At 49.1% G+C, this 141,112-nt stretch overlaps 5 protein-coding genes, 1 long non-coding RNA gene, 2 pseudogenes and 1 gene segment (V, D, J or C); 5 read left to right on the top strand and 4 right to left on the bottom strand.

Annotated features, from left to right (window-relative positions):
* The window catches only part of LOC129467510 (ral-GDS-related protein), a 12,361-nt gene extending 1,876 nt beyond the window's left edge, over nt 1–10,485 (top strand). Inside the window, 7 exon segments of the mRNA XM_055252024.1 lie at nt 942–1,114; nt 2,468–2,661; nt 2,802–3,017; nt 3,020–3,123; nt 3,894–4,109; nt 4,481–4,584; nt 10,410–10,485. Coding sequence (XP_055107999.1) covers nt 942–1,114; nt 2,468–2,661; nt 2,802–3,017; nt 3,020–3,123; nt 3,894–4,109; nt 4,481–4,584; nt 10,410–10,485 — 1,083 coding nt within the window.
* A 3,336-nt stretch (nt 10,486–13,821) lies between these two features.
* LOC129467330 (uncharacterized) lies at nt 13,822–16,037 on the bottom strand. The gene is made up of 3 exons (XR_008652365.1): nt 15,845–16,037; nt 14,545–14,734; nt 13,822–13,925 (listed from the first exon to the last, which is right to left on the bottom strand). It is a non-coding gene; the product is annotated as an uncharacterized lncRNA (long non-coding RNA).
* A 3,759-nt stretch (nt 16,038–19,796) lies between these two features.
* Nucleotides 19,797–37,267, bottom strand: LOC129467312 (melanoma antigen preferentially expressed in tumors-like). Its single transcript, XM_055251713.2, is given in 5 exon segments — nt 19,797–19,945; nt 19,948–20,453; nt 22,830–23,453; nt 23,813–24,112; nt 37,109–37,267. Coding segments are annotated over 5 exon segments (1,467 nt in total). The 5' UTR covers nt 37,111–37,267; the 3' UTR covers nt 19,797–19,910.
* An 8,379-nt stretch (nt 37,268–45,646) lies between these two features.
* On the top strand, nt 45,647–46,950 carry LOC129467325 (immunoglobulin iota chain-like). The gene is made up of 2 exons (XM_055251732.2): nt 45,647–46,301; nt 46,388–46,950. Exons 1-2 carry the CDS (start codon nt 46,157–46,159, stop codon nt 46,771–46,773), a joined length of 531 nt encoding a protein of 176 aa, XP_055107707.2. The 5' UTR covers nt 45,647–46,156; the 3' UTR covers nt 46,774–46,950.
* A 30,378-nt stretch (nt 46,951–77,328) lies between these two features.
* On the top strand, nt 77,329–78,196 carry LOC129467327 (immunoglobulin lambda variable 6-57-like). The segment is given in 2 exon segments: nt 77,329–77,400; nt 77,525–78,196. Coding segments are annotated over 2 exon segments (447 nt in total).
* Nucleotides 78,197–86,514: 8,318 nt separating this feature from the next.
* LOC129467509 (immunoglobulin lambda variable 6-57-like) lies at nt 86,515–88,201 on the top strand (annotated as a pseudogene).
* An 18,084-nt stretch (nt 88,202–106,285) lies between these two features.
* On the bottom strand, nt 106,286–115,498 carry LOC134733423 (calcineurin-binding protein cabin-1-like). The gene is made up of 7 exons (XM_063622363.1): nt 115,434–115,498; nt 114,557–114,567; nt 111,301–111,467; nt 109,972–110,080; nt 108,617–108,781; nt 107,087–107,400; nt 106,286–106,850 (listed from the first exon to the last, which is right to left on the bottom strand). Exons 1-7 carry the CDS (start codon nt 115,496–115,498, stop codon nt 106,707–106,709), a joined length of 975 nt encoding a protein of 324 aa, XP_063478433.1. The 3' UTR covers nt 106,286–106,706.
* LOC129467309 (serine/threonine-protein kinase PINK1, mitochondrial-like) lies at nt 115,437–119,273 on the top strand (annotated as a pseudogene).
* Nucleotides 119,274–129,824: 10,551 nt separating this feature from the next.
* LOC129467315 (breakpoint cluster region protein-like) lies at nt 129,825–140,799 on the bottom strand. 2 transcript variants are annotated; one of them, XM_055251722.2, is made up of 8 exons: nt 140,659–140,799; nt 138,332–138,391; nt 137,381–137,490; nt 135,986–136,128; nt 134,846–134,980; nt 133,800–133,905; nt 133,162–133,324; nt 132,067–132,442 (listed from the first exon to the last, which is right to left on the bottom strand). In XM_055251722.2, exons 1-8 carry the CDS (start codon nt 140,677–140,679, stop codon nt 132,353–132,355), a joined length of 828 nt encoding a protein of 275 aa, XP_055107697.2. In that variant the 5' UTR covers nt 140,680–140,799; the 3' UTR covers nt 132,067–132,352. The 2 variants fall into 2 exon arrangements, with proteins under 2 accessions (XP_063479528.1, XP_055107697.2); XM_063623458.1 differs by lacking the exons at nt 132,067–132,442; nt 135,986–136,128; nt 137,381–137,490; nt 138,332–138,391; nt 140,659–140,799 and adding an exon at nt 129,825–131,313 and having other exon boundaries at nt 133,800–134,067.
* Between the last annotated feature and the right edge of the window lie 313 nt (nt 140,800–141,112).

Genomic DNA, 141,112 nt, shown 5'->3' with positions numbered 1-141,112 from the left:
ATCTGGGTGAAAGGATACGCAGATATCAAGTTTCAACAGCTCTAGCCAGTTGACTTTCCAAAAGGGCTCCAGCTGGTCACACGGTCACCAGCAGCCTCTGAAGGTAGCTGCTTCTCTGAACGCAGCCTCCCCTGAATACTAACATGCTTTTAACTTTTTGCCAATCTGCTGTCTGTGTGGCAGAGAAAATCACCTTGTTTCATTTCCACTTTCAAACATACATTTGCATAACTTTTCACAGGTTCAGTACCTGCCTGCGTTTTCTCTTCCCCGAGTCGCCTCACAGATCCTGGGCCTTGGGATGCGCTTCCTCCCACCCTGGAGTCTTCCAGCATTTTCCCCTTGGCCGGAGCTGGGATGGCCGTAGCTGTTTCTCCAGACTCATGTTCATGTTAAAGGAACAAAAACAATCATATCCCTTTAAGTCAAAGGGATCTTCTAGAGCATCTTGTCCTGTGTGCTGTCGCTAAAATGAGAAGGGGACAGGGCTTCCCCAGGCCCTTCCTCTCCATATCTGAGGGTGGCCTAGAGGGAATTTCATCCAGTCCTCCTGTGGAAGGTGCTCACTTCTGACCCGGGTGCTGCTGAGCAGCCATTTGACATCCAAAAGCCCGCGTCTCCTCTTCTCCACCATGAGGATGATTTCTGAGGACTTGCAGGGATGATGCTCTTCATGCAGGTTGTTGACATAGACGGTGTCATTGCCCCACAGCTGACAAACACCGTGACGATGCCTTGAAGGCAGGAATCGTTTTATCATTCTCCATCCTCACATGCAATTTTACTTGAAAGCCTAGAACGCTTTTCACCATGGGCACCCAGGTTCTCCACATGCACAAGTCCCTGAAGGGTTGGTGCTTCTTGGTTTGAGTTCCAGATCCCGATCCTCTGGTGGTTCATGATGTTACCACTGACCCCCATGTCCCTCCTTGTCCCCTTAGTATGAAAACGAGATCTGCAGGATGCCAACTTTCCAGCCCGGCACAGGGGAGAAGCTGTTGGAGTCCCTGGTTCCAGCCTTTCTAACTAAACCCATCTCCTCCTATGCCACCTGCCTGGGTCCCTCCTGCGACTTCATCCCCATGCCACACTTTTTGGAACTACTGGTTAGAAGGTGAGTGTCCATCCCCTCCAAGGCATGGAGGTGCCTCTGTCCCCTACTGGCTGTCTTGAAGATGCAGCTCTCCGAGCCTTGGTTGGCTCCTCTGGAACAGGGAGTAGTGAGAAGATGAACCGTACAGGGTCCTTGTAGGGACTGAATGATCCAAGACACGGCAAACAAAGGAGTTCCAAGAGCCTAAAACTCTGGAAAATCTGCTGGGGGTGCTGTGATTCATGTTTATTGCTTTCCCCCCTCACTGAAGCAGCTCTCAGCATTCTGCCTCAATGGCCCATATCCCTCACTGTTTGGAAAAACACATAGAAAGCAAGTCTACAATGGCATTGGTAAAGGATGTCTGAGATTCCTTCTGGCTGGTCTTTCTCCTTGACACAGACAGAAGAGGGGTCCCTTGGTGCTGAAAAAGGAGTCACAGGCCCACATCTGGAGGGGCTCACTGGGGTTCTCCAACGGTTGGGGTTCACTCATTCAACACATACACACAAAACACCTCATTTGCGCATCGCTCTTTTTGTGGCTTTGCATAATTTCATAAACAAAGCAGACGACAATCTCTGGGCCTCGATTCTACTCAGAGTCAGGCGCTCACAGTAGACAGAATAAACAAGTCGTATCTACAGAATGTTATAGGTGAAACCCTCATGGCCTCCTCTACGTATGGTGGCATCCTCCCAGATTCTGACTAGAGTGACGGAGCCCAGCAACAAGTATAAACTGGGTGGATTTAGGGTTCTGAAGGGCCTTTTCACCCACAAAACATGTGGGAAAATATGTGGACTCTGGCTGGGGATAGACTAAAGGAGGCCTGAGGCTCATACTTCTTATAATTTCCATGACAAGGCTGACATCTGGGGACTTCCCCCGCAACAGGCAAATAGTGAGTTCTGTAAATAGGTCCCCTGCAAAGGAGAGGGGAGGCTGGGGTCACAGCTGGCCACTGAGAGTCCCATCCCCAGCACTGTGGCTTCCTAGCTGTCCCTGTCCTTCTCCACCACCCTCCGCTCCTAACCCCAGAACCAGGGGACTCAGAGCAGGAACTCTGATGAGCAACCTGCTCACAAATCTGCCTGCAGCTGCAGTCTTGAGTGCCCAGGTGGCACAGTGCTGTGCTCCAGAGCCTTTGGGAAGAGAATATCAGTGGGAAGCCAGGGCACACAAGGGTCTGTACAGCCCTGCTGCATGACCAGGTCTGCCCCTTCCACGACAGCACTGATGGCTTGGGGTAGGTTGGGGCTGTCCCCTACACAGGCAGCAACAGGCCAGGGACCCAGAACCACTCAAGAGTGCCCTGGAGGGTTGTGGGGGAGAAGGCCAGGCTTCTGACTCAGCTGTCCACTCCATCACCAGCACCATCAGCTCCATTTTGTTCAACTGGTCCCCTGAAAACACTTCAGTTTGCTATCAGTCCCCGCAATGATCATCTTTCTGGATAAAGCTGGCCTTCAGGAACTTCGCCTGGCCTGGACTGGGATTGGAGGACCATCAGGAAATTGTCCTAGGCCAGTTGGTGCTTCCGGAGCCCAACGAGGCCAAGCCAGATGGTGAGGGGGCTTGCAGTCTGGAAGACTTTCCAGGGGTGGTGTTTTGGGGCTACAATTCCCTTAAATTCCATCCGGCCATTTCTGTGCTTGCAAAGCCCAGTGAAAAATGACTGGTGTGGTGACCTTTTCTCCTTTTCCAGATCCTGCTCCACCTCCTGGGCAACACGCACTAACAATGCCAGCCCTGGAGCCAGCACCACCACTGCTGGCGGACCTGGGGCCTGCTCTGGAGCCAGAGTCACGTGCAGCCCTGGGTGCACCAGGATATTTACATTCAGCACCAGGGCCAGCACCAGCACCAGGGGAAGGGCCCCCTCCAGGGACAGTGCTGGAGCCACAGTCAGCCCCAGAGTCCCCCGTCCCTGTCCCAGGACTGTAAAGAACCAACCCAGTGAGGAGCTGCCTAACATCACGACCTTCCCTCCCAGGCTGCTGGCAGAGCAGCTGACCCTCATGGATGCGGTGAGCAGCTAGGCTTTGCAGGCTGTGTCTCTGGCACCAGCTGTCTCAGACCAGCCTCTCCCTGAGGAGCAGACAATGCCCTGGGTCCAATTTCAGCTCCACTTCTTACCAACCATGGGATCTGGATGAGTTTCCTTACACACAAGCCTTCCCTGTCTGCATGTGGACAGCACAGATGGGACATCGCCCACACCAGCTGCACAGAGTGACTGTGCAGATTGAACGACAGGGGAAGGACAGAAAGCAGGGCAGGGCAGGTGCTCACTGTGGGGCAGGCAGGGCCATGGGTCACTCACCCAGCTGCTCAGCAGCCTCACTACCCTCAGCGCTTATTAGGTACCTGATGCATGCTGGATTCTATGGCAGACACCCAAACAGAGCCCATAGTTGCAGCTGCCACAGGGAAAGTGCACCGGTATGGAGAGAAGGAGTAGAGGGCTGATTGGGATGGGAGGAAGACAAGGCCCCAGGATGGGCAGGCCTGAGCCACCTTCTAGTTCTTGGAGTCAGGATGGCCTGAGAGAAAATGTCACTCTCTCTTCCCACCCTTGCCGGGTTCTGGGCCATGATGCATTCAGGGCCCTTGGTGTTTGGCAGAAAACCAAACCCAGGGACTCCCACAAGTCTGGAGTCCATTTTAAAGCTTTCTGAGCTCCAGCTTGGTTCCTGCCAGAGACCATGGATGACTGTGAACTCAGTCCCTGCCTGGGAATGTGGGTGACTCTGAGCTGGGGTGTGCTGTGGCCGTGACACTCTCCTCTTCCCCCAAGGAGCTGTTCAAGAAGGTGGTGCTCTACGAATGCTTGGGCTCCATCTGGGGCCAACGACATAAGAAGGGGAATGAGCACGTGACACCCATAGTTCGTGCCACCATCGCACACATCAACAGGCTCACCAACTGTGGCACCACCTCCTGCCTCGGGGACCACAGCATGAGGGCCCTGGACAGGGCCAGGGTAGTGGAGCACTGGATCAAGGTGGCCAGGGTAAGCCATGGTTGGGCCTGAGGATTCCCTCTTTAAAAATGGGGAACTTCCTCTTTTCCCCCATCGGCTTTCAGGATTGACATCTGTATCTCTGGCCTGAGCCCTGCACATCCCCTGGCCCTTCTTGTCAGAGCTTCACTGACCTTGACTCCCATGGCCCAGTGGTGGCTGCTCACTTCCGACCTGGGCTCTTCGTTGGGTTGAACTAAAATCCTCCTAGATGAGTGACATTCACTCGGCACCAGGTGCGCCCTCCTGAGGCTCCCCAGGCCTCTGCTTCAGCCAGGAGGGGAGATCTCAGCAGAGAGGGCTGAGGCTGAAGTGGGCCAGACTCCACCTCTGGACCTCACAGCTCACTCTTCCCTCTCCAGGAGTGCCTAAGCCTCAACAACTTCTCCTCGGTGCACGCCATCGTCTCTGCTCTGCGCAGCAACCCAATACATTGGCTACACAAGATGTGGGCAGGAGTGTCCAGGTGAGGAGGGCTCTCTCCGCGGGAGCATCAGGGTTGACCTAGGGACCTATAGGTCTCACCATGTTCCCTCAACGACTCTGAAAGATTCTTGGAGACCAGGGACACTGGAGGCAGGGATGGGCCGGTGGGTGTGGTCACTAAGCTGCCCTGGACTCCTAGGCAAGGATTTCTTTTATGTTGAGGGAGTTTTCGGGTATTCCTTGTTTTTTATCAAAAATGAGGCCGGGTGCAGTGGCTCACACCTGTAATCCCAGCACTTTGGGAGGCTGAGGCGGGCAGATCACGAGGTCAGGAGATCGAGACCATCCTGGCTAACACAGTGAAAGCCCGTCTCTACTAAAAATACAAAACAAAAAAATAGCCGGGTGTGGTGTTAGGCACCTGTAGTCTCAGCTACTCGGGAGGCTGAGGCAGGAGAATGGCGTGAACCCAGGAGGTGGAGCTTGCAGTGAGCCGAGATCGCGCCACTGCACTCCAGCCTGAGCGACAGAGCAAGACTCCGTCTCAAAAAAAAAAAAAAAAAAAAAAAAACACAAAGAGTTTTGTCAAAGCTTTTTCTCTACCATGTGCTTTTTTCTCCTTCATTCTATTAACGTGATGTATTACTTTGACTGATTTTCCTATATTGAACAATCCTTCCATTCTGAGAAAAAAATCGATGTGCTCCTGGTATATAATCCATTCAATATGGTATAAGGTTTGCTAGTATTTCATTGATTTTTGCATTAATATTGATAAAGGATACTGTAGTTTTCTGTTCTTGTAGCGTCTTTGTCTCTTTTTGACATCAGGGTAATGAGGGCCTCATATAATGAGTTAGGAAGTGTTTTCTCCTCTTTGATTTTTTTTTCCTTTTTTAAAAAATTCGAGATGGGTTTTGCCGTGTTGCCCAGGCTGGTCTCCAACTCCTGAGCTCAAATGATCTGCCTGCCTCAGCCTCCCAAAGTGCTGGGATTACAGGCACCCGCCACCATGCCTGGCTTAATATTTGTATTTTTAGTAGAGTCGGGGTTTCACCATGTTGGCCAGGTTTATCTTGAACTTTTGACCTCAGGTAATCCACCTGCCTCGGCCTCCCAAAATGCTGGGATTACAGGCGTGCGCCACTGCAACTGGCTGGGATTTCTTTACATATTCTGGATATTAACCCCTTATCAGATATATGGTTTACAAATGTTTTCTCCCATTCCATAGGTTGCCTTCTTACTCTGTTAATAATGTCCTTTGATTCACAAATGTTTTAAATTTTTGTTATCCATCTATTTTTATCGCTTTTCGATTCTGTTTATCTCTGCTTTAAGCTTTATCATTGCTTTCATTCTGCTAGCTTCAGTTTAGTTTGCTCTTCTTTTTCTAGTTATATAAGGTATAAAGTTAAGTCGTTGATTTGAAATGTTTCTTCATTTTTAATGTCAGCAGTTACTACTATGCATCTACCTCTTAGTACTGCTTTGGCTGCCTGCTGGAAGTTTGGGTATGTTGTGTTTCCATTTTCATTTTTCTCAGGACATTTTCTAATTTCCCTTGGGCTTTCATCTTTGACTCATTGAACTTTTAACAGCGTGTTGTTTAATTTCCACATATCCATGAATTTTCTGGTCCTTCCATGATTGACTTTTAAAACATTTTGTTAAGTTTTTAAAGTTATACTGTTTGATTCCCTTCTCATTTCATCTATATTCTTTATATATTTTCTTTGTGATTATCATGGAGATTATATATAACATCCTGAAGTTATCACAATCTAATTTGAATTAATATAAACTTAACTTCAATCATATACAAAAATTTCACTCTTATGCAGCTTTCTGCCTGTCCATTTTATGTTACTCAGATCACAAATTACATCTTTACATGTTGTGTATCCACTAAAATAGATTTATAATTATTTTTAATGAATTTAGTCTAGTCCTGCAGAAAAGGAAAAGTGCAGTCACAAATAAACATTGCAAGAATTCTGATTTTTTTTTTTTTTTGAGACGGAGTCTCGCTCTGTTGTCAGGCTGTAGTGTAGTGGTGCAACCTCGGCTCACTACAACCTCCACCTTTGAGGTTCAAGCAGTTCTCCTGCCTCAGCCTCCTGAGTGGCTGAGACTACAGGCATGCACAACCATGCCCAGCTAATTTTTGTATTTTTAGTAGAGACAGAGTTTCACCATGTTGGCCAGGATGGTCTCGATCTCTTGACCTCATGATCCACCTGCCTTGGCCTCCCAAAGTGTTGGGATTACAGGCCTGAGCCACTGTGCCTGGCCCAATTTTTTTTTTTAATTTCTATTCCATTTTAATTGTAGCATCTCTGTCCATTTACCCAGGTTTTAATGTACTATTTGATCCTCATCTTTGTTCAGGCAAAAATAGGAAATGAGTAATTTTGAGTTTGAAATCTCTCCCAGAAGACAAACTACTTCAGAGGGTAAAAGCTTTGACATTTTATGTTTTATTCGTTAAGGGGGTTATTTGCTACAGAGAAGCATGGTCTATTTTCATCTTTGATTTGAAAATATCTGTAACTTCTATAGACCCTATAGGCAGAGAGCATTCCTTTCTAACTTTTTCCTTTTGCTTTTGTGTGACCATATGTTTTCCATACCAGTCACTGGGCAATGAAGTGATTTGAGATGGAGTCTGGCTATTGTCACCCAGGCTGGAGTGCAGTAGTGAGATCTCAGCTCACCACAACTTCTACCTCCCAGCTTCAAGCTTCAAGCGATTCTCCTGCCTCAGCCTCCCAAGTAGCTAGGATTACAGGTGCCTGCCATCCCTCCCAGCTAATTTTTGTATTTTTAGGAGAGACGGGGTTTCACCATGTTGGCCAGGCTGGTCTCGAACTGCTGACCTCAGGTGATTTGCCCTCCTCAACCTCCCAAAGTGCTGGGATTACAGGCATAAGCCACTGCACCTGTGATTACAGGCATAAGCCACTGCACCTGTGCCTGTACCTGGCCCTTATCTCTTGTTTTAAAAGTTTTTTGTTTGTTTGTTGGTTTCTTTTTTTGTTTTTTTTTTTTTGTTGTTGTTGTTGTTGTTGTTTGAGATGGAGTCTCGTTCTGTCGCCCAGGCTGGAGTCCAGTGGCGCAATCTCAGCTCACTGCAAGCTCTGCCTCCCAGGTTCACACCATTCTCCTGCCTCAGCCTCCCGAGTAGCTGGGAATACAGGCACCCAACACCGCGCCTAGCTTTTTTTGCATTTTTAGTAGAGACGGGGTTTCACTGTGTTAGCCAGGATGGTCTCGATCTCCTGACCTCGTGATCCACCCGCCTCGGCCTCCCAAAGTGCTGGGATTACAGGCATGAGCCACCGCGCCCAGCCGTTTTAAAAGTTTTGCTTGTCTATTTACCATTCCTTTTTGGGTCTCAAGATTTATGAAACAATAAATGTCATTTAATGCTGTGTGCTTATTTTGAATTTCTCATCAGGTTTTAGAAGCAGGGTAAAAATACTTAGATGCTTATCAAACTTGAAATTATACTGAGTGGCAATGAAATGTACACATTTCAGTATAATAAATGCTTTCTGATTTTTTTGCAAAAAACAAACAAGTGTTGGCAATAATGTGGGGAAATTAAGACCTTCCTACGTTGCTTGTACAAATATAAAAGATTTGGCAGTTCCTCAAACAGTTCTGCACAGGTTTACAATATGGCCTAGCAATTCCACACTCAGGAGAAATAAAAGATATATTCACACAAAAACTTGAACATGAATATTTCAAGTGGCACTATTCACAGTAGCCAAGAAATGGAAATAACCCGTCTGTCCATCAACTGATAAAACAAAATGGGAGTTATATTCACACAATGGATGTTACTCAGCCATAAACAGGTGAGGTACAGATACACGCCACAACACAAATGCACAAGAATACATTCTGCTTACTGCAAGAAGACACAAAAGGAGAAGCAAGAAGAACCTATCGTATGGTTCTATGTGTATGAATGTGTATGAAATGTCTATGTGTATGAAATGTCCAGGATAAAACAATCCATAGAAAACAGATTAGGGGTTCCCAGGGCAGGGTGGGTAGGGAGAATGGGGTTGGCTGGTATGACCAGGGGGTTTCTTTTTGGGGTGATGAAAATGAACTGAAATTAGGTAGTGGGGATGATGGCAAGACCAAAATATACTAAAAACCATGGAATTGCATTTTTCAAAAAGGTAATTTATGGAATGTGAATTATATTTCAATACAACAGAATACGACCTTAAACTTATCTATTGTCTCTAAATATGGTGCACTGAATAACCTGCAATCATTACTGATGAATCAACTCCATGATCAATTCCCACAGTGATTTTAATGGAGTGGGTGTATGCGATGCTATTTGAGGCTTAACCTTGTTCTTTGCCCAGAGCCTATTTTGAGGCATTGAACAGCTGTGGACCAGGGGCTACATTTTCTTCCCCAAGGATCCATCCCCATGTACATCCTTTATTTGAATCTATTATATTTTTCTCTTTGTCCAAATGCATGTATAAGAGAGAAAGAGGTATTGCCAGGTCAAATTTTGCATCTCCTTCTCATTAGCTGTGTAGTGAAGCCACCTGAATGAAAGTGGGGCATAGGAAGTGGGATCCTGCGGTTTGGGGTGCATAAAATACCCTACAGATGGATTGTGTGGGAACAGTCGCTTTCTTTAGATGATACAATGTGGAAAGTAAGCACAACACAGTGACTGGAGCGTGGGTGCTGGTGTCTGATGGCCTGAAATCAAAGCCATGTGTGCCTGGGAATGTCACTCAGCCCCTCTGTCCTCAGCTCCCTGTTCTGGGATGTGAACACGTTACTAGGGCCTGCTTATTACTGTCATGCTATGAGGCTAAAGATCAATACACAGCCTGAAGAAAAATGACGGGCACTTCCTAAGTGCTGACCACATAAGTTCAATGACTACACATCTGGAAGAATAAAGACGCGCAGCATCAGGACAGGTCCATGAGAGGGGACATGGAAGGCCGGGGAGGATAGGGCCCCCACTTTTCCACATGGCATGGGCATAATGCTTTACAGCTCATGGAAAAAAATCTGTTATAAGTAAGTTCTGTGGGCTGGGCAGAGTAGGAGTTGAGACTTTTATGATTCAGGGCACTGAAATTTAGAGAGATTCAGAGTAACAACACTGAGGAGTAATGAAGCTAAGGCAGGGAATTTAGTTGGTTCCCTGGAGATGGAGATCCCTGAGCGCCTGAGACCAGGAGTCCATGCCCTGGACTCCAAAGCAAGGACCCTCCTCACTCCTTTCCCAAATCCTCCCACCCCCGCGGCTGCTGCAGGGAGACATTGATGCCCGGAGAAGGTGCTTGGCCCAAGATAAGGGCCCAAATCTTGATTCACCTCCCGGGTTTACATTTCAACCCCTGACCCAAAATGCAATGACTTTCCCCAGAAGAAGCCCTGCTGAAGGCCAGGGGTCCAAATTTATGTCTATCTGCCCTAGCACTTGACTCTGCAGCTGCCTTGTGGGGAGGCTTCCCTGTGGTCAGGTGACCGCCCTGAATGACCAGTAGCCTTCTTGACTTTCAACTGACTCAGAACCCAGGACATTCCAAACCAAGTGCCCATGTGACAGTTGCCCTTAGAATTAGATTCACCTCCCAACTGACCAAACCGGGCTGCTGGGCAGTTAATAGGATTCATTAACTGAAAAAGTGACCTGCGGGGCTGGTGCTCGGATGGCTCAAGGAGTGAAGTCTGCAAGCTCCCAGGGTCTCACTGCCTATTGATCAGAGCAGCCTGGCCTCACACCTGGCTGAGAAGGGACAGTGGCTGCACCAGCTCTGAGCGGGTGCCTCACTGCTCCTACCCTTCCTCACCAAAACTCAGGCCCTGCTGTACAAACTACAGCAACTACTCCAATCTCTTTAACGGCTTCAGGTCTGCAGTGCCTTCAGTGCAGTAACTGGCAGGGGGTGATGTCGGGGCTAAACCTGCTGTCTGTCCAGGTGCCGACTGGGATGCCTCTGGGAATGGGCGGGAGATTTCCTTGACCCTAGATCACTTTTCTGGTGTATCTTGTATTTAAACCTTCATGATCTTGTTGTATCTTTGGGCCATAATCTTAAGAAAATATATTCAAGGACGGGCATGGTGGCTCATGCCTGTAATCTCAGCACTTTAGGAGGCTCAGGCAGGTGGATCACCTGAGGTGAGGAGTTCAAGACTAGCCTGGCAAATACGGTGAAACCTCATCTCTACTAAAAATACAAAAATTAGCCAGGTGTGGTGGTGGGCAGCTGTAATCCCAGCTACTCGGGAGGCTGAGGCAGGAGAATTGCTGGAACCCAGGAGGTAGAGGTTGCAGTGAGCTGAAATCATGCCATTGCATTCCAGCCTGGGTAAAAAAAAGTGAAACTCAAAAAAAAAAAAAAAAAAGAAAGAAAGAAAAAGAAAAGAAGAAAAAAGAAAGAGACAGGAAAGACAGAGAAAAAGATTGAGAGAGAGAGAAAGGTGGGAAAGAGGGAGGGAGGGGAAAGAGGGAGGGAGGGAAGGAGGGAGGGAGGCAGGGAAGGAGGGAGAGAGGGAAGGAAGGAGGGAGGCAGGGAAGGAGGGAGAGAGGGAAGGAAAGGAAAGGAAAAATGAACGGAAAAAGGAAAGGGGAAAGGAAAAAGGAAAGGAAAGATCAAAATAGAGACCACTCTTGAAATGATGATGGCAGGAGACCATGAACAAGTGTTGACAATCTTCCCAGGCCACACTTCGATTCACCAGCTGCCTGGGGGAGCAACTGAGTCAAAGTTGGGCTTAGGAGGGAGGGGGTCTGCAGTGTGGTGGGCACTTAAAATACACAACGGGCTGATTGTGTCAGGACGTTACTCCAATGAGAGGAGACAGACAATTCAGGAGGACAGCTGAACTCAGTGACTGAGAGAAGGGACAGGTGCTTGATGGCCTGGGCTCAGATACTACCTAGAAGCTGTGTGACCCTGGGAAAGTGACAAAGGGACTAACCCCTCTGTGCTCAGTTCCCTGCTGTGTGATATGGAGATGCCAGTGGGCCCTGCCTATTAGCATTATGTTCTGAAGCTTACTCTAAGCAGATCCATATTAAGCCTGAAGAAAAATGACTGGCACTTCGTAAGTGCTATAAGAGTGTTCAAATGTGAAGCGTCTGCAAGAATAAGGCAGACACATAGCAGTGGTTGCCTCCAGAGAGGAAACTTGGTTGGCTACAAGATGTGGAAGGTGGAAGGTCTCTTTGCAGCCTTTATATGGGCAGGATGCCTTATAGCTTCTCAGGGGGATCTGCTGTCATCTCCTGTGACCTTCACATGAGCCCTGTGGGGTGGGCGGAGCAGGGCTGTGACCCACATTTTATAGTTGAAAACTGAAATTTAGAGGGGCTGAGTGACTTTCCCAAAGCCACAACACTGAGGAGGGATGGGCTGGAGCTAGGAATGTAGTTGGTTCCCTGGAGCTGGAGATCCTGAAGCGGAGGCCCTCTAGGTCTCGCCCCGGGCCCCTGAACCAGGGCTTCCCTCACACCATTTCCCAAATCCTCTTGTTCCAGGATTGCTTTGGGAAGAGCTGATGTCCCGTGGGAGGTGCCTGACCCAGCCCTCCGCCACTGCCTTTTAATCCCGGACCCAAAATATGATGTAGCTGATCCCAAACAAAGGCCCCTTGAAGGATCAGGGTGTCCAGTCTGTGTCACTCCTCCCCCAGCACCGTCACACAGTGAGCTGCCTCAAGGTGAGGTGTCCAGTGCTCCCGCGACCACCCTGAATAACTAGTGGCTGCTTGACCCCCAACTGCCTCAGAGCTCACGACAAGTAGAGGAACTGGTTTCTTTCTTAAAGACAGATGTGGCTGCAAGCCAGCCACAACCTTAAGACAGCATCACAAAACATTAGTTTCACCAAAACTCACAAACTCTTATGAGCAGGGCAGGAGAATTAGCTGGTGAGGAGGCCTGCTGGGCTGGCGCTTGGGGGCTTTGGTGAGTGAAGCCCACAAGCTCCCAGGGTCTCATGGACTGAAGAGCTGAGCAGCTGCCGAGCAGCCTGGGCTCACGCCTGGCTGAGAAGGGGCAGTGGCTGTTCCAGCACAGAGCGTGCACCTTCCTGCTCACATCCTTCCTCACCAAGAATCAGTCTCTACAAACTCCTCCTTCCTCCCCTAGACTTCTGAAAAGACAGAGGCAGAGTCCATCTCCTCTTAGAGGGTCTGTCCGTAGCCACAGCCTGGAGACCTCCAGCCCGGGATCCTTCCTGAGGACCACCCAGAGCCTCCTTCCCTGTGTCACCAAATGTGCATTCCACTAACCCGATGGCACTGTTCTTTCTCACCGCTCTCCCCAGCTGCACCAAACAGCCAGTGGTCCTATCCTCATCAACCCCATGCAAATCCCACCATGAAATTTCAGTTGCTTTTTTCCCGAGCATCTCTGAATCGAGGCTGCTGAAGATTGGTGTCAGATTTTGACAGGAGCCTTTGGTCTGAGATTCCCCTCCCTGCCGTATCCGCTGCTGGGGTGGTGTCGAGATTCTCCTAATCTGACAAAGGCAGCATGGATGCGTCCCCACATCCAGTCTCTGGAAGAGTGTGTAGGAGATTGGCATTCTTCTCCCTTAAACATTTGTTAGTAATCAGAGGAATCAAACTGTGCTGGCCTCTGAAATTGGCTTTGTGGCAATTTTTTTTCTGTTGATATATTTGATTTTAACCATGGTTCAGTGCTCAGATATTAAGTGTACAGTCTTACAGTTTCTTATAAACATGTTTAAACACACAGAATGTCACCAGGACCCTGGTGGCCTGCTGTGGCTGCAGATGGGAATCACACCTAAACTAAACCAGTTACTCCATGTATGTTCTGAGCACAAGACTACATGTAATTAGCACAGAATGAGTGGGGCAGCACCCTCAGAAGGCTGCTGGCAGAGCAGGAGAGCTGGAAGAAGCCAACAGAGGTGCTGGGGGATTCTGCTGGGGAGTCTGAGGGCAGGCCCGGAAGCTGAGAGAAAGTTCCTCCGGTCCACAGAGAGAAACAGGCGCACTGCACAAAGCATAGTGCCCAGAACAGCTCACCAAGGCCTGCCTTTGTTTAGCCAGCTTTTTATATTTATATATTTATATTTTATTTTATAGAAGCGATTGAAAACTAGCAATCGATTTTGTTTAATGTAAAAATGTTCAACATTAAATATAGAATATAATTCTAAACCGAATCCCAAATCGATAATATTCAAACACTAACTATGTTAGACTTTCAGAAGTCTAAGTGAGGTGAAGCAGCCTCCGGTCTGACTCCATCTCCCCAGAACGTGTCGCACTCCAGATCCTCTCTGGGCCTAGGTGAGATCTGCACGTCACGGCCTTCCTGGGTGTTGGGACAGGGATCTGCAACACAGACACAAGTCACTGGGGAGGCCAGAGAGGGAGGGAGGAGGGCTTTGCTGGGCTGGGTGTGCAGGACCCAGAAGGCTCCTCAGCGCCTTAAAGTGACCTGGTGCTGATGTCCCTGGGTCAGATCCACAGGGCATTGAGGCCTGGTTCCTGCTCCCAGGACCTCTGCTGAGGGTGTTGTGTGTCCACAGAGGGTGCCTATAAACATCCTGCAAGGAGCAAAATAAACTAGAACTACACATGGGCAGCCCTCCAGAGATACTGAACAGCCCTGGATACTGAAACAGAGAAATGGGGGATCTCCAGGTCTCCAGGATGAACAGGCAGAGTCCCCTGCACCTGGGCCCTGAGAGGGCAGGAGGTCTGATGACACAGGGGTCAGGGAGGTGACCCTGCCCCTCACCAGGACCCTCAACAGGATGATGGGGTCAGGAACCAGCACATCCCATGGAAAGCTTCCTGGAGCTCTTTGTTGTTTTCCCTAATGATCATTTTTTCTTTCTAATCACCCAGCCAAATTGCTTGTACTTTTTAACTTAAAAGGAAAATCACTGGGCTGTGGGAGGAGAGTCCCAGGGCACCCTTCACTGGCTTGCATGGCTGCTCAAGGCACCTGTGTGATCACCCCACGAGCAGCCGCTCCGTGTTCTCCCGGGATGTGTTGGTTTTTCTGATGGGTCCGTAAGAAAGTGAGGGAAGGAACAGGACCACACGCACTTCCTTGCTTCCCTTCTTCGTGCTGCCTGCTCCACACTCCATTGCATACCCCTCTTCTCCATCTTTTATGCCCTCCATGTCTTGACCTGGATGGAGAATAAGAGAATTTCTTGACTTCTGAAAGAACGAGAAGAATTGTGCATGTCCAGAGCCCCCCAGTGCAGGAAAAGCCCTGTGATGGGGGTTCACAGCACAGACCCAGATTTCACCGGGGTCCCTCCACCATAATGAGCCCAGCTCTTGCTACCTCCAGCCCAGCTCCCTGCCTGGAACACTCAGGGCTGCTCAGCAGGATCCAATGCTGCAGCTTGGGGTCAGAAACCAGGGCAGGGCCAAGACAGTGGGAGGAGGGCTGGGAGACATTTTACAGACAGACAGTGAAAACCCAAGGAAGTCAGCTGCCTGGGTGGGACCAGGCCCTTCACGATGATGATACTAAAAGAGGAAAGAGGGAATGGGGCACAGCTACCAAGAGGAATGTATGCAGAGGAAAGAGAATATAAAAGAGACACCAGTAGGAAAAAATAACATGCAGATTGCTGTTGTCTGTATCTGTATCTTCATCTTCTATATCACATGCCTTGGCATGTATAAGAGCTGTGATAATAATGGGGTGGCCTTGGGGAAAGAAAGGGTAGGGTTAGAGTTGAGATGGCAGCTTGGGCCCTGATGGTCCTGGCAGTTTAAAGCCCAGCTTCAGAACTCAATTCTCCCTCACCTCTGCCGTGCTATCTATCTCAGGACCTCATCACTTCACCTCTGCAATTCAGGACAAGGATCCCAAGAGAGGGAAAGATGGAATGGGACAGAGCTGCAAAGAGACCATGAGTAAGAAAGAGAGAAGTTGGAAAATGAGGAAGAAAGAGGAGGAAAAAGACATGAAAAAGAAATGACAAGCAGATTGTTGGTTTCACGGTCAGAGACTTCAGTCTGCAGAGTAATTTTCTGAGCATCCAGTTGCAGAAATGGGGTGGCGCTGGGAAAGGAAAGGGCAGTGTGAGCGTGGAGGTGCGACCTGGAGAACCCAGTGCTCTTTGCAGGAAACAGCCTGACCTTAGATTCTCTTCTGTCCTCATCTCACCGCTCCTCCCCCAGGGCCTCCACGGCTTCACTTCTGTGATGAGGGACGAGGTCTAGGATCTCTGGGGCTTTTCCAGCCCTCAAAGGCAGTAACTGTAATGAGGCAGGAATCATACCTTGGATCCTGAATGAAGAACTCTATTTGGGGTGCTGTGATTCATGTTAATGACTTTTCTCTTCCCCCTCACTGAAGCAGCTCACAGCATTCTGCCTCAATGGCCCATATCCTTCAGTGTTTGGAAAAGCACATAGAAAGCAAATCTATGGCCACATTTTTAAAGGAGGTCTGAGATTCCTTCTGGCTTGTCTTTCTCCTTGACACAGACAGAAGAAGGGTCCCTTGGCGCTGAAATATAAGCCACAGGCACACTCAAGACATCTGGAGAGGCTCTGGTTGGTGTTCATTCATTCAACACACACATACAAAACGCCTCATTTGTGCATCGCTTTTCTTGTGGCTTGGCATAATTTATTAAACAAAGCAGATGACAGTCCCTGGGCCTGAATTCTACTCAGAATCAGGAGCTCACAGTAGACAAAATAAACAGGCCATATCTACAGAATGTTAGAGGTGAAACCCTCATGGCCTTCTCTAGGTATGGTGGCATCCTCCCAGATTCTGACTTGAATGACGGAGCCCAGCAACAAGTGCAAACCAGATGGATTTAGGGCTCTGAAAGGCCTTTTCACCCAAAAAACATGGGGGGAAATATGTGGACTCTGGCTGGGGAGAGACTCAAGGAGGTGTGGGGCTCATAATTCTTATATTCCCACGAGAAGGCTGACATCCAGGGACTTCCCCTGCAAGAGGCAAAGAGTCAATGAGTTCCGTAAATGGAGAGTTAGGTCCCTTGCAAAGGGGACAGTTTATTTCAAGAGAGGAGAGATGGGGTGAATGCTGGTGTGTTTTAACTCTGCAGTACAAACAGTTGCAACAAGTGTGGTGAACTAATCACCCAATGGCCCTCTGCTGCCTTGTCATTGTGCCTTAAGTGTAAGTGAATATATTGAATGCCACTGCCTGCACACTTTGGTTAAAAGGTTCAAATGAGAAATATTGTGTTATGTATATTTTCCCACAATAGAAAACACGCACAGCCAAGCCCAGATGCCAGTCTTGCTAGCAGCCTTCCTTTAGCTTCAAGAGTAGGCCGAGGCTCATCTGATCGCTCAAGGTATCTTGGAAGCTTATGATCGAAGTTGTCTGATTTGGAAGAGAAATTAATGGAGAGAGGAGAAAACTTAAGAATCCACACTACTTGCTCCGCAGGGCCAAGAACTCTCCCTCCCGTGCGTTGCTGATCCATCTCAGTATTTCCTGTGACCACCTCCTTTTTCAGCTGAAGGCTTTGCACCTGAAGGGGTTCCCGGGTTTTTCACCTCGGCCCGTGGCAGGACTGATCCTCTCAGCTACTGTCCATTTCACCTCCATTCATGTCCATGCCACGTCAGGCTGTGTTGTCCAGATGGAATGAATCCACCCCAGATGTCCCTTTCTGGAGGAAGCCACCATTATGCTTTACCTCCAACACGTCCACACACACACCAAGGCACCTCGCTCACGCAAGGTGTGTGTCGTCCAACAAAGTTTCACGCTCTAAACCCAGATAACTTTTGAAACCCAAGTTCTGTTGATTCCCCTACTTCAGGTGCTCCACAGATGCTCATTTGTCTACTAAACCCTGCCCCAGGCAATTAAATAGTCCAACGTGACCAGCAGAATTTTTACATTAATTCTGACATTGTGTTGTAAGTACAAGTGTTTTTCCCCCTTAAAATTTATGTCTTTGTTACTGATAAAAGTATTTAACTGATAATGCTTTTTTTCAGCTATGTTGCCAAGCACATTTATATAAAATATATTCTTAGATTGTTTTGAGAATTTGACAAAGATGATAGCAATAATGATAATCTTTTTTTTTTTTTTGAGACAGAGTCTTGCTCTGTCGCCCAGGCTGGAGTGCAGTGGTGCAATCTCGGCTCACTGCAAGCTCCGCCTCCCGGGCTCATGCCATTCTCCTGCCTCAGCCTCCCGAGTAGCTGGGACTACAGGCACCTGCCACCACGCCTGGCTATAAGTGTGTGCAGCAGGAGGAAGGTCTTATGATCTTGGGGAAATTTGGTACAGATACTTCCAGGAGCAAGCATCCTCCCATATCTGACTAAAGAGCAATACTGACTCAGGCAAGGAGAAAGTGAGTGGGCAGGGTAAGGAGGAAGCGATTCTGAGGTCATGGCAGCACCTGTGCCCTGACACTGCTGGAAAGACGTGTCACCAGAAGGTACCTACAGGAAGTGATGGGATTTTATTCATGCAATCTGATCTTACGCTCTGATAGTGACATGTGGAACAGCCACAGTTACATGCCTGCATGGCTGCATCGGAGAGAGGCATGTTGTGTGGATCAGAGGCTATTAGTCAGGGTTTGGGGAGGCATCTGATTTTTTCAGCACAGCAAGGAATGGCACAGTGCATCGAGCCCCCAGTGCATTTCTCTGTATCTCGATCTTCCTCTACTTGTGCTTTTCTGTTCCTCTGCCTGGAGATTTTGCCTCCATTCTAGTCTCTGCTCTAATACAGACCTTGTGTGTACTTTATAGCAAAGTTCCCTTTCCACCCCTCAGCAGTGGGCCCCACTCCCTTTGTCTCGCCCGTTCCCAACCTGAAAATGTGTCATTTACCTGCCAGCTTGCTTATCTGCATGGAGCCCATGCTCCACTAGGGCAGGGACTTGGAGTTATTTCTGCTGCATCCTCTGCCCTTGCAAAAGTACCTGTCACCTGGGAGGCACTTAGCAAGTACTTGTTACCTAAATGGACAATGTGAAAAATCACCATGCTCCACTCACAGGCCAGGCTGCTGGAGATGACTGTATGGCCTCTGGGCTGGCCCTCTGAGCGTGACCGATACACAGAGGAAGGTGGGTGCACAAGGACTGTGCTATTCTGTAGGAATCCTATGAGGCATCTGCTGGGCACTATCACAACCTGGAGTCAGGGTAGTTCGGGAGGCACTGAGGCTGCTGCGAGATGGCTCATGAGAGCAGGCAAGCTCCCTTGCCTGGATGGAAGAAGCACTCAGCAAGCGAGGCACTGAGGACCCTTCCGCTAAGTGAGCCTTTCTTACCCATCTCTGGTTCCAGGGGTTACATGGGTGGAACCAGGATGCCTACAACAGAGCTTCAGCAAGGACAGGCAAACAAACAGAAACTGACAAGTGGGCTAGCAGAATGGACTGAAGGCTGCTCTGTAAACCTCTCCCACCCAGCAGTAATACTCTGGCTTTCTCTGGCCCTGTGTGTCAGTTTGGTCCAGGCCTTTCTATGCAGCCCCTGTACATATCTTGGTCACTCCTAAGTTCCCCTGTGTCTGCCTTCTGTCTCCATCTACATCAGCCTTGACTGTATTCCACCCACATGGTGCTGGGGGCCTGGGCCTGTGAACCTCTGACCTGTCCTCTCCTGCCAGATTCAGGCCCAGCTCTCAGCCGCTGTTGTTGCCGGGCCCCTCCCAGGGTGCCTGACTCCAGATCTCTGCCACAGATTCAGGACTGGACTCAAAGGTCTCCTCTCTGAGGTGCCTTCCCTGACCTGCTTTGGCAGCCACCCGATTCTTCTGACTTTGCCCTGTTGTAGGGACTTCCTAAACGGTTTTGACCCATGCTCTCCAAGTAGGCCCGGTCTGAGGACAGCAGTGTCTGGCCCAAGCACACGCTCGATGGTGATCAGCTGACTGATGGCCGCGTGCTCTGGGTTTGGTGCCAGGCATGTGCCTCCTTCCAGTCTCCCAACAGCTCCCAGAGCTGTTCAGACCTCCAGTGCACAGCTCATGTGCAGAGGTGGGGAAGTCAGCTAAGGACCCACTTCATTCTATCCAGAAGCATAAGACAAAGAGAAACTGAATGAGTGGCCAGAAGAGGGAGTGTTCACCGGGGAGGGCTGGACCTCTGGGGTTTCTGGTGACCTGGTGGTAGAGCCACCTGGATAACGTGTGCTGATCAAGTGAACAGGTGAAACAGGCCAGGCTTTGGACTGTGGAAGGGGAGCAAGGGGAATGAAGAAAGCACCAGACAGTTCCCATGGAAGTTTATTTTATGTTCCTTGCAAACAATATGTGGCCCCAGCTGTGATTCCAGCTGCCCTCTCTGACTTCTGTTCCCTGAGCCTGGCTCCTGCTCTTCATTCAAACTGCACCAGCTGCATAAGCAAGGGCAGCGGGGGGCTCCATTGCATGTCAGCCCGCTGCATGGCTTGCAGCTGCTTCTGTATCTCAGCCTGCAACTGGCACAGCTTGTCCTTGTTCATGGGACCCCAGGAGAGGCCATGCAGGTACATGCAGCAGTCAACTGGGATGGGATAGACTACCTGCTTCAGCTCCATCAGCCCTGTCATGTGCTCCAGCAGGCTCAGGATGCAGGCACTGGAGACGGGGTTGTCGGAGAGGCTCAGGGAACTGAGGTGGGAGCAGCGACACAGGGTGGGCAGGAGGGCACTGAGGTGGGCATCCTTCAGCCAGCAGTGGTTCAGGTCTAGGTGTCGCAGTGTCCCTGAGACCTCCCTCAGCAGGGTCCCCAAGGGCCTAGGGACCAAGCAGGACAGGTTGTTGCCACTCAGATCCAGCTTCTTCAGGCAGGTGGTATGAGGGCTCTGGGACAAGTGGGCGATGTCAGTGTCCAGAAGCCTGCAGTAGCAGATCTCCAGGGAATGCAGTGGGACGCACAGACAGCTGAGGAGAGAAGGGTGGCTCTGTGAAGGGAGGGCCCAGGCCCCCTGCCCGGAACACCTACTTGTCCATGGAGGAGGCTAGTCCTATGGCCACCCCCTCATCAGGGAAGCCATTTACCAGCAGGGTCAGGAGCATGTCCTTTGGTGTCCCAAGGCCTGGCTCTCTCTCAACAGACCTACCAGGTCCTCCACGAACCCCTCCAACTCTAAGTTTCTCTTTGGTGAAAGGGAGACGCGCATTATCCATACCCAATATGACTGCTGAGAGGAGCCACTTGAAAGAGCTTATCTGAAGAGAAGTAACCATAGGCTGAGCCCATTATTCCTCAGGTTTGGGTTTGGGGAAGCTGCTGCTCAGGCTTCCATTTAAGCCAGGGCTGGGGGTCCTGAATGCCCTATCTTGAAATTTCTAGGAGACGTGCACAGAGTGGATACTGATTGTCCTTCGGGGCTCTGTACCCACCTGTCTGGGGCAGTATGAGCTCAGAAGAAGAGGCCTAACCTGTGCTGTCTCAGGATCTTTTCTTGGGGACCAGCATAACATTCAGCAGTGCCTGAAAATGTTTGTTGAGTAAATAAACTTATTATTAGGACAGGCGCAATGGCTCACACCTGTAACCCCAGGAATTTGGGGAGCCGCAGTGGGTGGATCACCTGAGGTCTGGAGTTCAAGACCAGTCTGGCCAACATGGTGAAACCCTGTCTCTACTAAAAATGCAAAAATTAGCCAGGAGTGGTGGCCCATGCCTGTAATCCTAGCTACTTGGGAGGCTGAGGCAGGAGAATCACTTGAACCTGGGAGGCAGAGATTGCAGTGAGCCGAGATCATGCCACTGCACTCCAGCCTGGGTGACAGAGACTCTGTCTCAAAAAAAAAAAAATTAAAAAATTAAATGAAATTCATGGAAGGCCACTGTTTTGGACTAAGCTCCTGCACTAGACCTCAAAAGACCAAAGCAAACTAGAATGCAGTCACTTGTGCTAAGTGCCAGGTAATCAAACTGAACTTTGAAACTGGTCAGTTTTCCAAAAAACAGGAGATTCACACCAACCAATTAGAAGGGGCCCAGGATGATAAGTGCCCTCTGTTTTAACCCCATAAGGAAAGTAACTGTCAACTGACCAATCTGCTTTTTGTTTTGGCTTTTTTCATCACTTTTATGCTTACAAAGCCAGTCTCTTCTGCTCAGCTCATCAGAGCTCTTATTCTATTTTATAGAATGGGAGGCTGCCCCAATTTGTGAATCACAAACCTAAGCCAATTAGAAGGCCAGGCATGGTGGCTCATGCCTGTAATCTTAGTGCTTAGGGAGGCTGAGGTGGGAGGATGGCTTGAGGCCAGGAGCTCAAGACCAGCCTGGGCAGCAAAGCAAGACCTTGTCTCTACAAAAAAGTTTTAAAAAAATTCACAAGGTGTAGTGGTGCGCATCTGCAGTCTTAGCCACTTAGGAGGCTGAGGCGGGAGGGTAGCTTGAGCACAGGAGTTTGAGACTGCAGTGAGACATAATCGTGCCACTGCACTCTAGCCTGGGTGACAAAATGACGCCCTGTCTCTAAAGAGAAAAAAAAGCCAATTAGATCTTTAAACTAAATTTGTTGTAATTTTTTTTTGAGACAGGGTCTCTCTATTGCCCATGCTGGAGTGCAGTGGTGCAATCATGGCTCACTACAGCCTCACACTCCTGGGATCAAGCAATCCTCCTGCCTCGGCCTCCTGAGTAGCTGAGATTAAAGATGCACTATGCCCAGCTAATTTTTGTTTTTGTTTTGTTTTTGAGATGGAGTCTTGCTCTCCTGCCCAAGCTGCAGTGCAGTGGTGCAATCTTGGCTCACTATAACCTCCACTTTCTGGGTTCAAGAGATTCTCCTGCCTCAGCCTCCCGAGCAGCTAGGATTACAGGCACATGTCACCATGTCCGGCTAATTTTGGTATTTTTAGTAGAGATGGGGTTTCGCCATGTTGGCCAGGCTGGTCTCAAACTCTTAACCTCAAGTGATCCGCGTGCCTCTGCCTCCCAAAGTGCTGGGATTACAGGCATGAGCCACCATGATTGGCCTTAATTTTTGTATATTTATTTGTAGAAATGGGGTCTCACTTTGTTGCCCAGGCTGGTTTCCAACTTGGCCTCAAGCAAGCTTCCCACTTAAGCCTCCCAAAGTGGATTTTATTTTTTATAGCAACATGCATTTTCTCCATCAAATATGTTTCCAAAGTAGATCCCAGCCATCAGCTGCATCTGAACCCTGGGTTCCCAGGCTGTGCCCACAATTCCATGAGCATCTAAGAATGGGCCCCATTTCCTGTCTTGTTCCCCTGTCCTGACCTCACTTGGGAGTATTCAGGGGACTCTTCGGACGCCCCTGCCTACCCATTCACCTGAGCATGTAATGTAGGTTGCCTGAGAGGTAGGAGTAAGACAGGTGCAGCTTCTGGAGGTGGCCCAGCCTGGTAAGGTGGGAGAGGAAGTAGCTGGAGGGCCGCTTGCCCCGCGAAGAGAAGGCCCAGTTGTAGTAGACGAGCTTGAGGCTGCGCAGGTTCAAGATCCTTCCCAGCTGTGTGGCAGATAGGTTTGGATCTGACAATGCCCAGAACGAGTCAAACCAGTCAAACACCTCCAGCTCCTGGATGAAATCCAGCTTGAGCGTCTTCAGGATCCCCAGAAGACTGTGGAGGGGCATCTCCTCAAAGTGCAACTTCCTACAGCAGAGATGCAGGGCCCTGTGGCTCTGTTCCACTTTCGTCAGGAGGCTGGAGAGGAACTTATCTAACTTGAAGGGGCCTCGCAGGAAAAGATCAATGTGTATTTCCACTGCTTCCCATGGCTGCTTTGGTCCTTTTTTCGTGTTCTCTGCTGGCTTGGGCCTGGCCGTGGCCTGGGGCATCTCTGACTTGACTGCTGATGGTAACCAAAATGGGAACTTGGCCAAGGCTTCAGAAGCCCCTTTACTGTGGACTTGCTCAGAGTCCAGGGTGAAATCCAATATCCTCAGTTTTGACTTCCTGCGGGGAGACGGGTGTGATGAGATGCTGGGGAGCCCAGGTAAGATGAGTGGCAGCAGCCCTGGGCTGCTCTCCAGGCCCCAGCAGCAGCCCGCCTCGCCTCTCCTCTCCAATAGGCTTTTCCTCCCTCACTCAGGCTCCTTGCCAGCCCCTATTCCTCATACAGCTTGTACCACCACCCCTAGAAGGTAAAAAGCCCTCTCCTTAAAGCCTTGTAGCTGTACCATCAACCACTTAACTCAGAAACATATAGTTTCCCCACTTGTCCCTCTAGCCAATTTAACGCTCCCCTCCCCTGGATCTCAGCTCACCCTCCCTCTGGCTCTGAACTGAGGTCTTGCTCCCAGCATCCCCCTTACCTGGGACAAGCCCTGTGGGCAGAAAAGGCCTCCAGCCCATCCACCACAGCTAGCAGGCTGTCTTGGTTGGGCCACTGCACTATCAGAGAGCCCAGACAGAGAAAGGGGAAGGGCCAGGCCTGCACCAAGGCCTTCAGAGCCTTTCTGCACCCCTTGGCAAATGCAGCAGTGAGTAGTGGCGGGAAAAGGTTCACTGTGAGCTGTTCCAACACCAGTAGAACTGAAGCCTCATTGCTCAGCAGGCTGTGGGCTGCAAGTTCCAAGAGGCTGAGGGGTGCTGGGTGGTTCACCTCCATGGACCTGGAGCAGAAGAAGGCAGAAATCCTCAGAAGACTAATGGCTCAGCATCGCTCCCAGGCCAGTGTGGGAGATGCAAGCCTTTTGCATCTGTGACAGAACCAAATGCTGGCCCCTCCCTCCATTCAAGACCAAAACCCCACAATTCAGATCTTGTAAGCCTGAGACCCTGGAGCCCTAAGGCCCTGGGGACATGGGATCCAGAACCTCAGGGGTTTAGATCTATTCCTTGCTAGGCTGTAGAGGCTTGGACTTGACCCACACTTTCCTCTTCTGCCTTCACCATTAAGATCATGAACACCTAACTAAGGACACTGTCCCAAAACTCCACATCAATTCTCCCAAAGCGTATGTAGATTCTGAGCAGTTCTCATCACTTCCAGTTTTACCAAGCCATTATCTCTTGCCCTCATTACTGCAGTGGCCTTCTAACTTGTCTCTCTGCTTCTGTCCTTGTGTGCCCTGTGGTCAAAGTCAGATCATGACATTCCTTTGCTCAAAACTCTAGTGGCTTCATTTTCACTGTGAATGCAATCCACCCTGCAGCTGCCCTCAGAGTCTAGCATCCGAGCGTCTCAGGGCCCACCTCCTGTCACTCCCCTCACTATTCACTCTGCACCAGCAACCTACACTGGACTCCATTTCTCTCCTCAAACACCAGCAACACCCCGCTTCAGGGCCTTTGCACTTCCTGTTCCCTCTGCCTAGAAGTGTCTTCTCCCAAATATCCTCATGGCTGGCCCCCTTACTTCATTCAGGTTTCTGTTAAAATTTCACCATGACAGGCCTTCCGTGACCACCCAAGTAGAATTGCACTCCCATCCCTTAATTACAGCTTTATCTTTCCTAACCTGATTTACAGCACTTCTTATATCACCACTTTTCTGTTTCTGTCTCTCTTACACACATACACAGACACACACATGCACACGCGCACATAAATGCACGCAGTCGTGTATTATCTGTCTCCCCTCTGCTAAATTATAAGCTCCATGAAAAATGGGGCTGTGTCTGCTTTCATTACTGCTGTAGTCTGAGTGATAAACATAGTTTCTGACATACACCAGACAAGCAGGATATATTTTAAATGCATTTCAAGAGCAAGTTTGCACAATAGACACCACAATCCCACTGATGGAGTTGAGGGTAATGTGGAATGGAGGGTTTTTTTTTATGCTCTCACAGAGCATCAGGTTCAGGTTAGTTATGGATTCTTTCAACTGCCCAAATTCCTCCTTTTTTCTGCCCAGTGAAATGCGGGAGTGTAGCCCCATCCCATCACTTTCCACAGTCCACCAAGAGCAGGGCTTTGTGCAAGGAGGGGGATGTTCTAGACCTGCACTGTCTGATGCAGGAGCCCCAAGCCACATGTGGCTACGGAGTACTTGAAATGTGGTTAGCGTGACTAAAGAACTGAATTTTAAATTAAATTAAATTCTAATTAATTACAATCTAAATAGCTTCATGTAGCTAGATGCTACACTTCTGGACGGCAGAGTTCTAGAATCTATGCTAGTCAGAGACAAGAAACATTCATTCACAGTCTCACAAGCTATGAAATCTATTTGTATGAGGCCACTACGGCCTTGGCAACAAACTGGGCAAGGACAAAGGACAGTATAAGAAAGGACAATTGCCGGGCGCGGTGGCTCACGCCTGTAATCCCAGCACTTTGGGAGGCTGAGGCGGGTGGATCACGAGGTCAGGAGATCGAGACTATCCTGGTTAACACGGTGAAACCCCGTCTCTACTAAAAATAGAAAAAATTAGCCGGGCGCAGTGGCGGGCGCCTGTAGTCCCAGCTACTAGGGAGGCTGAGGCAGGAGAATGGCGTGAACCCGGGAGGCAGAGCTTGCAGTGAGCCGAGATCGTGCCACTGCACTCTAGCCTGGGCGAAAGAGCAAGACTCCGTCTCAGAAAAAAAAAAAAAAAAAAAAAGAAAGGACAATTATTGGCCAATCATACATTGGAAGCTATCTAGCAAAGGCTTAAATACTAGCAAATCAAATCAAAGGCCTGGCACACTAAATCTATAAATATCTCTTACAAATAGTGATCAAGTACGATTGAGCAAGAATGGTTAATGTTAGGTTTATTAATTATTAATGTCAATGCATTTGAGAAAATCAAAGAAGAAATAGAAGGGAAGGTTCTGAACCTGATATTTAGTAGTGGTGTTTTATAAACATTGTTTTTTTGTTTGAGACGGAGTCTTGCCTGTCGCCTAGGCTGGAGTGCAGTGGCACAATCTTGGCTCATTGCAAGCTCCACCTCCTGGGTTCATGCCATTCTCCTGCCTCAGTCTCCCGAGTAGCTGGGACTACAGGCACCCGCCACCACACCCGGCTAATTTTTTGTATTTTTAGTAGAGACGGGGTTTCACCGTGTTAGCCAGGATGATCTTGATCTCCTGACCTCGTGATCCGCACGCCTCGGCCTTCCGAAGTGTTGGGATTACAGGCGTGAGCCACCGCGCCCGGCCAACATTGCTTTTAAAGTTAGAAACAAGATGAAGATGGTGTGGCCACCATGAGAGTGTGCCCTGCACCTCCAACTCAGGAAATGCACCTGACCAAGGGCCCCACCCGCTGCCCTTAGGAATCCCTGGCAGCCTTAAGGCCCAAGTCACACCACCACATACTGCTCACCAACAATGACTGGGGACAGATCAGTTCCTGGGAGACAATGTGACAGACTAGTTCCTGGGAGACACCACTCCTCTGACAACCACCTTTGGCTTGAGGACTCCCTGATGGCTTTGCTAAATCTTCCTGAGTGCACGTTTCCACCCAACCTTCCCTCCAGTTCTGCTTCACCAAACACAGCGATGTAGGTTTGTGGGGTCTCCATGCCTTCCCACTCACCCCTCAATGCCCCTCATGGGGGCTCCCCTAGTAAAAATCCTTGCATGTTTTTCCATCTTGGTATCTGCTTCTAGCAGGACTTTGATGCAGTTCAGGATGTGCCTTCCCAAAATACAGCAACTTGGCATACTGAATATTTTAAGCTGAAGGAATTTGAGAAATGGCATGGGCAGGCAGGATTTTCTGAGCTTCCCCTGTAGTAGGTATAAGACCCTCTTGTGAGAAGTGCTCCCCCTATACCGGGAGGAAAGGCATATCCTTATTTCCAAAGACGAAGGCTTGCCAAGAGGGATCTGGACACACAGGCCCGCTGTTCCGCCACTTTATTACACTTGGCTCATACTCTCATACTTCTTTTGTCTTATCATTATTTCTCCATGACTAATCAAAATTTTTTTCTATATATATAAACATACATATATATATAATATGTGTGTGTGTGTGTGTGTGTGAGAGAGACAGAGAAAGAAAGAGAGAGAGAGAGAGAGAGGAGCTGTATCATGGGTATTTTTGTTGATGTCTGAATTAGAAACAAGCATGCACACTATCAACATTGTTTGGGAAAGTTGTAGCCGGTGCAGTAAGACACATAACAATAGGGTTGTCTAGGGCAATAAAAAGAGGCAAACGATTACGTACATAGTGTAGAAAAAAAATGGTGTTGCGGCTCAGAATGCCACCCCAAAATATAGAACTTTGAAGGTGTCTCTCTGACTTTTCCCTGCCTTTCTGTGTGAGAGCTAGTCATAAAGGAATTCTCTGACCTTCCTTTCCTGAAAGTAGGTAGTGAGACCTCTACCCCATGCAACAGGTGTCCTGTCCTATACCAGGAGGAAACAAATGCTACAAAGAGGGGCCAAGAAGAATCTGAACGAACAGGCCTTGCTAAGTTCTCCCCAGCTTATTACCATTAGACCACAGGCTTTTTGTCCAATCATACTTGTACATGACTGTCCATCCTTCATCAAACCTAAGCATAGATATATACAGATAGTCAGGTGCAGTGGCATGCACCTGTAATCCCAGGTACTTGGGAGGCTGAGGCAGGAGGACTGCTTGAGCCGAGGAATTCAAGGCCAGTCAGGGCAATATAGTAAGACCCCAGTCTCTAAAAAAATTTTTAAATTAAGAACTACAGTTCTCCCTGGGTCTTTAAGTCTTCATTCCCGAAGGTTCCTGTGTCATGCAAAACTTTGATAAATTTGTTATGGTGTCCTCTTGTTAATCTGCCTTTTTAAAATAGGGGTATCAGCAAAGACCCTTGAGATGGGTGAGGAAAAGCTATGATTTTTTCTCCTCTACAATGGAAAGCAATGGATCCTCTGTAATGTACTCTTCTGGGCTATCACATTTGAGTCCTGTTCATTATCTTTGAGCTATTTTTTAACTTTATAAGTTGTAGGTAACTGATAGACATATAAATTCTGTCTGGTCTGGTAATGATTTTCTCCTAACTTCTACCTGTGGAAAATTTTGTCTCCATCTGAAATTCATCTCAACATCCCTTCATGTCATATAAATATGTGCTGTCTTAACTCTTCTTTAACATCTGCCTGGTACTTCATATTATATGAGTAAAATAAATTCTTTAATACATGTTAATTTTTATATCTATATAAAGTCACAATTCTACTTTTCTGAAAATTATCTTTTAACAATTGAAAGCTAAAAATGATCTGGCTACAGGCAGAGCCTTCTAAGAATGAAGTTGTCATAAATCCTCTCTTTAGGAGAGCTTCACTCCCAGACAGGGCCACTTGCAATGGGATGAGAAACTGTATAAGCAAACATTATCACCAAGTGTCATACCTTCCATTTATTCTCCTAAAAGGCCATTTATCTTTCCCATGGAAACCCTTTCTCCCTTCACCCTTTCCCCTATAAAGTTGGTATATAAATCCCTATCTCGGCCGGGCACGGTGGCTCACGCTTGTAATCCCAGCACTTAGGGAGGCTGAGGCGGGCGGATCACGAGGTCAGGAGATCGAGACCATGGTGAAACCCCATCTCTACTAAAAAAGTACAAAAAAATTAGCCAGGCGTGGTGGCGGGCACCTGTAGTCCCAGCTACTCAGAGAGGCTGAGGCAGGAGAATGGCGGGAACCCGGGAGGCAGAGCTTGCAGTGAGCCAAGATTGCGCCACTGCACTCCAGCCTGGGTGACAGAGCGAGACTCCGTCTCAAAAAAAAAAAAAAAAAAAAAAAAAATTCCTATCTCTAGCTCTTCAGGGAGCTTCTCATTTCATTGCTGCCCCACACACATGTAAATAAATCTTGTCTTTTCTCCTGTTAATCTGTCTTTTGTTTGGTTACTTTTTCCCCCTGTTAATCTGTTAATTTGCTCATTTGCAGCTCCCACACACTACTGAACCTGAGCCGGCAGAGGAAAAGCTTTCCCTCCCAGCACAGTTACATAAGATATCTACAATAGTCAAATTCATAAAGACAGTAAGAATGGAGGTTTCCAGGAGCTTGGGTGGGGGAGAAATGACACAAGACAGGGACCCCCTCTTAGGGGCCTTGAAGCTCCCAAACATAAAAAAATTTAAAACTCTTGAGATCCTCCAAGGGAAATTCTAGATATCTAGCTAGTCCTAAAAAATAAATAAGTAACTCGGGGCTGGGTGTGGTGGCTCATGCCTGTAATCCTAGCACTTTGGGAGGCTGAGGCAGGCAGATCACTTGAGGCCAGGAGTTCAAGACCAGCCTGGCCAACATGGTGAAATCCCATCTCTACTAAGTGGTGCACGCCTGTAGTCCCAGCTACTCAGGAGGCTGAGGCGTGACAATCGCTGGAACCCAGGAGGTGGAGGTTGCAGTGAGCCAAGATTGCGCCACTGCTCTCCCACCTGGGTGACAGAGCAAAACTCCCTTTCAAAAAACAAATACGTAAAAATAAATAAATAAGTAACTTGATAAACAAAAAGTTATCATGTTTTGTAGGGTCTTATTTTAAAAAAAGATAGGGGCCAGGTGCGGTGGCTCACGCCTGTAATCCCAGCACTTTGGGAGGCCGAGGCGGGTGGATCACAAGGTCAGGAGATCGAGACCATCCTGGCTAACACAGTGAAACCCCGTCTCTACTAAAAATACAAAAAAAATTAGCCGGGTGTGGTGGTGGGCGCCTGTAGTCCCAGCTACTCGGGAGGCTGAAGCAGGAGAATGGCGTGAACCCAGGAGGCGGAGCTTGCAGTGAGCCGAGATTGCGCCACTGCACTCCAGCCTGGGCGACAGAGCGAGACTCCGTCTCAAAAAAAAAAAAAAAAAAAGATAATAGTACCCTAAAATAATTGCCAAGGAAATTAGATCCAAAGATGTTCAATTTTCCTATAAAAACTAAAAATAACATCTTAACATATATCTCTGAGTTGTCTTCCAGAAGCCTGGACCCTCATCAAATGCAACCGTTGGCTCATGGACCTTTGATAAGAGAGTTGAGGACTGAATTTTGACCACCATTCTTTGTTCTAAATTTCTTCCTGAGGGGGCCGGGTGTAGTGGCTCACAGCTGTAATCCCAGCACTTTGGGAAGCCGAGGTGGGTGGATCATCTGAGGTCAGGAGTTTGAGACCAGCCTGGGAAACATGGCAAAACCCCGTCTCTATAAAAAATACAAAAATTAGCCGGGCCTGGCAGCACGTGTCTGTAGCTCCAGCTACTTGGGAGGCTGAGGTGTGAGGAACGCTTGAGCCTGGGAGGTGAAGGTTGCAGTGGGCCAAGATTGTACCACTCCACTCCAGCCTGGGCAACAGAGTGAGCCAAGATTGTACCACTCCACTCCAGAGTGCACCATTCCACTCCAGAGCCTGGGCAAAATCAATAAATAAACACGTTAAAGATGTTATTTAACTGGTTACTGACGAAACTGAGAAGGTGTTAAAATCAGTTCTAGGGAGAATCCAAAATAAGATCCAGAATATCGAAATGAATACGCAAATGGAGGTAAAATTGGCTTCCAGTAGGCAGAGAAGCCAACTGAATAGGACAAAATGTACAGAGACAAGAATTATGTTGCAGTGCTATCACCAGTCTTCTAAAGTAGCTCAAAACAATGAAAGACGAGAGACAATCTGGAAGGGTTGTGATCCACTTCAGTGGAAAACTATCCTATCCACCTAGGATAGGATAGAATCCATCACTCAGCCAGCTTATTCATCCCAAGCCATACTAGATTCAAGTTTGAGTTCTATGAGACAGACTAAAATTTACAGGGCTATTTCATTACCAAATTCTAAAACATAAATTGAAAATGATGTCTCTAAAAATTAAACTACTGACCAATCTCACTTACGAATATCAATGCAATGGTACTGTTAAGACAGTTAATTGGGAAGTCATGAGGCTAAGATGTCTCCAGCACTTTGAGTTCCTACCTAAGCCAACCAAAACCCAATTCAATGTAAAAAGTAAAATGAAATTTAAGCTTAACCAATCAGAAACTGCCAACTAACCTCTAACTGGGGACTTCCCACTTTAACCAATCAAATATGTTTTCTTTGTCTTGTTTCTGTGAATACTTTATCAAATTTCCTCTGTTGCCCCCTTTCCTACCCACCCACAGTGGAGCACTGAACTACTTGTGGTCTGGTGCTGCCTGATTCATGAATCAATGAATGCTCAAATAAAGTCATTCAAATTTTATTGTGCCTAAATTTATCTTTTAACAGCATCCAGCAGCACATGAAAATAATAATGGAGTATGAGTAAATGAGAAATATTAGTAATGCAAAGAGAGTCCAATATGAGCAAATCAAGTCACCATATATAATAAAATTTACCAAGTTAATAGGACAAAAGATGGAAAAAAGAAACACCTCACAAAATAATTTCCCAAAAGAAAAAAATATGGCCGGGTGCGGTGGCTCATGCCTGTAATCCCAGAACTTTGGGAGGCCGAGGCGGGCGGATCACGAGGTCAGGAGATCGAGACCATCCTGGCTAACACGGTGAAACCCCATCTCTATTAAATATACAAAGAATTAGCAGGGCGGGGTGGCACGTGCCTGGAGTCCCAGCTACTCGGGAGGCTGAGGCAGGAGAATTGCTTCAACTGGGGAGGCGGAGGTTGCAGTGAGCCAAGATTGCGCCACTGCACTCCAGCCTGGGTGGCAGAGCCAGACTCCGTCTCAAAAAAAAAAAAAAAATTGTAAGGATTATTACATATTTTATTTAAAAAGTAAAGATCATTAATTATACTACTATCCTCGATAATCTGAAATTTAGAAAAGGATGTCTTAACAAAACAGTTCATTTCTAGTTTATTTATAGTTTAGTGAAATTGAAAATAACTGCAAGGGGATTATTAAATGAACCATAATACATACAATATGAGGGAATACCAGTAATTATGTTAAATGGTAATAAATGTATTTCAAGTAGAATGAGATCATTTGGACAGGCTATTAATTTTTTTTTGTTTTTTGAGATGGAGCCTCACTCTGTCTCCAGGCTGGAGTGCAGTGGCGTGACCTCGGCTCACTGCAACCTCCCCTCCCGGGTTCAAGCAATTCTTCTGCCTCAGCCTCCTGACTAGCTGGAACTACAGGCGTGCGCCACCACACCCAGCTAATTTTTGTATTTTTTTTTTTAGTAGAGACGGGGTTTCACCATGTTGGCCAGGATGGTCTCAATCTCTTGACCTCGTGATCTGCCCGCCTTGGCCTCCCAAAGTGCTGGGATTACAGACGTGAGCTGCCGCGCCTGGACTTAATTTTTTTTAAAGCATAAACAGGTTTACTGTGTAGTGTGCTTGATTATATTAAGATATACAGCTGGGTGCAGTGGCTCATGCCTGTAATCCCAGCACTTTGGGAGGCCGAGGCAGGTGTATTGCCTGAGCCCAGGAGTTTGAGACCAGCCTGGGCAATGTGGCGAAACTCCATCTCTACTGAAAATACAAAAAAGTAGCCGGGCATAGTGGCATGCACCTGTAGTCCCAGCTACTTGGGAGGCTGAGGTGGGAGAATCACCTGAGCCTGAGAGGTAAAGGCTGCAGTGAGCCGAGATTGCACCACTGCACTCCAGCCTGGGTAACTGGAGTGAGACCCTGTAACAACAACAACAACAACAACAAAACAACACATTTACATGCTACAAGTAAGTCTTAAAGTGAAAACAGCAAGATGTTATTGGGGCTGTTTTTCACTCTCCTCTTCAAAAAGTGCTATAAACATTCTTATCAGTGCTCAGGTATTCCTTTTAACTGGCTTGTTTATATTTCTCTAGGGGCTGGGGGAGGGAGACTATGGGAAGTGTACTTGAGACTCCTTTTGTGGTAAAGTCTAAGTAGGCCTACTTCAAGTCTAAACCTTCCAGCCAGATTAAATGATACAAACATGGGAAAATAAAAAGAAAATGGAATTAAATGACCATTGAATCACTACCCAGGACTGTACATTTTAAAATTACAATAGTAACTCTTAACAGTTAACATTAGAGAAGTGTTTAATATCAGTTTACAACCACTACTTTATTTAATCATCACACAATACAAAATTTAAAACGTCTGTAGTACCTTAATTCCATTTTACCACTGAGGAACACTTTGCTTGAGTAACGCAGGAAAGAACTGGAGCTAAGTTGTTTTTTTTTTTTTTTTTTTTCTGAGATGGAGTCTTTCTCTGTCGCCCAGGCTGGAGTGCAGTGGCCCGATCTCGGCTCACTGCAACCTCCGCCTCCTGGGTTCAAGCAGTTCTCCTGTCTCAGCCTCCCAAGTAGCTGGGATTACAGGCGTATGCCACCACGCCTAGATAATTGTTTTGTATTTTTAGTAGAGATGGGGTTACACCATGTTGGCCAGGCTGGTTTCGAACTCCTGATCTCAAGTGATCCGCCTGCCTTGGCCTCCCAAAAGGAGCTAATTTCTTAACACCACACACTGGTCTCTCCCCTGTGCAAAGTGCTCAACTCAAAGGGCAGTTCTGAAGACTAAATGTGAGGCTCTGCACAGGGGCTGATGCCTATACTCTCAGTGCCCTGGGAAGCCAAGGTGGGGAGATAGATGGCTTGGGGCCAGGGGTTTGACACCAGCCTGCACAACATATCAAAACCCTGTCTCCACAAAAAAAATAAAAATAAAGATTAAATGTGCATCCAGTACCTGCCATATAGTTAGTAGTCATTAAATGATAGCATTATTCTTAAATTATTAATATTTACTTGTGCATAGCCTGGGGTCCCACGTAGAGGTTTCCCAACCATTTTGTTCAATCCGTGTATTTCAATATTGTATGGTGCACAGGTGAAAGTGGGAATGCCTTCAAATCTGTGGTTCCATAAGTCAATAAAGGATTAAGGCAAGAAAACAGAAACACTCACGGTTGAAAATTTGTAACTCACCAGTTGGTGAAATTGTAAGTCAGGTTGATGTGGTAAGACAGTAACTGAGGAAATGGGACCGTCCTAGTTGCTGAACAATGTTCTAGTTGTGAGTCCACGAGTGGCAATACTTCGGAATGGCTACCACGTTCTGAAGAATGGCTCTTAGCATTTGCAGTCCAAAAATTAAATTTAGTCAGTATACAAATAATTATTTGGGCTCTTAGAGATTATCAAAATGAATCAAAGTAACCAAAAGACTAATCTTTAAACCATATTGTCAATTATGTATGTATACATAGAGATAAGCCTTTCCTTAGGGTGGGATATTACATCCCCTTATTGCCCTGGCATTGAGAACTCATTATTGCTCCCACATTGCTCACTGGAAATCATTTCCCTAACCAGAGCACTTCTTCCCTGAATCTGCTTTATTTTCTGTAGCATTCATCACTATCTGAACTTAGCTTATTTTCTTCTTGATTGCCTGTTTCCTTCCACTAGAGTGTCAGGCTCTTGAATGTTTGTTCACTGCCATATCCCCAGCTTCTAGCACAGAGCCTGAAATATACTGAATTTTTACTGAATAAGTGAATGTAATCTGGAGGTTGTAAATCTAAGTTATATGGAAGTCAGTGCAAACTCGTTTTCCTCAACAGGTAACAGTTCTTTTATGATTGGATTTTCTTTACCTGTTTCTGAGAGTCAGTTTGTGCTCTCAGGAATCCCCTCTTAAATACAATTTGTTAGGCTTAAGCTGAGTTATAGAGTAACTTGATTTGACTTTTGGTTCCACATTAATCATTCATTAAAAGAAAGCATGAGCTATAGGAGGGTCAGCTGTGGAGTAGGATGTGCAACTCATTCATTTCCTTATCATTTTATCACATATTAGCATCTTGTTAGGTGTAGGATAGAGAGCTCTCTGCTGCCTCATCAGTAATTACTCAGTAATTAAAAAATGGAATAGCAAAATTTTAATAGTTTTTCCAGCCAAAGGAAAATGCCCTTGAATGAAAATAGCTCCATACAGTGTCAAAAGAAAAAAAATCTCTATGCTGTAATAAATTTACCTTAATGACAAAGCAGTTTAGAACATATGGAGTGGAAGGAGCATCTAATTCAGACTTGGGAAGTCCAGGAATGCTTTGCAGAGGAAGCAGTACAAAAGCTGAGCCCTAAAGGATGTGTGGGAATAAGCCCGAAGGGGAGGGGGAACAAATGTTTGAAGCAGACAAAAGAGCAGGCATAGATACCCCGGAGCAAGACAGAGTTGGGTCTTACTGAAGAACTAAAAGAAGTGGCTCACGCCTGTAATCCCAGAACTTTGGGAGGCCAAGGCGGGCGGATCACGAGGTCAGGAGTTTGAGACCAGCCTGACCAACATGGTGAAACCCCCTCTCTACTAAAAATACAAAAATTAGCCGGACGTGGTGATGCACACCTGTAATCCCAGCTACTCAGGAGGCTGAGGTAGGAGAACTTCTTGAACCCGGGAGGTGGAGGTTGCAGTGAGCTGAGATCACGCCACTGCACCCCAGACTGGGCGACAAGAGTGAAACTCCGTCTCAAAAAAAAGTTCCATCTAGTGAGAACCTTTTTTTTTTTTTTTTTGAGACAGGGTCTCACTCTGTCACCCAGTCTGGAGTGCAGAGGCGTGATCCTGGCTCACTGCAGCCTGGACCTCCCGGGCTCAGGTGATCCTCCTATCTCAGCCTTCCAAGTAGCTGTGACTACAGGCCACGCCTAATTTTTTATTTACTTTTTTGGTAGAGATGGGGTTGCCCAGGCTGGTCTCGAACTCCTGGGCTCAAGTGATCCACCTGCTTCAGCCCCTCGAAGTGCTGGGATTATGGGGGTGAGCCACTGCACCAGGCCAATATTCCCTATTTTAAATTAACAAGCCAATAAAGTATATTATAGTCATATCTTTAAAATGTAAAACATAACTCCTTACGAAGGGAAGCAGATCAGCCCTGGATGTTTTTGTTTATTATTTGTTTATTTTTTTGGATGGAGTCTTGCTCTTGTTGCCCAGGCTGGAGTGCAGTGGTGTGATCTCAGCTCACTGCAACCTCTACCTCCTGGGTTCAAGCGATTCTCCTGCCTCAGCCTCCCCAGTAGCTGGGATTACAAGCGCCTGCTACCACGCCTGGCTAATTTTTTTTTTTTTTTTTTTGTATTTTTAGTAGAGACAGGGTTTCACCATCTTGGCCAGGCTGGTCTTGAACTCCTGACCTCGGGTGATCCACCTGCCTCGGCCTCCCAAAGTGCTGGGATTACAGGTGTGAGCCACTGCGCCCAGCCTGGATGTTTTATATTCTGCAGTTTGGTTCTGGTTAAATAGATGAGGCTTTAGCGATGTACAGTTTGGTACTGAAGTTTTGGCTCTACACTTACTGGTTGCATGACAGTGGACATTTTACTTAAGCTAAGCTTCAGCTTCCTCATCCATAAACTGAGGGCAGTAACAGAATCTACCTTCAGGGGGCGTTCAGGAGAGAGTCTTCCCTCCTGTTACTAAACCCTCAGGATGCCTACTCCTATTCTCTAACTCGGCAATGTTCCTGCAACCCTCTAGCCTCAGTGATTCTCTTTCTGTTACAAATCAATAAAGTAACCCTATCTCGTGATGTTAACCCCAAAGATATTTTAAGGAGGCAACAGGTTACCGCTAAGAATAATAAAGAACCCTTCGAATAGAGAAACCATGTTCTAACACAACGGTAAGGGAGCGCCCCCGTTGGGGTGATCGTTTGAACTGACCTAGGATTCCAGGGAAGGATAGAAGGGCCCTAAAACAATTAAATGAACATTACATCAGCAAGGGAGTTCTCGGAGCCTCTGTGGACAGCCTCACTTCAGAGCCGGTGGGATCTGCTTCCAGTCACAGCTGGGAACCCAGGGTCACAGAGGTGCCCTCCGGGAGCTGGCTTGGATGAGCTCAAAATGGCTGGCGGCTGTTGCGTGCCGTGGCGCAGCGTATCCGGCTGAACCGGAAGTCCGTTCCTGGCCGAGCTTTGCGGGCTGCCAGCTTAGTTTCTAGAGATTGGATGTGGCGGCAGGGCGCAGTGGCTCACGCCTGTAATCCCAGCACTTTGGGAGGTGGAGGCGGGCAGATCACGAGGCCAGGAGATCGAGACCATCCTGGCTAAAACGGTGAAACCCCGTCTCTACTAAAAATAGTAAAAAATTAGCCGGGCGTGGTGACGGGCACCTGTAGTCCCAGCTACTCGGGAGGCTGAGGCAGGAGAATGGCGTGAACCCGGGAGGCGGAGCTTGCAGTGAGCCGAGATCGCACCACTGCACTCCAGCCTGGGCGACGGAGTGAGACTCCGTCTGAAAAAGAAAAAAAAAAAAAAAAAGAGATTGGATGTGGCGAGGCCCTTCAGGGCCCAGGCATGGAGCCCTGTACTGGGTATTCATAAACCATTTCTGCAGGCTAGGCTAGGTTGGCCCTGAAAGCCCCAGGAAGCTGGGAGAGCCAGGGAGAGACATGATGGAGTTGTGGCAGGGTGAGATATGCCCCTTCCTCCTCCTAGGACTGGACGCAGAGAATTTGTATAAAGCTCTTTACTAACCGGAGTCTTAATTAAAGGAAAGAATTAAGGAAAGCCCTAAAGGATCTATGGGAGTGGGTATCTCCACCGTGGCCTTGGTCTCAGCCATTCCTCTTTTTTATTTTTTTGGGACAGGGTCTTACTCTGTTGCTCAGGCTGGAGTACAGTGGCACAATCTTGGCTCACTGCAAGCTCTGCCTCCTGGGTTCAAGCAGTTCTCCCACCTCAGCCTGGCAAGTAGCTGGGATTACAGGTGTGAGACACCATGCCTGGCTAATTTTTGTATTTCTTGTAAAGATGGGGTTTCACCATGTTGCCCAGGTTGGCCTCGAACTCCTGAGCTCAAGCCATCCACCTGCCTCGGCCTCCCAGAGTGCTAGGATTACAGGCGTGAATCACCGTGCCTAGCCGCAGCCATTCCTCTAGGGGTTTTCTTACAGTTTAGGAGTTATATAGCAACACAAGCTGCGATCTAAAGTCACAGGCTCGGTGGCTCATGCCTGTAATCCCAGCACTTTGGGAGGCTGAGGCTGGTGGATCACCTGAGGTCAGGAGTTAGAGACTAGCCTGGCCAGCAAGGTGAAATCCCGTCTCTACAAAAAATACAAAAATTAGTCTGGTGTGGTGGCATGCACCTGTAATCTCAGCTACTCGAGGGGCTGAGGCAGGAGAATCTCTTGAACCTGGGAAGCAGAGGTTGCAGTGAGCCAAGATCGCACTACTGCACTCCAGCCTGAGCAACAGAGCAAGACTCCCTCTCTAAAAATAAAGTCACACAGATCTGTGCTTAAATCCTGGCTATGTGTGATTTTGGTAAGTTACTCAAGTTCTGTAAACCTCCTATTTTTACATCTAAAATGCAGAAAGAAATTGTATTTGTTTTAGAGTTATTGTTACAAAATATATACACCACAGAGCACAGAGCCTTGTGCCCAGTAAGTGCTCAGTTGACACATGTGCTTTTAACATTATGTGCATTGATGCAAACTCTTTTCTACTTTGCTTTGTCTTTGTCCTAGTGGCATACGGCACCCTCTTGGCAAACCAGCTAGGCCAAAACAGAAAGATTCATCACAGATTGAAAACTCTTTTATTTTAGGAGAGGATAAATAAGTTGGTTCACATTGTGTTACAAAGGGCAAAATAACATTGTAAGGTAGATTGTCACCATAGTTTAGGGCTTTTAGGTTCACGAAAGGATTTCCAGGGGAAGAGGCACCAAAATGAAACAATGGAGCTAAGGAGGAATGAGCCCCAAGAAGAGAGGATAAACATTCCAGGCAAGTGGAATGTGTGAGAAGGCCCTGAGATGAGCTGGAGCATGGCAGGCTTGGAGAACTGAAGTCAGCCCTGTTTGAACTGACTTATTAATGAAGGAATGGAGAGAAGTCTGGATAAAGAGGAAAGCAGGCCAGATCTTCTATGGCCTTGTAAGTCATGTTAAGGAGCTGTCATTCAAATTATCCTTCCTGATCATGTAGTTGTAATGTATGCATTAGATTAATAAATATATCTTAAAATATAGACAACATGGAATTAGCAAATTACAGCTACTGCATATGGTAATGACATCAGCTTTCCATAGAATACCAAGTAAAGTGACATCTCAGTTTTATACATGATGTGGCATGAAGAAATGCCCCACTTTAAGTGGTTGGTTGTGGCTCTTTCGGGAGTCCCCTTAGAGAGGATCTTGGAGGTATCTGGATACAAATCTGGCTTGTAGCTGTTATTGCTAATTTAGCCTCATTCAGCAATGGTTTTGAGGATGTATATTCCACATGCTGCACTAGAGTAAAGGAGAGACAATGGGAGATACAATTTTGCTTCCTGAGAGAACCTTTCCATCATATTACTTCAGGTATTGGCAGCAACATCTAAACCACTGTGATTTCACATGGACAAGACAGAAACACAGTGGTTATGAGTGGGGTTTTTTCATGGGGTCAAGCTGCTTGGGCTTGAAACTTTACTCCCAACGAAGTTATTTGAGAAAGTTACCTAATTTATTTGACCCTTTTTTTTTTCTGAGGTGGAGTTTCGCTCTTATTGCCCAGGCTGGAGTGCAATGGCACGATCTCAGCTCACCACAACCTCCGCCTCCCGGGTTCAAGCAATGCTCCCGCCTCAGCCTCCCAAGTAGCTGAGATTACAGGTGCACACCACCACGCCCGGCTAATTTTTGTATTTTTAGTAGAGACGGGGTTTCACCATGTTGGTCAGGCTGGTCTCGAACTCCTGATCTGGTGATCCGCCTGCCTTGGCCTCCCAAAGTGCTGGGATTACAGGCATGAGCCACCATGCCCGGCCTATTTGACCCTTAATTTCCTCATTTATAAAATGGGAACAGGAGTCTCTTGATCATGAAGTCGTTAAGAGGAGTTAGTAAGATATTTCACAGCTAGCCCTACCCTAATGCCTGGCACATAGTAAGATCTCAATATATCCTGTTCATTATGATTATTAGTATTTTGCATCTTTTAATCTTTCACTTTTTTTTTTTTTTGAGACAGAGTCTTTCTTTGTTGCCCAGGTTGGAGTGCAGTGGTACAATCTTGGCTCACTGCAACATTCACCTCCCAGGTTCAAGCGATTCTCCTGCCTCAGTCTCCTGAGTAGCTGGGATTACAGGCGTGCGCTACCACACCCGGCTAATTTTTATATTTTTAGTAGAGTTGGGGGTTTCACCAGGTTGGCCAGGCTGGTCTGGAACTCCTAACCTCAGGTGATCTGCCCGCCTTGGCCTCCCAAAGTGCTGGGATTACAGGCGTGAGCCACCACGCCCAGCCAATCTTTCACATTTTTAAAAGCGTATGATCACTAGAATTTTACAGCTTTGCTAAAGTGAATATTATAGAATCAGAAAGCTGTACTTGGTAAACTTTCCTGGCATTAATTTAAATTCTCTAATTTATTTCTTTAAGGCATTCTTTTTTAAAGCTTCTTTTAATGGAGACACAAAAGTAGGAAAAAAAGATTACAACAGATCCCACGTAATCATAATTCAGCTTGAATAATTATTCTTTGCTGATTCCTTTGTATCCACACCCACACCCTCCTTCCTCCATATAGCTCCATTTGCAAATATTTCAGCAGATGGAGTATAAAATATATCATCTTATCACATGTAAAATATTTTAATACTTCTGGCCGGGCACGGTGGCTCACGCCTGTAATCCCAGCACTTTGGGAGGCTGAGGCTGGTGGATTACCTGAGGTCAGGAGTTCAAGACCAGCCCGGCCAACATGGCGAAACCCCGTCTCTACTAAAAATACAAAAATTAGCCGGGCATGGTGGCATACCCCTGTAATCCTAGCTACTCGGGAGACTGAGGCAGGAGAATTGCTTGAGCCCAGGAGGCAGAGGTTGCAGTGAGCCGAGATCATGCCACTGCACTCCAGCCTGGCAGACAGAGCAAGACTCTGTCTCAAAAAAAAAAAAAAATTAATACTTCTGTAGTATCATTAAATATCTATGCTCAAACTTTGAATCATCTCATAAATTGTCTATTTAGATCAGGATCAAAACAAGGAACACATTGTGGTTGGATGTATCTTTACAATTTTTGAATTGATTTTGTCATTTTAATATGTATAGATTCAGTCTTTTTTTTTTTTTTTTTTTGAGACGGAGTCTCGCTCTGTCACCCAGGCTGGAGTGCAGTGGCACAAACTCGGCTCACTGCAACTCCGCCTCCTGGGTTCAAGTTATTCTCCTGCTTCAGCCTCCTGAGTAGCTAGGATTACAGGCGCGTGCCACCACACCTGGCTAATTTTTGTATTTTTAGTAGAGATGGGGTTTCACCATGTTGGTCAGTCTGGTCTCGAACTTCTGACTTTGTGATCTTTCTGCCTCGGTCTCCCAAAGTGCTGGGGTTACAGGCGTGAGCCACCGCGCCTGGCTAGATTCAGTCCTAACCTGGCTGCAGATACCATCTCTTCCCCTTCTTCATTTTCCTTTACACGACTTGTTAATACCTGTCATATTTGTGTGCCTGGTGTATTGTCTCTCTACCTGCCCATCATAACAAAAGCTTCATAACAGCTTTATAAGAAAACTGTGGAGGGGGCAAAAATCAGAATGTGCTTAATCAATGTTCTCTTCTAACATAAGTGATTTTTCTCTTGGAACTTTTTCTTCTTGAGATAGTGTGGGAGAGAGGTGTTACATTTATTTTTAATGATGATTGTTCTTTCCTAAGCTGAAGGGATTCATTCAAAGTGATAGGCATAGCAAGTCTTATGATGAGATTTTTTTTCAGTGATACCAATCAAAATTCTAGCCTCCAAAATCAACTCTGACAGGATTAGAAAAGGAAAACAGAGAAAAACATGTCTGTGGGGTGAGGAGGGTTGTTTGGAACTAGGATGTGTGGGATGGAGGTTTTGGCCTGGAGCAGGAAGTAGACTAGTGTCAAAGACACAATGCATTAGACAATGAAGGAGAAGATATTATTCAGGTTATTGCAGTAGAGAGAGCACCCCAGATCCAATGGCTAAAGTGTCTCAGCACAGTGGTTCTACCTTAGACTTTTAGAGCGAGGGGTAAACAAGTTGCAGATGGTGCTGTTTTGCAAGTAGGAGACGTCTTGGTTATCTGAACGTCAAACATTTTCTCTGCGGTTAGTTTCAGTGGGATAGACTCCTCTAAGCTGCTAATCAATCAAAGAATAGGAGGTTGGAGCATCTGGGTTTAACCTCGTGAGCAGGCTCAGGCAAAAGGGACTGTTTGGCTTTGCCAAAGGAGTCATCTTTGACTCATGGAAGTTGTGAGAAAGTAGATAATGAGTCTTATGTAAGTCATATGGGGAAGAGTAGTTCTTTGAGGTAAACTCTTTCCAGAAACACAAAAGGATTTTTTTGAAGGGGGCAGGGAGTAGTCTGGAAAACAAAACGATGGGGGTACTTCCTAGCCATCACTGTGTCCTGAGAGCACAGGGCTCAGGTAAAGTTCAATCTTGTCATGAGGTTGCCTATTGGAGGACAGAATAGGTGCGGGGGACTGCTAGAGTTTCACTGCCTTGGGACAAAAAGTGCCCCCAGAACTCAGCGTTCTGAATCAGGTGTATTCAGGTATAAAACCAGGGATGCAGTTTAAGGCCTGGTTTGTGCTGAGCTGAGAAAAAGTGGAGAATGCTCTCAAGGGAGTTGCTTTCTCATCCTTTTACCTCCAAAGCACAGAACTGAGCAGTTACAGTCTGATAGTCTCCCCCAAGACTGCTTCTCCTAAGAGGCAGAAGTTGAAGACTGGTCCTGAGTGTTTAGTAAGGTGGGCAATGACTGTTTTTTCTGGTGCCCTCCACCCAAGGGCTTATCCACTCTATATCCCCTCAGCCAGTTGGAGATGACAGGGTTTGGTGTCTGGTCTTTATCCATTTCTTTGCCCTATATAAGAGCCTGCTGTAGGGGGAAATAAGCTCAGCCATTTCAAATGCAAAAGAGCATACAGGATTAAAGATGCCACCAGAAGCAAATACACTAGAAAAGAGGAACACAGATCTTAAAATTAGCCTAAATAAGCATATTAACAGGGGTAAAGGGTGCTTTAAAATAAAATGAGAAAATAAGAGAATTAAGCAGAAATATGCATACAGAATAGCTGAATCAATAAAAAAACACTGCTATGGGGAAAATGGAGAGAGCAAGGAACAAATGAGTGCATTTGAAGAAGATGTTGAATAAACAAGTTGGAGACCAGGGTGACAAACTGTCCCAGTCTGCCTGAGACTGCGGGATTTTGAAGACATGGGACTGTCAGTGCTAAAACCAGGAGAGACCTGGGCAAACCAGGACAGCTGGTCACTTTTGAATAGATATAAAAAATATAAAAGCAAAACTAAGAGCAATGGAGGAAAAGAAATGCAAACCTCCAGATAATTGTGATCCCAGAAGGACAGGGAAATGAAACACAAGAAGAAATACTTGAAGAAATCATGGAGATACCTTTTGTAGATTAAAAAGAAAAAGCGAGGCCTGGGCAACAGAGTGAAACCTTGTCTCTAAAAAAAAAAAAATCTACAAACCAGGCAGGAGCACTGAATGGCTCCTGTCTCCCCTGAGACCCTTGTGGACCTTAAGGTCTGTCACAGAGCTCACCAACCTTCTCTTGGTCTAGAATTATCTAAAAAGAGTTGAGTGCAGCCAGAAAGGACTGAATACATGGTGTTCTTCAACCCCATCAAACTGCTGTGCCCTGCAGATGATCCTTGAGTCCAGGTGTCGGTGGGTTGAGGACAAGGCTGAGGGGACAGAGGTGGGAACAGCGGCCCAGGGCCAGGAGAACGCAGAGTTCAGAGTACGTGACCTGCATCTAACTCTAGATGCTCCAGGGGTCTGAGACCATCTCCAGCAGGGTCTGGAAGGCCCAATCATTCCCCAGCACGCATAGTCACCACTGGATACAATCTTGCTCTGTGAGTGGCGCAAAGGTCCTGGGGCAGTGAAGCCTGTGAAACAAAGTTGGGACCAGAGTGTCTGTACGGTTGAGGGCTGGGCTTATTTGCTCTCTAAGCATAACTGTAAGAGCAAGTAGAAACACCTATCCTCTCTGAGCTTAAAAGGATCAAAAAGCTCTGACAGTGTCAGTGGTAGGGCTGGTTCAGGGGCTGCAGTAGTGCTGGTGCCCACAGGTGGGACCTTCTCCTGCCCTGATTCCCAAGGACTGGTGCTCTGGGAGGGATCTGGGAGGTATATTTCTCTTTCACAAATATATGCACAACACATGAATGAGCTACTGGATGAGGGAAGAAATGAATGAATGAGTGAACAAAGCTTCCTTTCTCCTCTCCAGGAATTAGCATTCACTGGTTAGTTCCCCAATGCCCACCAGCCTGTGCAGAGGAGGGAGGAGCAACAAGTCATAGATGTGGTTGCAGCCATTACTGGACAGAGTGGTCAAGACATCCTGTGTCTGCAGAGGCCCTCCCCAGCCCTCACCTGGGCAGTGGAGCTGTTGGCCAGAGAGGCAGTGGGAAGAAGGGTGGGCCTCCCAGAGTCGGCCCAGCTGGCTGAAACTGGTGCAGTCTGCACTTCACCAGGCAGAGAATGGATGTGGTGCAGCTTGACACCGAGCAGGGGCTCATCTGAGCCTCAGGGGTGGTTGCTCTATCAAAGTGTTTGCGAGTAAACAGCCCCAGTGCACATCCAGCTGCTCAGTGCCACCTTGAGCACCCAGGGCCACTTCAGCCTTGATCACAGGCCTGCACAGGTTCCAGGGGAGGAGACACTCCAGCTTTTTGAGGGAGGGTAAGCATGTGGGGTCCAAATTTCCCCTTAATTTTTTTTTTTAAATCTTGCAGATAGTATGCAAACATACATTTAATTTACTATTTTTATTCTCATTTATTTTTTCGAGGCAGGGTCTCCCTCTGTTGGCCAGGCTGGAGGGCAGTGGTGAGATCTTGGCTTGCTGCAGCCTCAACCTCCCAGGCTCAAGTGATTTTCCCACCTCAGCCTCCCAAGTAGTTGGGACTGCAGGTGCCTGGCCACCATGACCAGCTAATTTTTAAATTTTTTTTGGTAGAGATGGGGTTTTGCCATGTTGCTCAGGCTAGACTCGAACTCCTGAGCTCAAGTGATCCTCCCACCTTGGCCTCCCAAAGTGCTGGGATTATAGGTATGAGACATCGCATCCGGCCTCCAAATTTCCCCTTTTTATAAGGACACAAGTTGTACTGACCAGGGCCCCACCTCTATGACCTCATCTAACCTTCATTAACTCCTTAAAGGCCCGATCTCCAAATACAGGCACACTGGGGGTTAGGGCTTCAACCTACGGATCTGGGGGATGCAATTCAGTCTATCAGCGCCAAACTGCTCCTGCTCGGTGAGCCACAACAGGGGTAGGGAAGGCGCCAGGCCCTGGTGCTTCTTTCCCAAGCCTAAGTCACTCTGCTTGGTTCTAGGAGGGAGAGGAGCATGGGCTGAAGGCAGTGCTGGAGCATGGAAGGGGCAGAACATCCCAACCCGCTCTGGGCCCCCAATGTCTTCTGCTGTACAAAGCACGTGTATTCGCCCCCCGAGGATGTGTCCTCCCTTCCTGGCTCACCAAGCATTTAAATGTGGACGGAAAATTTATTTATCTGGGGTGCGGCTTCCTCAGGGAGAAGTTGAGGTCACGACTCCTGAGGGACCCCAACCCAAGGGCCTCCAGGGCACTGGCCCCAGAGTCTGCAGCAGGTGCTTCCTCCCTGAATGCTTCCACACGGCAAGATCAGAGCCACAAATGCTGCCCCCACGCTGTTCCGGTAACTGACGCTGCAAACCCAAGAAAGTCTGGGATGGTAGTGGCCAGCAGTGGGGTGTGCCATGGCTCCACCTCTCAGAGCAGGGAGGAGGATGCTGGGCCAGCCCTTGGGGACCTCAGGCACCGTGGCCACAGGAGTCAGAGCTCTGCGCGTCTGCACCATGTCCTGGGCTCCTGTCCTGCTCATGCTGCTTGTCTACTGCACAGGTGAGGGAACCGCCAGAGCCCAAAGACCCCTGCCCCTTCCTTCATCCTGCCCTGTCCCCACGGCCCACATGCTTCTGTGTCGCCAGGTTGTGGTCCTCAGCCAGTGCTGCATCAGCTGCCGGCCATGTCCTCGGCCCTTGGAACCACAATCCGCCTCACCTGCACCCTGAGGAACGACCATGACATCGGTGTGTACAGCGTCTACTGGTACCAGCAGAAGCCGGGCCACCCTCCGAGGTTCCTGCTGAGATACATCTCACAGTCAGACAAGAGCCAGGGCCCCCAGGTCCCTCCTCGCTTCTCTGGATCCAAAGATGTGGCCAGGAACAGGTGGTATTTGAGCATCTCTGAGCTGCAGCCTGAGGACGAGGCTCTGTATTACTGTGCTATGGGGGCCCGCAGCTTGGAGGAGAAGGAGAGGGAGTGGGAGGAAGAAATGGAACCCACTGCAGCCGGGACACGTGTCCCTTGAACTGAAGACAGCAGGGGCATTATCCCCTTGGAGAGGCTGTCGTGGAAGAGGGTGGAGCCACGGCCCGAAGCGCCGAGGAGGCTGAGCCACTCAGCATCTCCTGGTCCTGCAGTGTTGCTGTAAATCCCCATTGGAGACTGCATTAGAGAATTAAAGCTGCTTGTCACTTTTTGCTGAGTTGGGTCTGACTGTTGTGCGATCTCATAGTACTAGCCTTGGGCAAAGACCCAGGGCCCCGGGAGACCGGCAGATCACTGTGGTGAGCACTCACCTGAGTCCCTACTTTTGTGGGCCATGGGAGGCAAGAGGTTGACTAAAGCACCCTGGAGGGGCATCCCTGCCCAGGACGGGACCCTCTGGTGTCATCTGATTCTGCCCAGCGGTTACAGGGCAAACAAGCTTAGAGAGCACCTGGTCTGGGCCTCCAGGGAGAACAGGAGCCAGGTGATAGGCCTAGAGCGGGTTCTCCACCTCGGTCCTATCGACATTTTGGGCTGGACAGTTCTTGGTTGTGGGGCTGTCCTGTGGATTGTCAAATGGTGAGTGGTATCTGTGGCCTCTACCCACCAGATGCCCCTTCCCAGTTGTGACAAACAAAAATGTCTCCAGACATTGCCAAATGTCCCCAGGTGGTAAACTCACACTGATTGTGAACCACCGGTCTAGATGAGCAAGTAAATGCATTTACTTATTTGTACAAGAGAGTGGCAGGTGTCGGCAAACAAGTCCTTTTTTTCCTTTTTTTAGAGACAAAGTCTTGCTCTGTGGTCCAGGCTGGAGTGCAGTGGTGCAATCATAGCTCACAGCAGCTTCAAACTCCCAGGCTCAAGTGATTCTCCTGTCTCAGCCTCCTGAGAACTGAGACTACAGGTGTGCATCACCATGCTTAGCTATTTATTTAGTTTTATTTTTGGAGAGACGAATGTCTCACTATGTTGCTCAAGCTGATCTCAAACTCCTGAGCTCAAGTGATCCCCCTGCTTGGGCCTCCCAAAGTGCTGGGATTAGAGGCATGAGCCACTGCACCCAGCCCATTTTCTATAAAGAGCCAGATGGTAAATATTTTTGGCTTTGTGGGCTATGCGATCTCTGTCACAACTGTTCAATTCTGTCCGTGTGTCAAGAAAGCAGCCACAGACAACATGTCAACAAAGAGGCATGGCTGTGTTCTTATAAAGCCGTATTTACATAAACAGATGGGGCTACGCTGGGCTGGGTATGGCGCTCAGGCTGTAGTTTGCTGAGCCCTGCTTGGGAGCACTCCAGCTCCTGCCTCCAGGTTCTAAGCAAGCCATGCTTGGTGGGATAATCAGAGTCCCCCCTCAACTTATCCTGCCTGTGACCCCACGCAGGAGCCTCTGGGCCCATGGAGATACCTAGAGGCATGAAGGACGTGGTCTCACTGAGACTATGTTGGACTGTCTGGGTGAAGTAGCAATGGGGAGCTCCCCGCAGCCCTGGCCCACAGCAGGGCCCCCTGAGCCCGTGGGTGGTGGGTCTGAGTGTGCCTTGCAGAGAGCGACTCTCTATATTGGGTGTCCATACAACCTGTAGACATGCCTCACACTCAGAGAGGTACTGGGCAAACCATCTCCCTTGTAACCCCAACTTGCCTGGGAATGTGCATTCACCCCAGCTAAAAAGATCCTGAGGCATCTTCCCAGAGAGGTGGACACATGTCAATATCAGCCTTCCATGTGTGGTCTTGAGTCCCTCTCTTGTTAAACAGTGGTCTCCAGCACTTTGGGAGGCTGAGGCAGGTGGATCACCTGAGGTCAGGAGTTCGAGACCAGCCTGCCCAACATGGTGAAATCTCATCTCTACTAAAAATACAAAAATTAGCTGGGTGTGATGGCACATGCCTGTAATCCCAGCTACTTGGGAGGCTGAGGCAGGAGAATCGCTTGAACCTGGGAGGCAGAGGTTGCAGTGAGCTGAGATCGTGCCACTGCACTCCAGCCTGGGTGACAGAGCAAGACTCCATCTCAAAAAAAAAAAAAAAAGAAACAAAAAAGAAATAGTGATCTTAGCTCATGCCGTGCTCTATGCACTGGGTTCTTCCTGCATCAGGCTTTTACCCCGGGCCAGGCCCACATTTTAAAACATTATTACTTATTTGTTTATTATTTTATTTTAGAGATAAGATCTTGCTATGCTGCCCAGGCTGGACGGCTGTGGCTATTCACAGGTTCAATCATGATGCTCTACAGCCTTGAACTCCTGGGCTCCGGCGATCCTCCCTTCTCAGCCTGCTGAGTGGCTGAACTACACGTGTGAGTCACTGCACCTGGCCATGGCCCACAGTTTTAAAGGCCAGCTAGATGGTTCCAGAGGAATTCAGTCTTCTGCTTGTAACCCGTCCCTCTCTTGCTTTCATCCTTCATGATTCTGGGATTCCATGCTATGACAAGAAATCTAGAAAGCCAGGAGCTGAGTGAGACACCTGTATCATCTTCATGCCCCCGCCCCACCAGCTCAATAGAAAATGAGACCTGGAACTCAGGCTTGAGGCCAGACTGAGCGTGAGTCTTAGCTCTGGAGTAGTCACTTAAAATCTAAGCCAACATTTCCAATGTTGTATGCAAAGGGGATAATCATATAACTGATTAACTTATATAAAAAGTTTTCATCTGGCCCGGCGTGGTGGCTCACGCCTGTAATCCCAGCACTTTGGGAGGCCGAGACAGGCAGATCACCTAAGGTCAGGAGTTTGAGACCATCCTGGGCAACATGGTGAAACCCCATCTCTACTAAAAATACAAAAATTAGCTAGGCGTGGTGGTGGGTGCCTCTGATCCCAGCTACTTGGGAGGCTAAGGCAGAAGAATTGCTTGAACCTGGGGGGCGGAGGTTGTAGTGAATCGAAATCACACCACAGCACTCCAGCCTGGGTGACAGAGCGAGACTCTTTCTCAAAAACAAACAAGCAAACAAAAAGGTTTTATCCATCATGAGTGCTCAACAAAATAATAGTATCATGATTTCCCCATCAGTCACCTGCCTGGCCTTCCCTCTTGTCAAGTCCTTTCCTTTAGTCTGAGTCATTTCTCACCTTGACCATTATCTGGTCTCCTTTCCATCCATCCTCTTGCTGCATGCAGTCTATACCCACCACTCCTCATCTTTGTTGCTCCTAGATCCAGCCTTGACTGCATTCCTCCTCTCTAACGCTTTATTGTCTCCCACACTCCAAGGAACATGCAAGCCACATCTGTAATTTCCAATTTTCTAGTGGCTACATGATTTTTAAACAGTAAAAACAAATAGGTGAAATGATTTTTAATGATATATTCTATTTAACACAATAAATCCCCAATATTACCAATTCAACCTATAATCAATATAAAAATTAGTTACTAGATAGTTTAAACTTGTTTTTCTTTTGTATTCACTCTTCAAAATCTGGTATGTATTTTATACTCATGTCTTGGATAATTTGGTCAAGTGGATAATTTGGTCAGCCAAGTGGTCAAGAGCTACATATGGCTCGTGAAGAGACCACTTGGGTTGAGGGGATGCAATTCAGCCTCCTTCCCATGACACAGCCTTTGAAGGCTGGCTCAGGCTTGGTCCCAAGTCCCATTTCTTGTGCACCCTCTCTCCCTGTTTCTGCCATGTTAAGCCAGCTGCAACTGACCAAACACCCAAGTCTCTTGGTTGCTTCTAAACCTTTGCCCAAGCTGTTTACTGCCATGACTTCCTGTCCCTTTGTGGTGGCCTCCACCTGGCTGCACTGACTCGGGGCTCCACAACTGTCTCAAATCTCATTCCTTGGGCAAGACTTCCCTGAGCTCTTCATGCGGTTATTAACTTCCTCCACTGTGTGAACAGCGTGTTTTCCTAACTATATTTAGCATCTACTGCACAGTTCTAAATGTATTTAGCAAAGCTCCCTCCCCTACTAATCTGCAGATTCTCAGTGGGCAGGATCTACTCAACCCATTGATGTGCCTGATAAACACTTGGCAATTTGACAGTTGAATGAACAAATGAATGAATGTGTAACTGAACGAATTTTCGGGTTCCAAGGACCCTGCCATTCTGGGATCCCGTTAGGTGGCTGGGGTCACCACCTTAGAGAATTGTGATTCCCTAAGAAGGGAGAACCAGCCCAGACCTTCTCTATCATATTAGTGACTGGCCACATTTCCTCTCCTTTCCCTTTCTCTCTCTCCCCCACACCCTTACTGCATGACAGTGATGAGAAAATCCACTTGATCAACCGAACTACAACTTTTGGCCTCATCCCTATCGCTCCCTTGCCTTCTGACCAGGGCCACAGTCACCCTGTGGGTTCTTCCTCTTGAGCGTCTCTCACTCTCTTCCTCCTCCATATCTCTGAGACCAGCCCCCAGACTCCCTGGCCTGCTCTGCTGCCTTCTGGCTCTTTGTTGAACCCAAGACCAGGGATGTCCTTCTAAAGAGTCAGTTCCTTTCATTCAGCCTCCTTTTCATAATCTCTATCAACCCCAGATAAGGAACCAACCCAATTCCTCACCCTGACACATAAGGACATCTGCAGTCAGGATACAAATGATCTTACCCAACTTTCCACTACCACTTCATGTGCTCAAGTCCACTCTTAGTGGTGTACTCTGCCATCCCTCACTAAGCCATTTAAAGTGCCTGATTATCACCCCAAATTCCCTGTCTCTCTCCTTGGACTATGATATGCTTTCTTTGTCTCCCAGCAGGACCCCACTCTCCACTCACACACCCAGGTTACAGTTGCCTCCTTCCCTGACCCCTGTGGAAGGAGCTGCCCAGGCCTTTGCTCCCAGAGCCCTCTGCATTCCCCTCTCCCTACAGCCTCCTTACATTGGATGGTCATCATATTTCCCATGTGTCAAATGCAGAAGTCCTCCGTGGAAAGGCTGTTTATTAATATAAGTTACTTTGGGGCTGGGCGCAGTGGCTCATGCCTGTCATCCCAGCACTTTGAGAGGCTGAGGCAGGTGGATCACTTGAGGCCAGAAGTTCGAGACCAGCCTGGCCAACATGGTGAAACCTCGTTTCTACTAAAAATACAAAAACTAGCTGGGCGAGGTGACGTACACCTGTAATCCCAGCTACTTGGGAAGCTGAAGCACAAGAATCACTTGAACCTGGGAGGTGGAGGTTGTAGTGAGCTGAGATCATACCACCGCACTCCAGCTGGGGTGACAGAGACTCTGTCTAAAAAAAAAAAAAATCAGTTACCCTGGGACAGAGCAGGGGTGTGGCCATGGATGCTGTGGACCAACAGCGACCAGCCTCTCAGGTGACTCCACTCACATGATTCCCACTGAGAGACTGCAGGGTGGCCAGTGAGCAGACAGACCCACTGTGGATCTGTCTCAGGGTTTGCGCAGGGGGCACCCACAGCTGTGCCGCCCCCCAAAACTCCCCAGGGCTGGGGCAGTAGAGCCTGTATTTGCTGCTGGGGACTCATTGTCAGATCTACTTTTCTGGGGAATAACAGGTGCTTATAATACAAGTTCCCCAGGGCTAGACTTGTCAGAACTTCTAGCAAGGGTGACTACAAAAGTCCAGAGAGAAGAGGGGAGGCTTCTGTCTCACTTCCCCTTGGGTCTGGGGCACCGTGTAAGCATCCCCAGGTTAGTGGAGGCATCTTTAGATCCAGAGAAGCAGCTGGGGATCCAGGAGCCCTGGTTGCTTCTTTGACTTAAAGCTCATGAGGTATCTCCTAACTTGTGCTGGTATCAATGTTATCACATAGTCACCAACACTGAGGCCATTGCTCAGGGTGTGGGAGAGTCTGGCAGATGCTCCCAGGGATGCAAACGAGGGCAGCTGAGTCAGCACAGGCTGGGAGAGGGAACCTGCAGACACACTCGTGGGTGCTGGGGCAGAGACCGAGATTATGTGTCTTGATGGTCAGAACCACAGGAGCTAACACAAACTAAGGAGGTAACCCTGGACACCTGAGGCCTGTACTCATCTGCGCAGTGAGAGTGGAGCACGACGGGGAGAGGGGTACAGGCCATGGTAAACACTGCCTCCTGAGGCCGCAGAGGGCTAGTTGGTCCTGGTGTCTTTTATCTTCTCCATTGTCCTGTAAAGGGAGGGGCTGTTCACACAAATTTGTTTTGCCTACTAGTGATCTCTGCCCCGCTCTGAGAATCGGTTGAGATCTGACCTTGGTCTGAGGTGTGAGACCCAGAGTTGGCCCCATGGGAGAGACCAGGTAAGAATCAGCTGCTGGTACCTTCCACAGACTGGTGAGCAGGAGCCTTTGCTTAGCCTGGGAGGACACAGCTGCAGCCGGAAGACGAGGCTATTATTGTAAGATATGGCATGATGTCACTATGCTCACGCAGTGCTCTAGACCCAGGGGGAAGTGAGACAGAAGCCTCCCCTCTTCTCTCTGGATCTTTTGTAGTCACCCCTGCTAGAAGCTCTGACAAGCCTAGCCCGGGGATGACTTCTATTGTGAGCACCTGATATTCCCCAAAAGAGTAGATCTGACAATGTCATGTTCTCTTCTTCAGTTCAACTTGTAGGATGATCCACGGCTTTTTCTTTCTCACCTTATTCATGTTTTTGCAGGCAGGAATCCCTTGCTCAGAGATGAAAACTTCTCAGTAGAGATGTTGGAGCAATCAAAAGAGGTTGATCCCAGCCATGCCTCACTCAAAGTCTAGGAGTGACTCACAATGCCACTGGGAACTTCAATTTGATGTTTTTTTTTGAGATGGAGTCTCGCTCTTGCCACCCAGGCTGGATCGCAGTGGCGCGATCTCGGCTCACTGAAACCTCCACCTCCTGGGTTCAAGCTATTCTCCTGCCTCAGCCTCTTGAGTAGCTGGGATTACAGGCACCTGCCAGCACGCCCAGATAATTTTTGTAGATAATTTTAGTAGAGACAGGGTTCTGCCATGTTGGCCAGGCTGGTCTCGAGCTCCTGAGCTCAGGCAATCCGCCTGCCTTGGCCTCCCAAAGTGCTGAGATTACAGGCATCAACCACTGCGCCCAGCCCAATTTATGACATAATATCAATCTGTAGAAATGAATTGTGTTATACATACTAGCAATGAACCGTCAAATATTACAAAATAAAAGCCACACCATTTATAATAGCACCAATAGGAAATGCTTAAGGACAAATTGAGAAAAACAGGAAGTCTAGTAACCTGAAAACTACAACAAAAGATAAGATAAAAAAGTGTTAAATAAATAAACAGTTACTATATTCCCAGTTTCTGTTTCCAAACACTCAATGTGGTGAAGATGATAAATCTTCCCAATTTGTTTGATAGATACACTGCAAGGTTTTCCTGTAAAGTAAGTTTGCAGTGAATAGGTAGAAATTTTAGCAGAGAAATAAAAGATATAAGAAAAGACATCATGGAAACATAGCTCCAGTATGTTAGCCCCAAACTTTGAGCTCTGACTCAAGGGAGGTAGGCTGTGGTCAAAGTGAGCAGGGACCCAACCCTCACCTCTGACTTCAATGTCTTTTAGGTTCTTATTTCCAGGCTGGGCTGAGTCATTCATCCATGATGTTGGGCTCAGAGCTCAGGAACTCATCTGCATCAGGAAGAGCAGCAGCATTGAGACAGTGTGGTCTGGCAGCAAAAGTCTCCAGGCAGAAGCCCTGGAGATGTGGGCTCTGCGAGTTTAACTCTCACTATCTTAATTACTGTAATTATCATGATGAGTTCTAATATCTGGTAGGGAAGAATGTCTTAGGAGAGTGTTGGCTAACCTTGGCTTTTTGAATTTCCACGTAAATTTTAATTATTAATTTATAATTAATTATATAATTTTTAAAAGTCAGTATCTTCCAATTAGTTTGGAGACCTGAGTGACATTATAAAAAATTAAAAGTTGCAGGACAAATTTTAACACAAAGTTTTACTTAATTGGCATATGGGATTTAAAAGTCAGTACCATAACATAGTAAACAGGAAAATGAATTCTTTCTGCATGTTACTGTGAGGTATTGTTTCCACCATTACAATCATTAAATAACAGTGAAATAAACTCATTTTAGAGACACACATTCAAAGTCTTAAAACAATAAAGTATTGAACCAAGTTTTCAAACTTAATAAACCATATTTATTCACATTTTTCACATGAAAAATAAATTATATACTTTACTGATTAATATATTAAAGGCAAATTCACTGACAACAAGACCTTTAAAAAGTAACAACATTCTGAGAGTGTTGACATAGTTCATGTTTTGGACATGAAGTGTAATTCAATAAATGCTGCCAACATTTTGCAAATAATCTCGTGTAAATTTTTAGAAATCTCAGTTCTAAAAGGAAATAACTTATGTGCATGTTTCTAAATGCAAAGTAAGTTACTGCCAAGGAAATAATGACCAGGAAATAATAAGAAAAGGGATTTATTTATTTTCCCTTTAGGATTATTTTAAGAATTTCTCCCTGGCTTAGCTAATTATCTTCAGATCCCAAATACTATACTCTCAAAGATCACACTATCACCTACTAAATCACACAACAAGTTATATGGTGTGAAAAGAAATAAATCTTGGGACTGCTAAATGGACAGAACACAATGTCATCTCTCTGCTCACCTGAGACAAATGCACATCTCATTGCTGCTTCTGTTCTATCACTTCACTAAGCCAGACTAAGGCATAAGTGAAGATTCCTCTCCCCTCCTCTCACATATAAATTGTGTATTCAGAAAAAGGCTAATCAGAGACTCAAAAGAATGCAACCACTTGTCTTATCTACTTAGGACCTGGAAGCCCCCTCCCATGCTTCGAGTTATCCCTCCTTTCTGGACAAGATCAATGGACAGCTTACACATATTGATTGATGGCTCACATCTCCCTAAAATGTATAAAAGCAAGCTGTACCCAACCACCTTAGGCACATGTCCTCAAAACTTCCTGAGGGTGTGTCACATCCATAACCTTGGCAAAGTAAACTTTCCAAATTTATTGAGGCCTGTCTCAGAGACTTTGGGTTCACAATGGAAAGTTGAGAGAGAGGCCCTCAACCTCCTGCTGGACAGAGCTGACTCCAGTGTTCTTCGGTGATCCCAGGGAGTTCTTATCAGACTCCCCTCTGGTGGAAGAGCACGTAGGCATTCAGTATCTTTGGCATACACAAGTGCGTGTTTGCCTTACGGCACAGCATTAAGAAGTCTAAATAAAAAAGGTTTTTTTTTTCTTGACAATCTAAAACAAAGGGCCCATGAATCCCACAAGTAACTACTCACTAAATGTGTTGAATGCAAAGTGTAGGTAAAATGAGGGTCTTTTTAGGGTATTGCTTAGAGTGGAAGTCAGGGGACCTCAGTTCTGGCACTAAAATCGATCCCTCATTTGGAGGGTGATATTGGGGAGGAAGGGCAGGAAACAAGAGAGCTGTTCGGTAATAGAGAAAGGGAAAGAGGGTAAATATCCTATGGAGGCAAATTTAAGCAAATGACAAGTAACATTTAAAAGTATGTTCTGAGGCACAGAGTGGGATCACCCCTGGCTTTGTTTGGCCATTTCTGCAGACTGGCCAAATCTCGGTAAATTCTGGCAATGATACTTCATTTAGCTCTTAAAATTTACCACCATCGAATGCGTGACTACAGTGGCATGACCTAGAACTTGAATAGAGTGAATCTAGTACAGGCAAAAATTTGGAAATGCCCCTACAATATTTCAAATTTAGGTTTCAGAAATGCTAAGATCTCTGCCAAATGGTTTTCAAATAGCTAATTGTGATCGGGTTTTTTGATGTACTTTCCCTCATACATTTTTTGTCCTGGGAGTAGGGGGTTTGGAGGTAGAGACTGCTTTGCCACGCTGACTAATGAATATGGTAAAAGCATAGGGCTAAAAATATGTTCTCTAATTAATTATGCTCCTATGTAAATGAAAAGGAAATCTGAAAATTTTAGTGGACAACTACTTCTTCTGGAACTTTTAAGGTTAGATTTCTTTATTAGTTTCTCTTTGATATTCATTTCATCCCGACAGCATGCCTCCCCTCCCCCACCTCCTCATGGTTCTATAGCTAGAGCAGCAGTACTAGAAAAAAAGTCTATTCTATTTTTAATGTAAAGAATCCTACTTCCAATTTTATAGAAAACTAAATTTAAAATGTGCTTCACCAAAGCATTCGCACTCCAGGGCTCATCATTTAGGTCTAATTCTTCTGTAACTCTGTCATTAAATTTATACCACTTTTCTTTTCCACGCCCCCTAGAACCCAGAGATCAGATGAACATGATGAGGTTAAAAACAAACATCTTATCCCCAGCATTTATCTCTATGCATTGTCTACAAATAAAGCAGCTGCCATTTTAAACATCTAAGAAAAATGTGGCAACAATTATTTCAATTTATAAAATAAACTTTTCAAATTGAAGGGGTAAAACCAGTTACATCAAGCTTTAAAAATTCAGAATGAAATGAGGTCAAAGAACAAAGCCAGCTTGTCCGGCACCACAAAGGTGAGTGTGGATGATAAGGAAGCAGAGAGGGCAGGGGAGAGGCTGCTGGCCGGTGGATGAGCGATCACCGCCTCCAGAGATCCTCCCCACCTGTCCTTCATGAAGGAAAAGCAGGGGCCTGTGTGTGCTGCTCATTGTATATGATGACACTAAGTGCATAGGTTTCCGTGAGGGCACTTTTTTTTTTTTCCCGGGACTCTCCACCTTCCTGGATCTACACTTTGCCGATCTTCACCAATTTCCAAAGAAGAATTCTGCCAAGCCATTCCCAAAACTGTAAGGCTCCACGTTCAGCATCCAGGGAAACTATGCTTTAGCCAAAAGACCATATTAATGTGGATTAATACCAGCAGGACCCAATGAAGTCAGATACAGATAAGAGGATGCGATTTTCTAGTTTAATCCCAGAATAACTACCTCTTCAATTTAATTACAAAATCTCAGAAAGGCCAAGTCTGGGAAAGCCTCAGCAGCCCCTGGTTTGAGCATTAAACATTTTTCTTCACAGCAATGACAAGGCTGCCCTCTAGAAACGAGGGCTCCTGTAAAGAGATCCGCCTGCGCGGGAGCAGCAGCTGCTTCAGGCAAGGGCTCCTCAGAACACTGGGGCCACAGCCCTTCACATGGTGAATGAAACGGGAGAACAGAAGAAGAAAGAATTGAGTGAGGAAATAGTTTTTAAAAATTTCGGGAAGAGAAAAAGTTACCCTTTTTGTTCATCATATTTACTGGAGGATCTAATCTCCCAGTCAAATCCAAATCTCATTAGGTCAATTACCAAGACACCAGGTCAAAGCTTAATGTAGGTCCTTTCCACTAAACGGAATTCACAGACACAAGCAAATACATAGAAAGGTAAATCTAACAACCAGTAACATCCAGCTTGCTACAAAGTAGTTATCTAATTTTCTTTTCTGTTTTTTCCCTGTAATTTAAAACTGACTCATCTGATAGAAACTTGGTGTTGGTGACTGGAGTCTAGTGAATCAGCTGGGTTGAGCCACAGGGTGTGGGAGAGGAGTCGGGAAATCTGATTTCTAGACTTGGCTTGCTACTCATCACAGTGATTCCCAGGAAAGTTACTATACCTCAGGCTTCTTGTCTGTAAAATTAGAGAATATTGCCTGGATACCTCACAAGCTGATCGTTTCAAGGGAAGGTTAAAAAATAAGGCAACAGCCGGGCGCGGTGGCTCACGCCTATAATCCCAGCACTTTGGGAGGCCGAGGCGGGCGGATCACGAGGTCAGGAGATCGAGACCATCCTGGCTAACAGGTGAAACCCCGTCTCTAGTAAAAATACAGAAAAATTAGCCGGGCGTAGTGGCGGGCGCCTGTAGTCCCAGCTACTTGGGAGGCTGAGGCAGGAGAATGGCGTGAACCTGGGAGGCGGAGCTTGCCGTGAGCCGAGATTGCGCCACTGCACTCCAGCCTGGGCGACAGAGCGAGACTCCGTCTCAAAAAAAAAAAAAAAAAAAAAAAAAATAAGGCAACATACAAACCTAAGGAATATGTTTTTTGAGGACAGATACTTTATAATGGGTTGGTAAACTACACCAGTGGGCCCAGTCCAGACTGCAATCAGCTCTTATAAAGTCTTAAAGCACAGCCATGCCCATTTGTTTACTATTGTCCATGGGTGCTTTTGCACAACAGCAGCAAAACTGAGTAATCAGAGACTATACGGCACTGAAAGCCTAAAATATTTACTCTCTAGCTCTTTACTAAAAAAAACAAAAAAACAACTCGCCCAGCCCAATCTAAAACATAACTTTGAACTTGATAAATGAATATGTACAGGCAATTTTAATGAATTATTTTATACTATTTCTACTGCATGTATCTTCATCTTGTTTTTTTTTCTTTTTGAGATGGAGTCTCGCTCTGTTGCCCAGAATGGAGTGCAGTGGCGCAATCTCGGCTCACAGCAAGCTCTGCTTCCCGGGTTCATGCCGTTCTCCTGCCTCAGCCTCCTAAGTAGCTGGGACTACAGGCGCCCGCCACCACGCCCGGCTAATTTTTTGTATTTTTTAGTAGAGACGGGGATTCACCATGTTAGCCAGGATGGTCTCAATCTCCTGACCTCGTGATCCGCCCTCCTTGGCCTCCCAAAGTGCTGGGATTACAGGCATGAGCCACCACACCTGGCTTTTTTTTTTTTTTTTTTTTTTTGAGACGGAGTTTCTCTCTGTCACCCAGGCTGGCAGCCACCCCCTCCTCAAGAGATCCTCTGGCCTCGCCTCCCGTGTAGCTGGGAGCCACCACACTCGGCCGTATCTTCATCTTCCTTCTAAATGGTCATGACCCCAAATCTCCCTCCTAGTTGTAAAGTGACATGGTAGAAAGATTCCTTTTGGTTTTGTGGCTTTTTAAATTTGACTACAGTTCCCTGAAGAGACAATACAATGCTCATTTCATTTTAGGGGTCTCCTCCCCAGAACTGATCTGTGAAGTGCATTTATTGGAATGGCAAAGCTTCCTTTAATTACAGTGGATGTGAATACTGAAAACACCCACATACACAGACTCGAACGTGAAGAAGAAAAATTGTCCAGTGTGTATCAACATCTTTGAGGCTTCCAGGCCCCAAAGGAGCCACGCGAGTTCCCCTGCTCCCTGCCTGGCTTGTTCCCCTGTTGGCTGAACCAGTGTCCCCCATCAATCCTCAACCTCACGTGTCTCTATCCCCTGCCAGCCCATTAAACAAACAAGCCAACCACATCCTCCCACAGGCACCAGAGGCCACCACACCCCCTTGTTCCTACAAAGCCTGCCTCCACGCCCCTCTGCTTCACTCTGTTCCTGAGTGCACCCCTCGTGTGGCCCTGCCTGGTGTGTGGTGTCCTCTTCCCCAGGCCGTGAGTATATGTAACTCATAAACTGCTGTTGATCACATCTGTCCAGCACAAGGTGTCAAATGTTCAGCTACCTTGTGCTATTTAGGGTGGGGCATTCTTCCTTCACCAACATGGTGAACGATGATGATAGAATGGGGTGCAGCTGTCTCAGGGTCTGCACAGTGGCTGTTCATAGCTGTGCCAACCCCCAAACTCCCCAGGGCTGGGCAGTGGAGCCTGCACTCACTGAAGCAGACTCAGCTGCTGCATCTTCTCTGGGTGTGGTCCCAGCACCCACCTCCTCCCATGTCCTGCCAGACTCTCCCATCCACCAGTCCCCAGGTCTCGAATAAATGCATAGAGTGGGGTGGGGGCAGGCAGTGGGTGGGACACATTTGCATCCGTAACCCTTCCTCTGTGAGGCCAGTGGAGGGGATAAGAGAGGCCTAGGGCAGCCACTCCAGCTCTGGACCTCGGGAGGGCTGTGTCCACCACGGCCGGGGCCCCTGCTCCTCCCTGCTGCTCCCCTCTCACTTATCAGGTAGAGACAGGCCTCAGATTCCCGGGAAAGCCTCCCAGTCTGAGTTCTTGCCCTGTGTTCCACTCTCACATTTTGTCCCTGCTTACTCACACATGAGCATTTGTGTTTGCAGGTTTTCCTCACCTCGGCCTATTCTGACTCAGCCACCCTCTCTCTCTGCATCTCTGGGAAATTCTGAGGCTCACATTTACCCTGAGCAGTGGCTTCACTGCTGGTGGCTAGCACATGTCCTGCTACCAGTAGCATCCAGGGAATGCTCTCTAGTATCTCCTGAGAGATGATATATCTCCAGGAGTCCAGATCAGTCTGCTGATCTGACTCAAATAAGCACCATGGCTCCAGGGTCCCCAGTCGCTTTTCTAAATCTAAAGATGCCTCAGCCAATGCAGTAATTCTGCACATCTCTGGGCTGCAGCTGGAGGATGAGGCTATTACATATCTCAGCAGCCATGGCACTTCCACAGTGCTCCAGACCCCCAGGGAAGTGAGACTAGGACCTCCCCTGTGTTCTGTCTGCCTGGTGCAATCACCACTGTCCTGCCTGGGACCAACTCTGGCTCAGGGGTTGACTCCTGTTGTTAATTTTTCAGCCAGTGCCTAATTTTCCTAGGATATATAGATGTAAAATGTGTTCTTTTTTTCTTAGTTAAAATGTTAATTTGATATATTTTTCATATCTTTTCCCCTTATGATGCCTACAGTGGAGTAAGTCAGTTCTTAGAGCTAAGTTTCCCTTGAGGGAGATTACAGAAGAGGAAGGAGATGAATAACCTACACAGGCTGTCCTAGTCCATTTTCTCCATTTTCTTCTGATATAATAGAATACCATATATTGGGTAACTTACTGAGACTAAACGTTTATCTGGTTGAGATTTCTGTGGCCTGAGAAGTCCACAAGCAGATGCTGAAATCTGGCAAGGGTCTTTCTGCTGCATTATCTCAGGGAAAAAGGGCAAAGAAGAGTGTGAAAATGAGTAAATATGGTTGAACTTTATCCTTTTATCAGGAGCCCACTCTTGAGATATCTATCCCACTGCCAGGATAAGGGCACTAATCCATTCATGATGGTGGAACCCTCATGACCTAATCACCTCTTAAAGGTCCTGCCTCGAACTACTTTCACTATGACAATTAAATTTCACCATGAGTTTTGGAGGGGATATTCAAACCATATCACATGTCCAAACTAGGGCCTAGATCTGACTTAGAGATGTGTGTGGTCTGAGAACTTCCGATCAGCTGGTTGGTCCGGCATGCCCCAACCCCAACTCCACTGACCAGCTCCAGGAGTGAGTGAGGTCATCTTTCTCACAACTGCTCATTCCAGTCTGTTTCTGAACTGTTCATTCCTCTTGAGGTTCAGAGGATGCAGGTCTTTGTGGTTCCAGGGATGTTGGGCAAACAGAGTCTTTTCCACAGTGGAATATGACTGTGCTTCTGACTTCACAGTGTGCAGAGGACACTCAGCACCTGCCTCTCTCCCCCACTTTGTCAGGCCCATGATTATCACCCTCTCCTTCATCCTAAGTTCGTCTGAAACTCATACCACGATTTAACAGTGAGCCTGGGGACACATAAGGATGATGATATTAAAATGAACAAGTTCCACTTCATATTAGCGGCAGAAGATCAGAGATCTGTAGGGGAGTTGTGTCCCCACTCTGAGTATTTAGGAAGCAACTCTAGGGACATCTTGCTCTGCTTCTCCCTTCTCTGGACAGGTGAGAGAAGGAGCCTGTGTAGACCATGGTTCATTAGAAGCTCCTGCCTTCTTCCTCTTTTCCACCCTCAAAGGACTGGATGAGGCCTTTGTAATGGCTTCAAATTGTAGTCCACCCTCAAAGGACTGGATGGGGCCTTTGTAATGGCTTCAAATTGTAGTGAGAGTCAAACAAGACAATTGGTCAATGACTCCAACATCCCTCTCAGGGCTGCCTGACATGAGATAGCATAGGTTGCATCTGATACACCCCCACCCTTCTTTCTTATCTGTATATTAGGTTTTTCTTATTGATGTGAACACACTCTATATTATACAAAATAAGTTATATTTATATTTCAAACCTGTGATGGTGATTTTTTAATTATAGTAAAAATACACATATAAAATTTACCATCTTAATCATTTTAGGTGTACAGATCATAAGTATTAACTATATTCACATTGCTGTGCAACAGATCTGCAGAAATTATCCATCTTGCAAAACTGTAGCTATTGAATAACAGCTCCCCATTTTCCTGCCTCTTGTGGTGGTTTTAAATACAATGCAATACATACTAGCTGAAAATGGGAAAAAGAAGTATATGAAAATATTAAATGCATAGCACAAAAAATGAATAATAGGGTAACTTTGGTTATGTATAACTTTAAATGAGAAAACTCAAAGTAAACAACAATCTATGACATATCATATAAAATGCACAATAATTTAAAATTTTTAAAATTTAATATTAACAAAAATAAATGAAATACACCACATAAGTAGGTATTCAATAAAACTAAATACAATTATGTTTAATTTTTTTAAACTGTGAAAAAGATCCTATTAACTTTTGAATATTTAGGCAAGGAAACCACGTACATCTCTTCTTGAAAAAGTTTGATTCCAATTTTTTTTTTTTGAGATGGAGTCTCGCTCTGTCACCCAGGCTGGAGTGCAGTGGCACAATATCAGCTCACTGCAAGCTCTGCCTCCCGAGTTCACGCCATTCTCCTGCCTCAGCCTCCCGAGTAGCTGGGACTATAGGCGCCTGCCACCCCGCCCAGCTAATTTTTTTTGTATTTTTAGTAGAAATGGGGTTTCACCGTGGTCTTGATCTCTTGACCTCGTGATCCGCCCACCTTGGCCTCCCAAAGTGCTGCGATTACAGGAGTGAGCCACCACGCCTGGCCAGTTTGATTCCAATTTTAACAGGTGTTTTTGACAACCAGTTTAATTTATTTTTTTACTGAAATTTTCAAGCCACAGAAAGAACAAAAGAAGTAATATCCATTATATTGTCCAAAACAACAGTACCTGGAAGATCTAGAGGCAAAAATGAAGCCTGAGAATAGCAGGACATAGACATATTTCATAACATAGACTCACAGCAGAATAATGGTCATGTTGGTTCATTAGGGAAGAAAACCTAAGCTCTTGCAAATACACTCAATATACAGTAAGATAGCTTGTGATTTTAACGAGTTAGCAATGCAGAACAATGAGGCAAAAGCAAACAAAAACACTAAAAGAAATCCATTCTCTAGAAACATTTTTAAAGACTTCGCTAGATTTACCAAAGAATTCAATATTGACTTATTCTGTCTCCATTTTATTTCATAATGGAACCTGTCTAATTTTATGCTAAATGTATGCTGTAAGGACACCTTGCTACTCTGAAAAAATAAGAGATCAGTGGATAAAAGACCATATTCTATTTAAAAAAGAGTGTGTTTTGATGCATGATTTTGTGACTCTACATTTTTAAGTAAGGATGAAGAACTTGGTGATTAATTAAATGATTCCTCAGTTGCTCATCAATGCCATCAGATGCCTTGAGTATACTGTGAGGACAGCATCTGGAAGAAATGGAGGAGATCTGAGTAATAATTCAGATGGAGCCAGTTTCCACAATCTTATTTTCCCATTATCTGCAGCTCTGAATTTAACTAAGTATCTGTGTTAACAACTTGTATTGTTTATCTGGGTGAATGACCTCGGAAGACACCAGGCAACTGGATGCCTGCACTTCTTTCATGCTAATGGTTCATATAGTCTCCCCACCCCTAACACTTTGATACTTCCTTGAAATTGGATTACATATGAGATAGAAACAAAGAATGCAGGTGCCGTAATGACTCTCAGGAGTCACTGAATGTGTGTTCATGATGCATTACTGTGTCAGCTGCCTCCCTCTTCTTGTGAAGGCTCTTCTTTGTTCTTTGAGATGTGCTCATCATGAAATAGCTACAAGCATATCATCTGCTTGCCTTGCCTGTTATAGCAACCATGAAAATAAATTTGCAGCATCATATATAGCCTGAATATTCTCAAAAGATGATCCTAATAGCTCTAACAACAAAATAAGTTTTCTACAGAGTAGCTATATGTACATGCTGTCAGCTAATGTTAACTTGTGTTTTTATTGGTCTTAAAGCAAAATTTTTCCTAAAATTGAGAAAAGAACTAAAGTCCTTTGTCATTATATGAAGAAAGACACAGCATCTGATATTGTGAACTTCTCTATTTTAAGATGTTTTCAGACATCCAGACCGGATAATAGGCCAGGCACAGTGGCTCACGCCTGTAATCCCAGCACTTTGGGAGGCTGAGGCAGGTGGATCACGATGTCAGGAGATCGAGACCATCCCGGTTAACACGGTGAAACCCCGTCTCTACTAAAAATACAAAAAAATTAGCCGGGTGTGGTGGCGGGTGCCTGTAGTCCCAGCTACTCGGGAGACTGAGGCAGGAGAATGGCATCAACTGGGGAGGCGGAGGTTGCAGTGAGCCGAGATCGTGCCACTGCACTCCAGCCTGGGCGAAAGAGCAAGACTCCGTCTCAAAAAAAAAAAAAAAAAAAAAAAAAAGACTGGATAATAAAATTATTTAACAATTGGGAACATAAATTTAGAATTGAAAAAAAGCTTTATACTATACTATACTACTAACACATTTTGTTTGAGCATGGTTGCCTTATAAGTTTTTGGTAGTTCAATGAAAATAATGGCTACTTGTGAGAAAACTGAAATAGACTAGGACATAGTAGATAGAGACAGAAAGAACAGGTAAATAACTGTCTATGCCACATGGCAAAGAAAGTTTACAGTATGTAGTCATTAAATGTACATGCTTATAATTATATAATATAACCAAAGATGAATAATTTTAAATGCAATTTAGTAGAATTCAGAACGTTTTATATTAAGTATATACTTCTGAATGAAATATAAAATCTGTTGAATGAGGGAGATACTTTTTATGTATAATTAATCTTATAAATAGAGAAGACTTTTACAATAGTTTGTACACTTTAGCTATAAACTATAATTCAAGAGATTCAGTAAGAGTAGCTTTTTGTAACTTAAATATTCTATATTTTCCTTGCATAAATTTTTGCCTTTGATCATGTATTTTATTTAACCTGCTAAGATGGTAGAGAATGTACATACAGTAAGCTTTTCAACCTGACACATAAATTCAGGTTATTTGAAAATGGAATGGTAAAGTGTTACTGAAGAAATTTTACTATGGTTCACATTTGGTAATATTTCCTAATTATTCTAAAAACAAAATCCAAAAAAAACCTTGATTTCATAACGTAAACGTCTGAGGTCTAAATTAATCAATAAAATAATTTTTGTTTTAATTAATTATATTTTATTTTGATGCTGTCTAATTTCATAATAGATTAAATAGTAGCTGAGGCTCATTAGAGGTAAACTAGAGAATTATCATCCCATTAAGATAAATTTTGATCCAGGGAAGTAACATCTTAAGTTTACTAAATTTAAATTTAGGAGGAGTTTACTGAATCAAGTACCAAGATTTTATTTCTGCTACTAAATGGAAGACATATGTAAAATGTAAATACATTCCATTACTCAATTTATTCTTTACTGTCATGAGAATTAGTATAGACAGCATATCTTACACAGAGCATACAAAGCCTTATCTTCATTGAATTACAAGTAAAATATATGTATGTATATATAATTATATATGTAATTTAGATATTAAATGACAGAATTTACTTATTTACCTGTGTGTGATGGAATTTGATTCTAGTAATTATTCCAGGTACAGTAACTGGTTGAAAATGGGACATGAAGTAAACTGATATGCTTAAAAGTAACTACAGCAAGCGAATTCATTGTAATGTCTCCAAGCAAATCAAGACTACCCACATGAGATAAGAAATGAGAGGCTACTTATTTTGACCAAGTTTGCTCAATGACTTGGGGACCAACGACTACATGCACATGGATGCTTCTTTTGTACCCCCACCCCTGCCAAAAAATATGTTTCCACGGCAATATTTGGGAACCCATTATTTCCCAATTGATGCTTTTATTTTCATATAAGACAACAGTTGATACTCCAAAATCAACTTACATTTTAATTAACCAAATACAATGTTCCTAAAGACAAAGAGAAACATTTCATAACAATAAGAGTTAAGCCAACAGAAAGATAGGGATTATGAAAGAACAGAGAAAATCAATAAACCAAAATTAAATGCTTGAAAAGACAACACAATTGGCAAATGTTTATTTAGGCTAAGCAAGAAAAAAACAGAAGAGATTCAAGTTGCTAAAATCAGCAATAAAAGAGAATCCATCACTGGTGGTAATACGAAATAAAAATAAAAGACAATGCAATGAAAATCTTATGCTGAAAAAATTAGGTAGCCTAGATAGAATGAAGTCCTAGAAAGACACAAACTAAAACAGACTGAAGGACTAAGGATAAATAGAAAATCTAAATAGACCTACAGAAGGTAAAAAGATTGGATTGTAATTTTAAGAACTTATAATAACATTCCCATTTCAGGTAGCTATCACTCTGAGAAATTAATATCAATTGTTCACCAACTCTTGCAGAAAATAAAAGGGGAGAGAACACTCCCCAATTCTTATAAAGCCAGGATTACTCTGACACCAAAGCTATATCACAAAACAATATAGACCAGTATCTTTCTTTATTTTTTTTTCAGATGGAGTCTCACTCTGTCACTGAGGCTGGAATGCAGTGGCCCAATCTCAGCTCACTGCAGCCTGTTTCCTGGGTTCAAGTGATTCTCCTGCCTCAGCCTCCCAAGTAGCTGGGATTACAGGTGTCTGCCACCACGTCCTGCTAATTTTTGTATTTTTAGTAGAGACAGGGTTTCATGTTGGCCAGACTGGTCTTGAACTCCTGACCTCAGGTGATCTGCCAACCTCTGCCTTCCAAAGTGCTGAGATTATAAGCATGAGCCACCGTGCCTGGCCCATTGTTTAAATAAAATTAAAAATCTTCAACAAAATACTGCCAAACTGAATCCAGCAACATATGAAATAGATTACACACTATATGCAGATGTGATTTGCCCCAGCAATGTAACATTGATTTAATATTTGAAAATCAATGCATGCAAAAATCGTATTAATAGAATAAAACACAAAAATACATGAGCATCTCAACAGAAAGTATTTGAGAAAATATTACACATTTTCATCATAAAACACTCCAGAGTTATGGACAAGAAGATATCTTCCTGAAACTAGTGGTATTCCTCAACTGGAAGTCTTTCTTCATGAAAATTCTGCAGTTCTCTCCGTGAAAGATCTTTCTTTCCTTCCTGTCTGCAAATGGCTTTCCTTCTTATTTTCCACCATTCTTACTAATTTTGTGATACAAAAACACATACGTGGATTTGTAGGGAAAGGGATCTTTAGAAGTGTAGAATCTCAGTCCTCATCCTAGACCCCTGAGTCCACATTTCCCAGGAGCCCAGATGACCTGCGTGCATATGTTTGAGCAGCTTTGGTCTGACCCATGCAGGAAGGCAGTGGAGAGTTTGGCGATGGGTTGTTTCTGATGCCTCAGTCTATTCTGCTTTCTGCCAACACGTCTCACTCCCTGTGTCCCATGTTGTGCCTGATGTGCCAGGCTGCTGTTCTTGAGGCTTCCCATGGACCACAGCAGCATCCCCCCTGAGCTTACTCATCCGCACACATGACCAGGAGTGCGTGATTAATAAAGTGATCTTCTCACTTCACATATTAATGTTAGTGAACAAGTGAAATGATATAATAGCTACAATTTTGCATTGCTACTTATAACTTTGATAATATTGACCATTGATGACATATTTATAAATCTTTAATATAGGTGCATATCTCATATTAACCTTAAATGACAATCAGTCATAAAGGTTAGAAAAATAAGCACAAATATAATGGAGATAGGTCCATAGGCTGTAGACCTAACAGAAATGAGAGGTATTCAGTGATAACTTCAACAAAGGCTCATGGAAGCGAAAATAAGTCAGATGTGTGGAATTAAACAGAGAAAAGTGCGCATGTGCTGTGCTGGTTCTGGGAATCATCTCCTTCTTGGGGAGGGTTTTCTTCTATATCTATGAAGACAGAACCTATGTAGTTCAAGGTTCCAGAGCTTAAGGAATGACAAGCAAACCTGGGCCAGGAGGAGGGGACATCTATGAGGCCAATCAGAGGGCACCTGGGTCTCTGGCCCACATAGCCTGGATTTTTTCTTTTTGTCATCTTTACTTTACACTCACCATGTGTGAGCAGCTTTTTCTATTTCTGGAAACAAATTGATTCTGTCTGAACTGGGAGACCAGTAAGAGAAGGAGTTATTTTCTTTAATAGCACAAGTGACAAAACAAAATTCAACCTGAGTTGGTGTTGGTCACCGGCAGGGGTAGGACAGGGATATGTAAGAAGAGAGGGATGGGGATAGATTTTCATTTCGCTTCCCCATGGGCAGGAGCTGTTGACAACGAGGAGGTTGTAGCCACCTGTGTGATGGGATCATCAGCCTCTATCTTGCACTGGAGTCCAAAGGTGGTTAATGAAGTGTAGTGGCCTCACCCCTTTCCCAATCCTCACCTACCCGCTATGCCTACTCTCCCCTCCCTGATTTCACAACTGAAGGTGCAGGTACCCACAAGTGAAGCAGGCCAGCTCTGTACCTGGGATTCCTCCCCGGATTGTGTCTTCTGTAGGGGATTGTCCACCTGCTGGGATGGTCTAGGAAATTTTGGCCAAGAAAAAAACTCCAAAAGACTGTCATCTTTTCTTTTAAAAGTCAGCTCCCCAGGTTTTATTACATGTGGTTCAGCAGGGAAAGAGTCAGTGTCATCATATGTTTTACTATTGTTTTGTTGTTAGTTTGCCTGAGGACTCAGAAACATTGAATGGGACATTGAGAGAACCATTGTGAATCAGTAGCTACTTCCAAAATACAGTTTGTGTATGTGAAAATTATTTGACAATTGGAAAAAGAGCCATAGTTCCATTCTTAGCAGGCTGAGTTTCGTCTCACTTTCTCATCTGCCTGTGTAACTGTGAAGTATCAATATCCCAGGTCTGACAGTAATCGATAGAATAGATAGTCTTGTCCTCTGGCTGGAGCCCAGAGATGAGCAAATTGCCTGCACTGGCCAAGGCATCTTTGGATTTAGAGAAGCAGCTGGAGACTCCAGAGCCCTAGTGTTACTTGACTTCGAGAGGTAGGTAGATCAGGAGATACTGGGAAGGGCTCACTGGCTTTTGCTGACAGCGGGATATGAGATAAATATCAACACTGCAGCCACTGCTCAGGGTGCAGGTGAGTCTGGAAGATGCTCCCAGAGATACAGGAAGTTGGTGGGGAGGGAGGGTGCAGCTGAGTCAGCACGAGCTGGGAGAGGGAACTTGTAAACACAGACACAAATAAGAGACAGGGTTAAGATGAAGGTGAAATTTATCATGGGTTCCTGAGCCTGAGGGACTGATGCAGCTGAAAACTGAGTCCTGATCCCTGAGGCCTGTACTTACCTGTGCAGTGAGAGAAGAGCATGAGGAGAAGAGAAGTTCAGGCCAGCAGTGAAAGAGGAGCATGAGGAGGAGAGAAGTTCTGGCCATGGTGGACACAGCCCCTGACCACCACAGTGAGGCTGAGCTGCCCCGGGCCTCCTTTTCTTCCCAACCCCCAGCAGAGGAGGGGCTGCTCATGCAAATGTGTTTCTGTTCAGGGACTGCCCACTCCCTTCCTGAGCCCTGGGGCTGGAGCTTAGCTCACACTGCAGGCTGAGGAAGAAGATTTGCTTTCCCTCCTTGGGAGGGTCCTAGGAGAAATCACCTGCTGAGACCATACGCAGATCCCTATTCAGCAGACTCTGCCAGACCAGAGAAGACAGCTGCTGAGTCCCCATCAGTGAGCACAAGGCCCAGCCCCAAGACCTAGGCTCCTTGGAATGAATGGTTCTTAAAGAGCAGCTGTGCAGACACCACAAGCAAGTCCCACAGTGCAGCCTGCTGATAGCAGGACACTCACCTCCCCATGGCTCAGAGACCAGGGAGCCCAGCTGATCTCTGCAGCTCACCAGGACACTATTCCTCTGTACACACACCTGTGTCCTGAATCCTACATCCTGTGATGATGACGTGGTCTACTAGATGCCTAGCCAGTATCTCACTCCCATAAGTAGTCTTGATCTATGAGAGGAGCAAATATGTTCGTTTATAACTGTTTAAAAATTTTATAACTTTTTAAGATGCCAGTGCCCCAAGAGTTCATTCTAGAAAAAGCTAAATGACCTGCATACAGCACTATGGCACCACCACAGATGCTGAAACAGTTGTGCTGACTTGAGTGACATGAAGAGGTTGTTCAAGGCAATGACATAGAAAGGGACTGTTTCAGGAATCACCTCAGTGATAGGTTTAACATCCAGCAATTCAGAAAACATTTCCTTTTTTTTTTTGAGATGGAGTCTCACTCAGTCGCCCAAGCTAGAGTGCAATGGTGTGATCTCGGCTCACTGCAAGCTCCACTTCCCAGGTTCACGCCATTCTCCTGCCTCAGCCTCCTGAGTAGCTGGGACTACAGGCGCCCGCCACCACGCCTGGCTATTTTTTTTTGTATTTTTAGTAGAGACGGGGTTTCACCACGTTAGCCAGGATGGTCTCGATCTCCTGACCTCGTAATCTTCCCATCTCGGCCTCCCAAAGTGCTGGGATTACAGGTATGAGCCACCACGCCTGGCCCAGAAAACATTTCCTAAGTCACATCATGATTTTAGCATGTTGATACTCACTAGATTTTATTTGTGAAAAAATAATAGTTGGGTAGGCATAACATTTACCAGTTCGTGGTGTAACATATTTCTTACTTTATGAAGTGAGTTTTGTCTTTCTATCTTTTTATTTTTCTGTTTATCTGTTTCATCTACTTCTTAATAGAATTTTGTTTTAGATAGAATACAATTTGTTTATATTCTAAACCTAATTTTCCCTACTTACATTTTTTTCATGGCTTACTAGGAAAGATAAGTGTGACCTTTTAAGGTTTCTGCAGAAATGTTGAATGACTGGACAGATTAATGCAGAAATTATCACTTCTTCACTGTATCCCAGATGCAAATCTGCTTTAACTGTGCAAATAGTCTTCAAACTTCTAGACTCACAGGTTCTTTTAGTGAATAATCTATGACCAGGATCCGCTGGTTCCCTCAGGCCTTTCTCCTCGAGGCAGCTGGAGACATCTTTCTCATTCAGCCTGTTCTTGTTACTCCTGGGCTTAAACTCCTTTCGTGGTTCTTCATTGCTGTTTATATAAACCCTGAACCATGCAGCCCCGCCAGCATGCCCTTCACATTGTGGCCCCTGCCTACCTCACAGCCCTTCCTCTTGCTCTGGGACCTCCGGTATCACTCACTTCTCTTTCCTGGGAAACCCTGAGTTCCTTTCCATTCTGTGGCCTTCTCACCAAGTCCTCCTCTGTGTGCAGGGAGGAGATGAGCTTCAGCTGGAGGTCAGGGTGGAGGCACATCATCTGGCAACTCTGAATGTCTGTTAAAAGCAAGACATACTATTAATGGACCAAATTTGAATCCACTGACCAGGTATGCAAATCTAAGCACTGACATCAGGATTGCAGCAAGAGAATGAGACATTTATCACAGGCGTCAAGCAAGGAGAATCGGGCAGCTCATGCTTAAGACCCAACTCCTTGATGGCTTGAAAACAAAGGTGTTTAAAAGCAGGGGAAATCTTCAGAAAACAGACGTCATAGTCAAAACTGTAAATCAATACGTAGAGGTTATACACTGATTTGGCCTAAAACGGTAGAATATTTTGAAGCAGGGGCTTTCAGGTCAAAGGTGGTGGATTTAGAAATTTCCTGATTTGCAACTGGTTAAGGTCGTAAAGCTTTGTCCAAAAATTGGGGTCAGCAGAAAGAAATGTTAGCTCTGGCTCATGGGCGTGATTTCCTCAGGGCCCCTCAGTAAGAGACTTAGAACAAAGAAGGGCAGTCAGACCTCAGTCCTCAGTTTCCCCTTATCTGAGGCCTACTGACAGCCTAGACTTTTGGAGGTGATCTGAGTATTTGAAGAACAACTCAGGGGCATATGTTAAGTGCTTCAGGGGGAGAAGTCAGGCCCTTAATAGGGGGTCCCTTATCACCACAATACACACACCACTACAGAAGAGTTCATAGAATTTTGTTTACACATTTGTCACTGTGGATGTTTTTGAAGTTGCAGACATCTATGGAGAAAAGCCCACTGCATGTCCTGCACCCAGCACCCCAACTAAATCATCATCAATGTAAAATTGTCTTATTCGTCTTACATCCCTCTTTACCCCTCACTCCACACACTCACCTAATTTTAAAACATATTCCAAACAACGTATCATTTCATTTACATATAATTTAGCATATGCACAAATTCCTGATGTTCCCAAACTCTTGTGCATTAAAGATAAAAATTTTAACTTATCTCATATAAAAGATCTGTGCTTTAATATCTCCAATGGTTAGGAAATGTTAACTGTTGTACTGAGTTTGAAAGTGAGGAGGGCATCAAAAAGCTTATCCACCATGATCAAGTGGGCTTCATCCCTGGGATGCAAGGCTGGTTCAACATATGCAAATCAATAAACGTAATCCAGCATATAAACAGAACCAAAGACAAAAACGACATGGTTATCTCAATAGACATAGAAAAGGCCTTTGACAAAATTCAACAGCCCTTCATGCTAAAAACTCTCAATAAATTAGGTATTGATGGGATGTATCTCAAAATAATAAGAGCTATTTATGATAAACCCACAGCCAAAGTATCATACTGAATGGGCAAAAACTGGAAGCATTCCCTTTGAAAACTGGCACAAGACAGGGATGCGCTCTCTCACCACTCCTGTTCAACATAGTGCTGGAAGTTCTGGCCAGGGCAATCAGGCAGGAGAAAGAAATAAAGGGTATTCAATTAGGAAAAGAAGAAGTCAAATTGTCCCTGTTTGCAGATGACATGACTGTATATTTAGAAAACCCCATCATCTCAGCCCAAAATCTCCTTAAGCTGATAAACAACTTCAGCAAAGTCTCAGGATACAAAATCAATGTGCAAAAATCACAAGCATTCTTATACATGAATAACAGACAAACAGAGAGCCAAATCATGAGTGAACTTCCATTCACAATTGCTTCAAAGAGAATAAAATACCTAGGAATCCAACTTACAAGGGATGTGAAGGACCTCCTTAAGGAGAACTACAAACTCAACAGAATAAAAGAGGACACAAACAAACGGAAGAACATTCCATGCTCATGGATAGGAAGAATCAATATCGTGAAAATGGCCATACTCCGCAAGGTAATTTATAGATTCAATGCCATCCCCATCAAGCTACCAATGACTTTCTTCACAGAATTGGAAAAAACTGCTTTAAAGTTCATATGGAACCAAAAAAGAGCCTGCATTGCCAAGTCAATCCTAAGCCAAAAGAACAAAGCTGGAGGCATCATGCTACCTGACTTCAAACTATACTACAAGGCTATAGTAATCAAAACAGCATGGTACTGGTACCAAAACAGAGATATAGACCAATGGAACAGAACAGAGCCCTCAGAAATAATACCACACATCTACAACTATCTGATCTTTGACAAACCTGACAAAAACAAGAAATGGGGAAAGGATTCCATATTTAACAAATGGTGCTGGGAAAACTGGCTAGCCATATGTAGAAAGCTGAAATGGGATCCCTTCCTTACACCTTATACAAAAATTAATTCAAGATGGATTAAAGACTTAAATGTTAGACCTAAAACCATAAAAACCCTAGAAGAAAACCTAGGCAATACCATTCAGGACATAGGCATGGGCAAGGACTTCACGTCCAAAGCACCAAAAGCAATGGCAACAAAAGCCAAAATTGACAAATGGGATCTAATTAACCTAAAGAGCTTCTGCACAGCAAAAGAAACTACCATCAGAGTGAACAGGCAACCTACAGAATGGGAGAAAATGTTTGCAATCTACTCATCTGACAAAGGGCTAATATCCAGAATTGACAAAGAACTCAAACAAATTTACAAGAAAAAAACAACCCCATCAACAAGTGGGCGAAGGATATGAACAGACACTTCTCAAAAGAAGACATTTATGCAGCCAACAGACACATGAAAAAATGCTTATCATCACTGGCCATCAGAGAAATGCAAATCAAAATGACAATGAGATACCATCTCACACCAGTTAGAATGGCGATCATTAAAAAGTCAGGAAACAACAGGTGCTGGAGAGGATGTGGAGAAACAGGAACACTTTTAAACTGTTGGTGGGACTGTAAACTAGTTCAACCATTGTGGAAGACAGTGTGGCAATTCATCGGGGATCTAGAACTAGAAATACCATTTGGCCCAACCATCCCATTACTGGGTATATATCCAAAGGATTATAAATCATGCTTCTATAAAGACACATGCACACCTATGTTTATTGTGGCACTATTCACAATAGCAAAGACTTGGAACCAACCCAAATGTCCACCGATGATAAACTGGATTAAGAAAATGTGGCACATATATACCATGAAATACTATGCAGACATAAAAAAGGATGAGTTCATGTCCTCTGCAGGGACATGGATGAAGCTGGAAACCATCATTCTGAGCAAACTATCGCAAGGACAGAAAACCAAACACCACACGTTATCACTCATAGGTGGGAATTGAACGATGAGAACACTTGGACACAGGGTGGGGAATATCACACACCAGGGCCTGTCGTGGGGTGGGGGTAGGGGGGAGGGATAACATTAGGAGATATATCTAATGTAAATGACGAGTTAATGGGTGCAGCACACCAACACGGCACATGCATACGTATGTAACAAACCTGCACATTGTGCACATGTACCCTAGAACTTAAAGTATAATAATAATAATAATAAAAAGAGTCAGCCCCCTAGCCTGGCAGTGCTGCTCTACAGGCACCCTCAGCCCAGATCCCTCCACTGCACCTAGTGGACACAGTTTACAGGATTGAATCAGTGGGACACCCTGTTCCTTTACACTCCCAGTCATGGGCTCAGATTCTGCAGTTGTCTCACTGCTGGAGGGAGAAGCCTGCATCAATCACCCTCAAAGAAGATATGAAGTTATTTCACCTGTAAAGGCAAGAAACTGTTCACAGCACTGGGGGAAGACCTGGGGAAGATGAGGTTTGTGAGGATGTTGAGAATTCATGCAGCTCATCCTTCAGCCCTGTAGCTTTCCAGAGAAGTGTATAATGGGGGTCACTAGGCATGTGAATAACTGATTTGGTGAAAGATGCCACTTCAGATCAAAAGTGCATTTCCCCTTCCCCAAGGTGTCAGCAACACTGAAACATATTTGACTAACTTTATAGAGAAAGATTAAGATAGAGTATGAGGGAGAAGTAAGGCCTCAGGAATATCTTAGCCGATAGAAAGCCTGCTGGAAGATGCATTTCCAATATGATTAGACTGATTGAAAACCTTGAAACTAAACACTTCCAAAGGAGACTGGGACCAATTTCTCCTGAGAATGACAATACAAAAAATAGTAGAGGAAGCCAACAAACCAAAAGCAGACACTGTTTCAGATCTATTGAAAATCCTCAAGATAGTCTCATAATATAATATTCAAAATATCTAAGATACAATTCAAAGAAACACTTGTTATGTCAAGAAGTAGAAAAAGTCACCATTTGAATGAGAAAAGGCAATCTAGACATCAACACTGAGATGATTTAGGGCTGAAATTACATGACAGATATATTGAAATCAGCCACCATAAAATCCTGTTGATGAGCAATTTCAGGCATTCTTGAAACAAATGAAAAAGGATAAATTCTCAGAAAAAATAGAAGTCATAAAATCAAACTAAATATAAATACAAATAAAATAAATGAAAAATTAAAAAAAAAACCTCTCCGGAGAGACTCAAGAACAAGTAACTATGAAACTAAAATCCACGCATTAGAGAAGACACTTAACACTGTTAACTAGAGAAGCACAAACCGTAGTTATCACAGCCCACCCAGCAGGGCGAGCAATGGATCTGCTCAGAAGTGAGAGGCCTGAAAGAAACTCCTGGTGTCCCTGATGGTGAAATTTGGCCCCTGATCCCAGAGTTCCTCCCTCTTCGTGCTCAGAAGGCTAGACCTAGCAGTGAAGGGTTCCCAACCTCACCCCATGTGGCCCCTCCAGAAGGCAGAGCCCATTCTCGCTGATATTCCCGATCTCCAATAACACAAAGTGAAAGAGAATGTCTTAACCAGAGTACTGCGCCTTGGCCTATCTGAACATATTTCAAAGTTTAAATGTACAGTGAGCATAGGATGCTGAGCAGAGTCCCCCTGGACAGTGGCTGGAATCGGGAGCAGTGCAGGATGCAAGGACAGGTCAGGGGCCCTGAGCACCTGCACCTGCACCTGCACCTGCCCAGGGTGGACATGACTCCCGCATCCACCAGAGGGCGCTGTGGTCTAAGCAACTAATCAGAGCTCCCCAGATCCTCTGCTGTTTTCCCTCCACCTGCTGGTGTTTCTGTGCCCTCCAGATGGTGTTGTTCCTCCCCCTTCTACGACCTTTCCACTTTTCAGCCATAACCTTGTCTGAGGTCAAAGGAGGGGGTTGTGCAACCTCCAGAAAGGGAGAAATTTGCATGGAGCCCTCCCACTCTGAGGATATGCGTGACAGATAAGAAGGGCTGGTGGGCTCAGTCCCGGTGGTCGCTCAGGAAGCAGAGCCTGGAGCATCTCCACTATGGCCTGGGCTCCACTACTTCTCACCCTCCTCGCTCACTGCACAGGTGGCTGCCTGCAAGGAATTCAGGGAGCGTTCCTGGATGTCACTTGGGCTGATGATCTGTTCCTCCTGCCTGGGAACCAGTCCTCATCTCTCCCCACTGATCTCTGTGTTGCTTTCTCTTGCAGGCTCTTGGGCCAATTTTATGCTGACTCAGCCCCACTCTGTGTCTGGGTCTGTGGGACAGAAAGTCGTCATCTCCTGCACCCGCAGCAGTGGCAGCATTGGAAGCTACTACGTGCAGTGGTACCAGCAGCGCTCAGGCAGTGCCCCCACCACAGTGATTTACAAAGATAACCAAAGACCCACGGGGGTCCCTGATCGGTTCTCTGGCTCCATCGACAGCTCCTCCAACTCTGCCTCCCTCACCATCTCTGGGCTGGAGACTGAGGACAAGGCTGACTACTACTGTCAGTCTTATGATAGCAGCAATCACACAGTGCTCCAGACCCATGGGGGAGTGAGAAAGAAACTCCCCAGAGCATCTCTACCTGGGCCAGTCTCAGCCTGTCTCCAGCGGGGAGGGTAGCTCTCCCATCCCTCCTGCCTAAGTGCTTGAGGTCAGCTTTGCTTATGACTACCTCTTTTCCTTTTCAAAATACCAATCTGTTCTTCCACACCTTGATGGCTGATTTTCTGATATGTGCACGATCAATTGTGGGATAAATGTAGTTTATAATAGGGTCTCTGAGCCACACCATTATTGATGTTCTGGTTGGGGCTGCCTTGCACAGTGTAAGATATTGACTTGCGTCTCTGGCCTCTACCCTTGGATACTATGAACACCCTCCCCTCATTTGTGACAACAAGACCGTCTTGAGACACTGCCACATGTCCCATGCTTGGGGACAAAACCAGCCCAGGCTGAGATACTCAGTTAAAGAGCATGTCTTCAGCTACTAAGAAGCTTGGCTTTGAAATGTGTTTATGCCATTCTGCTGAGCATGAGGCTGGTTTTCTAATTTTTATGTTTCTGGTTCCCATCTATGAGACAAAAGAATAACACCAAACTTCAATGTTTTGATGGTTGAATGGTTTTCCAAGCAACAAGAAGTCAGAGATTGTGGTACTTAGAGGTGTAGAAGCCCTAACGAGATCCTGTAACACAGAGTTTAGCTCTGACTAGGACAGCACACAATGCCTTCCGTCAATCTCCAACCCATAGCCTGCAGGCTGCATGCAGCCCAGAAAGATTTTGAATGTGGCCCAACACAAATTTGTAAACTTTTGTAAAACATTATGATTTTTCTGCGATTTTCTATAGCTCACCAGCTATTGATACTAACAGTTAGTATCAGTTTTATGTGTGATCCGAGACAATTCTTCTTCCATTGTGGCCCAGGGAAATTAAAAGATGTGACACCCCTGCTTTGCACTTTTGTACAATGCACATGGAAATATAATAGATCCTTCTTCCATTCGAGGTCATGTGACTCAGCCATTGAAAGGTGGAAGTGCTGAAATGAGCTCCATATGAACAGACCTTGAAAAATTATGCTCAGTGAAAGGAACAAATGCAAATGTCTAGAAATGAAATATCTAGAAATGACTGTATTTATAACAAATGTCCATGCAAACTACAGCGTGCACCTGGGTGACATGGTTCTGATTGTCCCCCACCCCCCGTGAAGGACCTTGAGACCTCTTACCTACTGCTCAAAATTCAGGACATAGAGGGCCTTTTCTAAGAAAGGGTGCAGGGTAATTTTAGGGTCACTAACTCCACTTCCAAAGGCTTAAAAGTGGAACTCACTTCCATGATTTCTTATGCAGTGAATATGATAACCTTTCTCACAATATTATAGATCACCTCCATTCTTTGCCTTGGCCTGTCCCATACAGACTGGGCATATGTTTCTGCACACATTAGGTGTGTTGGGCCGATCTTGTGAGGTTATGCAGAGTGAATAGTCTTGCATGTCGGGGAATCTCTTATTCCTTGACCTGTGCTTCCTGTCACTGACTCTCAGGGTCTTTGTGGGGACCTAGGGTCCACGATTCATGATCTGCCTATACTTATCACAGACAGTTTCATAGAACAGAATCCAGAAAAGAGCCAGAAAAATCAGATGGGAATGCAGGGTTGTATGAAGGATCCTGTCCTTTGCTCTGTGAGCAGAATTGTAAAAAGATTTGAGGTAGTTCTGCCTTCTCTTTGGGTCTTAAGAAGCAGGACTATGGGTGTCCCCATCTTGCCTTGGGTCCCCTCTTCCTCACTGTCCTGACACACGACCCAGGCACAGGCTCCTGAGGTCCCTGTGGGTCTCTCTCCCAGCTCTGCCCACCACACAGTGGACCCTGCTCTGTGCTTGTAGGTCTCTGTGTGTCTCCCGGCTGGTCTGGCCTCCTGCTGGGGCTCAGCCCTCAGAACTGAAGGCAATGTCTACTGCCCTGGAAGACACAGCACGGGATGGAATGGTGTGCCTTGGACTCCTCAGCATCCAGGATATCTCTGGACTCATTGAAACAACCAGAATTTTAGAATCTTGGTTCTCTTTTTGCCTTCATGTCAGTCTCCCTCAACAGCTCTCTGTTCCACCTTAAGGATGAAGATGAACTTCCTTGCTCAGGGCAAGGGATAGGCCCAGTCCTGCTCCAGCGCAGCAGACTGTTCAGGAGTGAGATTCTGCCTCCAGGAACATACAGCCAATGACACCCATCAGATAGTGCCAAATACGTGGAGGTCATAAAAATGACAGCGTGCATCCAAATAGCTTCATAAAACAAACTCTATTTTCCAAAACTCAGAGTTCCAAAATATGTGCCTCTATTAATCAATTATCAAACACTTATCAGGCCAGTCCCCTCTTTTCTCTGCCCTCCAGGAGCTGTGATGTAAGCATAAGGCCACTGAAAAGGTGACCTCACGTAGATATATAGTTCTAATAGTGTATCTTAATATCTTTTCCAGATAATTTTGAATATTTCTCTTAATACTGCACCAAACTTTTACAAATGGAAGGTTCCTAAATGTTGGTTGCAATGTGGTCAGAAGTAATATCGATAAACTTTTTGGATTCTATTAAATTATAATCAATTGATTTTTCCTGCAATTTGAATGCATCTTTTATTCATACATGATTTTATAATATTATGCATTGGTCTTTTGAAAAATACTGTTACATTGAGTTATGCCGTTCTTCCAAATAACGCCATCGTAACTTCTAAGACAGGGTTAAAAAGTCACATTCCTTAATATGAGCATTGCTTTTACCCAGGAAAACATTTAAATATCTGCAAGATGTCAACCTCATAGGTGAGGAAACACATTTTCTAAATTTTGCTTGTGAGCTGAAATTTTGACAATGCCTATAAACATTGTGGATTGTTTTCCATGAAGTGACAGGTTCACTTTGCTTTTAAGAAAATTGATTTCAAATGTAAATTTAAATAACAATGTTTTGTCTCTCAGGCATTTTCTACATTATCATTAAGATTTATTTCTTGTGGCATGAAATTCTCATATTGTATGTATAGTTCAATTTTCTTAGAATCTTCCCAGTGTTGGGCAATCATAGCCATGATCTAATTTTAGAATATTTGCATCACCCTAAAAGAAACCCAATACACATTAGCATCAGTCCCCGTTCCTTTCACCCGCAGATCTTGACAAACACTCATCTACTTTTTTTCTTAATGGATCTGTCTGTTATTGACATTTCACATAAATAAAGTCATCTCATATATATTATTTTGTGATTGGCTTTTTAAAGTTTGCATACTGTTCTCAAAATTTTTTCACATTGTATAAAATATCAGTACTAAATCCTTCTGAGATTTTCAAGCAATATTCCATTATATGGATATGCTACATTTTAATTATTCATTTATAAACCCAATTAAATATTTAAGATGTTTCCACTTTGTTGCTATTAGGCAGTCATGATATACATTTTGATACACACACACGCACGCGTGCACACACACACACACATATATTTCCCTGAGTTATGTACCTAGGAAACCTCAGTCATACTGTAACTCTATGTTTAACATGTTGAGTAAGTACTAACTTTTTTCTAAAGTGGCTGCCCTTTTTAAAATTCCCACCTGCACTGCTTCGAGTATATTTCTACATATCCTTATTAACAATTGATATGATCTGCCTTTTTAAATACATGTATCCCAGTGAACCTTTTTGGAATTTTGTTTTTGTTTGTTTGTTTGAAACAGGGTCTGGCTCTGTCACTCAGGCTGGAGTGCAGTGATGTGATCTCGGCTCACTGCCACATCCCCTTCCTGGGCTCAAGCCATCCTCCCACCTCAGCCTCCTAACTAGGACTACAGGTGTGTGCCACCAAGTCTGGATAATTTTTGTGTGTATTTTTTGTAGAGACAAATTTCACCACATTGCCCTGGCTCATCTCAGATTCCTGGGCTCAAGCAATTCTCCCACTTCAGGCTCCCAAAGTGCTGGGATTACAGGCATGAGCGACCACACCCAGCTTCCAGTGAACTTTTAAAGATTTAATGACTATTCATGTTTAAATGTGTGGTAGAATTAAACATAGACACTACCTGGGCCTCAGCTTTTCTTTGAGGTTACTAGTATTATTATTACTAATTCAGTCTTCTAACTTGTCAATTCTGATTCTCCATTTGTTCTCGAGTTAGTTTTGGTAGTTTGTGTCTTATTAGGCATTTGTCCCTTTCATCAAAGTTATCTAATTTTTAACATGAGTTTTCTTCTGCTATTCTTTCATTATTTTATTTCTTTATATAAGGTACTTAGTAATGTCTTCTCTTTTTACTGATTTTAGTATTGGAGTGATTTTTTTCTTCAACTCTCATTTTTTGTATTAGTCTAATTAAAGGTTTGTCAATTTTGTTAATCTTTAAAACACCTTTGGTTTTGATATTTTTCTTATTGTTTTTAGAGTTCTCTTTAATTAATGTCTACTCTAATCTTCATTTCCTTCCTCCTGCTTGCATTCATTATATTTCATTTGCCTTTCTGTTTTTCCAGATTTTTAAAGTAGAAATTGAGGTTACTTATTTGAGATCTGTCTTTTTATTAATATGGGCATTTATAACTATAAATGTATCTCTAAACAGTGCTTTTTGCTGGGCATGGTGGCTCATGTCTGTAATCTCAATCCTAATGCTTTGGGAGGCCCTGGTAGGAGGGTTGCTTGAGGCTAGGAGTTCAAGACCAGCCTAGGCAACACAAGGAGATCCCTATCTCTACAAAAACAAAAACAAAACCCCCACAATGCTTTAGTTGCAGCATATAAGTTCAGCATTTTAATATTTTTATATATCAAGGCACTCCTTTCACCTATGGTTACTTCTATGGCCTGTGTGGTATTTCAGAATATTCTGTTGTGTTAGTCCATTTTATGCTGGAAAAGACAAAAAAGTCTCACCTAGGAACTGCAGAGACAAACACACCCCTGCAGACACATTGGGTTTACTCCACTGAGTTCTCCACTGAGTTACTCCACTGAGTTCTGTATTAAACTTCCGACCTACAGATCTGTAAGAAAATATGTTTCTGCACCCTATAGTTACAGAAGCAATAGGAAATGAATACCACAATTTTTGTCAAACAGGACCTGTATCGTGGTGTGTTGGGTTTTGAAGACCATCCACAGGCTCCATGACAAACCTCAGGACTCACAGAACTCATAAAAGCTGTTCTCCCAGTTGTGGTTTGTTGCTTTATTATAATGTGATCATGCATGTTAAACATCAGCAAAAAGAAAGGCACATGATGAGGAGTCCAGGAGAAATCAGATGCATGCTTCCAAGCATCCTCTCCAGAGTCGTGTGGACAAACACAATTCCCAGCATCTGTGTGTGACACCACGAGTGTAGTGTTTCCACCAAGGAAGTTAAATGAGGCTTTGACGTGCAGGGTTGTCAATGGGGGTCAGACTTGTAGACATGCAGGGCGTGCAGTGTGAACACTTGGACCCAGCAGGCACCAAGCCAGCTGCTCCTCTGACCAGCTCTCAGGGATGGCTCTTTATCCACATCCATCCCACCGCCCCCAGCCCTGCTCACTTTGCTCCCTGTGAGGCGCATGAGAGGGTGGAAAAGCTGTGGCTTTTGCTGAGCCATTCTTGTAATTTTCCCTCAATAAAGGCCATTTCGTGTCAAGACCATGTGACTTTGTGGTGTTTGCATTTGTAGGTGATACCCAGTGAGGAAAATGGCTTCTCTTGAATGTGAGCTTTTGGTAGCATGGACCACCTGAGCCATTCTGGGGGCAGGAGGCACCCCTTTATGTTGGTGGAAGCTTTATTGGTTGAAATTGTCACTGCCAAACTGGTGAAGGGAATATGTTGAATATCTCAGAAGTCCAGACCCTTTGAAGTACTTGAAAACATGAATGAAACAACAGAGCTGATCTCTTAAATCTTCATCTCTATTATGAAAGTTCTTTTGAGCTCTAAATTCAAAAAGAAAGTGGAAAAATACACCCTTTTCAGTCTGCTGTTTTATGGATGGAGCATTCTGGCCCTTTAGGTCCAAAGCCAGTCCTCAGGCAACCCCTGCCAAGGACACATTTATGGAAATATTGAGCTCATTTGCCATCACAGAAGGGACTTTTCTGAGGACTAAATCCAAACTGGAGCATGAACCACCCCACAAAGACGGTCACCACTTTGCCACACTTGTCTGTGTGGCCTCTTGATGTTAGTGTCCTGACCGGGAGGGCAAAACTTCCCCGCACCTCGGTCATTTTTCATGGACTGAGGAAGGCAGGTGGATTTGACACAGGAGTGATTCCTAATAAAAGAATGTCCCAACTTTATTCCTCAGCCTGAGGATATCAATAGGAATAGGACAGACTTTGCAGCCTCTATAAATCTTGTTCCGGAGACAAGAGACCAGAAAACAGACCATATTTTTACCCATGGCTGAAACAGGTCTTCCAAAATGGCATCCCAGAAAATCTACTTCTGGATAGTACAATACGTTTTTTGCTTAGGATGATGATGTAGGTGACATCATTCAAACGGAAATTTGGAAATTATACTTAAAATTGCAAAATCATGTCTTTTGTGACATCAGACATCTCCTTGAATAGGAAAAAATGACTGGGACAAGGAAACTCATAGGGAAGAATTGTTGGGAATTGTGCTCACCTCTGCAGGTGCTTATTCCCTTTGGGGTCTCTATATCAAACTTAGTACCAGCACACCGACACTGTTTGGATCAGGTGGGTGGTGGATTACATTAATCAGGGCAATCAAGTAAGGAAGCGGATTTCACTGCAAGAGTTTTTTTTTTTTTCAAAAATGTGAAATTTGGGGCTTGGATAGACTTAGAAGATTTACAGCTTAAAGGGAAAGAAAGGACTCTGAAAAGCAGATCGTGACTGTAGCTGGTAATAATAATAAAGTAAGAGGTAGTAGAAGTCTTCTCACCATAAACCATAAGAGGAAGGACACAATAATAAAATACAACTCTTTAGGACACCAGAAATTAGGCAGCTCATGACTGTGATCCTGGAGATAGAGCGAGAATGAGGCCAGCCCTGTGATCACCCTGGTGTTCTGCCTGAAGCAATTCCCAGACTACACCTCAAGCCGTAAGAAGAACAGGCTGGTCTCGCTGCACTGATTTCAAATCTTACAACTGAAATCGTTGGTATATCAGCAGCAGAGTAAGAGAGAAGAGGGAGCCAGGCAGAGAAAGGGCCCCACATATGTGCATAGGGTCCCCTTGCCTTCAGATGCATCTTAAGAAATATAAATATAATTAAACCTCATAACGTAAGCAAAAAACTGCTATCAAAGAATTAACTTTCATTGGTGGGTAGTAACCCAATAAATGACTAGAGCTCAGATGAAACAGAGACTTCTGAGTTTTCACCCACCAGAGTGGAAAAAGCCTGATGAACCCAGTGGCTGAACGGGCAGGAAGTCTAAACTAGACAGAGCATGGAGGATCCCTTAGAACAACTGTTAAAAATAATGAAAAGCAATCCTCTGAAGGATCAAGCTGAAAGAACACAACAGTACAAGACAAATCATAGTAGCATTAAAAGAAAAGAAAGACCATAAATCAGAAATCTGCAACATAATATTAAAATAATCCAGAGTGCATAAAAGTAATTAGATGTTTAAAGAGGCATAAAAATATATTTTTATCTCTGGGGGAATTTATTTGATTTATATTATTATTATATATAATATACATATTAATATTATACATTATATAATATATGAATGATTTATACATGTCTTATTTGTATTTGTGTTATATATTTATAATTATATTTATATCATCAATAAATATTTATAAATAAATATTTATCAAAATATTTATTATACATCAGGGGTATTGCAAATTAAAATACCAAGACAACAATAGGCTCCTATTAGAAAGCCTAAAATTCAATATACTGACAACAGCAGATGCTTTACAGGATGTGGAGCGACAGGAATCCATGCATTGCTGTGAGAAGTGAAAAATGCTACGGCCACTTTTGAAAACAGGTTAGCAGTTTCTGACAAAGTTAAACAAATTCTTAACATGCAATTCAGAAACAACATTCCTAGATATTTACCTGCATGAGATACTTGTATCACGCAAGAACCTGCACAGAAATGTTTATAGCTGCTTGAAACACAATTGCCAAAACATGGAAAGAATTAAATGTGTCCTTAAATGGGTGAATGGGATACACAAGCCCTGATAATGCATACAATGAGATGTCATTCTGCAAGAAAACGGCGTTATAAGGCCACAAGAAGACATGGAAGAAGACTATATGCATATTGCTAAGTGAAAAAAAAAACAATCTGAAAAGGCTGGAATTGTGAGGGGAGCAGTGGGGAGGGGCATGAGTCCTGAGGACCAGCCCCGGCCCACGGTCCACATGTCTCCTGAATCCACCAGATGGCGCTGTGGTCTAAGCACCTGCTCACCTGCTCAAGCTCCCCAGCTCCGCACATGTGAGCCCGTTTTCCCCTGCATCTGGCAGGTGTTTCTGTGCCCTCTCTGGGTCTTCTCCTTCCTACAGTCTTTTTCTCAGCTGAAGATCATACTGAGGTCGAAGGTGGGGCTTGCACCACCTCTAAAATGGGGAAGATTTGCATGGGGATTTCCCACCCTGAGCATTATACTGAAAGATAAGAAGGGCTGGTGGCTCATTCCTGGCTGTGGCTCAGGAAGCAGAGCCTGGGGTGTCTCCACCATGGCCTGGGCTCCACTCCTCCTCACCCTCCTCGCTCACTGCACAGGTGGCTGCCTGCAGGGAATTCAGGGAGGGCTCCTGGATGTCACCTGGGATGATGACCTCTGCTTTCTCCCTGAGAACCAGCCCTGATCTGTCCTCACTGATCTCTGTGTTGCTCCTCCTTGCAGGGTCTTGGGCTGAGGTTGTGTTCACTCAGCCCCATTCTGTGTCGGGGTCTCCGGGGCAGACGGTCACCATCTCCTGCACTCGCAGCAGTGGCAGCATTGCCAGCAACTATGTGCACTGGTACCAGCAGCGCCCTCACCACTGTGATCTATGAGGATAACCGCAGACCCTCTGGGGTCCCTGATCGGTTCTCTGGCTCCAACGACAGCTCCTCCAACTCTGCCTCCCTCGCCATCTCTGGACTGAAGTCTGAGGACGAGGCTGACTATTACTGTCAGTCTTATGACAGCACCAGTTATCACACAGTGCTCCAGCCTCATGGGGAAGTGAGACAAAATCTCCCCAGAATGTTCCTACCTTGATCTGCCCTCAGCCTGTCCCCACCAGCGAGGGCTGCATTTTCCTATCTCCTGCTTCAACTTTGGAGGTAAAATTTTCTGTTCATAGTTCCTGTATTTTCTTTCCAGAATACAAACATTTTCTCCCAAGTCTTGATGGGTGATCCTCTAATCCCTTTGTGATCACTGCATGGAACACACATAGTTCAAAGCTATGTTTCTAAACATCGGCGCTATTGACACTGTGGGCTGGATCATTCCTTGTGATAAGGGAAGCTCTCTGCATTACAGTTCATTTGGAAACATCTTTTGTATCCACAAGTCAGACGCCAGTAGCAACCTGCTCGCTGTTATGATAAAAATAATATATCACTATTTCTGTATATGTCCAGGGAGGGGTCACACTAGTTTGAGAACAGGAGAATGTGGAAAAGCTGCATCTATCAAGAAGGCTTTGGCAAGGAATCCCATTTGTACCATTCAGCTGCGCATGAGGCTGGAGGCATTAGCTCTCTGCTTCTGCTTTCCCATCTGGTAGGAAAACAGGTGCCTAGAACTCAAATTACAGTTTCCACGGATGGATAATGTTCTATGCAAAATGGGGTCAGAAAACCCATTACCTATTCAAATGGAATCTTCTCTCACTCACTCTGCAGTTTAACTTTTGGCAAACCGGATGTCCCATAAATACTTTAAATTTTTACAGAAAGTTCATGAAAATATATAGACCCCCATCTTTATTCTTCCAGGGAGTACTTTTCAAGCATAGGATAACAAAGATGAATAACAATCTAACACAAGTTCTTGTACCCTTGGAGTTTAGATTTTAGAATATATGAGACAACGAACAAGAGCAGTCACAGAGCTGAGTGGACAATGATGTCCTTCCTTTTCCCATAGGGCTGGATCAAATTTGGTTCCACCTCTACTTTTTTACCCTCGAACCTACAGTGTCCAGTACACCCCCACTAAGTGCATGTGGATGTTTAAATTTAAATTACTTGAATAAGATTAAAAATTATATTTCTCAGTCCCACAGGCCGTGTTTCAATTACGTCATTAACTCATGTGACCCGTGGTTCCCATGCCAGAGAGTGCAGACGCAGAACATTCCCATCATGGCAGAAGATCTTACTGGACGGTGCTGACTTGGACAATTTACTTAGCACAACTTTACCTCTGTTTCCCTTCAAAATGGGAATAAAGTAAAACTCTAACTTATAACGGGCAACACCCCTCTTTGGAAATGCATGTTGTGCCTTCTCACCCTGCTGGCCTCAGGCTCGGTCATGTGACTAGCTTTGGCCAATGAGATGAACAGACAGGACATGGGTCCTTTCTGAGCAGGAGGCCGGAGACTGGCTGGTGCTTTTCCAAGTTCTCCTGTCTCTCTGACATTATGTCATCAGGGGTCTCAGGAGAATTTGGTTTGCCCGCCCACATCCTGGAATGAAGTTGAAGTGAACTAGAGCCACAGCCCATCGCTGCCTGGGACAGCAAGGGGTGCCATCCAGCAGCTCCTCCAAAGGTCTGATGGGTGTGCTCTCAGCGGAAAGCAGCCATCTGGCTCCCAGTGTGCGCCCGACTGCCTGGCGTTCCCTGCAGCTCCTGGGGAGTGCCAGGCCAGGCTCTTCTCATCTTTCATTTTTCAAATAAACACCCTAAAAGGACAGACTTGGGGCACAGGCTTGGGCTGAGACAGTCAGGGGAAGAATAGATTTGTATGAAGGCCACTTCCCTCCCCTAGGGTATGGGCAGGAACAAAAGCAATTAGAGGTGTTCTGTCTGCGTGGAGAATCTCAGAAGGTAGAGCCCAGTAGTGCCCTGCCATGGCTTGGACCCCTGTCCTCCTCACTCTTCTTACTCCCTACAGAGACGCCTGACCCCTCAGATTCTAGGATCATGGCCCAAGGAGGACGTAGGAGCTCTGCTGGGGCAGCGCTCCTTTAACAGGGGCACTAGCTGGGGGGGGTCTGTTCCTGCAGACCCATGATTCAGCGACGGAGGAATAAAGTACACTGACGCACAGTCTGTTCTGCCAGGGTCCAGCTGAGGGTCCCAGCTGCTTCCAGGCTCCAAGCTGAGTTCTGTAAACAGTTGCGACTGGGCCCTGATCTGCTAGTCAGGCTTGCATTTATTCAGTAAGACTAATTAACAAAAGTTGTGAGTAAACACCACTAGAGGGTAAAGATTAAAGGCCAGGTTCTGAAGAGGCCTAAAGCAAACACCATTTGCGGGTAATAAGCTTCTGCCGACGGTAGGAGGCAGTAAAGTACCGGCGGTAGGACAAAGGTTAGTCTTAAACCCATATAAGTAAGCAAGTTAGTTAAGATCAACTTCCCACAGTCCTCTGTACTGGTGCCCTAATCTTTTTGGCTCCTGCAAAGAGACCCTGACTGCCTTCAGCAGAGCAATCTGAAGCTATGGAAACTCTCAGGCCTTTCAAGAGAGCTTTTGACTATTACTGTAACTATCTTTAATATTTTTCCCACCAGCCTGATTGAACCCCAACATTCTGCCCTTCCCCAGGTGCCCAGGCTATGCTGTTGGCTGGAACTCCAGAATCACCCTCCCTGTGGCCTTCTCTTCTTTATTCTGGGTCCTGGGCACAACCTGGGCTGACCCAGGAAGCCTTGGTATTAGGGTCTCTGAGTCAGATGGTCACCATCGCCTGCACTGGGAACAGCAACAACACTGGATACAACGGTGCTGACTGGTTGCAAATTTCCTGGTGCTGCCTCCAAACTCCTCACGTGTGTTAGCACCAATCCACCCTCAGGGATTCTGGCTCCGTTCTCTAGCTCTCATTCAGGCAACAGAGCCTCCTTGACCATGTCTGGGTTCAGCCTGAGGATGAGACTGATTATTACTGTTCAACTTTGGGCAAAAGCATGAACAGCCGCACAGTGCTCCAGGCACAGGGAAATCTGAGACACAAACCTGCCCTCTGCCTCCCTGGGTTGTCAATCACTCATTGTAATAGCCTGTGACCAACAGCAGCTGAAGGATCCATTTCTCTGTCAGCTCTTCCCTAAGAATTGAGGGGTCTGATGCTGTTATGTCAGCCATCACTTAATGTCACCTGCAACAATGCCCACTCTCACCCTGCCCTCGCAGGTCCACTAGAACACCAGGAGCTGTGGCACTCCCCTGAATCTCTGGTGAGGAAATTGTCCCACAAGCACACACCCAACTCTGCAAGCCATAGTCTAGGCACATTGCAGACCACAGTGGGATAAAGAGCTTCATGTCTCCAAAAAGTAGGTCTGGCCCTTGCCCATGGCTCCTGAGAAGGCTTCTCTAAGCCCCCAAGAACTCTCCTACCTGTTAGGAGTTTCTGTGTTTGCTTGGAGACCTAGGACTGGTCAGATAGTGACAGCATAATGTGATACAGGCTGGGGGCTTTGGTCCAATCCCAAGGGCTTCCTGAATAAAGAGCCAAAAATAAAAATAAAGATTACAATAAAGGAGATTTGTCAAATTATTTATACTTATTTAATCTTGGTGATAAGTATGTGAAGACTCAATATAATATTCTCTTTATATACATGTTAGCATTTTGTTTTTCTAAATGCCTCAAATAGTGAGAGTTTCTAAATTCATTCCTCTTATGGCACTTTTATATTCACTGTTATTACTTTCTAATGAATTTTTTAAATTGGCAAATTACATAGTTTATTGGTTAGAAATCATTCAGGATAAATAAAAAATCTTAAGATTAAGCACCAATAAGTCAATACTAGATTATAGTTAGCATATTCGTTACCTATTACTGTGCAACAGTATGACCAACTTAGCGGCTTAAAACAACCCAAATTTATCACTTCACAGTTCCTGTGAGTCAGGAGTCTGGGTGTGGCTTCGTTGAGTTCTCTTGCTCCAGTGTCACAAGGCTGCAGTCAGGATGCCAACTGGAGCTGCAGGCTCACCTAAAGCTTGACTGAGAAAAATCTGCATCCAAGTCCCCGTGGTTATTGGCAGAACTCAGTTCCTTGGGGCCTGCTAGAGCCATGGCCTTAGCTTCTGCCTCCTCCCAGGTCCTTCCCCTCAGGTAAACAGGAGGCTTGCTGATTGCTGCACTTACTCGTCCCCAGGCCTCAGACTCTGAATACATGGAGGAGAGAGAGACATTGCATGGAAACACATTTGCATAAGCATCCCCTTCTTTGGGGGACCAATGGGCCAGGTATAAGAGAGGCCTGAGGCAACCCAGGTCCATGTGAGTGGGGCCACAGAAGCCTATGTCCACCATGGCCTGGGCTCCTCTTCTCCTTGTGCTCCTCTCTCACTGCAGAGACACTCAGAACCCTAGAGTGTCTGTGTTTCCAGGTTCTCTCTCCCAGACTGTTCCCTCTTCCCACTCAGCTGCCCTCCCTCTCTGCATCTCTGGGAGCACCAGCCAGACTCCTGCACCTTGCATAGAGGCCTCAATATTGGTTATCTGTGCAATACACTATCATCAGCAGAAGCCAGCGAGCCCTCCCAGCTATCTCCTGACCTACTACTCGGACTAAAATATGTATCAGGGCTTCAGGTTCCTCAGCCACTTCTCTGGATCCAAAAATGCGTTGGATAATGCAGAGCTTTTGTTCATCTCTGGGCTGCAGCCTGAGGATGAGGCTATTACTCTGTGATCTGGTACTGTACTGACTCTCAGAATTGCACAGGAAGATGGGGAAATGTAACACAAATACACTCTCTGCAGGTGCTAGCATATGATGTTTATTTTATTAATGTTAACAACATGTATTTCTACTATTACAAAAAGTAAATATCCATGTACAGAACTCTCACCCAGACTGTCATCAAATAAACACAAAGTATTTTAAAAACTTAATTGAATGCAACCATACAATTGCAAGGGTCTGAGAGGAATTTTACCACTAATGTATATACGATGCTGAGGTTCAATCACACCCAGAAGGTAGCCTGCAATGAAGGGTCTGGTTCAGTCTATGCCTGAGCTGAACTGCCACCCTCCCCAATGTCTTTTCCTTGGCTCAGAGACCCCCCTGTTGGCACAGGGAGACTTCTGTCCTCCCTTCAGTGTCCACAGCAGGGACAGCAGCAGGGCTGGCCTTGCCCACAGCAGGCTGACAAATGTAGTGCTGAGAATTAAAGACTTCGTTGTTAAGGAGGAGCGTGGTGGCAAAGAAAACAAGAAACTGAAGCAATGGAGGTGGGGCTGGCATGACGTAATGTTCTCATCCACTAGTTCATAGAGTCAATAGACTCCAGGTACCAGGAGGTTAGTGCTCACTTCTGATGTCTACTTTGTATTTAGATGCGACACGCTCACTAATGTTCACAGGACACTAAAGCCTGCACCCTCACAAATCCCACCTGTTGTCATAGCTTAATGGAGAATGCTATTTAATTAGATTAAGATTTAAATATAGCAGGTAAAACAGAGAAATACAGCATGCTTCTATGGTAAAATTAATTCTGCAGCAAAGTTCATCTCTGTGGGTAGCTTTGGAAACTCAGTGACCACAGTGCTGACTTTTGTTTCAAAGAACAGGTCCTGGATCACACAGAATCCATTCCTCATGTCACTTCTGAATATATACAAGAATAAAGGTGCTATGGAACACGTCATAATTCCAAAATGGCCTGGATTTCTTCTGCACTTGCTGGAATAGCGGTGGAAATATAAATGGTTTAACTTCCAGTCTGTGTTGTTATTTCAATTTCAAAACTGCAATGATATGAAAGTTGTGTGCACGTGTGTCTAAAAATCACATCCTCATTGTTGGTGTAATGGAAGTGAACAGGGGCGAAATCTTTGACTATAAATTTATCAAAGGACGAGGGCCTCTTCACTCATTGACGTTTTAAAGTAGAATTCCTCCACATGAGGAATGTGATCCTCCTTATTATCTTTGTCGTTCTCTTCAGTCTTGATCAGAGGTGAAGGCCAATGTGGACACTCCCCTCCCATTCCTTCAAGCATGAGGAGCACCTGCGGCCACCGCTGCCCCTTAAACAAAGGAGATATGTATTGTTTTAACAAGAAGGTCACTGGGTGGAAATAAGAGAAACACATCTAGATAACAGTCTCTCATTCAGTGAGCCGGGGAGTGAGCTGCATTTGAGAAGAGGCGCTCAGCACTTGATCTACCTCAGGAGGAGAGAGTCAAGTCTCAGCCTCTGATGGAAAATGTCCATGCAGGGAGGACCACACCACCTCAGAGCTCCTCAGTGAATGTGGCATTGCAGACCCTCTTCAAGCTGGGGCAGCAAAGGAAGATGAAGGAAGAGAGGCCCAGAATGTCAGAAAGCACAAAGACTTCAGTGATTTTTCACTTCATGAAGATCCAGGGGACTAAGGTGACCTGAAGAAGTAAATTTGTACCTCAGTGGACAAAACCTGGTGTTGCCCCTGGGGACGCCTCCACCGCTCCTGTTCTCTGTCCTCTGCTTCACCACAGTGGCCTTCCACGGTTTCACCTTGACATCCTCATGCCTGTCTCACTGCTGCTTTGTCCTGGTCTTTTCCTAATACTTCCGGAATGGACTAAAGCATGTCCCTTTGCACCATGCAAAGCAGACACCACACTCATCTCTCAGGGTCCATGGCTCAGGCTGTGCTGATCCTCCATCCATGGCATTGGGGTCTCAGGGTAAACATCTTGTGTGGCAGGAGAGGCAGCAACATGTGTGGCCTAAGAGCAAAATCATCCAGGATGGAGGCCAGAAATGTGAGACATTTTCCCATTTACAATATCCAACCATCAGCTGCCTCCTTCCCTGGCCCCTGTGGAAGGAGCTGTTCAGGTCTTGGCTTCCAGAGCCGTCTGCATTCCCCGCTCCCTGCAACCTCCTCACATTGGATGGTCATCAGATTTCCCACAGGGGCTTCTCTTGGAAATCCAGAAAAACCTCATGAGCAAAGGATTTTTATTCCTATCAGTAGCATGGGGCAGAGCCAGAGTCTTGACTCACAGATTCTGTGGCCTGACAGTGGCCTGGCTCTCAGCTGACTCCACTCATACAATTCCCACTGAGAGACTGCAGGGTGGCCAGCGAGCAGCAGGGGGCACTGCGGGTCTGTCTCAGGATCTGCACGGGAGCAACTGCAGCTGTGCCACCCCCCAATCTCCCCAGGGCTAGGGCAGCAAAGCCTATGTTTGCTGCTGGGGACTCAGCAGCTGTGTCCTCCGGAGCTGGGCAGAGTCTTCTGCTCACAGGTCTGTGGAAGGTCCCAGCAGCTGCTTCCTCCTTGGTCCCTCCCATGGGGTAAACTCACCTCTCAGATCCTCTGTCTAAAGAACCAAGCTCAGACCTCAGCTGATCCTCAGGGTGGGTCAGAGATCGCCAGTGGATCAAACAAATTTATATGAACAGCCCCTCCCCAACAGGCATGTGGAGAAGATAACAAAGGCCTCTGCAGCCCAGCACAGCACTCAGATTTCAGGAGGGCCGTGTCCACCTGGGCCTGGATCCCTCCTCCTCATGTTCCTCTCTCACTGCACAGGTAGGAACAGTCTTTCGATGTCCAGGGTCAGGTCCTGGGCCTGTGTCATCCTCCTCTGGCTCATACCCCCAAACAGCTTAACCCTGGTCACTGTCCCAGCACCTATGACTATCTGTCTGCAGGTTCCCTTTCCCAGCCTGTGCTGACTCAGCTGCCCTCCCTCTCTGCATCCCCGGGAGCATCCGCCAGACTCACCTGCACCCTGAGCAGTGGCTTCAGTGCTTCAGTGTTGATGACTTCTCAATACTCTGGTCCCAGCAAAAGCCAAGGATCCCTCCCCAGTTTCTCCCGAGAATGCTACTCAGACTCAAATAAGCACCAGGGCTCTGGAGTCCCCAGCTGCTGCTTTGGATCTAAAGATGCCTCGGCCAGTGCAGGGATTCTGCACGTCTCTGGGCTGCGGCCTGAGGATGAGGATAGGAAGTGAGCAAAAACCTCCCTTCTGTTCTCTGGGTTTGTACAGTCATCTTGGCTGGTGACTTTTACCAAGTCTAGCTCAGGGGTGCCTTCTGTTGTCAGTTCTTCAAACAAACCTGATTTTCCTCAAACAACTAGATCTGACATATATTCAGTTTAACTTTTAGCTGTATCCATTGTTCATATTGCCTCACCCTAATAATGTTTTTTTCAAGGAGAAATTCTTTGTTTAAAATAAAAATATCTCATTGGAGACTTTGGTGGAGGTTGAAAGATGTTGATTTGGGTCAAACCAAGCTTAGTTTGAAAAGTGTAAAAAAAATCGAAGTAAAACTTAAGTCCTGAAAGAATCCTGTTCTGGGTCCACATGGCCTGCTTGTGTCTGAGGAAGGGGAGGTGAAGGATGCTGGTTGAAAGAGGAACCAGAGCAGGTGAGCCAAGGAGCACAGCTGCGTTTGGGAAGAGGCACAGACCGGTGCAGGACACACTGCTCTGGGGCTGATGGGCAGAGTGTGGGTGCAGCAGGCCTGGGGCTGGGTGTTGCTGGGCTAAAACTGTGCTGTCACCTATAACATGGACCTGGGGTGACATGGATCTGATAGGGCTCTCACCCAAGCAAGGTCTCTGTCATCTCCACTTGGGTGATGTGTCTCTTATTGTCATCTCAGAGGTAACAGATGGCTCAGTCTTTATCTTATTTCTATCAAGGCTGTTAACTGATTGGGTAAAGGACATGACTCACATTATAAATGATGAACTTGGCCAGGTGCGGTGGCTCACACCTGTAATCCCAGCAATTTGGGAGGCTGAGGTGGGTGGGTCACTTGAGCTCAGGAATTTGAGACCAGCTTGGGCAACATGGCAAAACCCAGTCTCTACAAAAAATAAAATAAAGTAATTAGCCACATGTGGTGCTGTACACCTGTAGTCCCAGCTACTCAGGAGGCGGAGGTGGGTGGATTGTTTGCGCCTAGGAGGCTGAGGCTGCAGTGAGCCATGATTGCACCACCACGCTCCAGCCTGAGTAACAGAGCAAGACCCTGTCTTAAAACAAAAACAAAACAAAAAACAAAAAAACAAGCAAAAAACAGATGAACGCTAATCAAAGTCTACTGCCTTAAATGTGAATCCCATCTTAAAAAATAACTTCACAGACACATCTAGAATTCTGTTTGAGCACATGACTGGGTTCTGGGGCCTACCTAATTTGACACACAAAGTTAATTATCATATGGAAAGATTTGAGGCAGCTCTGCCTTCTCTTTGGGTCCTCAGGAGGAGGGTCATGGGTGTCCCCATCCTGCCTGGGTCCCCTCTTCCTCACTGTCCTTGCACATGACCCAAGCACAGGCCCCTGAGGCCCCTGCAGGCCTCCCTCCCAGCTCTGCCACCCCAAGGTGGACCCTGCCCCGTGCTCACGGATCTCGGCATCTCTCTGTGCTAGTCCAGCCTCCTGCAGGGCTCAGCCCCCGGGACAGAAACCACCATCTCCTGCCCTGGAAGACACAGCACTGTACACAACAGTGTGATTTTGTCACTTCAGCACCGGGGGTGTCTCATTAGAAACCCAGATCCGTTAAAACCACCACACGCCTCAGACCCAGGTTCTCTCTTTTGTTCCATATCACCCTTCCTCAGCAGCTCCTGGCTCCCACTTGGGAAGAAGCTGAACAGCACTGTCCAGCACAGCACGCAGGCCGCCCTCCTCCGGCGCCCAGGCCTGGGGAAAGAAGTTCCGCCTCCTTGAGCACCTACAGCCACTCCCTCCCCAGGCAGTGCTGACTGTAGAGGCTTGTGTTTTTCCCAGAGTTTCCTCATTTGACCAAGTGAGTTGGAAGCTGGGCTCCATACCGTCTTCCCCTACACACAGAGTGCAGGGGCAGCCAGGGCTTTGTCCTCAGTTATATTTAGAATTGGGGGTTCCTACAATCAGTGACTCTCCTTTTTGCAGTTTCTCCCTCATTTACCAACCTCTTGGCCAGCCACAAACTTTTACCTCAAGTGAGTTAAGCTCCAGACAGAATGAGCAGGGCCCCAGCCCTCTCCTATCTCTGTCATTAATACTTTTAGGTTCCTGTTTCCAGGCTGGGCAGTTAGAAGTAGGCTTGGCGGTCCCACCGGCTGCCCCGGCGTCTTGGGAGAGGGGCTGGGGGGTCTCACATGTTGCCCTTCCTGCGGCGCAGCAGCACATAGACGAGCGCAACCACCGCCACCACCGCGAGGCCCCCAAAGATGATGCCCAACAGCACCGCATAGCTGCGTCCTGGTGAGGGAGCGAGTGTCAGGGAGGGGGCCCTCTGTGGTGGTGAGTGGGGACACGTGCAGGCAGGTGTATGAGCAGAGTGTCCTCACCTGGTTGGCACTTCGGGATGGGTGAGGACCAGGTGCCCTCAGCCTGGCAGGTGCTGGTCTCTGCCCCGGCCAGGCTGTAGCCGTTGTCACAGTGGAAGTAGATGGTGGAACCCGCCAGGTACCTGTTGCCCTCCTTTTGTCCGTTGGGAGGTGGGGCCAGCCAGCCACAGGACACCACTGGGAAGGGGGCAGAGTGCAGACGAAAGGCCTGAGCTGCCATGCATGCACACATGTGGCCACCCCGGGGGGTCCTGTCCCAGGACAAGGTGCCCACCTCCCCCGCCCGCCCCTACCTGCCCGCCCTCACCTGGCTGCAGGCTCCGCATGTGATGCTGGTGGAGCTGGTGGGCCACCCGAGTGGCATTGCCCGTGCTCAGGCTCCCAGTGGCTGCCACATCGAAGTTGCAGAAATGATCGTCCCCACGTAGTTTGGCTGCCTCTTGTGCCAGGCTGGGGTTGATTGTGGTCTCACCAGGGAAGAGGGGCTCGAAGGTGGGGTCGTGCTTGGGTTGGTGCAGGAAGTTGTGGACCAGGAACCAGGAGTCGTAGGTGAGCAGGGAGGACGCGTTGTGCACGGCCCCTGGAAGATACGTGACCGGGGCCTCGCTGGGCATGGCTCCCCTTGGTCCCCAAGCCCTGCCCGTGCCGTGTTTCCAGTCCCCCCCACCCCATCTGCCCCATATACTCCACAGTCACTCACAGTCGGCCCCAAACTGGAACAGCTCCCGGGGACTGGTGCCCGGGGGCAGGACGCGCCCGCTGCGCAGGGTGAAGTCGTCGGTGGGGTCGTTGTTCAGTGTCCCGAGGAGGCCGTGGGTGTGGGTGAGGAACTTCTCAGGCAGCAGGACGGACACACTCAGGAACGGGCCCTGCACGCTGACCTCCAGGCCGGCCCCTGATGCCAGCATAATGGAGACCCTGTCCCCGGCAGCCACCGACAGGAACATTCCTGGGCACAAGGGGGACGGGTCAGGGTCACCCGCTGTGGGCATCGTGTCACCTCCCGCAGCCCCAGGACAGGGTGTTCAGCATCCAGGGGCTGTGGGTGAGGGCACCTGCAGGGGAAGGGAGGGCGTTCCCAGGGCCAATTCTGCTGACCATGACCCTCTGCCACCCCTGCCATGCTTGCGGTGGAACCCCCCAGTGGCACCTGGATGCAGCCCCTGCGGTGAACCCCCCATGTTGAGATGCACGTGTGGGTCCCTCTGGCCTTGGCTGCAGCAGCCACACCTGCCTGGGCACATCCCGAGGGTCCTTGCACCCTCAGTGCTGACAGGCCCCTCCCAGGTCCCCACCCATCCCAACCAGGAATCATTTCATTCACTCAGTTCCCTGAGGCAAGGGGTTCGGATGCAGGAGCTACCGCTTGCCAGGGGCATCCTTAACCGTGCAGGGCTGGTGACCTTGCAGTGGCTTTTGAGGACTGAGGGAGTGACAGGAGCACAGGAGTGGCTCTGTGCAGGCCAGCAGTGAACGTTACCAGGGTGAGTTCCCTCCAGACGGCTCCCGGGATCCTCCATAGGGAGGACATGTCCCACCGTCCCGGCCTCTCAGCTTTTGACCAGGTGGGTATGATGTGGGCACTTCGGTGGGTGTGAAGGCCTGAGGTCGGACCTCTGGCTGGGCCCCAGCAATTTCTGGCCTAGGACAGCAGTTTGCAGGGGACGGATTCACCCGCCCAGCTGTGCTGTGCCATGCCGGAGCCCTCTGAGCCCAGAGTGGCCTCTGTCTTTGCATCTGAGTCCCGGACGCCACCCAGGCCTCTAGCCAGGGCTGGGAGAGGCATGAAGGCCCAGGGCTTCCCCTCAGTCTCCCCGCAGGAATGGGGAGGAGGTGAGGGCAGCCCGCAGCCTCTCGTGGCTGGACTGCTCACCCTTCGGGTCCATCCAGCTCTGCTCGGTGAAGCTCAGCACCTCCTGGTTCAGCAGCACCTCCAGACCTCTGGTCCTGTTGGCCAGCCTGACCTCCACCACGTCTGAGTTGCCCTCCTGGATGGCCACTGTGGTCAGCCCAGTGCCGTGGGTCTCCGTGCCTGTGGTGGTGGGAGCAGAACGAGCGCCACTTGCTCCAGCCTCCCACCCTGGATCTACCCCATGACACCCAGAGCAGCCTGTAGCCCTGGCCTCACCGTTGGACATCGTCCCGGGCTGGGCCCGCGCCTGCACCCTCAGGTCGGTCAGCGCTGCCTCCAGCAGCACGTACTCTCCGCGCCCATTGAATGTGAAGTTGGTGCCATCGAAGGTCACAAAATGTAGGTCTCCAAAGGCAGAGGCTGGGGTGAGAGTGGAGGGTCACGTGGGGTGCACCCCAGCCCAGCCCGATTTTTCCCAGAGTCTGGGGCACAGGATGGCACCCACCCTGTCGCGGGGGCCGGTAGTTGCAGCAGTCATTGGAGGGCTGCCATTGCATGTAGCGGGGGCAGCCGGGTGCCCAGAGGCAGCAGTAATAGAAGCTGAGAACATCGTAGAGCCAGTGGGACATGCCGGGCACTCGGGGTGGCGTGCGGAACAGGGGTGCGCCCCAGTCATGGCCAATGTTGGGAGTGCTGCTGCTGCTGGAGTCAGCCGTCAAGAGCTGCATCCCGTCTGCTGTGTAGCAGCACTGCTGACCCCAGCTGTAAAGGGGGCTGCTGGAGCCAGTGAGTCAGGGCCAGGCCACTGTTGGGAGCCCACCCCCGCCACCAATACCCACCCCGGCCCTGGCCTGGGGGCTCACCTGGCCTGCACAGAGCGCACACAGTGCATGGCCCCCAGGGTGGTAGGGGCACACGCTGCCCCGCTACATGTCACAGCCGTAGTCCGTCTGCAGAGCAGCAGGTGGCCATCACCCAGTGGCCTTGGGTTCTGCCATTACCTTCCTGAGGCCAACCCTGCAGGGGCCCTGAGACCCCAGCCCCACCCTCCAGGACACCTCTGTCTGCCTCCCCTGGTGCTGTCCTCAGTGGGGAGGCTACCCCCTCATCCCCTCTCCTGGGCCCTGATGGGAGGCTCAGGAAGAAGTGGCCGGAGTCAGCCTGGGCCTGGGTCAGGGTGCAGGGGCAATCCGGCAGCTCCTCCAGGAAGCTGGGCAGCTGCTCCTCCAGCTCTTCCCAGGCCTGGCACTGAGTATGTGCCTAGGCCACAAGGTCCTCTAGGAAGTCATCGCTCAGGTGCCAAGCCAGCGCATGGTCATTTGTCCAGCGTGCCTGCACGTCCCTGTGGAGGCAATGATGCTGGAGCTAGGCCAGGCCACACCACCCCATGGTCGCCCCACTCTTCCCACCCCTGGCCTAGGCTGCCCAGGCAAGCACAATGGGCTGCAGGCGGCCGGGTCCTCCACCCATCACCTGCACCTCCACGCCTTCTTACTTCTGCCCTGCGTATTTATTTATTTTTTTTTTTTTGAGACAGAGTCTTGCTCTGTCAGCCAGGCTGGAGTGCAGAGGCACGATCTCAGCTCACTGCAACCTCTGCCTCTGGGGCTCAAGCAATTCTCCTGCCTCAGCCTCCCGAGTAGCTGGGATTACAGGTGTGTGCCACCAGGTCCAGCTAATTTTTGTATTTTTAGTAGAGACAGGGTTTCACCATGTTGGCCAGGCTGGTCTTGAACTCCTGACCTCAGGTAATCCACCCGCTTCAGCCTCCCAAACTGCTGGGATTACAGGCGTGAGCCACCGTAACCAGCCTGCCCTGCGTAATTTTTGCTGTCGATGATCCGAAGTGCACCCACTCGCCATCTCTGGTAGCTGGGAGGAGCAGGTTTTGGGGTGAAGGTGAAAGAGCCGGAGTTGGGGATGTGTGTGGCCAGGGGGTACAGGTGCGACCACTTTGCAGTCCACTCCTGTGAGTAGGGCATTCCTGAGGGAGAGGAGGCCTGGTTAGCCCTGGGGCTCCTTCGAGGCCTGGCCCCAGGCCTTGACACCTACAGCAGCCTGACAGATGTGTGGACGGACCACCAGGCGGTCCCCTTAGGAGGGTCTGTTCTAGCAGGGACCCTGGCTTGGGTGACCACCACCTCCTGCCACACTCCAGGATCCCTGTCCCTGCTGGAAGCCAGGCCCAGGGCCATGCCAGCTGTGCAGGGGTTCCTCATGAGCCTCCTCCCCGGGAGCCAGGCCCCATGCAGCTGCCCTCTCCCACCTGCCTGACCCCCCTGGGCTGCACTTCCCTCCATCTGAATCCCCAATCTCCATCTGGAATTCCCTTCCCTCCTCAGCCCCACCTGGAAGCTCCCCTCCTCCTCCCACACAGCCAGGACTCCCTTTCTCCCACATCTGGGGGCCCAAAGCTCTGGATGCCACCCTAGCCCTCAGCTGGCCTCACCTGTCTCCTCGTAGCCCCACAGCTCAATGGTGACGGTCTGCGTGGGCAGCGACTTGACATGCCAGGTCAGGCTGAGGTTGCCTGAGGTGTCGGCGGTGCCGTGGTATTGCCAACGCGTCTCGTTCACCAACTCACTCTTCTCCATCATCGACACTTTGTTGGGGTGCACTGGGCAGGGGAGGTGAGGGGTGAGTGAGGGCCTGGGCCCAGGGGGTGCAGGGAGGAGGCCCTGAGGCTTCAAGGGCTGTGGGAGCCTCCAGGGCCAATGCATGGCAGCAGCTGGGTGATGGTCTCTCCGGCCCTCACAGCAGAAAAGGACGCCGAGGCCGGAGAGGCAGGGGCCTGCCCTCCCTCCACTGCCCACGCCTCTAGCCTCCACCTGGCTTCTCCCCTGCCCTGTCGTGGTGGAGCTCAGTGGATAGGCACTGGCCCACCTCTCTAGGGACCCCTGCAGCTCCCACTCACTCTGGGCTGGGACCGCTGTCTGGATGCCAGGGAGTGGAAAGGAGCTGAAGGAACTCTCCCAGGCGGGCAGGCCTCCCAAGGGACTGGTTCAGCCAGAGCAGCAGGGCACAGACGGGCCAAGTCTCGGTGTGCATAGATAACGCTGGGGAAAGTCCCCGTGGGGACAGGCTGTGGGCAGGGAGGAGGGCTGAGGGCTCACCGGCCAGCCAGGTGCCCGTGTGAGGGAAGGAGTGGCCGTCGTCCAGTGAGATGGTGAAGGGGATGCGGCCGCTCTCATAGAGCAGGGGCGACACGAAGTGCACTTGCCCGGAGGAGTCCACATGGCTGAGGGTCTGGATGCTCTCCTGTGGCATGCAAACCTGTGGGCGTGGTGGTGGTAGGAGGGGCTGGGCCATTGCCGGCTGAGCCTCTCGGCAGTCTGGGCCCCCAACCTCCCTGGGGAACCCATCCAGCCAGCTGTCCCTGTGCCCTCCTGCCTGTACTGGGTCCAAGGGGCTCCGCTCAGCCAGTCAGTGGGTCTGAGCCCTCAGCATGCACAGGGATGGGGGCGTGGGGCCCCGGTGCCCGGCCTCCTGGGCCTCCCAACCTGCAGATCACACTGGAGTCTGTGGGGCTGGACATCTTGAAGTGCCGCACCACAAAGTCCTTGCCGCCCATCATGGAGCCTGAGTAGGGCAATGTCTCCAGGCAGAAGTCCCGGAAATCCAAGCAGCAGGTACCAAGGCCAGAGCACATCGGGTGGCAGGAACACGGCCCGCCCAGGGTGCCACAGCGCATGGAGCGGCTCTCTTGGGCATCTGGAGGAGAGGATGCTGAGGGCCTGGACCAGTGGGTGCTGGACTCGCTGCCCCATGGGCAGGGCCTGTCTCTGTTTCTCCTGCAGCCCATTAGACAGCAGCATCCCCAGGAGAACGCTGGCCAGGAACTGCACAGGCCACCACATGGACACAGTAGAAAGCCACAGGGCCTGTGGGGATGGGATGAATCTCAGCACAGACCATCTGGCTGTTGCCCTGACTGACGGGCTAGAATGCAGCGAGAAGAGGCAAAAGGCTGCATCCGCTCAGCCCTGAAGGGTCAGGAGAAGTCCCCTGGGCACGACTGCCCTTCAGCCACCAAGTCCTCTATCCCACAGGCCGGGGTCCTCAGAGGGCCACGGTAGCTGGAGCCCTCGACCTCTCTTGGCTCCCCAGGGTGTCTGTGGACAGTGCACCTTCTGGGGGCCCTGAAGCCTGCAGAAGAACCCCTCTTGCTTGCCTGGACTGGGGTGGGGGATATGGCTGCCAAGACTCTCATTTGAGGCCTGGTAGGGAATGGTGCAGGGTCTGAACCTGACCCTTCTCACTCTCTCAGGGGCTGCAATTGAGACTCCAAAGAGAGCTCCGCCCTCAGGGCAGAAGGCAAGAGCTGCTCCCCTCCTTTCTGGGGAGAGGAGGGACATTTCGAGCAGGGGTCCCAGCAGTGGGGAAAGGGAAGTGGGGGTGCACACCGCGAGGGGCTGTGGGCGCCGGGCCCAAAGCATCTCCTATGGGCCATGAGACCTGCGACAAGGCCATATTTCCAGGGGCTGGCATGGAGGAAGAGTTGCAGGGAGGGACTGGGGAGGGTGCATGCCCAGCTGGGGGCCCGGAAGGGAGACAGGTCCCATCCCCAGGCTCCAGAGATGCCACCACCCTGGGGAGCCTTGGCTGTCCCAGCCACACCTAATCTTGCCACTCAGAGTTTGCATAATTTAATCAGTATTCCCCTCCCCTTCTTGAGCAGATGAGGAAACTGAAGCTCAGATGCGGACAGGCATGGCCGAGCCAGGCCCTTGGTGGCTTCTGGGAGCCCCTGCAGCCAGGGCAAGTGGTAAGGGCTGCGGCCTGGGACTGGTCACTTGGGCCCTGCCACCTGGGCTGGACGTCCAGACAGGCAGGTGGTCCTCTCCCAGCTGCAGCTTCTCAAGGTGTCCAAAAGGGACTCTTGCCACACTTGCAGGGAGTCAGAGCTGGCCCCAGGGCATGAGTTTAGGCCATCTGGTCTGTGATCTGCCCCAGCGCTTGCGGCCAGGCCAGCCCATTGTTCCCCGGCCTGTTCTCTCTCTTGCCTGGGTGGTGCCTGCTGGGAACCACAGGGTGTTGGCAGCCACCTGTGGCTCCAGAGAGGTGGCCCCTACTGAAGGTGTTAGAGGCCTGCGCTGGGGGACTTGGCTCCTGTCCCCACACAGAGCTGTTCCAGGGAAGCCACACCTGCATTTGATGGCTTCCCACCTCCCAAAGACATTTGGTGAGAGGCCCCCAAGACCTTCAGCTTCTCAGGACTGTTTCCAGAGGGGAGAAAGTCCCTTAACCCACACCGGCGCTCAGGGCACCTCTGCAGGTGAGTGTCCTGTGAGTGGACACTCAGGTGCTGGGTCAGGGAGAGCCTGTCTCCTGGCCCCAGGCTGGGGAGGGCACTCATCCCAGGCCCAGGGCTGAGGTTGCTCCCTACAGCACTGGGTGCAGGGGAGGGCCCGAGGTGTCCGTCCTCCTGTAGGTGAGGCTCCGGGGAAGGGTGCTGGGGGGTCGGCTGAGACGGTTCCCGGGAACTGGAGGAGGGAGGGCTGCTGCTTCCTGTTTCTGGCCTGGGCACCCTTGCTGCGCGTGTCTGGAGACAATGGAAGTGCGGTAGGGGCTAGGTGTGCAGTCTGGGAAACTCTACTCCCCAGGCCCTGCAGGGAGGGGGCGTCAGCTGAGTAACTGCGGCCGGCTCATCTCAGCCCTCTGAAGGTGGGTTCAGCCAGACCCATCTGGGGCTGCCAAGCGTCTGGTTCCAAAAGGGCGGTGCCCAGCCCTTTATGCCTTTCTTCCTGGGTGTGGGCGTGTCCAGCCCATGAGGGGCACAGGGCAGTGAGGAGGGTCCCCATCTCCATGCTGGACAGAGAGCCTGCTCCATGGGAGGTCCCGGGGCCAGGAGGGCCCCTGCGGTGCTGGGAGGGGAAGAGAGTCGTGAAGGGTGGGTTTGGGTCCCTGGAACCTGTGCATCCCCAAGACAGATGGGCCTGGAGCCTTCGGGGGCAGGGCCAGCTCTAGGGGCTTGTTTAATGCTCTGTGAGGGCTGCCTTAAAATCCTTAATCATGGCCGGGCGCGGTGGCTCACGCTTGTAATCCCAGCACTTTGGGAGGCCGAGGCGGGCGGATCACAAGGTCAGGAGATCGAGACCACGGTGAAACTCCGTCTCTACTAAAAATACAAAAAAAAATTAGCCGGGCGTGGTGGCGGGCGCCTGTAGTCCCAGCTACTCGGAGAGGCTGAGGCAGGAGAATGGCGTGAACCTGGGAGGCGGAGCTTGCAGTGAGCCGAGATTGCGCCACCTAACTCCAGCCTGGGCGACAGAGCGAGACTCCGTCTCAAAAAAAAAAAAAAAAAAAAAAAAAAATCGTTAATCATTTTTGGTCAGGCACAGTGGCTCAGGCTGTAATCCCAGCACTTCGGGAGGCCAAGGTGGGCGGATCACTTGAGGTCAGGAGTTCGAGACCAGCCTGGCCAACACGGTGAAACTCCGTCTCTACTAAAAATACAAAAATTAGCCGGGCGTGTTGGCACGTGCCTGTGATCTCAGCTAATCAGGAAGCTGAGGCAGGAGAATCGCTTGAACCTGGAAGGCGGAGGTTGCACTGAGCCGAAATCGTGCCATTGCACTCCAGCCTGGGAGACAGAGTGACTCCATATCAAAAAAAAAATAAAATTCCTTAATCATTTTTCAAACCAAAGGGCTCCATATTTGCGTCTTGCACTGAGCCCCACAGCTATTCTGTGACTGGCCCCATTAGGGCGACTGTGATGGGAGTTAAGTAGCCTCCCTGCCGGCCCCATCCCCCCCTTTCCCTCCCTGACAGCCCCCTCCTCCCAGCCTCTCAGCAGCCCCAGCCCTGCCTGCCCTCCCACCATACAGCCTCCCACCCACTGGCACCCAGGTGAGTTCTGGGGATGTACCTAACGCCCTTTTGAAGCCTGGCTCCAGCTGCACTAGAGGCGTCTGCCTGGCCCAGCCCTGAGTCAGCTCTCTCCTTACCACACTGGGCACCCCCAGCCGCTGCTTTGGTTGCCTGGCTGGTCCCTGAGATGCTGGAGAAGGAGAAGGGCTGGGCCCTGCCCTATGGACTATGGCAGTAAAGGCCCCGAATCCCTGGGGACAGCAACCTTCCACCCGAGACTCTGCCAGATTGCCCCCTAGAGGTGAGCAAAGAGGCAAAGACAACTGTTCCATCTTTATTAGAAAAGCAACCAAAAAACGGGTGAGGGGTGAGCCTGGCCCTAAAGACCCCCTGCACTGTGACACAGGCAGAGCCGGCTCATCCCGGCGTTGAGGGGTGGACATGGCCAGCTGGGTGTGGGCAGAGTTACAAAGTCAACATTTCATAGAAAAGGATGCCGCCTGGTGTGCAGATGGCGACCAATCCACCTTCACATGGCTAAGGCGGGCCCCTCCTCCTCTGGGCTCCCATGCGGTGTGGACAGCCTGACCTGGGTACAGGGAGGATGCCATGAGGAGGTGGGCTGGGCAGGCCTGGGAGCTGTGTGGGGAGTGGCATCCATGTGGTCCTCTGGTCCAGGCATAGGGGGCATTCCAGGCCTGGCTGGTCCCCTGGGGCGTGGCAGTGTGGTTGCAGTGGCCCCTCAAATGTCCATGTAGTCGTCGTCCTCGTCTGTCTCGCTCTCCAGCGAGGACTCCTGGCTGGATGTCTCCAGGACCTCCAGGGCCGGCTGGCATAGGCTCTCCTTCCTCACGTTGGCAGCAGACTGGGCAGAAAGGATGGCTGACTGCAGAGAGGGCCAGGCAGGGCACTGGTCAGGGATGGCTGGGCTCTGCCCCAAGCCCCTCTGCCACCTTCACCCCTGCCCCAGGCTCCCCTCCCACCCTCACCCCTGCCCCAGGCCCCTATGCCATCCTCAGCCTCACACCAGATCCCCCTATCACCCCCACTTCCGCCCTAGGTCCCCTTGTAACCTGTGCCCCCCACCCACACACGTGGCTCCAGCCCAGCCCCTGAGGTCACCTTCAGCTTCTGCTTGGTCTCCTCCGCGATGCTGCCTTCGGGGGAGAGCAGGGTTGGGGTGGGTGGCGTGACGGTCATCTCAGGGGGGAACTTGGTGGCGGCGGAGGGGATAACCAGCTTTGGCATGTTGGGCAGGGGGCGGAACTTAGCCTGGCTGGGCTCAGCCTTGCCTGGGTGACCCTCTGGTGGCTGTACACTCCCGCTGCTGGGGGCCTTGGAGCTGGCGGCTGTTGGGGGAGAGCTCAAGGGCAGAGTCTCACTCGCAGCCTCCTGAGCCTCCTCATCCCTTCTTGGCTCAGGCCTCAGTTTCCCCTCTGGAAGACAAAGGTACCAAGAGCACTTCCTGCCTGCCGCATCACACAGTGAGCACTTTATCTCGCCCCCCGGGTCCTGGGCCTTTATGCTGTGAAGTTTGTGCTGGCTGGCAGGCTCCAAGGCTTCTACCCTGGGCAAATACTTGGCTCAGGCCTGCAGGGACCCAACTCTGGCTTTGAGCTGTGGGGTGCTGGGACTGTGAACCTCACCCAGTAACACCATAAACTCAAAGCCCAGGGCCTGAGACTCCCTGAGCCTTGCTGGGTTCTGCAAGACCTCCAGGCATCATGCTTGCATGAACCGTCGTATTTCCACAACCATCCTAGGATGCATGTCCTATTGGTGTCTATGCCCCAGGGAGGACACTGAGGCCCAGAGCTGGTGGCTCAGCCAGGCATGGTCACTGAGCTGGCCCCAGGGCATCCATTTTCACCTCATCCTTCAGGGGGAGCAAGGGGCTGAGTTTGCCCAGAGCCTGAAGGCTGGGCCAGTTGCAGGCCTGGCAGCCTCTAGGGAGCTGCATGAGCTGGGAGGACCCGCTGGCCTGGCTCATCTCCACATTCTTCTGCAGCCCCATGGCTTTAAAAGGAATGGGGTTTACACAGAGCCCATGCCTGGCCCCCCAGGGGCTGGTGCCAGGTCCTGCCATCTTGAGTGGTCTGTGGGAGTCCCAGGCCAGGAGGAGTCCCCAAGGGGCCTGGCTGGTTGGGGCAGCCAGTGGGAACAGGCCGGACTGAGGCCAGGGCTAGAAACTGACGTGGCTGCCGACGGGGACGCCTGCTTGGCCCAGCCCAACCTGTCCACCCTTCTGCCTGCTGCTGATGTCCCTCAAGTGTCTGTCACCAGGCCCATGCTCCTCCCTGCCCATGCCTGCTCCTCTTTCCCCACTCTGGACTCAGCCTGGGTTCTGCAGTGGGCCCAAGCAGGCCGCCTGCCCTCGCTAGTACCCCTGCGTGATGCCAGGGGCGGAATAAGGCTCTGGGGTCCCTCTCTACCCAGCCCCTGACACAATGGGCCACGCGTTAAACTTTTCAGCCTGAGCCTCTCTCTTGGCTCCCCTGTCCGGCCTGCACTACCCCAATTTCCTCCCCATCTCATTCCATGGGGCATCCCCAGGCCCTGCCCTTCAAGGCCAGGCCAGGAAACCCACCCTGGCTGCCAGCTGTGAGGCAGCCTCCTGGGGGCTGGTGCTGGGCTGCTGCCAACTAGCCTTACCCTGGCTGCAGGTGGGCTCGGCGCCTGTGCCCAGGGCAGCCTCTGCCGGCCAGCAGTGTGGCTCTGCCGGGGAAATTGTGGGGCCCGTCTTCACCTGCGGACTGCGCCGTGGCTCCTGGGGCGGGAAGCCAGTGCCCTCTGCCACTCTTGCCAGCTCATCTCCCTCTGTGGGGACATGCGCTCACTGCAGGTAATGGACTCATCCACCCCGCAGGCTCCTACGCATCTGTGTCAGGTCCTGTGGGCCCAGGCTGTGCTCTGGGACACTGGGCAGGGGAGTGTGGCCGATGCTGGGGTCCTGGCTGAGGCGGCCCAGGTTGGTGCTGCCAAGAAACCACCAACCACCCAAGAGGACACTGGTAGGGGCTGGCTCCCCACCCCCAGAGGGCTCCTCCGCCTCCCGAGAGGGCTGTACACCTGACCCAGTGGGGCCACGCCTGAGTCTTTGAGGCCCAGCCTCTCTAAGATCCCATCACAAGGCGGTGAGAGGGGATGGGAAGGCGGTGTCCACTCTCCCTCCAGCTCATATAAGCACCATTCAGAAACCAGGTCAGGACCAAAACCTAAACAACCCAACTAAGACCAAAGTGGATGCTGGCACTGTGGCTCCTGCCCAGCCAGCCACACCTTCCCTGGCCTGAGGCAGGGGCCAGGAATTGGGCTCAGTTGGGCCAGGGCCAGGATGGGCCTGTGGGTCAAATGCTGTGCCTATGGCTGCTGGCCAGGTGATTACTCAGCATCCGTCCCCGGTTCCCAGGCCTCCAGGCCCTGCCTCCACCCTCCACACGGCCCTCGCTTCCCTTGCTGCTCCCCACCTTCTCACTCAGGCCTGGACTCTCCCACCACGCTGGTCATCAACCACTGCCTTTCCAGCCCCCGCCTCCCCATCCCGCTCCTCTGCCAGGAGGCCCCCTGTCCTCTCCAGCAGTGGGAGCCAGCTCCCCTCCTTGGCCAGCAGGAGTGACAAGGCCTCAGGCAGCCTGGGGCAGGAGCCTCAGAAAGAGCAGCCCGATGGGCATGGCCATGGCTGCTGAGGCCTCTGCCTAGCCCAGCAGTCACCTGCTGGCCCCATGCTGGCTGAGGCCTTGTCTCAAGCCCCCACCCCCTCGGGCCACTCCCTCTTATGCTCACTGTCATTCCCAGGTCCAGCCCTTGAAACAATGTCTGGCAAGGATGAGTTCCTCAGAAGGCTACTCCTGCCATCCTCCCAGCCACTCCCCTACCTCCTGCAGGCAGGTCAGGGCTCACCGGGGCTGGGCACACACCCACTAAACAGGCCTTTTCTCGGTCCTGTTGCCCAGGACCCAGCCGCCCTGTGAGGAGCACTATGTGGGGGCCTGAGGGGAGGGGCCTACCTGGGGGTCCAGTTTGCAGAAAAGGGCTGTCTGCAGCTCCCCCACGACTTGAGTTATCTGTGGGAAGCAGGTGGCCAGGCCAAAATCCTGTGCCACTGGGCAACGCTCCCTGAAGGAAGAGAAAGACAGTCTCATATTATTTTATATTGTTTTATACTCAGTAGCTGTTTTAAGAAAAAACAACAAGGAAATAAAATCAAAGACAGGCAGCCCGGTGCCAGGCCTGAAACCAGGCCTGGGCCTGCCTGGCTTAAACCCAGTAGTTAAAAATCAAGTCATAACTTAGAAACCGATGTTATTCATAGATTCCAGACATTGTATAGAAGAACACTGTGAAACTCCCTGCCCTGTTCTGTTTCTCTCTGACCACCAGTGCATGCAGCCTCTGTCACGTACCCCCTGCTTGCTCAAACCAATCACGACCCTTTCATGTAAAATCTTTAGTGTTGTGAGCCCTTAAAAGGGGCAGAAATTGTGCACTCGGGGAGCTCGGATTTTAAGGCAGTAGCTTGCCAATGCTCCCAGCTGAATAAAGCCCTTCCTTCTACAACTCGGTGTCTGAGAGGTTTTGTCTGCGGCTGGTCCTGCTACATCCCTGCTCCTCGGGGCAGACCTATGAGCCAAGTGCCACGTTTGGGCTGGTTGTCTCCCAGGCCCTATGTCCCAGGAAGCTCCTGGGCCTGGCTCTGTCTCCCCCTGGCCTCTAGGGACCTGCACGAGGCCATCATTCCAGCCCCCTTCACCATGCTCAGGGGTGGTGACCTTACTTGAGTCTTGACTTGGGAACCCCCGTTCCACCCTCCCGCCTTGCTCCACTCCCCTCACTCTAGATGGCCTGATTGCCTCAGAGAGACGGGTCTTCCTCATCTAAGGCCAGGCACTGTTCTAGCTGCTGTTCAGGGAACCAGGTCCTGGCCTCTGGTGGGCAGGTACCTGGCAAAGGAGATAAGCACATGCCCAGAGGAGATGCCTGGACAGGCAGTGCCAGGGCCCCTCTGGGGACATGAGAGCCCTGGCTGACCCCGAGCTCTATGGGTGCAAATGCTGCATGGGGCCACGGCCTGGTCAGCACAGCCTGGGCAGATGGGTGAGCTCTTCACTAGGGACCAGGGGCACCTGAGAGCACCCTGCCTGCTTCCCGCGGCCACCCTCCCACTGGAGGCAGGGCTGCCCACCCTGGGAACAGCACCCTCCAGGGACCCCACTGCACCTGCCCTCCTGGCTCTCTCACACGTTGAGTACAGTGTCCTGAGAGAATCCATCCTCAAATCTGCCCTCCCAGGTGGCTCAGCCATTGCTCAGCCCTGGCTCCCAGCCTCATCCCCAGACCAGCTGTGGCTCCAGGCCTGGACACTCTCCGGTCGGTAAACGCTTCTGCAGGCAGAACCTGCCATCCCCTGCAGCAGCCAGTTGCAGCGTGCCTGGTGGGGCCTGGACCCTGCTGGGGCCAGCTTGCTCCTCGTGCTTACCCCTTTCTAGAGTTTGTGGGATGGGATCTGGGGAGACATGCCTGTTTCAGCTTGGCTGTGCTACCACCCCAGAAAGCTCTGAGGACCCTCAAGGGACGCCCTCTCTAACATGGCCAGCCACACGCCCTCTGCTTGCGGATCTGCGGCAGCCCTGAGGTGGGCAGGTATGGAAGCGGAGTAGGGCTGCTCAGGGAGTGCCGAGCGCAGGGGCCATTAGGAAGAGGCCAGGCCTCCACTGGCACATTCTCAGCTGAGGGCCGCCCCCTGCCCCCAATGTCATTCAAGAGTTCCATCCTGGCAAAAGGCCGTTTAATTTGGTTTTGGGAATGGGAATAGAAAAGGATCAACTCTCCAGGCTGAAGAAGGTATGCTAGGAAACAGATCCTCTTTCTTAGATCTAACAGTTAGAGGAGAGAAGGACGTGAATTACAGCTTTGGCCTGCTTGGGGGTAGGACAGGCAGGCAGAGGGAAAGCAGGCAGCCTCTAGCCCCCTACTCCGCTACCCCTGGCCCTGGCATCCAAAGGCCTTCCCATACCCCAGGGAGGTGTGTGTGGCCTACAGAGATCTCAGTTGCTGCTGAGATTAGGTTATAAAAGACACCATGGCTTCCTCTGTGTTCTCTCGGTGGGGTCAATGGCTCTGGGGAGAACCAGTCACCATGACACAGGACACTCAGCTGTTTATACAAAGGCCCACAAGAGGAGTCCAGGCCTCTGGCCAATAACCAGGGAGGACCTGAGGCTGCCAACACCCCAAGGGAGCTCAGATGCACTGATGATAGCTTGACTGCAACCATGTGGGAGACCCTGAGCCAAGTTCACCCCACTAAGCCATTGTAAATTCCTGACCCTCAAAAACTACAAGATGAAAGCATGAGACCAGTACAAGGCAAGACAGCCCCAGGCAGAGGGACAGGAGCTGGGTCTTCATGGGAGTGAGTCAGCTACCAACACTGACCGACTGATTACAGCACTGGGCTCCCGTCACCCCCACACCTTGACGTCACCATCACCAGGCGGGGCATGGTGGTTCACACCTGTAATCCCAGCACTTTGGAAGGCTGAGGCGAGTGGATCTCCTGAGCCCAGGAGTTTAAGACCAGCTTGAGCAACACGGTGAAACCCCACGTCTACAAACAATTCAAAAATTAGCCAGGTATGTTGGCCCATGCTTGTGGTCTCAGCTACTTGGAAGGCTGAAGTGGGAGGATCACCTGAGCCCAGGGAGTTTGAGGCTGCACTGAGCCATGATCGCACTGCTGCACTCCAGCCTGGGCAACAGAGTGAGACCCTATCTCAAAACAAACAGGCTGGGCATGGTGGCCCATTCCTGTAATCCCAGCATTTTTGGAGGCCAAAGCAGGTGGATCACCTGAGGTCAGGAGTTTGAGACCAGCCTGGCCAACATGGGAAAACCCCATCTCCAGTAAAAATATAAAAATTAACTGGGCATGGTGGCACATGCCTGTAATCCCAGCTACTTGGGAGGCTGAGGCAGGAGAGTTGCTTGAACTCAGGAGGCAGAGGTTGCAGTGAGTGGAGATCACGCTACTGCACTCTGGCCTGGGCCACAGCATGAGACTCTGTCTCAAAAAAAAAAAAAAAAAGACCCACACCAAGTCTCTGCTTAATACCAAGCACCATTCTAAATCCTGCAGCGCTATTGTCTGCATCTTATCCATTTTATGCAGGAAACTGAGGCAGAGAGAAGAAAAGGGATGGCCAAGGTTACATGGTGGTTGAACCACTACAATACTTTATTTTATTTTATTTTATTTTATTTTATTTTATTTTATTTTATTTTATTTTATTTTTGAGACGGAGCCTCTCTCTGTTGCCCAGGCTGGAGTGCAGTGGTGAGACCTCAGCTCACTGCAACCTCTGCCACCTGGGTTCAGGTGATTCTCCTGCCTCAGCCTCCCTAGTAGTTAGGACTACAGGCACACCCCCACCACACCCAGCCAATTTTTTGTATTTTTTGCAGACATGGGGTTTCACCATGTTGGCCAGGCTGGTCTCGAACTCCCGACCTCAGGTGACCCGCCCACCTAGGCCTCCCAAAGTGCTGGGATTACAAGCATGAGACATCGCGCCCGGGCATGTTTTCGTCTTCCCTATTGTTTTGGGAGTTCACTAGAGACTTTTTCATCACAGGGTCTGAGATTAGCAGTTCCTTCTGTTGCACTTCCTGTAATATACAGGGGTCCTGAGGACGGAGAGGTGTGGTGTGGAGGGAGGAGAGTGTTCTCCTGTGATAAGTCTTCTAGGGAGTCCGAGGCCCTGTGCTGCGACCTCCAGAAGCGCCTCTCAGTTTTCCCCTCTTTGGTGAGACTGAAAGGATAGAGGCAATGTTCTGCAAAAATAGTTTTTCTTGATGGCAGCTTTATCTTTTACTTTTTTAAAAAACATTTTTTTATTTTCAGGGGTTTTGGGGGAGCAGGTGGTACATGGTTACATGAGAAAGTTCTTTCATGGGGATGTGTGAGATTTTGGTGCACCCATCTCCTGAGTAGTAGACACCCAACCCAATTTGTAGGTCTTACGCCTTTGCATCCTCATAGCTTAGCTCTCATTTATGAGTAAGGAGACTAGAATACTCTGGGCATATTTCAAATCGGTTACTCTTTTTCTCCCCCTGCCGGAGGCACGAGGGTGGTTTTCTCTTATCTTCACCCTGAGAACATGAGAGTGGGGGTGTTCCTGGAGGTTAAATGTATGAAAATGTGAGGATCCCCATAACACAGCCCCTCCCTCCAGAGTGTTCACCTCTCAAGCTGGTCCTCACCGAGCCTCCCGCAATTCACCAATTACCGTCTGAAATTTGCCTGCCCAGGTGCTGGCTCCAGCACAGGCCTCTGCTCAGCTGAGCTGTGATTCTCTGCATCTGCTGTCTTTCCAATTTACAGAGCAGTGGTTCAGCTGTGATCTCACTTCTCTGATGGATCTAAGAAGAGTTGTGGATTTCCAGTTTGTTCAGCTTTGTTGTTGTTGTGAGGACGGGAGTGATGACCTTAAAGCTCTGTACATATTAGCTGCAAACTAGAAGTGTTTTAGTCCCTTCTTAGAATTAAAATCTAGCTAACTTTAGATTGTTCCTGTGCAAATAGTCTCTTACCATCCCTATTTCTGAAAAAGGGTAAAGACATACTCAAGGAATCCTCCTTATTTCGAAGCAGGATGCCACACGCTGCTCAGGGACATGAGACATACTACAATTAACATTTCCTTTGGTGATAGAGCAGAAGTGATTTTTTATTCCTTCTTCTCCCTGGCCCAGAAGCTTCATGCCAGGCCCATACTCTCTGGGTGATATGTGTATGTAGGTGGGGGAGCAGCAGTAGTTAAGAGGCAGAATGAGTCTCCCAGACTATCCCTCCCTGGGGCCCACTTGATCCTGAGCCACCATCCCTTAAACACAGAACACTTTTACATTGGTGTCCATCATTGTAGCCATCAAGTTGTGCTACTGCCTACACTCCATTGACTGGGGCCACAGGAGACTGAACAGTTAGTTCAGACCTCACACATCAAAACTCACACAAACCAAGGCTTTCTCCCCTTGGGTCCACAGGACACAGACACATGAGAATAATGTAAATAAGAAGCTTTATGATAAGGTATGGGGAAGGACAAGGGTTCTAGGAGTGACTCAGGGAGGGCAGAGTGGAGTCAACGCTAGGATGTAGGGGGTGTCCTGCCAGCTCCAGGACTGAAGGGAGCTCAGTAGCCTCCGTCTACTGTCCAGAGACTCTGACCACCGGGATCCAGCAAGGGAAGAGCCTCACACCACCCACATGGAGGGCAAAGCTGCAGGGAAGGCGCGGGGCTGGAATCAGGGTCTCTGGACCTCCAGTTTGCTCTGGGATTGCAGAGATCAAGGTGAGCCTTGTGGTTCTCACCGAAAGGGGCTCTTTTTTTTTTTTTTTTTTTTAAACATGGTTGCCTAGAAGCAATTCATAGTCATCTGATTTACTTATAAGAATTGAAGTGACCGGCGGGGGACGCCGGTGGTGGCGGCAGCGGCGGCGGCGGGGGCACCAGGCCGCAGCGCCACCATGGCGGTGCGACAGGCGCTGGGCCGCGGCCTGAAGCTGGGTCGAGCGCTGCTGCTGCCCTTCACGGGCAAGCCGGGCCGGGCCTATGGCTTGGGGCGGCCGGGCCCGGCGGCGGGCTGTGTCCGCGAGGAGCGTTCGGGCTGGGCCTCCCCAGCGGAGACGGTTGGCCTCGCAGGGTCGGGCTCGGGCTCCCCAACTGTCTCCGCTTCTTCCACCAGTTGGTGGCCGGGCTGGCGGCGCGGTTGCAGCGGCAGTTCGTGGTGCGGGCCTGGGGCTGCGCGGGCCCTTGCTGCCGGGCAGTCTTTCTGGCCTTCGGGCTAGGGCTGGGCCTCATCGAGGAGAAGCAGGCGGAGAGCCGGCGGGAGGTCTCGGCCTGTCAGGAGATCCAGGCAATTTTTACCCAGAAAAGCAAGCCGGGGCCTGACCCGTTGGACACGAGACGCTGGCAGGGCTTTCGGCTGGAGGAGTATCTGATAGGGCAGTCCATTGGCAAGGGCTGCAGTGCCACTGTGTATGAAGCCACCATGCCTACATTGCCCCAGAACCTGGAGGTGACAAAGAGTACCGGGTTGCTTCCAGGGAGAGGCCCAGGTACCAGTGCACCAGGAGAAGAGCAGGAGCGAGCTCCAGGGGCCCCTGCCTTCCCCTTGGCCATCAAGATGATGTGGAACATCTCGGCAGGTTCTTCCAGCAAAGCCACCTTGAACATAATGAGTCAGGAGCTGGTCCCAGCCAGCCGAGTGGCCTTGGCCGGGGAATATGGAGCAGTCACTTACAGAAAATCCAAGAGAGGTCCCAAGCAACTAGCCCCTCACCCCAACATTATCCGGGTTCTCCGCGCCTTCACCTCTTCCGTGCCGCTGCTGCCAGGGGCCCTGGTCGACAACCCTGATATGCTGCCCCCACGCTTCCACCCTGAAGGCCTGGGCGACTGCCGGACGCTATTCCTCGTTATGAAGAACTATCCCTGCACCCTGAGCCAGTACCTTCGTGTGAACACACCCAGCCCCCGCCTCGCCACCATGATGATGCTGCAGCTGCTGGAAGGCGTGGACCATCTGGTTCAACAAGGCATCGCTCACAGAGACCTGAAATCCGACAACATCCTTGTGGAGCTGGACCCAGACGGCTGGCCCTGGCTGCTGATCGCAGATTTTGGCTGCCGCCTGGCTGATGAGAACATCGGCCTGCAGTTGCCCTTCAGCAGCTGGTAGGTGGATCCGGGCGGAAACGGCTGCCTGATGGCCCCAGAGGTGTCCACAGCCCATCCTGGCCCCAGAGCAGTGATTGACTACAGCAAGGCTGATGCCTGGGCAGTGGGAGCCATCGCCTACGAAATCTTCGGGCTTGTCAATCCCTTCTACAGCTAGAGCGAGGCCCACCTTGAAAGCCGCAGCTACCAAGAGGCTCAGCTACCTACACTGCCCGAGTCGGTGCCTCCAGACGTGAGACAGCTGGTGAGGGCACTGCTCTAGCAAGAGGCCGGCAAGAGACCATCTGCCCGAGTAGCTGCAAATGTGCTTCATCTAAGCTTCTGGGGTGAACATATTCTAGCCCTGAAGAATCTGAAGTTAGACAAGATGGTTGGCTGGCTCCTGCAACAATTGGCCGCCACTTTGGTGGCCAACAGGCTCACAGAGAAGTGTTGTGTGGAAACAAAAATGAAGATGCTCTTTCTGGCTAACCTGGAGTGTGAAACACTCTGCCAGGCAGCCCTCCTCCTCTGCTCGTGGAGGGCAGCCCTGTGATGTCCCTGCATGGAGCTGGTGAATTACTAAAAGAATTTGGCATCCTTAAAAAAAAAAAAAAAAAGGAATTGAAAAAGTGTGCAGACAACCACACTTCGAATATTATCCTAGAGAGAACATGAGATCTCAACAGAAGAGATGGAAAACACAAAGAACTAGGGAGGAGAAGGAAAAGACTCACCAAACTTGGTAGAGATCGTCCAGGAGCTGGGCATGACTCCTCATTACAGGGAGAGGGTGAGAGAGACGTTCTGTACTCCACTTTCCCTCGGGGGCACCGTGCAGTCCAGGCAATGGGAGTGTGTTTTGATGTTCTCAGTCTGTGAATCTCAGTTAAGGATCCCAAATCCTCGCTGAAGCGTAGGTGGTTATAGCAAAACGGGGGCTGAGGCAGGTGGATCGCCTGAGGTGGAGTTCAAGACCAGCCTGGCCAACATGGTGAAACCCTGTCTACTAAAAATGCAAAAATTAGCTGGGCATGGTGGTGGGTGCCTGTAATTCCAGCTACTCAGGAGGCTGAGGCAGGAGAATCTCTTGAACCCGGGAGGTGGAGGTTGCAGTGAGTGGAGATTGCGCCATTGCACTCCAGCCTGGTCAACAAGAGTGAAACTCCATCTCAAAAAAAAAAAGGGATGGGTTCTTGCAGCTGGAACTAGGAAGCAAGTGTGGCACAGGCTGCGGCCATCAGTGCTGGAAAGTGGGCACCACCAGAACCAGACTGAGGTTTGAACAAGATGCAAGTTGCTGCTGATGCTCTGTCCTGAGCTAGGCAAGGGCTCCTATGGTGTGGAGCTGAGTTGGGAGCTATGCACAGATGGCTGGATCTGGACAGACCATTGGGCCTGCTGTGAAAGCTGGGACTGAGTAGAAAGCCTGCCGGGACTGGGCCATGAGAAGGATGTGCATCCGCCACCAGCATGCCATGGCTATGGTCACTGTAGGTGGCCCCACCCCTCCTGCAGCAGTGGCTCTGCATGGAAGCTGCTATCACTCATCTACAGATTTAGCCTGGGGCCTGACTGTTGTTCATTGCCTGCCAATCAGGGCTGGTTCACACAGTCACAATTGACAGGCCTGAGTGAAAGCCCACCCCGTCTGGCTTCACCTGATTAGTCTGCCTCTTGAGACAGAATGCAGGGTTCAGGGTCGTTGGGATTACACAACCCAATTCACGACCCAGAGGCAGAGTCTCAAAAGACTGAGGTTTGCCCTCAATACCCTCCCACTACCACCTCATCTGACTCCGATGTGCAAGTACCACCCGCTGGCCTGGAGGCTGGCATGCACAGCCCATACAACCACTGCCAACATCAGCGTATTGGATCCAGAAGAGCATTTAATCACTGCAACTGTCATGACCCATGCCATGCCAGCTGCCCACTGTCTTAAGTACCTGCTCATCCATGCAGTCCACTGCTACCAGACCAGCAGCCATGAAAGCTGCTCAGAGACCAACAAGTTGACCCACCACAGGGGCTACTGTATGCTGCCCTGTGGCACAAGGATAGACACATTTAGCCCACCATCTCTACCACTGAAGTCTGAGATGGGCCTATGTGGCAATCCAGTTCCCAGAACAACCACACAACCAGCTCTGCTGATAACTGTACCCTAACACACCGAGGAGACTGCAGATATCACTAATGCTATTTATAGCCAATGAAATCATACAGAGAATTCACCACTGCGTGCACCCAGAAAAAAAGCCAAAGTGCCCTACTCAACCAACACCACAGACACATGTCCAGGAAGAAGCCCACCTCCCCCACAAAAGGAAAGCAAATTCAAGAATAGGAAGAAGTGACTGTATACCAGATGTGCCAGTTTCAACATACACTGGAATCATGAAAACATAAGGAAATACCACACCCCCAAAAGAACACAATAATTCTCTAGCACTAGGATTTCAACAAAGAAATTCTTCACATCCCAGATAAACAGCTCAAAATATTGATTTTATAAAAACAGTGGGATGTAAGAGAAATCTGAAAACCAATACAAAAACCTCAGGAAAACAATTGAGGATATGAGTGAGAAAGTCACCAAGGAGAGAGAGATGAGTGAGAAAGTCACCAAGGAGAGAGAGAAATTCTGGGACTGGAGAACTCATTGTAAGAAATACAAAATATGTTTGAAAGCTTCAACAATAGACTAGGCAAAGTAGGAGAAAAAATCTCAGAGCTCAAATACAGTTTTTTTGGAATAATCCAGTTAGAGAAAAATGAAGAAAAATGAACAAAGCCTTCCAGACATTTAGGATAATAAAGTGACCACATATTCAAAGTTTTGGTGTTCTGGAAAGTGTAGAGAGATCAAAAGGTTTTAAAAACCTATTTAATAAGCCAGGTGTGGTGGCTCACGCTTGTAATCCCAGCACTTTGGGAGGCCGAGGCAGGTGGATCATGAGGTCAGGAGATAGAGACCATCCTGGCTAACACAGTGAAACCCCATCTCTGCTAAAAATACAAAAAATTAACTGGGTGTGGTGGTGGGCACCTGTAGTCCCAGCTACTTGAGAGGCTGAGGCAGGAGAATCACTTAAACTCAGGAGGCAGAAGTTGCAGTGAGCCAAGATCAAGTCACTGCACTCCAGCCTGAGCAACAGAGCGAGACTCCTAAAAAAAAAAAAAAAAAAAAAAAAAAAAACCTATTTAGTAAAATAATAATGAAAACTACTCACAACTAACAAGAGAATTAGACATCCAGAGGGAGGAGGCTCAAATATCCCCGAACAAGGCAATACAAAGGGTCTTTGCCATGGCAAACTATAGTCAGACTATCTAAAGTCAATGTGAAAATGTGAATTCTAAATCTACCAAGAGAAAAGCATCTAGTCGTCTATAAAGCAAACCCCATTAATAAGCCGGGCGCGGTGGCTCATGCACTTTGGGAGGCCAAGGCAGGCGGATCACGAGGTCAGGAGATAGAGACCATCCTGGCTAACACAGTGAGACCCCATCTCTACTAAAAATACAAAAAATTAGCTGGGAGTGGTGGTGGCCATCAGACAAAGAGCAGATTTCACAGCTGAAACCTTATAGACTAGAAGAAAATATAATGACACAAAAAAGAACTGAAAAAAGTTAGTCAAGAATACTATTTCCAGTAAGGTTACCCTTTCCATACATAAAGGAGAAACAAAGTCTTTCCCAGAAAAGCAAATACTGAGGAAATTCGTCACTGGATCGGCCTTACAAGAAGTGCTCAAAGGAGTCCAAAACGTGGAATTTGAACTTAAGAGTGCTGATTTAGCACAAATGCAGGAAGAAATTTTTAAGCATCAAAGTACTCAAGAAGTGTCCTGGCTGCTCATAACAGCCTAACTCAGATGCGGAAGCAAAGAAATTATTTAAAGATCAAATTTATATAGAAACAGGAAGCAGAGCATAAAAGTTTGAAAAAATTTCAGCCTGGCCATGTGCCAAAGAAAGAAAAAGTGTTTTTTTTTGAGAGAGAAACTCAAGCAGGCTGTGCAGCAACAACTTGCTAAGGAGATTTGCATAACTAAAAAGGACCCAAGTGCTGATGGCCAAGGCAGTGGGGAAAAGGCCTTGAAGGCATGTCAGAAAACTCAGAAGCAGCCCTTCCCATCACAGGCCCTGAGGCCTAGAAGGAATGAAAGGTCTTCTGGACCAGGGCCAAGGGGCCCACTGCCCTGCGCAGCCTTGGGACACTGCTCCCCTGATGCTGGCCACTCTGGCTCCAGCCTCAGCTCAAAGGGTCCCAGAGGTAGCTAGAGCCTCCACCACTCCAGAGGCTGCAAGCCACAAGCCTTGGCAGTTTCTGCGTGGTGTTAACCCTGCAGTGCATAGAGTGCAAGTGTGAAGCAGGCTTGGCAGTCTCCACCTAGATTTCAGGAAATGTATGGGAAAGCCTGGGTGTCCAGGTAGAAGCCTGCTCGGGGGCAGAGCCTTCACAGAGAACCTCTACTAGGGCAGAGTGGAGGGGAAATGTGGGCTTGGAATCCCCACACAGAGTCCCCATTGGGGCACTGTCTAATGGTGCTGTGGGAAGGGGACCACTGTCCTCCAGACCCCAGAATGGTAAAGCCACTCATAGCTTGCACCCTGCTTGCACCTGGAAAACCTGCAGTCACTCAACAACCTGTGAGAACAGCCCAGGAAGCTGAACCCTGCAAAGTAAGAGGGGCAGAGCCCAGAAGGACGGCCACATATGCACAGCCAACTGATCTTCAACAGAGCCCACAGAAACACATACTGGGGAAAGGTCACCCTGTTCAATAGTAGGGGAAGGTTGGATAACCACATGCAGAAGAGTTACACTGCGCCCCTGTGTTCCACCAAATACAAAAGTTACCTCAGGATAGATCTAAGATTTGCACATAAGACCCAAAACTCCAAAAATACTACAAGGAAACATGGAGAAAATTCTGGACCTCAGTCCAGGCAAATAATTTATAGCTAAGACCTCAAAAGCCTGATGTGGGGGAGAATAAGCTGGAGGATAAGCTGGAGGATGGCCCAGACGACTTTTGTTCAGCAGAACCCTAGACAGGAGACCAGGGGACCCAAAAGGCCAGGTTCCTACTCGCTGTGCCCCGTGGGTAGTGGGGTTTCTAGGGTCAGAGGGTGGCCCAGACTTGTACTTGAAGCCAGCCTTGTTTGCAGTGGCACTGGGTCCCCAACTTGTAATTGGGGATGTCTGCTTAACTGGTCCTCTAGGGATGATGTGATTGAAACAGTGCCTCGCAACACAGAGTTGCTCCTCCTGCTGGGCCCCCTGTCATTATGGGGGTGCTCTGCCTGAGGGGCCCCTGGAGTTCAGGCCCCCACATATCTCACTGCTGTCTGTGGTGCTCCGGGCCCTTATTGCCGCTTTGCTGCTGAGGGATTCATTTCTGGAACCCAGAGCTGGGGCCGCCTCTCTGCTCCCAAAGCCCATAAGTGTGGCTGAAACCACCAAGCTTGAAGGGGCTGGACTCCTGCTGCCAAATGCTGAGCAGAGCCGCCTAATGCTGGGGAGGATATTGGCCGAGGGAGGGGTTTGTAGGCAGCAGCTCACAGGCAGAGGTAGTGGGTGGGTCAGGATGGGATACTGCTGGATGGGCAGCAAAAGCCAGCTGGGTACGGGCAGGGGTGCCCAAGGTGGAAGTGGTGGGTATTGAACCCCCTGTGGCTGAGTGTGCTGTGGTGCCCCGACCTGGCTGGCTGGGGCAGAGTTTGAGGCCGGGGCTGGAGCTGGAGATGCCAGGTCTGGAAACTGGAGAGGGAGCTTCTACAGGTGGGGACTCCACGCTGCTGCTCATCCGGGATCCCAGATGTGGCCTGGGCTGTGGCTGTAGGTGTAACAGGAAGTCTCAATGTTGGCGTGAAGCCAGAGAACCTCAGTTCAGCCAGGTTGATGGTGTCCTTGGCTGGGGCTGTCCTGTCACTGTGGGGCATCAAAAGGGCCTGGGTAGATGGAAAGAAGCTTTCACTGGAGCCAGCAGGAGGCCCCAGAAGGAGAAGCTGAGAAGGGGGACTGGTATCCATGGGGGTGACCTCCAAGTCAGTTGTTGGCTGGGGGAGCCAGTTTAGCAGATGTGCTGGCTGCAGGGCTGGAACTGGCTCCAGATACAGCGATCCACAGACCACGGCAGAGAGGAGCACTAGAGTCGGGGGCAACGTGGGGCTGTGTGTGGAGAAGACAGGAAAATCCATGCACTTTGGGGACAGGGATTCCATCCTGCTGGTGCTGAGAGAGACAGGGAAGGCCAAGCCAGCTCTTGCTGTAGCTGTGGCTGAGGCCCAGGAATGTGAAGGGCCTCCGTCTTCCTCGTTCAGAGGGGACACCCACGTGGGATTCACTGTGGAGAGGGGAAGGGCTGCTGAAGGAGCTGCAGGAGCAGGAGAGGCAGCGCTTGGGCTTCTCCTGGTGCAGATCATGCCTGGGGCTGGGGAGGGGGCAGGAGCCAGCAAGGTGAATGGTGCCGAGGCCCGGGAGTGGGAAGTGGGGGCAGGAAGGGGATCTGAGGAGGAGAACGGGGGGGCCTGGTGAGCTGTGCTTCCTCCCAGACACAGGAGGCATAGAGGGGGCCCCTGCAGCAGATGCTGTCAGGCCACTGGGCCCAGGCAGTCCTGGGACCTGTGTCTCTCCTGTTGTGCATCCATGCTGGGTGTTAGAGGTGCAGGAGGAAGATGAGCCACCCTGCTGTGGGCGAGGACAAAGCATGGGAAGTCCGTGAGGCTCTGCATTCCCAGATGGCCTTGGCCTCACCCCGCAGTGCACTGTTGATGCACTGAGGTGCCACCTCCTTCTCCAGGTCCAGGTCTTCAGCAGTGACCCAGACCCCAGCTCTAAGGTAGGTGGCAGCATCAGAGGTTTTCCTCACCTGTGTGGCAGCAGAGGAGTCTTGCGTCTATGGGGCCTAGAGGTCTGGGATGCTCGGGAGCTGTTCCTGGAGGTGAGTTTCTGCCCTGGTGCTGCATCTGCCACCTTTTCACACTGGATGTGACTCCGAGAGCCAGCCCGAGGCCTGTCCTCACTCACTGTCTTTGAGGAACCAAGGGGGAGCCGGCAATGGGATGAGGCAGGTCCTCTCCTCCTCTTTAGTGACAAGAAGCCTCCCGTGGGGCTGCAGGAGCTGGAGATGGCATTTCATTTGAGGCAGGAGCTCATCCGGGAGGGCTGGGATCTCTGCTTATCGCTGAGTACTGACCTCTGGGCATGGAGGTCTCTCTGCAGAGGCCCGGGCCTGGGCACAAAGGGAGAGTGGCCTCCATTGTCCCGCAGGGGCCTAAATGCAGACCACGCATCCCGAGTGACCTCGGGGACCCTTCTCTGATCATCAGATTCTCTTGGGACTCTGGGGTCCTTGTCCTGCTCAGGCATCCCTGCCCCACTCTCCTTGAGGGCCCTCGACATGATCTTCCCTGGATACAAGTCTGGGGCACACACAGTGGGGTGTTGTGGGCCCCAAAGGGGTGACTCCCTGCTCCTGGGCCCCACAGAGAGTCCTTGTGCTCAGTGCAGTGGCTGAGCTGGAGGATGCCCTGGAACTCGGAGCACAGAGCACTGGCTTGCTGTGATACCTGTGCATTCAAATTGAAGGCAAGATTGCCAGGAAGGAACACAGGGGTTGCAGGATCACTGAAAATCTTCTTAGAGTTGTTTTGACACACCACTGATGCCAAGTGTCCAGATGCCTGTAGGATGGCCTGCCACTCTGTCCACAAGCAAAGTGAACTGGGAGATGGAATGAGGAGGCTCCAGGCAACTGAGCCCTACTGGCAGGTCCGTTGCCCGGGGCGCGACAGGGGTGAGGGACACAGCCCCCGGGAGCAGTGGGGACCTGTCGAATGCTTGAATTCTTGAGATCTGGGCTATGAGTTTCCTCCTCTAGCTGTGAATTCGGCTTAAGAATAAGCGCAGTTTCACCTGTGGCCCTGTGGCTGGGTAATGCATCTTTCAAACCGGCACGAAGATTTGGCGAGCAACGGGGGAGTATAATGGTTTGGCGCAGTACGGTCACGCGGGCAAGCCACCTGCGGGTAACAGTGGGGCGCGAGGCAATAAATTTTGGAGGGAGAGGGCTCGCTCAGAGGATGCAGGAGGTACAGTTCTGCGCAAAGGCTGCAGATCGGCCCTCTGGAGGTTCCCGCTCTCCTGCTGAGGGTTGAGGGTGCTGGGCTGAAGGTGGCTGAGCTTCTTGCTAGGGTAGCGCTCCCTTCTCTCCTTGGCAGGGCCTCAGAGCTGTCAGTGCACTGTCCAGGATCGGGTCCCTGCCTGCCAGAGAGGGCGCTGCAGGGGAGCAGGATTTGTGGCCCAGCACTTGGTGCAGGGGGTGACAGCTTTGAGATCAGGGCCTGTGGGTCCTCTTGCCCCCTTGCTGGAAGCCCTGGAGGGGAACGTCGCTTAGAACAGCATTGCACAGGACACCCAGATCCTGCTGAGGTGGCAACTGTGGTGGTAGCCAGGGCAGTTTTGGAGGAACCTACTTTCCGTAGGACCCAGCACTCCCCTTCCTGTGCAGCTGACCAAGAGAAATAAAAACAAAACTTCCTTTTCCACAGACATATTTGAGTGAGGCTGGGTTATCTTTCTATATTTCAATCAAACAAGATATTGAGACAGATTGAATGCAGGAGGAGACAGGAGAATCCAACTGTCCTTCATTTTGTGAAAATGTACAAGGCCACTCTGTCCCTTCTTTATTTGTTTTGGAGATTATAATTATTTCTCTTTTTTCCTGTAATGCTATCCTGAAGCAGAGATTATAGTTATTTTTCATAAAAGGATATTATTTGCATTTTCATGCAAGTGTGTTATTTTTCTTTTATATATATATAGTATATGCTTTTATTTTTCCGTGATTACAAACACAAGCATCTCCACTATGGCCTGGGCTCCACTACTTCTCACCCTCCTCGCTCACTGCACAGGTGGCTGCCTGCAAGGAATTCAGGTTCCAATCTCACATTATTCTTTTTTTAACTTCAAAACAAGTTTTATTTGGAAAGAGGTTCTCATTTCGTTAAAGCTGCAGGGAGGCTTCTTTCACAGTTAACGCTTGTAGAGATCTAGTAGTTTCAGAGATCTCAGTGTTCAAAAGTATGTTTTCAAATCAATAACAAAACCAAACACATGCCAAAAGGAAATCACTTTTAGATTGCTTTGGAAGGTACAGCCATCGATTCCAGGTGTTCTCAGAAACGGGCTCACCACTTCCTTGGAAAACAGAAAGCATGAAATCAGTGCCCACAGAAGGAAATGTCTTTAAATATGTTAGTTTGTGGGACAAGATTATTCACTCCTTAGAAAATACAGTAAGATAAAAAGTCTAAGGTGCAAAGTATGCAGCACGGCACCAGTTTTACAGAAGGATTACAAGATCCTGGGATCAGTAGCTGTTGGCTTATGGCACAGAATATAAGGGTAGTCACTGGAAGTGGAAGAAGAATGATGATGAGCAGGGAGTCTCTCACAGTCTTACTCAGCCTTTTAACTTGCTAAATGAATAGGCTATGTTCTGTAGCATCTTTGAGAGAACATTTGAGACCACTGGAAAACAACAACAACAAAAGCCATTCAGTATTATTTCCCAGAACGTCTATATTTGTGAAAGACTGTCCTGTTTCCACTGAAAAGTCTTGACAACCTTGTTTAAAATTATTTGACTGTATAACTAAGAGTTTTTTTTCTAGGCACTCAGTTCTGTTTTATTTGTCAGTATGTATGTTACATATATACCACTCTGTTTTGATTAGTGTAGCTTTGTAGTATGTTTTGAAATCAGAAAGTGTGAGACCTCCAACACTGTTCTTCTTTTACAAGATGACTTTGACTGTTTAGGTTCCCTTCATACTCTATATAAATTTTAGGTTTAATTTTTTTCTATTCTTGCATAAAATATTATTGGAATGTTTTCAGAGATTGCAATGAATCTGTCGATTCCTCCTGGTTTGTTTGACGACAGGCACACGTCAAAACGCTCGGCTAATTTTTGTATTTTTAGTAGAGATGGGGTTTCGCCATATCGGTCAGGCTGGTCTCGAACTCCTGACCTCAGGTGATCGACCTGTCTTAGCCTTCCAAAGTGCTAGGATTACAGGTGTACATTTATTTATTTATTTGCGATGGAATCTTGCTCTGTATTTATTAATTTATTTATTTGAGATGGAGTCTGGCTCCATCACCCAGGCTAGAGTGCAGTGCTGCAATCTCAGCTCACTGCAACCTCTGCCTTCCAGGTTCAAGCGATTCTCCTGCTTCAGTGTCCCGAGTAGTTGGGATTACAGGTGCCTGCCACCACAGCTGGCTAATTTTTGTATTTTTAGCAGAGACAGTGTTTCACCGTCTTGGCCAGGCTGGTCTCGGACTGCTGACCCCATGAACCACCTCCCTCAGCCTCCCCAAGTGTTGGGATTACAGGCCTAAGGCACCGTGCTCGGCCATATTTATTTATTTAATTATTTAGAGACAAAGTCTTGCTGTGTCACCCAGGCTGGAGTGCAGTGGCGCCATCTCAGCTCACTGCAGCCTCCGCCTCTGAGGTTTAAGCAATTCTCATGCCTCAGCCTCCTGAGTAACTGGGACTACAGGTACGCACCACCACGCAGGGATTTTTTTTCTGTTTTTTTGTAGAGACACGGTTTCACCATGTGGGCCAGGCTGGTCTTGAACTCCTGACCTTAGGTGATCTGACAGCCTCGTCCTCTCAAAGTACTGGGATTACAGGCAGGAGCCACCGTGCCCGGCCTCTCACTAGATTTAAATGACACCGTGGCTCACGCCTGTAATCCCAGCACTTTGGGAGGCCAAGGCAGGTGGATCACCTGAAGTCAGGAGTTTGACACGAGCCTGGCCAACATGGGGAAACCCCATCTCTAGTAAAAATACAAAAATTAGTCAGGCGTGGTGGTACAAGCCTGTTGTCCCAGCTACTTGGAAGGCTGAGGCAGGAGAATCACTTTAACCAGGAGGCAGAGGTTGCAGTGAGCCAATATCATGCCACTGCACTGCAGCTTGGGCGACAGAGTGAGACACTGTCTCAAAAAAAAAAAAAAGAAAAGAAAAAAATATGATGCCGGGGCATCTCGGCCTGAATACCCGCACGAGCACAGTCATGTCCAGGCCAGGGCTGCCGGTCGAGGTCCGGCCCCATCTCTTCCAGCAGAAAGGGAGCAAGCTTGCGGGGCGGCTGGGAGACAAGATCCCAGGATCTCAGCCTTTGCTCATGGATCAGCTCTGAAACCCCGAGTGAGCTGGGGGTGCTCTGTGCGCATTGGTTTCCCCAGCTGTCAAGTAAAGGGATTGGATGAGGGAGTCTTGTCGAGGTGGAATGATCTCAGATTTGGGGCAGCAGTGAATGATCCCGCTCCCTGGGCCATGCCAGTGGCCCGGCCTCGGCTGAACACAGCCCCAACACTCTGGAATGGGGATGAGGGGGCAGTCAGCTCTTGCTCCTAGTAAGAGAGATACAATAGGGCTCTGTGGCTGAGCTAGGTGCCTTGCCTCACACCTGTAATCCCAACATTTGAGAGGCCGAGGCAGGAGGATTGCTTGAGGCCGGGAATTTTGAGAATAGCCTGGACAACATAGCCAGACCCCATGTCTACAAAATAATAATAAAACAGGTGCAATGGCACACAGCTATAGTCCAAGCTACTTGGCAGGCTGAGGCAGGAGGGTCCCTTGAGTCCGGGGATTGGAGGCTGCATTGAGCTATAATCGCACCACTGCACTCCAGCTTGGGTGACAAAGTGAGACTCTGTCTCTAAAAGAAAAAAAGATAGGCCCGTGAGCATGGGTTTGATTTTCAAACAGGACCCGGAGGGTAGGGACAGACAGTGCTGTCACCCTTAGGTGAGGAACACTCAGAAATGGGCCAGCGGCAGCCCTTTCCTCCCCTGCAGACACCAGATTGGGCAGAACAGCACGTGGCACTCGTAGCTCTTGCAGTGAGGGCAGGACCCAGTGTCAACCCTTCTGCCTGTGGGAGGGGCTGCTGAGGCCTGCGGAGAGGCCAGGGTGGAGGCTCGTCCCCTTGTCCAGCCCTTGGTGTGGTCTCCACCAGGTCCCCAGCCCACCAGTGCAGGGCACCCCGAGCCTGCTGCTGCTATGGGCCCTGTCTCTACCCAGGACGTCCCTACACCCTCGCAGTGTCAGGGAAATGATCGTGGTGGTGGTGACACTCCTCAGGCAGGGCTGCTGAGAGGAGTTGAGAAGGGTCACACTGCAGGCAGGGGCCCGTGTGACAGGCCCCTCTCACCCCGAGAGAACTGACCAGGCCTCTCACGAGCAGAGCCACATCCCGGGAGTCCGAGAAAGGTCCTGGCTGGGCTCAGCCACCTCACCGGCCACGGGCAGCCTTTGTCGTGTGAGCCTTGCTCTCCTGGGGAGGCTCAGGCTGATGGCTGATGTGGGCATTGCCGAGGGTAACCTGTGGCCCAGTGGATGTGGCCGGGTCTCCTCAAGCTGCATTCATTCAAGTAGGACCCAGGGTGCGTGCCCATCTCCAGCCCAGGGCAGCTCCCCTATAAGCTGGGTAAGCTACCGAAGCCAAGGCGGGAGGCAGCTGACAACACCCACGGCCCATGCAGAGGTGGTGGAAAGGCTGGACTCAGCAGCAACACCGAATCCCGGACCAGGCAGAAACCACCCAAGACTGAGGGGCTCGTGCCAGAGCGGTGGCCACAGGTAAGAACCCGGGCCCAGGCTGTGCGTGGCGGGAATCCTCCATGTCCCAGGGCTCAGCACAGCAAAGGAAGACCAGCCGGGTCACCCTGGTGGCCATCTGTCCCTGTCCCACCTGCACAGTCACAACAGCCTCTCCCCAGTGGGGATCATCTCTCTCTGCCAAAGCAACAGCGGTCCCTGCCCCAACCAGACTACCCCACTCAGTGGAGTTACGGATGCTGCTCCAGCATCCTCACACTGCCCAGCTGGCACCTGCCTGTGCTCACCCACACCCCCCAGGCCGGCCTTCCCTGCAGCCTGGGCTTGGCCACCGTGGCCTGATTGAGCACTGAGGCCTCCTGGGCACCCAACCCCATCACTGCACCTGCCGCTTCCAGCCCCACCCCACCGGCTCAGGGCTTCTTCCCAGCGGCGCTCATCATGAAATCAACATGCGCGCAAGTCGTCTCAGGAAACTTTTTAATGAAAGTGTCGGCAGTTCTTTCCCCCACGGTGGTGTGTAGGTGGCTGAGCTCAGATTGCAGCTGCTAAGACACCAGCCACTTACCGAGAGAAAGCCAGGCTGCTGCAAACCCAGGGCCTGAGGCAAAAAAGCATCACTTCTGGTTGGGGAGTCTGGCAGCCATGCCTTGTGGGAGGTCACACTGGCATCTAGGCCTTTGCCTGCATTGCAGAAGGAGAGCCGGGTCCCCCTCCTGGAGAACGCCGTGTTCCCCAGCCCCGCACCGGCTTTGCCACCACACAGGCTTTTGAGGCAGGAGGCGGGTAAGACGTAGCTGTAGACCCAAAGCAACCATCAGCCCTGGGGCCCTGCGGGAGAGGAGCACTTTTAGAACGTGGAAAAGTGTGGTCATCCCATCATTAGACAGCACACATCCTACGTAAATAAAAAGTCGTATGGGGAAGGAGGTTGGGGAGGGAACAAAAATTGGCACAGACATCGATAGACTGGTTTCCAGTTTCAAGGTAACAGATGCACATCATGAGACCAGAGGAGACCGAGACAAGGGCTGGATTTGGCTTTTCTAAGCAACATGTGTTCCTGCACAGGGCTGGATGGTCGCTGAGACAGAGATGGAAGCCAGGACAGGGGAGCCCACCGGGCCCAGATAGGTACAGAGAGCAGAGGCTCCTGTTCTGTCCTCACCACCCACGAGGGTGACACTGCTTGTAAATGGTGGCTGTGCTCTCCCAGCAAGAAAAAAGCACAACTAAATCCACACTGCACACAGAGGCAGACAGAAAGCCTTCAAGTGGTTCTGTTTTCTGCTCCCTGCCTCGCCAGGTCCACAAGCAGTGAGGAGTGTCAGGCGCACGGCCCCGCTGTCAGGCTCCCCAGCGAGCTGCGGGCTCAGCAGGAGCTGCCCACTGACACACAGGGGCACCCACTCCTCCCGCCTTGGGAGCGGTCGCCAGAGTCGCACTGGGTGCTGGTGTCATCCAGGGACCCCACACACTTCCTTAAATGTGATCCTGCTTCCCTCTGGGCAGCTGCATCCTCTCCTCCTGCAGGACCGTCTGGAAACTTGGCCCTCAGTTTGCTCTCCCTTCTCTTCTCTGCCTGCTCCAAGCCCCTTTTTCTAAAACAGTGATGCAATGTTCATGGGGTTATTTCTTGAAAATACTTGGCGGCCTCCAAGCTTCTGTTTTCTTTAGCCAGGTGGTCAGGAGGGTTTACAAAGAATGCCTGGGCTCCCCCGCAGGTGCCGGCAGATGGGGTAGCAAATGGTCCTGTGCCTCCACCTGCTCTGGGAGGGAGTCTCCCGTCTCTAGGCCTGACCGCTTCCTAACCCTCCACGTATCCTGTTCTCCAGAGACTTGAGAACCCACTCCTGAGAACAGCGAAGCCAGGCGCTTAGAGGAAGACCAAATGCTGCCAGGACACGGATTGTCCAGGGATTACATTCCAGCATCTTATTAGGTATCTGGATCTGTTGGGAAAAAAATTAGAAACTACATATAAAACTTAAAAATATTCAAGTATCAAAAGGTTATTTAGGATGAAAGTTTTAAAACAAGTCATCAGCAAGCTGCTATCACCAAGTGGAGACTTTTACAAAAGTTGAGCCAGTCCGCTGAGCTGAGAGGACAGAAATGGAGTCAGCTGTGCTGGGGCAGGGGCAGGGACACTTGGGGCAGGGAGTGTGTGGGCAGAGAAGCCAGAGAAGTCCAGGCCTGTGGAAGCCAAACAGGAGAGCGTGGGCCGGAAGGGCGGTCAGGATCGGGGGATGAGGCCACTCTCCCTGGAGAACGAACCCTAAAGTGCGTAGCCTGGGATTCCCTCCCTGGGGGTCCTGTCCCCCGACATTTCACGGGCCTCCTGGAGCTGCCTTCCAAGGAGGACAAACACGGCAACAAAAGACCCATTTCTGCACAAAAATCCTTCTGGAAAGAAAAAGAAGAAAGGCAAGAATGGAGTCCAAACGCTCCCCAGTGCTGACTAAGCCTCTCCAACCCTGTTCTAAGTGGAGTGTGGTTTCTAAGTCAGGGAAATGGAAGAGGCTCCACCCACACAGGCCATGGCCCCACAGGATGAAGCAGCAGCGTTTATTTCAGATACAACAGTGAGGGAATCCGGTCATGTTCCCTCCTCCCCAGAGAGGGCACATCTCGACAAGTGATTCGGTAGAAATCTTTTAGACTCTATAGGTTAAGTTCATAAAAACCACTCCTTTCACCCTGTCTCCCAGGGCCAGGCCTGGACTCCCAGATGAACTGGCTTGGGGGCGCCCTCGGGTGGCCACATAAAAAACCCACAGTCTGAGGCCAGCCTGGGGCTCTCAGACCTGGGCTGGATCTGCCCAGGCCACCTGTCCTTCTGCTTTGGGCCGCTGTCTCTTGGCAGATGGCCTGACACTTGGGGGTGGCCCAAGGATGCCTCAGAAAATCTTGATTCCCACTCTACAGATGGCCTGATTAGCCAGAGGTTTCCAGGCTGTCTGTCAGCCTCCAGGAGATGGACTGGGACCTTTAGACATCGGTGGAGAACAGGATGCTCTGTCTCTTGCTGTCCAGGGCAGGGATGGCCTCCAGCCACAGGAAGTACAGCAGCACCTGGACCTCCTCGGGCAGAGTGGGGAAGAGGAGAGTGGCTCAGAGGGGAGCTCACAGCTGCTGGTGGGGAGGTCTTTGGGACCCAAGCCCCCAAGTCCACCTCAGGTGCTAGAAACCCCTGCTGGTGTCATGAACCCCTTACAGTGAGACGGGGGTGGGGTGGGGTCCTGACAAGGCATGACTTGTTGGGTGGGGGGTGTTGTTTATTTTAGAGATGCACAGGGCCTTGCTCTGTCCCCCAGGCTGGAGTACAGTGGCTCCATCATAGGTCACTGCAGCCTCTAACTCCTGGGCTCAAGCAATCCTCCTGTGTCAGCCTCCCAGATACCTAGGATTACAGGTGTGTGCCACAATGCCTGGCTAATTTTTCTTTGTATTTTTTCTAGAGACAGGGTTTGCTACATTGCCCAGACTGGTCTCAAACACCTGGGTTCGGTTGTCCTGCCTCGGTCTCCCAAAGTGCTGGGATTACAGGCATGAGCCACCACACCCGAACACTTGGGGTGGTTTTAAGCCCCCAGCAAGGTGCATCCGCAGGACCAGGAGGTGGCCTGGGCATCCCCTATCACTCCCATCCATGCGAACCTAGGCAAGCCCCTCTCTCTGAATCTCAGCCACCACCACATACGATGCAAGTAGGAAGATGGGCAGGACTGGGGGTGGGGCAGGCAGAGGCCACCTCTGTCAGGCTGGGGTGGCATGGGCTGGAGCCTATCTTCCCATACCTGGGACACGACCTCCAAGGACCAGCTGTCAGTCATTGTGATAGGCTGGCTTGGATTGGCAGGGAGCTTGCTCTCCTTCTCGGAAGGCTGGAGCAGCTCGGAGCCAAAGACAGTGGCGAGGTTGTGCAGGGACATCTTATTGACTGCCTCCTTCTCTGCCACCCTGTAGAGGACCAAAGCAGAGGGTGTCATTACAATGCCACCACCAGGAGAGAGGCAGAGGGGCTATGCCGTGCTGGAGTCTTCAGGGAGGGAGTGACCTCGACCCTGGCTGTGCTGCAAGCTGACTTCAGCCCTGGTACTTCTGGGTCTCAGTGGCCCAGGACTAGGGGCCAGCTCTGGGCTGGTGGGGAGGTCTTCATGATGTGGTTGGGAGGGAAGAGAGGGGTCCAAGTGCACTGCTGGCCATGGCCAAAGCTCTGAGCTCTTTGTTAAGGCCACAGTGCAGAGGGAGGAGGGTGGCAAAGAGGAGAGGCAGGGGCGGGGGTGGCAGTGGTGCTATTCCTTAGAAGCAGTGAGTTCCTGCAGACAGGGGTCAGGGGAAAAGGTCCTTGGTGCTGGGGGTCTGGTGGGAGCAGAGGGGCACCCCGTGGCCGGGAGACCTGGAGTCCTGGGCAGCCACAAGAGAGCTGGGCTACCTTTCCAGGTGGTCTAGAAGGAAAAGGAAGGTGAGCAGGTTGGCCTCCGGCAGGGATAGCAGTAGGTTGAGTATGCAGCTCTTCTTTGCAACCAGGTCTGAAAGAGCTGCAGGAGGGGGTGGGTTACTCCTCTGGGTTACAACAAGCTGGAGACCTCTCCCGAGGTGGTCACATGGAGCGCCCGGGACACGAGTCCTTGTGCAGTTTAGGCTCGTCACATCGTCACACCCACAGCGCTGGCCACCAGTGAGGACCGTGTGAGGGGCACCTGTGTGGGGTGTGAGCCACTTGAACGCCTTTTCTCTACCTCGCAGGGGTCAGCAGCATGCGGCGAACAGCAGCAGGAGGAGCCGCTAGAGCAGCTGCTCATGCGCAGAGCTGCCCTTGGGCAACTGCTACCACCACCCCCTCCCCAGGGGAGCCCAAGGCAGGGGAGGTTCGGCATGGAATGAAACAGGGGAGTGAGGGACACAAGGAGGTGGGAAGTGGGAGGCCCCAGCCCCACCAAGTATGGAGAGACCCCCTCGTCGTCCTGGACACCACAGGGGCACCTGCAGGCTGGGAGACCAGGTCCTCTGTGTATGGGCCCGGGAGGCAGACCTGCTCTAAGGGGGATGTGGAGGATACAGGCGCTGCACACACTACACCCACTTTAGACATCAGCCTCCAGGTTGACTAAGGGTCAGCCCAGGTTTGAACTTGTGCTTGACTGGGCCAGGACCCTTGGCTAGAGCACCTGAATGCCATTGTTTAGCCCTGGTCTGCAGGAAGGACAGCAGACTTTAGGACCCTACAGCAGGGCAGTGCTGACCATTTCACCCTCTTGGTCTCCTTGAGGAATAGGGACGGGGAGCCCTCTGGGGATGGGTGCAGCCTTCCAGGACAGGCTCAGTTTTGGTCCCCCGCTTTTTGAGGTTGGGTTAAAACGCCGACCATGGCAGAGGGGGCACAGCTCAGGTTCCCACACCTCACTTTTCACAGCCTCCGAGGGCAGCAGTGCACGTGGAGGAGACATCTCCCACGAGGCCAAGGCCTCCAGTGCTCACTGATGCCCTCCGCGAAGTTGGGGTAGAACTCGTCAGTGAAGAGGGGCTCGGGCAGCTCACGGAAGTGCAGCTTCAGCGTGCCTGCGATGGCGTTCACGTCCATCTCGCTGATCATCACCGACACGTCCTTGTTATCTGGAAAGAGCACAGAAATGCAGCGGCCTCCTTGAGGATCCCGAGTGAGTCACCTGCCATCCGCCTTGGCTAAAGCACCGTCCCTGCCACACTGACCACAGTGCGGGTCCCTCCCTGGCTTTGAGCAGCTCATCTGACTCCTCCCGAGAGCTGTGCCTGGTTCTGTGTCTGCAGAGTTGATGGGGGTGCGTGGGCATTCCTATTCCTGTCCTCTGGTTGGCCCGATGTGATCTCCAGGAGGAGGCCAGTGTGGCAGGACACAGTGCCTGCGTGGGGATTGGGTGGCTCTGCCCTGTACATAGCAACCACCCCTGCACCAGTGTCTTCTGATAGCAGGAAGGCCATGGGAGAATCTGACTGGTTTCAGTGTTTGAACCTGTGTCTTCCTTTGGATCCAATTGTCCACTGGTACTTACCTCCCCACCACAGGCCAGGTCCATTCTGGGCCTGGGGTGCTGGGAATTCTAGGTGTCCTGGTCAGGGTGGGTGGTGTGTGCCCCAAAGAAGGATCTGCAGGCACAAAATCCTGTTGCTTTGAAGATGCTGGGAAGGACCCTCTGGGGCCTCAGTGCCCTCCCCTGGCATTTGAGGCAGGTCCAGGTCCTTCATAGCCTGTGAGGGTTGTTGAGATGGAGGCAGAGATGCTGCAGCCCCAGCCTGAGCTGGGTCCCATCAGTGCCCTCTGCCCGCCGCAGAGGCAGTGGACAGACCGCACTGAGTCCTGGGCTTCCACCTTCTGTCCACCCCCAAGGCAGAAAGGCCAAGGCCCGGCAGAAGCCCCTGGTCTACCCCAGCAAGTGGCATGCATGGCTAGGATGGTTTAAAAACTGGCTTCTACAGAGGCTTTTTCTACAACTCTTGTCTTCTCTTTTTTAAAAATAACAACACAGTAAATGAAGAAAAGACACAGAGAAGGATGTGACATGCCTGGGCCATGCAGCGCTCTGAGATCTCATCACGGACACCGCCGCCCACACCTCCATTCTGTCCTCCCCAGGCCAACACTCACTGACGTCGCAGCTGCCTTCAGTGCCTGGATGTCCACGACCACTCCGGAGATGCGGTAGATGCCCACCTCCTCCATGCCTCGGCGCTCGATCTCCTCCACGCACTGGCGCATGATGTAGGGCACCTTGGACCTCTCTCTCCTGCGGGAGGAGGGAATGTTCTCAGTGTCCTGACAGCCCTGCTTGGGCCACACACAGGAGACCTGCTTTGTGGATGTGGAGTGAGGATGGTGGCGAAGGTGCCCAGGTCTGGGGCTGCACATAGAGCCTTCTGCATGCCTGCCCTCCCTCTGCAAGCTCTGTCCTCATTGCATGTACTTTCTCAGGACATTTCAAGCGCAGAACCCCTGCGAGTCACACATGATCTTTGCAGGAAGGTCTGGAGGCCTGTCTAAGTCAAGTCAGCACAGGAAGGGCATCTGATAGATTCCAGGCCTGGGGTTAGCAGCCTGTGCCCCCAGCTGGGAGATCAGATCTGGTGTTGGTCCTGCCACCCACATGCTGTGTGAGAGGAGAATCCCTGACCCCTGCCCTGGGCCTGGGCCTTAACACACATCCAACGAATGAATGAAGGGTTGCCTCAGCACCAGTGCTCCAAGTCCTGCGATGCTAAGTGCTTTTCTCCTCTGAGTCTTAGCAATGGACAATTCCAATACCACCACACAGGACACTAGAGTAAGAATACTTCAGAGTTAGAACACAGTGCTGTGCAGAGGCCTTAACTTTAGTTCTGTTTTGCAACTGGATTTAGGAGCACATCAAAGCTGCTTCTCAAGCACCCTCATTAGCAGTGGTTATTTGGGGGAACTGCTGATGGAGTCCTCGCTGCTCATGCCCAGAGCCCTCCCAGAGTGCTACACAAGTGGCTTCCATGCAGCTGGGGGTGGGGCATGGTGTTTAGACACAGAAAGGAGTCCAGGGTATGACTGATGGAGGCCCTGGCCCACGTGACCAGCAAGGTCAGGGGCCCAGCCGGATTCCATCCTGGGGAAGCAAATGAATTCTCAGAGGAGGTGATCTGTGTCTGCAAGAACTGCTCTCAAACCAACAAACAGGCTTCTCTTGGCAACTGACTCATGACAAAGGGGCAGGGGTTACAACCATTCAGCAGGAATCTGGGACCGTGACAAATTCCAAGCAAGGGCAGAAAACCCTGCACTTGGGCAGTTCCTGGAGCCAGCCTACTGCTTCCAAGCAAGGCGGCAAGGACATTCCTGAGCTGGTTTGGAGGAAACACAGGAGGCAGCTGAACACACCAAGTGTTCCCTGGGGCCTGACCTCACCGTGCAGCGGCCACGCACAGAGAGGATAGACCCACACATGCTCTTTTCTGCAGAAACAGCTGAAGGGACAGGCGCCCTCAGTGCATGAGCCCAAGCCCCTCCCCACTCACTTGGTGACCACAGCAATCTTGACTCCGAAGACCCCTGTCTGTTTTCGGGATGGCATCCTCTTCAAGCTGAACTCCCTGCTGTTGAACTTGACCGAGAGCTTTACTTCAATCTATAGTGGGGAGAAGGGGTACAGTCCTCTAATCCTTCTGGTCCTCATAGTCCAAGGTCCCAAGGGCCCCTGGAGTTTCATCAAATATTTCCACCCCCAAGGCATGCAGAGGTCTCAGCATGAGGTGGAGTCGCCCCTCGGGGAAGCCCCTCGTCTACTTCAGCAAGAGCCAGGATTGTCGAAGATGGTGTAAAGGACTGGCTTCTGCAGAACCATCTCCTAAAATCCTGTTGCTTCTCTTGGTTGCTTACTTTTTTTTAAGATATGGGATCTTGCAATGTTGCCCAGGCTGTAATTGAACTCTTGGGCTCCAGTGATTCTCCTGGCTCAGCCTCCAGAGTAGCTGAGATTATAGGTCTACCGTGACCAGCTTTCTCTTTCTTAGTAACAATTAAAAATTAAGTAGGAAAGACAGAACAATATAAGAAAAAGCCAAGAATCTCAAATATTAACATTTTACCATTTATACCCGGGCCTTTTTAGGTGTGTCATTAACTTTTAAGGTCTAAGCCTTTCTAGGGTACCTAAAGACAAATCAGCAGTCTCCATTTCTACGGGCAGCCCCCAGGTCCCCAAGTGGAGGCCCCACCCGTCCTGGTGGTGCCATGAGACCTTTGTTTGAGGAGGGATGCTCAGGGCCTGGCTGGCAACTGCATCCCAGCCAGTGAATAACGATTCCTGTGCATAGTGATTCTGCTCTTCGGGGGCCCTCCCTCCTCCAGCCAGGCTCCCTCTCAGATGCCGCCTCAGGCTCAGCCACCTCTGACTGATTTGAAATGAACAGAGGCCACCCTATCCTTCTGGGGGAAGTGGGCACCAGGAGAGTCCCACAGACACGTACCCCATTCATGGCGATGACGGTGCGCTGCCAGTCTCTGTCCTGCAGGGCCTGTGGGTCCAGCTGAAAGCAAGGAGTCATGATTGGCAGAGGCCCTGGGGTCTGTTCAGAGTCCCCACGGGGCAGCAGCCCACACCCGCCACTTCTCCAGCCCTTAGTCAGAGGCAGAGACTGACTGAGGCCAGCACCTCCATCCAGAGGCTGAGAGATAGAGTAAGGAGGGGCCTGCCAGACACCCCTGGAACCCAGGGCCCCACTGCTCCCAGAGCCCTGCTGCCTGGTGTCCCCACCCCCTCCTCCCTCTGCCCCTCCCAGTTGGGAGCTGATGTGCAGGCTGGCAGGCTCTCTCCATCCGGCTCCCATCACCACGGGTGCTATGTGGAGCTCAGTGAAAGGCGAGCTGTTCAGCAGCAACTTCAGTAACAACTCCTGGGGGCCTGGCATCCACAGCTGCTGTCTGGGGAACTGTGGAAACTGTTCTCCCCCTGCACCACGAACAGCTTGTGGCGGGAGGAGCCTGCAGGCCACACCAGTCCCATGGTTCAGAATCAGGCCCAGAAGGACCCAGAACCAAGCCCTAAATCAAGCAGCTGATGAGGGGGCCGGGAGGAAGCCCCTCTGCGACCCCTCTAACTTTTACCCCCACCTGGCACTATCCAGACAGCTAGCCTGCAGGAGCTTGTCCTTAATGTCACCCGAACACAGTCTGTGCTATGTTATGTGCAGGGTATATAACACCCTGACTGTCATGACCGAGCCACATGTCCCCCGTCCATGAATGCTGTTTCCCATTTTATGGGGAGCACAAGCTCTATGTCAGCGGTTCCTGGGTATGCCGAGACCACTGGCTGGGCTGGGTGAATGAGCAGTACCATCTTGTTAAAAATACACCTCCCTGGGTTCCACCTGCAGAGAACTGGACTCATAATCTGGGTGGGACCTGGGATTTGCACAACTAGAAACCCCAGGTAGTTCTGGAGTGAAGCCAGGTCACGGAGCCACCGTCTGACTCCATAGAAGGTCACGGCATCTGACCTTGTGTTCCCATCCCTTGATTCAGGTGATGGTTCATTTCAGCCACAAGGCAAGCTGCCTGAGAGCAGGGACCACACCTCATGATGTCTGCACACATTCGCATGTGTGTACACATACACACGACGGTGCTGAGCACAGCGCCAGGCCTACAGAGGGGCTGAGGACAGGCATCATTTCCGCTGCAAGGGACCCTAGAGGCCACAGCCACCTGAGCCTTCTGCAGGTGAAGTGGCCAGAAAATAAGGAGAAGCTCTGGAGCAGGTCAACGAGCCCAGCCAGCTGCCCCTACTTCACAGGTGTGTGCACCTGGGCCTCCCTCCCTGCATCTGCTCAGCACAAAGGCTCACCACAGGCACACCTGGGGGGTGACCCCTCCTCACATCCCCTTCTAGGTCTTACTGGTTAACGTTTCCCAAGGATCTGAAATGTGCAGCCAGAGTGGCACAGAGAAGCAAAGGGTGGCAGGACGTCTCCCACCAGGGGCTATGTGGTCACAGGCTGTCTGCATCTGGCCCTGAAGGTTGTCAGAGGCCACACTCCAGGCCTCAGGGACCCCACCCTGAGAAGCAGCATCTGTGAGCAGGGAGCGGTCAGTCAGAACCACACACAAAAACGAATCTCTCAAGTGGCACTTTCCCCCAGAGTGAACCCTAAGCAGAGGCAGGAGAGGATAACATGAGGGATGCGGACGGAGTGCGCTTTCTCTGGAAAGGGAGAGTTTAATACCACTGCTGGGAGCTTTAAAAAACTGAAACCCTGCCTGTAATATCAGCACTTTGAAAGGCCGAAGCAGGAGGATCACTTGAGCCCATGAGTTTAAGACCAGCCTGGGCAATATAGTGAGACCTTGTCTGTATTAAAAAAAAAAAAAAATTAAAAAGGTAGCCAAGCATGGTGGCACATACCTGCAGTCCCAGCTGCTTGAGAGGCTGAGGTGGGAGCATTGCTCAAGCCTGGAAGGTGGAGACTGCTGTGAGCCAAGATCATGCCATTGCACTCCAGCCTGCGCAACAGAGCGAGAGATCCTGGCTCTAACTAACTAAGTAACTGGAAACACAGAAACATGTTAAGCAGGAGACATTCTTCCCTTTCCTTCAAGGAACAGCCATCACTGGGCCCCTCTCCCCTTGAAAACTCAGAACGGGCAGATGCAGCTAACACGCAACCCAGAGTCCAGGTAAGAAGAGACAGAAAGAGAAGCTGTCCAGACATCAAGGCAGCTGCCCCTCTGAGCCCGCCTGGAACTACAGCCCACATGCCAGCCCATTAATAAAATAATAATGAAAACCACTCACGTCTAACAAGAGATTAGACATCCAGATAGAGGAGGCTCAAATATCCCCAAACAATGCAATGCAAAGGGTCTTTGCTGTGGCAAACTATAATCAGACTATTTAAAGTCAATGTGAAAATGCAAATTCTAAAACCACCAAGAGAAAAGGATCTAGTCACCTATAAAGCAAACCCCATCAGATGAAGAGCAGATTTCACAGCCCAGCAAATAGAAAACATGTGCTTAAAGGCATAGGAGGCAGAGAAGTACAGGGCTGGAGACAGGCAAGGCCAGCATTCCCCTCAAGGCGACCGCCAATCCTGAAAGAGGAGGCTGAGAGACAGAGCAGTGATTCTTTTTTTTTTTTTTCTGAGACGGAGTCTCACTCTGTCACCCAGGCTGGAGTGCAGCGGCATGATCTCGGCTCACTGCAAGCTCCATCTCCTGGGCTCACGCCATTCTCCTGCCTCAGCCTC

The sequence above is a fragment of the Symphalangus syndactylus genome, chromosome 18 (assembly GCF_028878055.3).
Source record: "Symphalangus syndactylus isolate Jambi chromosome 18, NHGRI_mSymSyn1-v2.1_pri, whole genome shotgun sequence".
NCBI lineage: Eukaryota > Metazoa > Chordata > Mammalia > Primates > Hylobatidae > Symphalangus > Symphalangus syndactylus.
Note: the sequence above shows the minus strand (reverse complement) of the source record. Positions and strands in the feature narration are given on the sequence as shown.

What these genes read in the sequence shown, in the direction of transcription:
- LOC129467315 (XM_055251722.2), bottom strand. Translation starts at nt 140,679, where the DNA reads ATGTCTAATCTCTTGTTAGAC. An exon ending in CAACTTCGCGGAGGGCATCA is followed by an intron (nt 133,906 to 134,845) that starts GTGAGCACTGGA and finishes CCCCTCCTGCAG; the next exon opens with CTCTTTCAGACCTGGTTGCA. An exon ending in CCTTGGAGGTCGTGTCCCAG is followed by an intron (nt 132,443 to 133,161) that starts GTATGGGAAGAT and finishes CTGCCCGAGGAG; the next exon opens with GTCCAGGTGCTGCTGTACTT.
- LOC134733423 (XM_063622363.1), bottom strand. Translation starts at nt 115,498, where the DNA reads ATGGTGGCGCTGCGGCCTGGTGCCCCCGCCGCCGCCGCTGCCGCCACC. An exon ending in CAGGCCTGGAGCCACAGCTG is followed by an intron (nt 110,081 to 111,300) that starts GTCTGGGGATGA and finishes CTCTTCCTTCAG; the next exon opens with GGAGCGTTGCCCAGTGGCAC. An exon ending in AGACCAAGCAGAAGCTGAAG is followed by an intron (nt 106,851 to 107,086) that starts GTGACCTCAGGG and finishes CCCTCTCTGCAG; the next exon opens with TCAGCCATCCTTTCTGCCCA.
- LOC129467325 (XM_055251732.2), top strand. Translation starts at nt 46,157, where the DNA reads ATGGCTCCACCTCTCAGAGCAGGGAGGAGGATGCTGGGCCAGCCCTTG. An exon ending in GCTGCTTGTCTACTGCACAG is followed by an intron (nt 46,302 to 46,387) that starts GTGAGGGAACCG and finishes CTGTGTCGCCAG; the next exon opens with GTTGTGGTCCTCAGCCAGTG.